Source organism: Microcaecilia unicolor, chromosome 11, assembly GCF_901765095.1.
Source record: "Microcaecilia unicolor chromosome 11, aMicUni1.1, whole genome shotgun sequence".
NCBI classification, from domain to species: Eukaryota; Metazoa; Chordata; class Amphibia; order Gymnophiona; family Siphonopidae; genus Microcaecilia; species Microcaecilia unicolor.
This window is the reverse complement of record NC_044041.1, coordinates 125,179,655-125,322,087: the sequence shown is the minus strand read 5'-3', so window position 1 is coordinate 125,322,087 and position 142,433 is coordinate 125,179,655. Positions and strand designations below refer to the sequence as shown.

At 47.1% G+C, this 142,433-nt stretch overlaps 1 protein-coding gene across 7 annotated transcripts; it reads right to left on the bottom strand.

Moving 5' to 3' along the window:
* Positions 1 to 23,352: 23,352 nt before the first annotated feature.
* Positions 23,353 to 114,341, bottom strand: SPDYC (speedy/RINGO cell cycle regulator family member C). 7 transcript variants are annotated; one of them, XM_030218866.1, is made up of 7 exons: positions 114,196 to 114,341; positions 112,416 to 112,663; positions 100,741 to 100,799; positions 87,448 to 87,533; positions 71,213 to 71,384; positions 41,979 to 42,270; positions 23,415 to 23,574 (listed from the first exon to the last, which is right to left on the bottom strand). In XM_030218866.1, the coding sequence occupies exons 2-7, from the start codon at positions 112,624 to 112,626 to the stop codon at positions 23,513 to 23,515; spliced, it is 882 nt and encodes a 293-aa protein (XP_030074726.1). In that variant the 5' UTR covers positions 112,627 to 112,663; positions 114,196 to 114,341; the 3' UTR covers positions 23,415 to 23,512. The 7 variants fall into 7 exon arrangements, with proteins under 7 accessions (XP_030074731.1, XP_030074726.1, XP_030074727.1 ...); XM_030218867.1 differs by having other exon boundaries at positions 114,136 to 114,205; XM_030218868.1 differs by lacking the exon at positions 114,196 to 114,341 and adding an exon at positions 114,104 to 114,182.
* Positions 114,342 to 142,433: the final 28,092 nt, after the last annotated feature.

Below are 142,433 nucleotides of genomic sequence, written 5' to 3'. Positions count from 1 at the left end.
GCTGGACTGGCTGGCTGGCAAGAGAGGGTAAAAAGGTGCGTGCAGCATGGCGGGGGCAGGGTAAAAAGGTGCAGCATGGCGGGGGCAGCGGGGGAGGGTAAAAAGGTGCAGCATGGCCGGGATGGGGGGGGAGAAGGAGGAGAGAGGGGGAAAAGGTGCAGCATGCTGTTAGGTGGCTTGAGGGGTTAGGGAGAGGGAGAGACAGGGGCACTGTTGGGATGAGGGAGTGAGACAGGGTAGTGCTAGGTGGGGTGGAGGAATAATTGTTCAATGTGGGGGGAGGGATGGAGAGATGGTGCAAGGGGAAAGAGAGGGAGAATTGTTGGATATGGGTGGGATGGGGAGAGGGAGGGAAAGGCTGCATAGGAGTTGTAAAGGACCAGAGAGAAAAAAAGAAGTGTGGGATATGGAAGTGGAAGTGGAAGGAAAGGAGGGAGAGATGAGAGGGGAAATGTTGAACATGGCACTGAGGTGAGCGGAAGGAAGGAAGGATAAAGAGATGCTGTGTGGCTTGGCATGGGTGGAGGAGAGTGAGATGTTAGACCAGGGGCTCAAGGCAGGGAGAAGGAGAAAAGTTGAACATAAAGGTGGAAGAGAGGAGAGGAAAGGAGAGATGCACAAGCGGGGGAGGGGAGAAAGAGGGAAGCTGGATTCAGGGAGAGAAGATGGACAATGGATGGTAGGAAAGAGAAAGGGAAAAATGCTGAACAATGGGGGAGGGGAGAGAGATGGGACAGAAAGATGCTGGTGGTGGGAGGTAAAAGGGATAGGGAGATATCAGGCTAGAGGGTGAGGATGGGAGAAAGAGGGAACAGATGCTGGGCTGGAAGGGTGGAGGGAGGGAGACACTGGGAATGGTGGAAAGCATGGGGGAGAGGCCCAGGGAGTGGAGATGGCAAGGAAATAAATGAGAGAACAGTAATTACAGGGGTAGAAATATGGTAATGGCGCGTAGATTGAAGATGGAAAGGAATGATAGGCTGGGAAGGAGAGAGATGGGGAATGGGAGAGCTAGTGGGTGACAGGAAATGGAAATGTGATAGATATCTGAAAAGTAAAAAGAAGGACAAGATTTAGAAAGAGGATGAAATTTGAGTGTACAGAGGCAGAAAAGAAAAAAGAAAGAAAGGAAAGAGCTAAAATGGAAAGATTAATATTTCAGAGGCAGGTGTAGTGAGGAAATGAAATGACAGGAGAAAAAAGACAAATGGACAGCCGCTTGAAGAATTAGCAGAAGACAGACAGGAAAGCGGGAAAGAGAAATTGGAACCAACATGATGGAAAAATAAAATGTCCAGACAATAAAGGTAGAAAAATCATTTTATTTTGAATGTTTTAAATGGAATATGTTGCTTTGGGAAATGTGCATAGTGGATGTCTTTTTATTGTGTTAAGTAGAAAAGGAAATGTACTTTTGTTTTTTGTTTTTTTTTTCTCCAGTATTGCAGTGCATGCTGAGGTTCCCAGTTCAATTTTGTCTACATAAATTTATTTCTAATTTGTGATCCCTTCTGTAATTTGTGAGGGTCTTGTCAGTGTGACTGTAACGGCAGATGAAGAGATTGGAGAGGAGAGGAGAGGGAATTGGGGGAAGGGCTTCTTTATTTTCTGCCCTGGTCACCAGAATGGTTAACAGCAGCCCTGACCCTTGCTGTGGCTAGTGGGGATCCCCAAGCCCTGGCAGCTGGGGATCTCTTCCGGGGCTGCTTTCCGCTGAGCTTGGCAGATGGGGGCAGCATCCTGGAGCCACTGACAACTAAGCATGTATGGGGTGCTGGCATCTGCGGCTCGAGGAGTTGCTACTGCCTGCTAGGCTTGGCAGGGAGGAGTTCTGGCCATCTCTGGTGGAGGTCCCCAGCTGACGGAGATTGGGGAGCCTCATCAGCTAAAGTATTTATATTTTGAGTTGGGGAGAGGGGGGAGAGAGAAAATTTTGTGCCCACCCACTTTGTGCTCAGGCCCACCCAAAATTGGTTGTCTGGCTACGCCACTGCCTGGCTGCCCTTAGATCCCTGCTGCTGCGGATATGGTTGGCTCCTTTTTGCCAATCACGGATGGTTAGCCATAAAGATGTCAGCCAACTCAGCCGCTTTCTCTGGAGTATGGGGCTAGTGATCTTGAACATGTTCCCTCACCTTCGACAATGCTGAAAAAACTGCTCCAGGACCATCAGGTTTTGGCAGTCCTTCAGGGTTTTAACTTCAGCTGTACTGAGCCACCGCTGATGCTGGTATCTTAACTGGATCACAAACTCGCTGTATTATCTGTCCCCTTTTGCAATGTCCGGAACTTTAGTCTGTAGGTCTCGGGGGTAATGGCATAATGGTTCAACAAAGCTTTGCGCACCTCTCCTGAAACTGGGAGCATGTCTCCATGGACAGTCCTTGGAATGCCTCAAGTGCTCCACCAGTGAGCTTTTCTCCCTGATAGTGCACCCAGTCTTTCTGAGAAATCTCATTGAGGCGAAGATTTTTTTCAAAGGCAAATATCCATCTATGTCACCTTTGTTATCATCAAATTGTGAAAACAAGCTGAGCCCGATCCGGGCTGCGGATCCTGCCTCGGCACAGGGGTTGGGCTGGAGCTTTGGATATGAGCCATTTCCATCTCCAGCTTAATTTTCTGCAGCTGGAATTCATGCTTCTCTGGCCACTGTTGCTCTTCACATTCCTCATGCCGCACTGTTGCTCTATCAAGTAGATCTGCCAGATCTCAGCTGGTGTGGCATCTGACCCTACCAACACATGAGCTGTTGTCCACAAGGAGTCTGGTCTCCCCTCAGGAGAACTCTGCACAGGCCGGTCCTGCATCTCCTTCTCGCTGAGGCCATCTGATTGCTCTTGTGTTAGATCAGGCATTTCCAGTACCTGCTGGCCACTGCCAGTCACCATCAGCACGCTGCTAATTTCCTAACACTACCAAAAAAAAACTCTGAACAGGAAGGGACCCTGTTACTGCTGAACTCGTTCACTGTGCTCGGTGTCTGGAGGTTACAGATAAAAAGACTCTGAACCACTAAGCAGATGGTGACCCTCACGCCATGCACTGAGCCTGACAATCCCACCACGCTGCCTCCAAAAAAGGACAAAGGTCTGATCCACCATGCTGCCTCCAAAAAAGGACAAAGGTCTGTGACGAAATGCCTAGCCACCCACCTAGGGTTACCACGCTGCCACTCAGAGGGTCTAACCCCAGCACAGCTCAGGTGGCACATAGGCACTCTTTTCTTTGCAAACCTTTTGGGGGAATGACCCCTCATCTTGCACTCCCTCCTAGCTACACCTCTGAGTTCTGGTACAGTTTGAAGGCATTAGTAACTATTCTATCTTTACTTGTTGCATCTCACTTATGATGTTATAAATCTCTGTCATACCACCTTTCAATCATCTCTTCTCAAATCTTAAAAACCCTAATCTGTTCAGCCTTTCTTCATAAAAGAGCTGTTCCATCCCCTGAATCATTGGCCACTTTTCTGTACTTTTTCCTACTGCAATATCTTTTTTGAAATGCAGTGGAAACAATTGTTTGCATATTTAAAATAAAGTTTACCATGATCTATTATAATAGAAGCATTATAATTCTTTATTTTATTTTCCATTTCTTCCCTAATAATTCCTAACATTCCATTTGCTGTTTTGGCTGCTTCTGTACATGGAGCTGAGGATTTCAAGATATTATCCATAGTGGAGGAAGCCATTGCTTGACCTGGGATCAGGCACAAAACCCGTCTGTGACCCCTAAAGGGTTGAATTTGGTGATAGAATGTAAAGGTTTTTTTGTGACAGGTATTAGTAGTAAGGTCAAGGTGTTCGACTTTTTTGACGTGTTGATGCCAGATTTTAAATCTGGGTGTCCTTGTGGTGTCTTCCACCATTTTAAGAGTACCTTGAGCTGGAAAGTCATTTGGAAGTTGAAATCGTTTATTTTTTTTACTGTCTTGGATGTGATATAATTTTTCCTCCTAAAGCAGCTTGGATTGGTGAAACAGGAAACGCCTGTTGGGATTTGAGTGGTAATATTGGATTATACCAGGACTGAAGTGACTTTTGTTTCCAAAATAAGTACTGTGTGATAACACTGATATGGCAACTGAGAATTTTGTATATTTTCCAAAGCTTATTCTGTATCAGTAAGTGTTTTTGCCACATAGGACTGATTTGGGTCCATATACGAGTAGAGTTTTATGACTGATGATTATTGTGAGCCACCTATATATTGAAGGCTTACCTTATGAGTAGGTGTGTCTCCTTTTGTTTACCGAGGACTTTTTTCTTCACTTTATCTTATTTGGACAATCCTTCTTGATACAGATCATTATTGTAGAAGTGATCCTTGTTGAGTAAGGTTAGAATTCTACAGATTGCTGGTATTAGTGGTAATTAAAATCACCCATTATTATAGTGTTGCCCAATTTGCCATCTTTCCTAATCTCTGCACTGGCGTAGCAAGGGCGGGGCGGTGGGGGCGGTGCGCCCCAAGTGTCAGCGGGTGGGGGGGTGCTCCGTCAAGAGACCACAGCTCATCTCTTGCCACCACCCTGCCTTATTTTTTAATCCATGCAGTGACGCAGGCAGCGCCTCGCGTCTGCCCTGCGTGTGCTGTGAAAGGAGAAAAATCGCCTCGCTGGCGTCGGGCCTTCCCTCGCTGTGTCCCGCCCTCTTCTGAGGTAACTTCCTATTTCCTCGAGGGCGGGACATAGCAAGGGAAGGCCAGACGCCAGCAAGGCGATTTTTTCCTTTCACAGCACACGCAGGGCAGACGCGAGGCGCTGCCTGCGTCGCTGCATGGATTTTTTTTTTTAAAGGCAGGGTGGTGGCAGGAGAAGAGGGCTCTGTCGGCTCTCGACGGAGGGGGGACGGGACCGGGTCGGGGGGGGGGGGGGCTCAGAGAGGTGCTCAGAGGGGAGAAGGGGTCTGAAGCTGGAACTGGGGTCTGACAAGGGGGCAGGAGGGAAAATGGGTCCATGCCTGGGGCAGGTGGGAGAATGGGTCTGGGGCTGAAAAGGGGGAATGCAAGGTATGTGGTGGATGAAGGGGGCTGGAACTGGGGCTGAAAAGGAGAGTGGTTGGGATAAGGGGGCTAGTACTGGAACTGGGGACTGAAAAGGGGCAGGGGCTGAAACTGTGGAAACTGGGGGCTTTAGTGGCCTAGTGGTTAGGGTGGTGGACTTTGGTCCTGGGGAACTGAGGAACTGAGTTCGATTCCCACTTCAGGCACAGGCAGCTCCTTGTGACTCTGGGCAAGTCACTTAAACCTCCATTGCCCCATGTAAGCCGCATTGAGCCTGCCATGAGTGGGAAAGCGCGGGGTACAAATGTAACAAAAAAAAAAGGGGGACAGGGAGAACTGGCTGGGGCTGAAGCTTGGGACTGGTGAGAGAAAAGGGATGGGGTTGAAACTAGGGGCTGAAAAGGGGAGAGGGAGAAGTGGCTGGGGGCTGAAGCTCAGGACTGATGGGAGAAAAGGGCTGGGAACTGGTGGGATAGTGGGGCTGAAAAGGGGGGGCATGTGGGAGATGTGGGCTGGGGCTGGCACTAGGGGCAGGTGGAATAAGGGGGCTGGAACAGACCCTGGATGGAAGGGGGAACATGAGGGAGGGCAGACCCTGGATGGATGGGAGAGGGAGGGCAGACGGATTGAAGGGGCAGAGAGAAAAGGCAGATAGTAGGTGGAGAGAGAAAAACGGCAGACTGGGGCAAATGGTGGATGGAAGGGGCAGAGATAGAGGGAAGATGTGGATGGAAGGAGGAGAGAGAGATGGCAGACTGGGGCAGATGGTGGATGGAAGGGGCAGAAATAGAGGGTAGATGTGGATGGAAGGAAGAGAGACGGCAGACAGCGGATGGAAGGAGCAGAGAGTGAGCAGACTGTGGATGGCAGAGAGAGAGCGAAGACAGATGCTGGATGGAAGGAAGACAGTGAAAAGAAGATGAGGAAAGTAGAAACCAGAGACAACAAACTGTAAATAAAATATATATTTTTTATTTTTTTGCTTTAGGATATAGTATTGTAGCTGTGTTAATAAATGTTTATAAATAGAACATGTAAATAAGGTAATCTTTTTATTGGACTAATTTTAATACATTTTGACTTAACTTTCAGAGAGCAAAACCCCCTTCCTCAGGTCAGGATAGGATACTGTAACAGCACTATACTGTATTGACCTGAGGAAGGAGGTTTTGGCCTCTGGAAGCTAAATGTATTAGGCCAATAAAATGGTATTTTATTTTCTGTATTTGTTTTATTTCTATTTGTTAATTTGTAAAGTGGTGATTGATATTTGTTAGTTTTTTTCATATTTACATCTGCTGTCTTTATATTTTCACAGTACTAGGGGACATTTTCTGTTTCTGTGGTGTTTCATTGTATGCAGAGTCTGGCATCAGGGGTTCAGTTTAATTTTTGTCTAAATAGAAAGTTTATGATTACTTATTCTATAGTGGATTAGGGTGTATCTGTGTTTGTGAAAAAGACATGGCTTTCGGTTGGCACTGACTGTGCAGGATCAACGATCTGTACTAATCTGTCTGTTTTCGTTTTACAATAGGTGAATTGATGTTCTAGTGCTCACTATAGTGTTTAAGATGCTTTCCTTTTCCTTGTGTGACTCGTACAAATTACTGCTTATGGTATGGTAGAATTTCTCTATAGGTCCTGAGTGTTTTGTATTCTCGGTATGCCTAGTACTGGATTTGGGGGGGGGGGGGGGTGTTAAAAAATGACCAGCCCCGGGTGTCAACTACCCTAGCTACGCCACTGTAAACATTTCTTCATCCATCTATTCATTCTGTCCCGGCAGACGGTAGTACAGCCCTACAAGAATACTCCTTCCCTTCACACATGGAATTTCTATCCATAATGATTCCAAGCTGCTGTGTTTCATGTGAAATGTTTATTTGACCCAATTCCCTTTTTAACATATAGCGCACCCCCCCCCCTCCAATTTGATCCTATCATTGCAAAACAATTTGTACTCTATTAACACAGTGTCTCTGAGATGCCTATTACATCTACCTCATCATTTAGTGCTATATACTAACTCTCCCATCTTATTTTTTAGGCTTCTAGCATTTGGATAAAGGTTTTTGTTTTTTTTCCCTTGGCTCTACAAGCTGCTTAGAAGTTGAAAGGGATAATGTGCATCCTTTAGCCTGCTCTCTCTCAATAAGCACACCTGACTTACTTTCAGCATTGTTAAAACCTCTCTATTAGGATTCCCTAAATGTCCTGTTTCAAGTGTATCCTTCAAGGATACTCCAGACTGAACCATGCGCTCCTGGGCACAGTCTCCCCCTTTCCCAGAATGTCACCCAGTTCCTAACAAATCTAAATAACTCATTCCTATTCCTGCACCATCATCTTAACCATACATTGAGACTTTGAAGCTCTGCCTGCCTTTTGGGTCCTGCTCATAGAATGGTGAGCATTTCTAAAAATGCTACCTGGAGGATCTGGACTTCAGCTTTCTACCTAAGAGCCTAAATTTGGCTTCCAGAACCTCCATCCCACATTTTCCTGTGTCATTGGTACCCACATATACTAAGACAGCCGGCACTTCCTCAGCATTATATAAGATCCTGTCTAGGTGACTTGCAAGGTCCTCCACCTTCGCACCAGGCAGGCAAGTGACCAGGAAATCCTCACAACCACCAGCCACCCAGCTATCTACATGCCCAACAATGGAATCGCCAACAGCTGTCCTAACCCTTCTTGCCTGGGCAGAAGTTTTTTTGGAGACATATCCTTGGTGCGAGAGGATAGTGCATCCCCTGGTGGGCAGTCCTAGCTACAGAAGTACTTCCTACTTCACCAAGGTGATGGTCTCCTTCTAGAAGACCTCCCTCCTCCAAGGCAGCACAAGGGCTGCCAGACTGGAGATGGGACTTCTCTATAACATCCCTGTAGATCTCCTCTATGTACCTCTCTGTCTCCCTCAGCTCCACCAAGTCTGCTACTCTAGCCTCAAGAGAATGGACCCATTCTTTGAGATCTAGGAGCTCTTTGCATCAGGCATACACATATAACCACTCACCAACTGGGAGATACTCATACATGTGACACTCAATGCAAAAGACTAGATAGCACTCCTCTCACTGCTGGGCTGCTCTCTCCATCTTATTATTTTTGAGTTTTTCAATAATTTAAAACTTGCTAAGGTATTTAAGGATATTAGTCTAATATTTAAAAAGTCTTTAGCTTATATGGTATATTGTGGGATTTATTTAGTGTTTTCTTCTTAGAAAGTAATGATATGTAATTAAAACTCTGCAAGAGCACTCCTCTCTTGTTATCCTAAATAGAATATAAATGAAATGTTGTGCTGGGGGTGGGTGGGAATGAAGACTAAACTAGGTCCTGCTATGTCTTCTAGAGGCTATCTGTTAATGTTGTAGACTGCAGCAGAAAGTTCAAGCTAACTCAGTAATCAGATTGCCCTTAACCTTTGCAAATATTCTACTACCTCACACTTTAACACCTAATAAAGAAAATAACTCTTTTAGAACAAAATTTGAGACTTACTACTATCCTTTTTAATGTCCTTTTTGGCTGTTATGTTTCTACCTCTAGAAAAACTTTCAGTTTAAAACTATGGGAAAAGTGTTGTACACTATGGAAACTACTTAATAATGCTTGCCCCTCTCTCCCCCCACCCCCAAGACTAAACTAGGCCCTGCTGTGCCTGCTAGAGGCTGTTAATGCTGTGGCACAAAGTTCCAAGTTTTAAAACTAGGGAGGAAAGGATCATGACACTAGTAGATAAGCAGAATAAAAAAAAAGCAAGCTTTAACAGTAACCTACAACATAGGCAGTCGGTGACTCAACTGTTTGGGGAGGCTAAGGTGGGCAGGGCTAAGGTGGGCGGGTCAAGTTAAGAACCTTAGGGGTCAACACCTATACCAACAGGAAAGGGACAACAAATGCATTTTTAAGCACAGTACAGAAGAACCCGTACCAGCTGCTTCCTGCTAGTACCTCTGTAACTGATGGTATCATGCACACTGAGTATACTCCAGGGAATTATGTACCAAAAAATGTAAAATACAATATACTAAAGAGAACAGTATGTGAAGTACTATGTGCAGGTAGTCTAAACACTTGGCTCTTGTTCAGTCCTAGCTCCTCAGTCTAGCTTACTCCTATTGGCCATGTGAACAGTGTGTATTCTAAAATAAAAATTTTTTTATTTACCTTTTGTTGTCTGGCCAATTTTTCTCATTGTGTCAGTCCCAGTCCTTAGTTTCTACTTTCCTTTGTCTTCTCTTAGCTCTCTTCACAGGGTTTTCTCTTCACAGAGTTTTCTCTCTGTTTGTCATTTCTCTCTCTCCTCCTGTCATCTTCATTTCCTCTAACACATCTGTCTCCAACATTGATTTTTTTTCCTATCAGCTTTATTCTATTTATTTTTCCACCTCTGTCCAAATTTCTTTTATTCTTACTATTCAATTTCTCTCTTTTACTGCATCTACCTACAGCTTTCTCTCTCCCTCAGCCCAGTTCTTCTACATAGTAACATAGTAGATGACGGCAGAAAAAGACCTGCATGGTCCATCCAGTCTGCCCAACAAGATAAACTCATATGTGCCACTTTTTGTGTATACCTTACCTTGATTTGTACATGACTTTTTCAGGGCACAGACCATATAAGTCTGCCCAGCACTATCCCCGCCCCCTAACCACCAGCCCCGCCTCCCACCACCGGCTCTGGCACAGACCGTATAAGTCTGCCCAGCACTATCCCCGCCTCCCACTACTGGCTCTGCCACCCAATCTCAGCTAAGCTCCTGAGGATCCATTCCTTCTGAACAGGATTCCTTTATGTTTATCCCACGCATGTTTGAATTCAGTTACTGTTTTCATCTCCACCACCTCCCGCAGGAGGGCATGTCTTTCACTAATTCTATCCCCTCTCCATCCACCTTTCCATGCAGATTTCCCACCTCTACCATTTTCCTTCTGGCATCTCCCAATCTTCTTCATCCCTTTCAGCCAGTATTTCTCCTCTGTTCCCTTCAGAATCCCTCCATTCTCCTCATTTCAATGCAGCATCTTCCCCTCTCTTTCTCCACCCTTTCCATGCAGCATTTCCCCCTATCCTTTCCAGCAGTGTCTTCCTCTCTCTCTACCCCTTTCCTGACAGAATTTCTCCTCTCTTCCATCTTTCATGCAGCAACTCCCCTCTATTTCCCACTTTTCATGCAGCATATCCCTTTTTCTCTCCACCTTTTATATCCATTGTTCTCCCACCTTACTCTCCCCCCTTTTCAGCCAGCATATCCCTCTGCTCTGTATCCCCTTTTAGTTAGCCTCTTCTTTCTCCAACTCCCCCCCCCCCTCCACACACACAGAATCTCCCCCCTTTCTCTTTGCCCTCTTTCAACTAGCACCTCTACTCTCTCTCTGAACTTCATGCAGACCATTCTGCTTCTCCTCTAAAGAGCAACAGCAATTTAAAAAACAAACTGCAGAACCTCTACTTTCATAGGTGTGGCTGCCTGCTGTCTGCCAGTCCTTCCCCCTCTGGAACAGGAAATTGATGTCAGAGGGAGTGTGACCAGCAGGGACAGCTGTGCCTATGAAAGCAGAGGCTCCCTCCCTCCTGTTGCCATTTCTGCCTCACTAATTATAGAGCAAAGCTGTGTGGGACTAAGGGTCTCTGCACGTTGCAGCTACCACTTCTAGCTGACCCTGCCTCCTCTGCTATAACTTCCTCTTTCATTTGAGGTCGGCCGGCAGAGGAGTAGGCAGCAGCTGCAGCGTGCAGAGAGTCAGTGGCGTACCAAGGGGTGGGGGCGGTGGGGGCTGTCCGCCCCGGGTGCATGCTGCTGGGGGGTGCCGCAGCGCGCGCCCGTCAGCTGAGTTCGCTGCAGCTCCCTCTGCCCCGGCCGGAACAGGAAGTAACCTGTTCCGGGGCAGAGGGAGCTGCAGCGAAGTTAGCGAACTCAGCTGACAGGCGCGCGCCGCGGCACCCCCCCCCAGTGGCGTGCTCCCGGGGGGGGTGTCATTTCGCCGAGGGTGGGCGCATCGGCGATCTGCCCCGGGTGACATGCAGGCTAGGATCGCCACTGCAGAGAGTCACGGTCCTGCATAGCTTTGATTTATAATTAGTACTGTAGGAACAGCAGAGGTGGAAACAGGAGACAGGGAAGGAAAACATCTACAGCCTAAGGCAAGAGTTGAGGTGGGGCGGGGGGAAAGAGAGGAGCAATATTAGGAAGAAAGCAGCAGGCGTGGAAGGTTGGGCTGGGGAGGCTTAGCCTCCCCAAGCCTCTTATACCGGGCGCCTATGACCTACAATTCCTCCTTTAAACCCCAATGTTTGAGTTCCCTAAGCACAGAGCAAAATAATATTCCCTTACCAGAGTGGTGTCCTCTTCTCTCAGAAAGCAAGGTAAGTGGGCCCTTTCCTCTCTATATAGTTTTGAATCTAAGGGTACTGCTTCAAACAGACCCTTTCAAGAAAACTCAGTAATCAGATTGCCATTAATAACCTTTACAAACATTCTACGTCACACCTTAACACCTAATTCAGGTCAGTAGCAGAAGATTGGAGGGTGACCAATGTAACACTGATTTTTAAAAAGGGTTCCAGAGGTAAGCCGGGAAATTATAGAAAGGTAAGCCTGACATCAGTGCCAGGAAAAATAGTGGAAACTATTATAAAGAATAAAACTACAGAACACATAGACAAACATGGTTTAATGGGACAGAGACAGCATGGGTTCAGCCAATGGAAGTCTTGCCTCACCAATTTGCTTCATTTCTTTGAAGATGTGAATAACCATGTGGCTAAAGGTAAGCCAGTTGATGTAGTGTTATCTAGATTTTCAGAAAGCTTTTGATTAAGTTCCTCATGAGAGACTCCTGAGAAAATTAGAGAGTCATGGATAGGAGGCAAGGTTCTGCTGTGGATTAGGACCTGGTTATTGGACAGACAGTAGGGTTAAATGGTAATTTCTCTCAATGAAGGAGGATGAATAGTGGAGTGCCGCAGGGCTCAATACTGGGACTGGTGCTATTTAACATATTTATAAATGATATGGAAATCGGAATGACGAGCGAGGTAATTAAATTTGCAGATGACAAAACAATTCAAGGTTGTTAAAACACAAGCAGACTGTGAAATATTGCAGGGAGACCTTAGGAAATTGGAAGGCTGGGCATCCAAATGGCAGATGAAATTTAATGTGGACAAATGTAATAAGGTGAAGCACGTTGGAAAGAAAAATCCAATGCTAGGGTCCACCTTGGGGGGGGGGGGGGGGGGGGGGGGGGGGTCAGCACTCAAGAAAAAGATCTAGGTGTCATTGTAGATAATACACTGAAGAAATCTTCTGTTCAGTGTACGGTGGCCAAAAAAATAAATAGGATGCTAGGCATTATTAGGAAAGGGATGGTGAATAACACCGAAAATACTATAATGCTTCTGTATTGCTCCATGGTGTGACTGCACCTCAAATATTGCGTTGTTCTGATCGCCGTATCTCAAAAAAAAAAAAAAAAAGATAAAGGAATTAGAAAAAGCTCAAAGAAGAGCGACCAAAATGATAAAAGGGGATGGAACGCCTCTCATATAAGGAAAGGCTAAAGAAGTTAGGGCTTTTCAGCTTGGAAAAGATGACTGATGAGGAGAGATATGATGGAGGTCTACAAAATCCTGAGTGGTGTAGAACAAGTAAATGGATTTTTTTACTCATTCCAAAAGTACAAAGACTAAGGGACACAAGTTAGTTACATGGAAATACTTTAAATATTTTTTCACTCGGAATAGCTAAGCTCTGGAACTTTATTTGTCAAGGGATGTGGTAACAGCGGTTAGTGTATCTGGGTTTAAAAAAAAAAGGTTTGGACAAGTTCTTGGAGGAAAAGTCCATAGTATGCTATTGAGACAGACATGGGAAAGCAACTGCTTGCCATGGGATTTGTAGCATGGAATGTTGCCACGATGTGGGTTCCTGCCAGGTACTTGTGACCTGACTTGGCCACCGTTGGAAACAGGATACTGGGCTAGATGGAAAATAACCGTCTTTTAGAACAAAACCGTCTTTTAGAACAAAATTTGAACCTTGCTACTATCCTTTTTAATATTCTTTGGCTGTTAAGTTTCTACCTCTAGAAAAACTTTCAGTTTAAAACTAGAGGAAAAGTGAGAAAGTTTCAGTTTAAAGCTATGGGAAAGGAGTTGTACACTATGGAAACTAGTTAATGCTTGCTTCTCTCTTTTTTCCCCCCTAAGACTGAACTAGGCCCTGCTGTGCCTGCTAGAGGCTGATAATGCTGTGATACAAAGTTCCAAGTTTTAAAACTAGGGAGGAAAGGATAATGAGACTAGTAGATAAGCAGAATAAAAAAAAAAAAAAAAGAAAGGTTTATCAGTAACCTACAATTCCTCTTTTAAACCCCAATGCTTGAGTTCCCAAAGCACAGAGCAAAATAATATTCACTTACCAGGGAAGTGTCCTTTTCTCTCGGAGCTTCTCAGAAAGCAAGTTAAAGTGGGATCTTTTCTTTCCATATAGTTTTGAATCTAAGAGGACTGCTTCAAACAGACCCTTTCAAGCTAACTCAGTAATCAGCTTGCTCTTAATAACCTTTGCAAATATTCTACTTCCTTACACCTTAATCATCACCTAATTCAGGTCAGTACCAGTGTTCCCTCTCCAGCAAGAACAAAAAAATAGCTGTCTTTTAGAACAAAATTTGAGCCTTGCTACCTTTTTTCTTTGGCTGTTAAGTTTCTACCTCTAGAAAACGTTTCCGTTTAAAAGTATAGAAAAAGTGTCTACCTCTTTATAAAGTTTGTTTAAAACTATAGGAAAAGGGTTGAACACTATGGAAACTAGTTAATAATGCTTGCTTCTCTCCCCACTTCCCTCCCCCCCCCCCCCCCCCCCCCAAGGCTAAACTAGGCTTTGCTGTGCCTGCTAGAGGCTGTTAGTGATGAGATACAAAGTTCAAGTTTTAAAACTAGGGGGAAAAGGGTATGGATACTAATTGATAACGTTTTTTTAAAATTCTGCTTATTAATAACCTATAATTCCTCCTTTAAACCCCAATAAGTACCCAAAGTACAAAGCAATATAATGTTCACTTACCAGAGAAATGTCCTCTTCACTCAGAACTTCTCAGAAAGAAAGTGGGACCTTTCCTCTCTATATAGTTTTGAATCTAAGGGGACTGTTAACCCTGCACCAATTGGGAAGCACCACATGATTTACCCTTGCTACCTGATTAGTGCAGGACATGTCTTACTCTCTGCCTCCAAACATGCCCCCCATGCTAAAAAATATTTTATATTTTTAAGCACAGGATTTGTGCACGCCAATCCCAGAACTACCGCTAGATGCCTAAGCACAGCCCATGGTTGTGCCTTTTTAGCATGCAGTAAGCATGTGTTAAATGCTTACCACCACTTGGTAAAAAGGCCCCAATTACAGTAGTTCAGATAAGATAACACAATGGCCTGAGTCACCCATTGTAGATGTTTAATTCTGAAATTTATTTTAATTTACTAAAGATCTATTTACAACATTTTTGAAGAAATTTACCTAAGGCAGCGTACAGAAAGAACAATCTGAACATAGGCAATAAACAAATTTCAGCAGAAAAAAAAAAGATTTAGTACACATTACAGCATAGTATGCTTACACTGTCAACACAATATACAATAATATCTTAAGACAACATAGGATGTAAGAAGAGAGGAAACATATAGACAGATAAGATAGAACAACAGGAGTTAGATAGAAAATAAGGGGACTAACAAAGAAAATTGCACATGAAGTCATAAAGGTGTATGAAAATGATCTCAGCTAGGGTAGGATTGGATAAGCAAGTCTCACTATAATATATGCAGCCAGTGTCAGTCCTTCTTCTAGTGAGTTGGTTCTTCTATTAAAAGTTCAAGAGAAGAGCCAAGCTGTCACTTGCTTTCTGAACTACAGATGGTCTTGCATTGAGCAAAGCCTATCAGGGAGTGCATTCCAGAGTGTGGGAGCTACTCCAGAGAAAGCTTATTTGCAAGTATCACATGATATCCTTTGGAGAGGGTGTGGTTAGGGATATTTCTTGGGAGGATCTTAGCAACCATGAAGGTGCATAGAGCAAGAATCTGATCTTTGAGTACTCTAGCCCTTTCCTTGATGGGGCTTGAGTTTTGAATTTAGCCCCTTATTATTTTTGGTAGCCAGTGGAAGTTTTGCAGAAATGGTATGAAGTGATCACATTGCTTACAACCTTCTATCAGTCATGCTGTGGCATTCTGAATCAATTAGAGCTGATGCAAATCCTTTGTAATCAGACCAGTGTAGAGTGAATTACAGTAATCCAGGTTTGATGTTACCATGGTGTGAACCAATAAGATGAGACTTGCCTTCTTGACTTACAGTTTATTAAAACTTACTATACCACCCGCAACTGGCAAAACTGGGCAAGTTATAGGCTAAAAACATATACAACAACTTGGAAAGGAACTACAACATTCTGACAGGAAAGAATCAGTCAATCACAACAGACCAATCATAAGACTAAAGGTAGCTGAGAACCCCTGTAAGAGTAGAACAAAGAAGGGGAAAAGGAGAGGGGGGACAGGGCTGGGCAGAGGAGGGATGGTGAAATTGACACAGCCTATCACCTCTATCATCAAGATGAAATGCTTGTTTAAAAAGCCAGGTTGTCAGTGCTATTTTAAAATCTTTAAAAGAAAAGTCAGACCTCATACAGAGAAAGAGGGAATTCCAAAGGGGGCTGTGAGAAAAAGCATGATGGTGGGTGAAGTCTAGCTGGGCAGCTTTAGGATCATGGAGACAGTGTAGTTGTCACAGATGAGAGGAATCTCCTGAAAGTTCCTTGGATCTGTGTAATCATTGAGTCTAGCTGTATACACCAAGGGGGAGTTCATATCTACCAAAAGATAATTTGATGTATGCCACTTAGGTTAAGGACCCACAGCTGCTCAGTTTTACTTGAGTTCAGGCAAAGTGTTTAGGTTTTAGCCCATTCTTGAATTGCTCTATAGACAGTTATTAATATAACACACGAACTACAACTGCAAAAAGATACAAGAGCTTTCAGTCTGTATTTGATGAGGGTTTATGTTCTGCATATGTGAGGCCAAACATCCTTGGTCCTCATGAGCTGCAACCCTGTTATGTATATTCATTGGAGAATTGTGAAAACCTGAGATTAATGGAGGCAGTGTATGCAAATAGATCTCATGCAAAATGATTGTGGAAATCCTGAAAACCTGACTGGGTTGGAACCCTCAAAGACCAAGGTTGCCCATCCCTGTGCTAATGGGTAGTTTCTGAAAGTAGCTGTAGTTAACCTTGGTATGTGTTCCCAGGAGGTGGTATATCTGTGTTGTAGGGCCTGGTTTAATAGTCGTCTTCTTTTTACAAATAGAGTTGTTGCTATTTAAGTTCTGAGAATTAGTGCTGTTTTGATATGGCAGATTTGTCATATAGCTTCTAAGGAGAAATTAGGGCTTACCTGCTCATTTTCTTTCCTCCAAAACAAAGATAATTTGTGCTGTCCTAGTAGCAGATGGAGACTGAGGACCACTGGTTAAATAGCATCACCCTATAAGGGTCCTACGTAGTTCACAGCTAGCCAGTATCTCTAATTAAAAAAAAAAATAAAAAAGCATCTGACAAGCAATACTACCCTAAATGAAAATCAAAGACACTGGAAAAATGTAACCAAGTCAGAAAACTGAGCTTAGAATTAGAAGGGACAGGAATCCAATCCGAACAGAAACAGGACAGTATAGGCTTGATATTCAGACCATGTGAGTTAGCTGGTCTAACTCCCATGGTCGGCGTTGAGCATAGATATTTAATGTCAGGCTGTTTCCAGTGATTGGCGTTGAATATCCAGGTGTTTTTGGCCAGCTTAAACTTAATCAGCCAAGCTGATGTTCAGTGCTGGCTAAATAAGTAGAAACCAGCCAAAGATAGGAGTGAATTTTAGCTGGAGATGTGCCGAATATTAGTAGACAGCCAATCATATCATGCGACAGAACTGGTTATCTGCCAAGTGCTAACCAGCAATATTCAGTGAGAGATAACCAGCGATCTCTTGAGGAATATTGCCAAATAAGCCAGTTAAGTGCCATTTAACCGGCCAGGAGTCAAAAATGGAATCTTGATCTATAAGTTTCAGTAACTGGAGATCAGATAAAGCACCCTTTTTCCAGTTATGCAAAGGCACTTTACAGTGTATTGCTCTGGGGAAACACAATATACTTTACTAGTAAAAAAAGGCCCGTTTCTGTAGGCAAGGAAACGGGCCTTAGGCAGGCAATTCCCACCCCCCCCCCCCCCGTGCTACGGCCCCCTCGAACCCCCCCCTTCCGCGAACCTGTCGTTCCCCCCCCCGTGCCAACGAAAACTGCCGCCGTTGTTGTGCTACCTTCCCTTCCCGTAGGTTCCTCAATCATCTTCTTAGAAAGTTTAACTCCGTGCGTCTGACGTCAGACGCACGGAGTTAAACTTTCTAAGAAGATGATTGAGGAACCCACCCGAAGGTAGTGCACAACAGCGGCGGGGGGGGGGTGCGGTTTTCGGCGTTCCGGGGGGGGGGATCGACAGGTTCGCGGGAGGGGGTGACAGCTGATTCCGAGGCAGTAGGAGGAGTAGGGAAACACACTACGCGTGTTTCCCTACTCCTCCCCTTGCCTTGGAATCAGCTGTGTTGACGTCAGTGACGTCCGTGCGTGTCTGCCTCGCAGACCACTTGCAGCCAGGGAGCCATGGTCCCAAGCATAGAACGTTGGAGGTGAGAATTATTATATAGGATAAGCTCTGTGATGCATCTCTATGTGTTACCTCTCATAAAGCGACATTACAAGCTGATAAATGTTTAAAATGTTCCTACCTACTGTGACTTTAGGACATATTTTCTAGACCTGTCCCCATGCACAGAGATTTTGGTTAGCAATTTATTCTTATGTCTCAACAATGGGGCAGGTTCATCTGTCACTGACGCCTCTAATGTTTTCTTGTAGTCACAGAACCCATGACTGGGGGGCTTAAAAGCTGCGCAGATCTGAGAAGCCTCCGCAGTCAGGGCCCTGGCGATTGATGTAGGCCACTGCTGTTGTGTTGTCCGATAGAACTCGGACAGGAAGACCCTTCAGCATCCTGTGGAAGGCCAGAAGAGCCTGAAATATCACTCTCAGTTCCAAGCGATTGATGGACCATCCCACTTCCACGGTGGACAACAGACCCTGAGCATAGTGTCCCCGGCAATGAGCTCCCCAGCCCGAAAGGCTGGCATCCGTTATCACCAGACACCAAAAAGGAAGAGCCAGAGGCATCCCCTGCCGCAGCCTGCTGTCGGAAAGCCACCAATCCATACTGTGCTGGGCCGCAGGAAGCCACCGTAGTCTGCGTTGGTATTCCTGGGAAATCGGAAACCATTGCTGAAGCAGAGCAAGCTGCAGCAGTCTCATGTGAGCTCTCGCCCAGGGAACCACCTCTATGTTGGCCGTCATCGATCCCAGGAGCTGAACAAAATCCCAAGCTCGAGGGCGAGGCATCCGCAGGAGCAGGCAGACCTGATTCTGAAGCTTGAGCCGCCTGCTGTCGGGAAGAAAAACGAACTCCGAAGCTGTGTCGAACCAAACCCCCAAATACTCGACAGACAGAGGGGGTCAGGTGACTTTTGGGCATATTGACTACCCAGCCCAGAGTCTGAAGAACTGTAACAACTCTGGCTGTGGCAAGTCTACTCTCGTCTGCCAAATCCGCTCTGATGAGCCAGTCGTCGAGATAAGGGTGAACTCTGATACCCTCTTGCCTGAGAAAGGCAGCCACTACCACCATGACCTTGGAAAAAGACTGAGGGGCAGTCACCAGGCCAAAAGGCAAAGCGCGAAACTGGAAATGTTGGCTCAATACTGCAAACCGGAGAAACTGCTGATGCGGCGGCCAGATGGGAATATGCAAGTACGCTTCCTTGAGGTCCAGAGACGTGAGAAACTCTCCTGGCTGTACCGCTGCAATGACAGAGCGCAGGGTTTCCATGCGGAAGTGTTGCACTCCTAAGGCCTCGTTGACTCTGCGTAAGTTGAGGATAGGTCTGAACGACCCGCCTTTTCGAGACACCACAAAATAGAAGGAGTAGCGACCTTAGCCACCACTCTGAGCTTCAGCAACACCTGCAAGGTCTCATATACTGCCGCCCGCTTGACGGCAGTGCCGCATCGGGACTCCAAAAACGCGTCTCCTACTGGGACAGCAAATTCTAGCCGGTAACCTTCTCTGATCAGGTCTAGGACCCACTGATCCAAAGAAATCTTGGTACACTCCTCGAAAAAGAGGGAGAGATGACCCCCTACTGTGGGAACCGACGAGTGGACCGGCACCCCATCATTGTAGAGGACGCCCCTGAACTCCTGGACGTTGCCCGGACGCTGCAGCGCGTTTGGCCGAACGAAAGGAGTTCCTCTGCTGGAAACGGGTACGTTGACCAAACCTCGCAGACCGCCCCGGGCGATACCTGCGAGCTTTGCGAAAACATGGCCTGGAAGAGGAGGGAAAAGAAGGACTTCTGGAAGAAGGCCTCGGCCTATCCTCAGGCAACCGTTGGGACTTAGAGTCCCCTAGGTCCTTAACAATCTTCTCCAAATCCTCCCCAAATAAAAGAAGGCCCCGAAAGGGTAACCTCACCAGCCTTTGCTTAGAGGCCACGTCAGCTGCCCAATGCCGGAGCCAAAGAAGGCGGTGGGCAGCAACCGCCACAAGCGTCTGCTTAGCCGAAGCTCTGACCAGATCATAAAGGGCATCAGCCAAAAAAGTCAGGGCAGACTCCATACGAGGGCCGACCTCAGCGAGGGAACCCACTCCATCGGCGGGCTGCTCAACTGCCTGCTGCAACCAGGAAAGGCAGGCCCGGGCTGCATAGGAACTGCAATTAGCCACCCATAAGGAAAGGCCCAAGATATCAAAGGTCCGCTTCAGCGCAGATTCCAGTCGCCGATCCTGCATATCTGGAGAGTAGTCTTTTTAGTCACAGCCGTGACTAAAGCATCCACTTTAGGCATCCCAAAGAGGGTCAAACTGAGTTTTCCTCAGGGGGCAAAGGTGACACATAGCCCTGGCCACCTTCAAGGGACCCTCAGGGTCAGACCATTGAGCTGAAATAAGCTCTTGGATGGAAGCATGCAAGGGAAAAGCCCGAGAAGGCTTCTTAGTGTTAGCCATCCTAGGATTAATAGAAGAGGCAGCGCCCTCGTCAGGATTTTCAATACAAAGGGCCTGTAAGACATCAGAAATGAGAGCTGGCAGCTCGTCGCTGTGGAAAATCCGAATCGCTTTAGGGTCATCCAACTCCTATGGCAAGCAGCCACCCTCACTTGGATCATCAGTCCATGAGGGCCTGCCAGACCCCTCAGACTCCCCAAAACTAGACCATGGGGGAGAACAGAGTGAAGAGTCCCCCTCAGACGGGGTATTCACTCGTCTACGCTTAGCGCCAGCCAAAAGCTCGGGGGAAGAAATAAAGTCTCCAGCAGACTCTGGACTATAAAGAACCGGAGGCAACCCAGACCGACAGGAATTATCAGGAGCCTCAGGCAGTGCTCTTTTTAACATAAAAGCCTTATGCATCAGCAGCACAAATTCAGGGGAGAAAAACTCACCCTGTGCATCTGCCCCCACATTGGGGGAAGCGGAGGCAAAAGCTCCGAAACTAGGCGTCCCCCTGCACTAAGACCCCTCCGCAACCGCGAGGGTCAAGTCACATGGCGCCTCCAAGATGGCAGCCACTGCCAACTCCAGCGGGCGGGAAGAATCACTACCCGCCATGCTCGTGCCAGCATTAGCATCTAGGCAGCATGTGCTGCAAAGCCCCGCTGCTGATCTGCGTTTCCCACAGTGGGAGCAGCGCTTAACCCCTTCAGCAGCCATCAAATACAGAAAACAAAATGGCACCTTCGCGCCAAAACTTACCCCACACAGAGTGCTGTCAGCATGAACCTCCCCGGAGGAGCTGGGCACCACTCTCACCTCAGGAGACCGAGTCAAACGAGCTGCGGTCAAGCTGCACCGAACCAGGAGCTCAGGAGAAAGCCTCTCTCTGGTTTTATTGGGGTTTTTTTTTTTTTTTTTTTTACTGTGAGGAAAGTTAGAGGCAGGCAGCCACAGAGGAACTCCGGGAGGAGGGGGAATGGTGTAAGGCAGGGACAGGGAAAACCAAGTATGCCTTTAAAGTGGGCACCACCAGCCACAACACCCCCTGCTCTACTGGCAAAGCACAGGAGCCACCCCAGGCAGAAATCCAGGAGCTGAGAAGCAACGTCCACACCTGCTGGGAGATAGAGTTATACTGAGGGCAGAGGGGGTTGGGCATCCTAGAACACCTTGTGCTTTCAGTGTTCTCTATCTCCACCTGCTGGTAGGTGGATACAACCCATATCAGTTAATGGATTCATCTGCTGTTGATGACAAGGAAATAGCAATTGTCCAGGCAAGTATTACATTTTCCCTTCCAAGCAGCAGCTTCCAGAATAGTGGGAGCAACAAGGCAAACCAGCAGCTAAGGCAGGTGTTTTCAACCCAGGACACACCTAGCCATTCTGGTTGTCAGGATATCTATAATGAATATTCATGAGATTTGCATAGAATGCAGGCAGGGTATACAAATTTTACATGCATATTCATTGTAGATATCCTGACAACCTGACGGACTAGGTCGATAACTCCTGCACTAAGGCCTGCAGCATCCCCACTCACTCTGACGTAGACTTGCTGCTTTGGAGGGACAGGGTACATAGCTTTCAATACATGTGCTGAGGCCACATGCTTATTTACCTTGCCTATTCTTTCCTGCTCTTCTGCCCACTGTGGCACTGAAACAATGCCAGGGACAAGAAAGGAGGAGATGCTGGACCACCAGGGAGAAGACACAAGGTACTAGACTGATAGAAAGAAAAAGAAAGAAGGGGGAGGGGGATTGTTGATATACAAGGGGAAGACAGAGCAGTGAGATACTAGTTTAGTTGGGGGGGAGGCGATGGCACAAAATTAAATGCTAACCTAGGGTGACAAATATTCTTGCACCAACCCTGCAGTCAATTATTAACTTCATTTATAAAAGTAGACTTTTTTGCAATAGTCAGACCCCAACATGGAGTTTCTAAACATCTCTGTATATGAAACAAAGTTTAGTATTTAAGAAGTATGATATCCAGTTACATGTTTTTACAGGATCATTCTGGGAGGAATGGTCACAGCTATCACTAAAACTGAAAATTAGTTTTGGGTGGAAAGGGCAGAGGGGAAGCACAAGGCTCACCCAGAGTACTTAATACTCTTGCGCAAACCCTGTAAACAGTTCCCAAAATTAACAAAGCTGCTGCCCTGAAATCTGGCCTCTTTTGCTTTTATGGACTTATTGGCCAGTCCTGAGTGGAAGGCACAATGAGGGTAAGTGAGGACACAGGATGAGGCCTACCATGCATGACTGTGAAAGTTATCTTTGGTTAGCTGCCACAGTAAATTTGAAAATTAATTTTATTAACTTGAAATTATATTAGGTATTTGAATGTATCAATTGATGCCACTATTTCCTTAGATTTTAAACACTTACAAACCTGTTTTTGTGAAGGGCTGGTGTTGATTCCAAACCATACTGTAAGAATTAAAATCTTTTTGTACTCCTAGATTTCTCCCTGCTCCCAAAATACCCTATGGCTCAGGGAAGGGCCTACTGACCATTATGACATACTGCCCTGCATCAGACTGGGCTTGGCTCCTGATCAGGCCTTCATTCCCAATGCTGGCCTGGGGATAATGAAACGTTCACAGCCCCCAGGTAAGGGAAAGTAAGTTGCTATTACCACAAACAGGAACATCTACTGATTCAACTCAGGAGCCAACATGCTGGATTTTAGAAAGAACATGAGGAAAAGCTCACATCGTGAATGAAGGTGTACATGAAGGTGTATGTTGTATCCCAGAGGCCAGTTCTGACTTAGCTGGAAGAAGCCATCAGACCAAAAGAACCCCCCCCCCCCCCCAAATCACCTTGGATCTCCTTTCAGGCTACTTATAGAAAGCTATTCTGTGATCCGGAAGCCATATAAAAAAAGATGAGAACAGCTATCCCTTTACCCATGAAATCACTGTCCAAGAACATCCAGGCTTCTAAACCAGATACTTGTCCATTGACTACTGAAAAATGAGCCCAAAAACCAAAGTAATTTTTACCTGAATTCTTTTATTCACGATCTTTCTACATCATAACATTTCCATTATTTTATATACACATACAGAACAAAGACACCAGAAACACATTTAAATATTCTTACAAGTTAGACTTAAATTTGTACAGAATTGACTCCCCTCCCCCCCCCCCCCCCCCTCATTTCTGCTTCTAGTATCCACAATTACTTTAAAAAAAATTGTTCCCTAAGATGTGCCAACAGCAGATGCAAGAAGTCTGGTGCTTTCTTGCACTTAAGTAGGAAAAAAAATAAACCAAAGTCCTTCTTCCTTCTGTTATGAATCTGCTACAAATGCCATTCAATGGCTGTCCCACCTGGCTCGAGGCCAACCAGTGGCTCTTGAAGAACTGAAAAAACAAAACAAAACACTAGTTACCCTTTCGGCTTGCATCCATCTAATTTACCCAAGTTAAATCTTGAGAAAAGACAGACACCTTGAGGTCTGCAGCAAACTGATCATTAGGGCTCAATTAAAAGTAGTACATTTCTCCCCTCCCTATAAAAGCAAATAGAGAGACTGAAGGCCTGCATTAAGCATTAAACCTATACACCTTGTGCAGCTGTTAGCTAATCTGTTAAATCCCATTTCCTTCCACTAAAACAAGCATGTGCTTTGAATTGCATTTCAAGTATGACATACTGGCATTAGTTTTTAAATGGGAATAAACCCTAAAAAAAACCCCTCTAGTCATCTCTAGTCACTTCTGTAGTCCAGTGAATTTCAACCCAATCCTCAGGGCACTAGTCACTTCTGTAGTCCAGTGAATTTCAACCCAATCCTCAGGGCACACCTAATCAGTCAGGTTTTCAGGATATCCATAATGAATCAGACATACGACTTTTTTTCCTTTTTTCACCGAAATTATGGAATAATCTCCCACCATACATCTGTAGTGAAATAAGAGTCTCTTGAAAAAACTCACTTTTTACACACTGGTGTTTAATCTAACATGCTTATATCCCTCAAGTATACTCTGTACTCCGCAACTGAATAACCACACTGCTGCGTTTTGGTTTTTGTGCCTATCGTATAAACAATGGTGTCCTCTTTCCAATTTTTGGAGTTGGATTGGTTGTTTATATTTTTAGATTGTACATCACCTGGACATGCATTGCCATTTACAAGTGATATATATATATAAAAAAGTCTCAAACAGTGAGATATTTGCATGCACCACCTCCTTTTTATGAAAGTTTCTCATGCATATTTGTTGTGACTATCCTAAAAACTGAACTGGTTGAGTGTGCTCCAAGGACTGAATTGAGAATCACTGCTGTAGTTGCAGCAAAGACAAAAAGTGTGTGTGTGTATTGGGGGGGAAGATACACAGACATGTGAACTAGGCTGTGCTATGTTTTCTTACAGCCTACATTATAGGCAAAAGTTAGATCCATCCCCATCCCTTCCCTCCCCAATGAGCTTGCTGATAACTTTGTACTGACAGCAGATTTTCCAACAAGCTGAGATCATTCTCACTGGATGTGTCCAGATGGGAAACCTGCCTCATCTTCAGGAAACTAAACCCAGATAACAGAATTCCTGCTGTTGCCTCTGCCACCAAATTGTCAATTGGAGGGACAGTACTGGACCCTAGAATGAGTGTGGACCTGAGTGGAGAGTCTCCTCAGGCTAGGGAAGAGGGAAGTGTGGTGTTCAGTGAGCAGTCAGATCTGGAAGGCACATAGCTTGGCTGTTTGCAGGCAACAAGTGAGATGATTGCTATGTCCAGAAGCTGGCTGGGGAAGATACAACTTCAGAGGCGATTACCCTAGAATTAATCTGGCAAGCTATTGTTTGGCTTGAAGGTATTGTGGGCAACAAGTTAAGTGCCCTAGAGAGCTCAATGGGAGCTATGGACTAATGGGGAACTTCACTTTAATGTTGAACATAAGGAAAAGGTGGGAAGTTTGGAGACAGAATAAAAAGTTCTTTCTAGCTATTCAGAATAAGTTGGTAAAGAACACTCATTTTGCCATAAGATGGATTTTTTGGAGGACAGCATGAAGCACCTTACTCCTCTGCAGAGAGTGGGCCCCTGGAAACTAAAATATCTGATGGACAGTTTAAAGGCAATTTCCCCACTGAATAAGGAGAAATTAGGTTTTACCTGCTCATTCTCTTTCCTTTAGTCCCTCCAGACCAGGTCAGATGTGTGAGGTCAGGGCCAGCCCTAGGGTTTCTAGTGCCCTCCTGCAGTCTATTAGTCGGCGCCCCTACCCATCCAGAGGCGGGATTCACTATGGCTCCGCCCCCACAGTAGACACCCCCCTTTTACCAGCCATGGCATCATTGAAAATATTACACCAGTATAGAAGAAAAATAACTTAGCACACAGACCAGGAATTAGGAGAACAGTCTTGCCAACTCTGAAAAACAATGTGTTATCAAAATTTCAGAATCTAATAAACAGATCCCTATTCAGACACTTGGCCTTGCAGTCACACATGTAGAACAGAGTTAGCCCCTCTTCAAATTCTTCAAAAATTAACCTGAAATCCTAAGAAGTTAGACTCTGCATGCAGCACAATAGCCTTCCCATCGAGCACAGCTTAGGATCTAGCTAGGGTTTGACCGCTGTGTGAGGTCTTCTAAGGAACTAAAGAAGTGCCTTGCGGCAATCCGAGATGAAATAAAAGGCCTCTGAGGAAATATTGGAGAGAATGGATGCCTTGAGAGTGGACATGAGAGAGCTGAGGGGTTGTGTGGAGGAATTGGAGGCTACAGTGGATGGGCAGGACAAACAGATTACTGGGCTGAGGCTCGTCTCACGCAGATGCAGGCTGCTTATGAAGAATTACAGCATAAAATAGATTTTAAAAATCGTAGTCGTCGAAATAATCTGCGATTCCGAGGTGTCCCTGAATCAGGGGACAAGGAGGATGTACCTACAGTAGTGAAAATGATTTGTGGAAAATTGCTGGGGTCCGAGGACATGGTGCTGGAACGGGCACACAGAGCTCCGGGGAAACCAGTCAACCACGGGACATCATAGTATGTTTTGCTTCTTTCATGGTTAAGGAACAGGTGCTGCAACGTGCGCGCCAGGTTCCTTTTGTGCAATACGAGGCCAAGGTGGCGATTTTCAGGACTTCTCAGTATACCCTGTCTCAGAGGCGTGTCATGAAACCAGCGCTGGAAATTTTGGTAAAGAACAAAATCCCATATCGCTGGGCTTTCTCTTTTGCTCTTTGTTTCACTGTTGGGGGAAAGCTACATTGGTGCAGGCTATTGCAGGATGTTTGGAAGATACTACAGGGAGTCAGTCTGACGACCACGGCAACCCCACCGGTCAGTGTGGGTCCGACTGTAAGGGCAAAGCTTCAGAAATGGAAGAGAGTCACCAGCAAGTCCAAGTCTGCACAAGAAACGATCTGAATCGACTAGTTGGACTGGTTGTAGATAATATTTGTATTTGCATCGGGTTGTTTTGAATTTTCCTGTACTCCCTTTAACGGAGGCTTTTGGGATGAATGTTTGTTAGTTGTGTGAGGGTCAGGAGTGGGGAACTAAGGGGTATGAAGACAGCGTAAGAGATTACTTAACTGGGGATTTAGATAAGGGAAAGGAGTGGTTTGTTAGCTAGGGGGATGAATATGTATGCTTGCGGGGGATGTCGGGGTGGAGATTGAGTGGTGTTCAGGTCGGGTGGGGTTCTTCCTCCAGAATTCCCAGTCAGTGGGTTAAGGTCTTTGCTGGCTGGTGGTATATGAGGTACGGGAGGGTGGGTGTAGAGGCAGTTGATGGGAGATGTTTCTGCTATGGGGTGGGGGGGGGGGGTTTCTCTCCTTCTCTTTCCCGCTACATCAGGTTTGGGGGTGCTACAGTTGCTCTGTTTTATCAAAGTTAATAAGCTTGTATTTACACTTGTTGTCATACAATGTTAAGGGACTGAACTCCCCTCAAAAGCGTCAAAAGATATTTAAGGAATTGTTTCATAAACCACATGTGTTTTTTTCTTCAAGAGACGCATTTGCGGCGTGAGCACGAGAAATACTTGAATCATCCATCATTACCCACATGTCATTTGTGCCTCTGCTGTCGATGCGTCGAGGAAACGGGGGGGGGGGGGGGGGGGGGGGGGGTTGCAATCATGCTCCATTCATCGCTGCAGACTCAGGTAGTGAAGATTAGGTGTGATCCAGCGTGTAGATTTCTAGCGCTGCAGGTATTATTGAATAATTTGCCGTTTTCTTTGGTGGGGTTTATGCACCCAATGAATCTCAGGGGGAGTTCTTTGTCAAGCTTGCTAAGGTTGTTCAATCTGATCCTTATGGTAAGTTGGTGCTAGGTGGGAATTTTAATGCGTATTTTGACCCAGTGTTGGATAAGTCTGGGGCGGCTTCGGGAGCGGATGTTAAGAATTCGAGGGCTCTGGTTGAACTAGCGCGTTCATTAGGGGTGTGTGACGTGTGGAGGCTACAACATTCTAGAGATCGTGATTATTCTTTCTATTCTCATGACTCTTATGCATAGATCATGTACTATTTGATATTTATTTATTGCATTTGTATCCCACATTTTCCCACCTCTTTGCAGGCTCAATGTGGCTTACAATACATCATGAATAGTGGAAATATATTAGAAAATAGACATTTAGTGTTACAGAAGGATCATTGGGCAACATGATAGTAGTATAACAAGCAGATATTATAAGACAGTGCTGAATATATGTGGAGGAGTTGTGTATGTTCACATTGGTTGATCTTTGTGGTATGCCTTGTTCAAGAGATAGGTCTTCAGCAGTTTGCTGAAGTTCATTAGTTCGTCAATCGTTTTTAAGTTGCGCGGTAATGCATTCCATTTCCATAACTGTGTGCTCAAGTAGGTAAAGTTTGACGCGTGCATTAGTTTGTATTTTAGACCTTTGCAGTTAGGGAAGTGCAGATTGAGGAATGTGCGGGATGATCTTTTGGCATTCCTGGGTGGTAGGTCTATCAGGTCTGACATGTAGGCTGGTGCTTCTGTGGACTAGGGAGCATATTTTGAACGTGATGCGTTCTTTAAATGGGAGCCAATGCAGTTTTTCTCGTAGAGGTTTAGCACTTTCATATTTTGTTTTACCAAATATGAGTCTAGCTGCAGTGTTCTGGGCTGTTTGAAGTTTGATTATTTGCTCTTTGCAGCCGGCGTATAGCGCGTTGCAGTAGTCTAGGTGACTGAGCACCTTCCTTTTCGGTAGAGCATATGCTGTGAGCCCTCCTGGTGCCTCAGCCTTCTGAACCACGGCTGCCACAGCGACAAATTGTCACCTTCCCCTCTCTCCTGCTCCCTCCTGCTGTTCCTCTTTCCCTATTACGACTCTAATTACTGTATTTTGTAATATTGTTATTTAATAGACTATTGTATGCCACATTGAGCCTGCCCGTGGGTGGGAATAATGTGGGATATAAATGCCATAAATAAATTGATTGTACTAGGTTACGGAAAACAGTCCTTGGGAAGAAAGGTCTTACTCTTTTAAATTTCCACATTGAATGGAACATCATCTTAGTTGTGTTTTTTCGCGTGGCTCTCGAGTATTAAGTGTCTATCGATGGTAACGCCAAGAATTTTTAGGGTGTCCAAAATTGGAAGGTTTAGATTTGGTGTATTGATGGCGGTGAATTTGTTCTTGTTATGTTGAGAGGTAAATAGTAGGCATTGGGTTTTTTCTGCATTAAGTTTCAGCCGAAATGCGTCCACCCATGAATGCATGATCTGGAGACTTTGGTTGATGTCATTGGAAATTTCCTTTAGATCTTGTTTAAATGGGATGTAAATCGTTATGTCGTCTGCGTATATGTATGGGTTGAGGTTTTGTTTTGATAGTAGTCTGACTAAGGGTATCATTAGGTTGAATAGAGTCGGCGAGAGGGGGGATCCCTGTGGGACTCCGCATTCAGGTATCCATGTGGCTGAAGTAATCGAGTTAGATGTCACTTGGTATGATCGTGTGATTAGGAAAGTAGCCACTCAGGTACTGGGCCCATTACTATCTCTGATCATGCTCCGATCTGGGCAAGGATTTCGTCCCTGGGCAAGGAGGACGTTGAATGTTTCTCTGCTGTCGGACGACAAGCTTCTGGCTGCTTATCGAGCACATTTGATGGAATACCTTGAGATTAATTTAAAACCTGGTCCTTTCCTTGGAGATTGTTTGGGATACGTTAAAGGCCGTTACCCGGGGTTTTTTTCTTTCTTTTTTTTTTTTTTTATTTGCAAGAAGTCTTTATTGTCAGTGAACTTGAACAAAGTTTACATAATACAAGCAACAGGCCAGCACTTCTGCTTTACATACACAAGAAGTCTAATAGTGCTGCCTATATTGTAACGAGTAACAGTATCAACTGGCCTACAAGTACATTACCAAACTTCAGTAATTTTTTAGAGTTTTTTTTTTTTTAATATTTTTAACAGAATATAATAATGCCCCATCCAGTCCCTACCTCCTCCCACTCTCTCCCAAAAGACACGGCTAGCTATGACCATGCAGAACACTCTCTAAGCATATAGACCTTTAGTTACAGAGCGTCAGGAGGAATATATTGCCATACCGATTGCCAAATACCCAACTGGTGCTTGCGCTCGGCAATCAATCTCTCCATCTCTCTCACATACCTCAGTTTATATAGCCATTTTGTTATTGGGGGCACCCCCCTCTCTCCGCCAATGGGATGCCACTACTACCCTGGCAGTGCCCGCCACCTGGTCAACCAAAGACTGCTGGGCAGGTGAGAGACCAGCAATTCTTGCCGAAAACAGGAACACCAAGGGACTCAGTGGCACCCTACACCCCAGCCATTTCTGCAGCCGAAAATGAACCGCCCTCCAATAGGCATTTATTTTTTTACAGTTCCACCACACGTGACCCATTGTACCCTTTTGACCACAGCGTCGCCAACACCCATCCGACGCATCTGGAAAGATCCTCTGCAACCGGGCCGGTGTGAGGTACCATCTATACAGAACCTTCACTGCATTCTCCTGCATAGGGACATGAGTCGATAGCCTCACTACTTTTCTCTCAATTCTCTCCCACTCGGACTCCTCCAGATGTATAGCTAGTTCCCTCTCCCAACCTCTTCTGTGCATTTCCTTATAAGATGAATGATAACTTATGTTTTGATACAAATAACCAATCAGGCCACGGGAGGACGCAAGTTTCTCACATATCTCTTCCAGACCAAGTTTCTTTCGCGACATCACCTCTCGCACCGCTTTAGTTTGCAAGAAGTGGGCAACTTGGCAATAGGCGAATTCATCTCCCTCTACCTCAGGGTATTTGTCCTTCAAAGCCTTAAAAGACAACACCGAGTCATCTTCAAACATCTGTCCCCAGGTCCGCACCCCGGCTCTGTGCCATTTTGTGAATGTCCCCTTTATAGTACCGGGCAAGAATAATGGGTTATATGCTATTGGTGTATTCTGGGTCAAGATGCATTGTTTCTTGGGAAACATTCTGTCCCAATTGTGAAGTGTTACCTCCACTGAGGAGCAAGTTCCCTCTCCCATACATCTAAATGTCTTAGGTAGCCATATTAATGCGCTCAACGGTGTGTCTCCCAATGAGTGTTGTTCTATTTGTACCCATTGTCTATCTGGGTATTCTTGATGCCATTCAAGTGCTGCCTTCCCCTGTGCCGCTCTGTAGTACCAAGCGAGATTGGGTACCCCCAGCCCTCCTCTTTTCCTATCCCTATATAGCAGTGATCTCGCTAGTCTTGGACGCTTTCCTGCCCAGACGAACCGCACAAGTGTATCTTGTAAGGATGTTATAAATCGTCTGGGCATCTTCACAGGCAGCACCTGGAAAAGATATAGCAGCCGAGGTAGAATATTCATTTTAAGAATAGCTATTCTCCCAAACCATGAAAATTGCATGTCTCCCCAGCGCTCTAAATCAGCCCTAATAATTTTGCCTAGCCCCTTATAATTTGCATTAAACAACTCAGAGAATGTCCTAGTCAGATTCACCCCCAGGTATCTAAGTTGTTTATGAGCCCATCGAAAAGGGGAAGAGATCTTTAAAGAATCCACCACCTCCTCTGGAAGGGTTACATTTAGGGCTTCAGATTTAGCCATGTTAACTTTAAAGCCAGACACAGCTGAGTATTCATCTATCAATCGCTCTAAATGTGGGAATGTGGTTAGTGGGCGAGTAACAAACAGTAGGACGTCGTCCGCAAAAAGGGCCAATTTATGGATTCTGTCTGCCACTCTAACTCCTGAGATATTGGGGTCCAGGCGCAACCGAGCTGCAAAGGGCTCCATCACCATAGCGAACAGCAAAGGTGAAAGAGGGCAGCCCTGCCTAGTTCCTCTATAGAGCGTAAATAAGTCTGAATTGCTTCCGTTGACCCGGACACATGCCCTTGGGGTATTATAAAAAGCCTGGATCCATCTCCTAAACTGTAATCCAAACTCCATCGTCTCAAGGACTCTATGCATAAAGGGCCAGTGAACCCGGTCAAAGGCTTTTTCTGCGTCCAAACTTAGAAGACATAATGGTTTCTGGGTTCTTTTTGCCAAATACTTAAGGTCCACCGCTCTTCTGATATTATCCATTGCTTTCCGGTATGAGACAAAGCCCACCTGATCTGGATGGATGAGCACTGGTAGAACTGGCGCCACTCGATTAGCTAATACCTTAGCCAAGATTTTTACATCAGCATTTAACACTGATATAGGTCTATAAGATCCACATTCCATATGATCTTTTCCAGGCTTGGGTAGTACTGCTATCCAAGCCTCCATCATTGACAGGGGCAAGGATCCGCCCTTTCCCACCTGATTAAACAAGTCAGCCAAGAGAGGGGCTAACTCGGGTGCGAATTGCTTATAGAACTCATTAGGCAGTCCATCCAGACCAGGCGACTTGCTCGATGGTAGACTTCTAATAGCCTCTTGAATTTCCTTAGGGGTGACCGGCTCATCTAACAGTCGCTGCTGCTGGTGATTCAATGAGGACAACTCGCTGTCCTGTAAATATTGGTCTACTAATTCCATAGATGGATTGAGTTCCCTAGCATATAAGGCCTGGTAGAATTCCCCAAATCTCCTACGTATGTCCTCAGATTTATCAAGATCTTTCCCAGCCCTGTCCCTGATCTTTAAGATAGTTTTGTCTACTTTTTGCCTACGCATCTTTATAGCTAGAAGACGCCCTGCTTTGTTGGCGAACTCATATGAGCCCAACCTGCTCTTTGCATATAACATGCTAAGTTGCTCAGAGTAGATAGAATCGAGCGTTAATCTTTGATCACTTAGTTCTTTCAGGGTCTGCGAGGACCCAGTTGCCTTATGCTGCGCTTCCAACAAACGAATGTTCTCCATACAGCTTGCTATCTGTGCCTTACGGGCTTTTGCTTTCTTACTGGCCAGTTGCAAAAAATATCCACGAGAAACTGCCTTCATAGTATCCCAGATTTTGCTGAGTGAAGGCCCAGAATTCAAATTAAACTCAAAATATTCTTTCAACATTTTTTTATATCCCACCACAGCTGCCTCATCTTGCAGAATATTAACGTTTAGTGCCCATCTTTTGTCCTTGCTCTCAGTTCTAATATTGGGTAAAGTTACCCAAATCGGGGCATGGTCTGACAAAGTCATACTACCTATTCCTGCTTCCGGGCCTCTCTCCGCTAAGGCAACATTGACTAGGATATAATCTATGCGGGAATAGGATTGGTGTACTGGGGAATAAAACGTATAGTCTCGCACCCTCTGATTATGAACCCTCCACAGATCTACCGTGCCCAAAGATTGAGTTAAAGATCTCAGCGCTTGCGTATCCCTCTGTCCCTCCGTTCTAGAGGCTCCAGAGCGATCCATGCCTGGGTTCATCACTGTATTAAAGTCCCCCCCTATAATTAGGGAGCCCTGTGCAAAGGAGGTCAAAGAATTTTTAACTTTCTCAATAAAACCTGCTTGTCCTTCGTTTGGGGCATAGATAGAGGCGATAGTGAGGTCCACCTGGTCAATTTTAACATGCAAAAAAATATAGCGTCCACCCGGGTCCCTCTTGATCCTAAGCACCTGCGCCCCCCACTGTGGAGTGTATCAAAACTGCCACACCCCCCCCTTCTGGGCCCTGCCGCAGAGGCGAAATGCGCCACTGGGTAGTCTGAGCAAGAGAGAAATCTTTCGTGCCTTCCCCTCAAGTGTGTTTCTTGAAGAAGAGCCACATGTGGTCTAAGCTGTCCCAATTCTTTATAAAACTTCTGCCGTTTCTGAGGCATGTTAAGGCCTTTTACATTATAAGATAAGATCTTTAAACCTGTACCCTTCATTAAATGGAGTATCGTTCTTAAGGAGCTTTATCCCTCCAAGACCACTCTGTATAGTATCGTAGAATGTGTAATCTTAATTGCCAGCCATGTCCTTCCCTACTCCCTTCATCCCTCTCACCCCTAGCCACTTCCCCCCCATCCCGTCCTTTTTCACCACTTGAAAGACCATGACCTCCAAGTGGGATTTGAGGAAGTTCCCCACCCTTCACACAGTCCCAACCACACATCCATCCCCCCAACCCTGCCTTATTGAATCAAACAACTAACTCTCCCGTCTACGTTCCATCCTTCAGCTAATTCCTTTTAACAACCAGTTAACAATTTACCCTCCACCATTTACCAGTACAGCCAACCATGAACTTAACACATTTTTTTTTTTTTTACCTATGTGCAGAACCCTCACCCGCATTCATAATATGCAGTGCAAAATAGGTACCTCTGCCAGGCCAGAGTAGTGTATTTTCCCTACACCATGTCCCTGGTGACCTGGTCTTATGGAGTCAGTCCAACCTACTCAGTCCATCTCAGCGCTTCTGAGTGCCACGCTTTGTCGACTCTGGAATTCTTTGCCACCGTTGGAGCTTCGCTCGGGTGGTAGGCGCTACTGCCCCAGGTGGAGACTTAACAGAAACCAGTTCCGCAGCATATAGGGCCTCCCAAGCCTCCTGTAGAGTTTGCACCTTCTGTTTGTTACCCTTCAGGGTAAAAAGGAGAGCGAAGGGGAATCCCCATCTATAAGGTCTTTTATGTTTGTTCAAGGCCTCCAGCACTGGTCTCATCTGTCTTCTTAATTGCAATGTGTATTGCGATAAATCCTGGTAAACCTGAATGCGGGTCCCTCCATATTCCAGGCACTCAGTCGTTCTAACGGCCGCCAGAATTTTTTCCTTAATTTCGTATTTGTGGAAACGCACTATTATATCGTGGGTCTGCTGTTCTTTACGCGCCCCCAGCGCTCTGTGGGCTCTATCCAACTCACATCGCATTGCACCCGCTTCAGGGCCGAGCAGAGTTGAGCACAAAGTTTGCACTATTTCAGCCACGTTCTGTGTCACCACCCTCAGGCACACCACGGAAGCGGAGATTGTTCCTCCGGCCCCTATTCTCGAGATCGTCCATCTTATATGCCAAGTGTGCATGCTTGTGTTCCATTTCCTGGAGAAGTTCAGCATGTTTGCTCAGGGACTCAGCGTGTTCGTCAAGTTTCAGCTCAGCTTCTTCCACTCTGCCGCCTAACTCACCGAGGTCAGCGCTTAAGGTATCCATCCGCTCTAAGATTTCGTCTTTGGACTGCTTAATTTCAGTCTGGATGTTGGATAGAAATTTTCTGAGTTCGCTTGAGATGCCTTTTTTCAAGGGAGGTGCTCGCGCTTCTGACACAGACAAAGCGTCCGAGTCCGAGAAGGAAGCACGCCCTGGGGACTCGTGGCGTTTAGCGGCCTTAGGCGCCACACTTTTCTCCGCTCTGTCCGCATCTTTTTTCCGGCTTGAAGCCGTTTTGCTCATGGCTGTAGTTGTTTAATGGCAGAATCCGCTCATCCAAACCCCGTTTTTCAGTTGTTGATTCGCGATTTTACCCCAAAAATCGGTGTTGGGTATGGGAGCAGCGGAGCTAGACCACCATGCTATACGGTGACGTCACTTCCTCCACCCGGGGTTTTTTTCTTAAAAACAGGCTAACATTCAGGCCCGGGCTAGGCGAAAAGAAGTTGCAGAGTGTGTTTCTCAGCTGGCTCGTTTGGCGAGCCTTCATAAGGCTTCTCGTTCGCTATCGGTCTTGCGGCAGATTCAAACTTGGCGGTTGCATTTGGACAATATTTATTCGGAACAACTGCAGTTTATTAGTGGTAAGCAGAAGCAGCTACATTACTTCAATCAGAATAAACCAGGTCGATTATTAGCTACGAGACTGAGGCAGCAAAGAATGGATCGCACTATTCTTAAGATAGGAGACGGTCATAAGTCAGTGTTAACTAAGTCCGCTTTAATTAGGCAGCGTTTTCAGGCTTTTTAGCAATCATTGTATTCAGAGGACTCCTCGATTTATCAGGAGGTGATTGAGGCCTTTTTAGCTTCTCAGGATCTTCCTTCCTTAACTGATCAGCAAAGATGTATGCTGGATGGTCCTGTTATGGTAGATGAAGTGGTTAAGGTTATTAAGGACCTTCCTAGGGGAAAGGCCCCTGGCTTAGATGGCCTACCTAACGATTTTTATAGGTCTTTTCGGGGGAGCTCGCCCCTCTCTTGGTTGAAATTCTTAATGGACTCTGGGAGAGGGAGGAGTTATCTCCTTCTATGATGGAAGCGTGGATAGCTGTCATTCCGAAGCCTGGTAAAGATAAGACGGAATGTGCCTCGTACTACCCTATTTCCATTCTTAATTTGAATGTTAAAATCATAGCTAAGGTTTTAGCAAATCGTCTGGCCAAAGTTCTGCCTGATCTGATTCATCCGGATCAGGTTGGGTTTGTTCCGCACAGACGAGCGAAAGATAATGTTCGTCGAATGGTCAATTTACTACATCCAAAACCCCCGTGTCTTCTGGGATTGGATGCCGAGAAGGCATTTGATTGGGTGCACTGGCGTTTTACAATAAGTGTTATGGAGCGTCTGGGTTTTGGATCAGGATTAGGGGTTAGATTCAGGCCCTTTATAATTCCCCTAAAGCATGTGTGCGAATTAATGGGGGTAATTCTCCGCTGTTTCTTTTATATCGGGGAACTCGGCAGGGATGTCCTCTATCGCCGATGCTATTTGCCTTGGTTATGGAACCCCTTGCTATTGCTATTCGTTCGAACTCTAATATTGTAGGTATTATGGTAGGTGGTCAGGAGTATATGCTGGCAATGTTTGCTGACGATATTTTGCTTTCGTTAACTAAGCTATTGCTCTCCATGCCTAACCTACTTCAGCTTTTAGCTGATTATTCTGCCATTTCAGGGTTCAAGCTTAATATGACCAAGTCAGAGGCTATGGCAGTTGGTATCTCGAGCCCGCTCTTACAGTCTTTGCAACATGCTTTCCCTTTCCGGTGGGTAACCCGAGGTATTAAATATCTGGGGATTTTTCTCACAGAGAACTTCTCAGACTTGTTTACGGCTAATTATCCTGCCCTATTGCGGGAGTTATATAAAGATCTGGAGGCTTGCGGCTCCATCAAGTTACCCTGGTTTGGTGGGATAGCAACTTTGAAAATGAAAGTTTTGCCGAGGTTGATGTACCTTTTCCAGGTACTCCCTCTTCGTTTACCTCGCAAGTTTCTCTCAGGGCTTCAGGATCGCCTCCTTCGTTTCATTTGGTCTAATAAGAGGCCACGTCTTTCCAGGGCATTGCTTTACTGAGATCAGAAAAAGGGTGGTTTGGGTGTTCCAAATGTGTATTGCTATTACAAAGCAGCACAGGCTCAAGCTACCATTGAGTGGTTTCATGCGAGCCCGCAGAAGAGGTGGATTGGATTGGAGCAGGTTTCAGTTGGCACATGTCCTTTGCGTTCGTTAGTGTGGCTCCCTAGAAGATTTCGTGTATTGGGGAGAGAAGTCTATCCGTCTGTTTTGACAACTTTTAGCTATTGGGATGGTCTGTTTGCTAAGCCTGACTTGGTCTTATCCAGGCTTACGCCCTTAACAAACAATCCACTTTTCTGGCCTGGGTTGAATTCAGGAATGTTTTCGCGTTGGTTTTTGGTGGGCTTGGAGACTTGGGGTCAGTTTTTTGACGAGGGCATCTTTATTCCTTTTACTACTTTAGTTGATACTTATGCAATATCTCCCAAAGATATTTTTGCCTATATTCAGGTGAAACATTTTCTTTCAGTGGCTGATACAAAGGCTAAAGTGCTTAGAGAGGACTCTTTTTTGGAAAACCTTTTGCGAGGACTCCAAGGGAACGAGAGATCTTATCACAAGTCTGTATACGTTTCACCGTAGGCGAGTGCAGCCTCCTGTTGAGCATCGTGCACGATGGCATCAAGAACTAGGCCTGACATTGGGTGATGATGATTGGAACTTCATGGAATGTACATTGTCGAGGATTTCTCTCTGTCCCCTTTAAAGAAAAAGCTGTGAAGGTTTTATACAGATGTTATTTGACTCCAGCTCAACTGCAACATATGTTTCCTGAGACATCCTCGCTGTGTTGGAGGGGTTGTGGACAGAAAGGTACTATGGGTTATCTCTGGTGGTCCTGTGTTAAAGTTCGGGCTTTTTGGAAAGGGATTGCTCTCTAGGTCTATTAAGTGGTCACCAGAATGTTTTCTGTTCCCTAAGAAACCTCCTGGCCTTACCACATCTCAATCTCTTTTGGTTCGTCATGTTATGGCAGCTGCAAGGGTTGTTTTGGATGCTCATTGGAAGACCTCTCAGGTCCCTTCTTTGATTAAATGGATAAACAAGCTGTGGTACATTTGTGAAATGGAAAGGCTTTGGGTATTGCGTAATAAAACTATGCCTAAGTGGGAGGCTATTTGGGAACCTTTTATATCTCATTGTAAGTGTTGAGAAACTGGCGGGGGTGGGGGAAAAAGTTTGTTATAAAATCTGGAAGTTCTTTGTTAGATATCTATACCTTCAAGATACAAAATCACCCACTTGACTTGGAAAAGAGACGTATGAGGGGAAATACAATTGATATACAATTGATAGGTGGGGAGAGCCTGATAGACACGGACGGGGAGAGGGATCTTGGGGTGATAGTATCTGAGGACCTGAAGGCGATGAAACAGTGCGACAAGGCGGTGGCCATAGCGAGAAGGTTGCTAGGCTGTATAGAGAGAGGTGTGACCAGCAGAAGAAAGGAGGTTTTAATGCCCCTGAATAAGATGTTGGTGAGGCCCCACCTGGAGTATTGTGTTCAGTTTTGGAGGCCGTACCTTGCGAAGGATGTTAAAAAAATGGAAGCGGTGCAAAGAAAAGCTACGAGGATGGTATGGGAGTTGCGTTCCAAGACGTATGAAGAGAGACTTGCTGACCTGAACATGTATACTCTGGAGGAAAGGAGGAACAGGGGTGATATGATACAGACGTTCAAATATTTGAAAGGTATTAATCCGCAAACTAATCTTTTCCAGAGATGGGAAGGCGGTAGAACGAGAGGACATGAAATGAGATTGAAGGGGGGCAGACTCAGGAAAGATGTCAAGAAGTATTTCTTCACGGAGAGGGTGGTGAACGCTTGGAATGCCCTCCCGCAGGAGGTGGTGGACATGAAAACGGTAACGGAATTCAAACATGCGTGGGATAGGCATAAAGGAATCCTGTGCAGAAGGAATGGATCCACAGAAGCTTAGCTGAAATTGGGTGGTGGGGGGAAGAGGGGTTGGTGGTTGAGAGGCTAGGATAGGGGAGGGCAGACTTATATGGGGTCTGTGCCAGAGCCGGTGATGGGAGGCGGGAAATACTGCTGGACAGACTTATACGGTCTGTGCCCTGAAAGAGACAGGTACAAATCAAGGTAACGTATACACATAAGAGTTTATCGTGGGCAGACTGGATGGACCGTGCAGGTCTTTTTCTGCCGTCATCTACTATGTTACTATGATATGTACAAAATCCTGAGTGGTGGAAGCAAATCGATTTTTTACTCGTTCCAAAAGTACAAAGACTAGGGGATAATTAAGGAAGTTACATGGAAATACTAGGAGGAAATATTTTTTCACTCAAATAGTTAAGTTAAGCTCTGGAACACTTTGCTGAAGGATTAGTAACAGTGGTTAGCATACCTGGATTTAATAAAGGTTTGGACAAGTTCCTAGAGGAAAAGTCAATAGTCTGCTATTGAGACAGACATGGGGAAGCTACTGCTTGCCCTGGGACTGGTAGCATGGAATGTTTCCACTATTTGGGTTTCTGCCAGATACTTGTGACCTGGCTTGGCTACTGTTGGAAACAGGATACTGGGCCAGATGGACTACTGGTCTGACCCAGTATGGCTATTCTTATGTTCACAGCCGTACATTGATAACACGTGACTTTCAATCACATCTCTAACTTAAAAACTTGGATCTCGTTGGCGACAAGCAAGAATGCCAAGTTTCCCCATCTATGGAGATCCTCACCTTCAATGAAGACATTGTTTGCCAGATCCAGAGTGTGCCTGCTGAAGAAGTTCACTTGAACATAGTCTAGCAATATGAGCTGCGAAAAGGTTTACCAGGTTTTGCTCCACCCAGTACATTATCTTGATTTCCTGTGATACTCCCTTGACTGGTGTCCCTCCTTGACATATGCCACCACCACAGCATTGTCCAAGAGTACATGTACCACCTTGCCCTACACCAAGAGACAAGAAGGTTAGCAGGACTAAGTGCATTGCCATGTCTCCATGCGGGCTATTGGTCATGCAGCTTCCTCTGGAAACTCTGGGCTACTTCATCTTAACAGTGACTGCCCCAATCTTCAAGGCTGGCCATCCATCACCACCAAATCCAGTATGGAATCTTTAGATTCATTCCTTTGTTGAAGTTCACCAACCAGAGCCACAGACTGCTTCTGGCCTCCCCTTACAATGGAAGAGCTAACACCAAGACCACCAGTAAGAAAGCAAACCCTGCAAAGGTCGCATGTGAGCCCAGGCCCAAGGGACTAGTTTTAAAACGACCACCATGGATACTAGAACCTGAAGGTAGTCTTGGGCAGCGGACCTGCTCTTCTGTAGCAGGCTGTTGATCTGCCCTTGTGACAATCCTTGAATAGAGCTCCCAAGTAGTCTGTGGACTGTGACAGGATCAACAGGCTCTTGGCTGAGTATATTACCCACTTGAGCTCCTCCAGTAAGAGGACACTTTCGCAGTGGCTTCCTTGTTCATCAGAACAAGGTCTGAACAGCCCAATATTTCTAAGAACAGATGCATCAACACTCCCACTGATCGCAATGCTGCCAACTTGACCACCATGAAAAAATCTTTTCAAAAAAAGTTTCTCAGAGCTGTGGCCAGACCAAAAATGGAAAGGAAAAAAACTGAAAATGCCAACCCAGCATTGTCAAATGGCAGTACACTCAAAGGACCCCCTACCCATCCTACAATCTGGAGACAAAGAAAATACTGAGTAGAGAGGGTACTGAATTGGATACTAAAAGATGTTATTAGCTAATAGCTCAGTCTCCATCTACTGGTAAGCGAAGGCAAGAGACAGTTTTTCACCACATTGATCATCTTGGTGCTCCATTATCTTCTACTTCTGAGATTCATTTTTGCTGGTGCATGGAAGTTCTGGTTTTCTTTTTGTTCCTAGGAGAAGGCAATCCCACATGTCTGGACTGGTCTGGAGGGACACTAAGGAACGCATTATCTCTGATGACATGTAATATCTATGCTGGACATTAGAAGAGATAAGAGCGAGCAAAACTTCCTTGTTACCTTTCTTTGAAAAGTGATAAAATTTTAGTAATGCATTTGTTTTTCTATAAACAGGGCTGTTTTGTTTATAGAGTCAACATATTTGTTGTTTTCCAGACTTCTGCAGAGAAATGCAGAGGAGGAAACACCGTTATTCTGAAGTTACTAGGAATGGAGGTGGAAGTGAATTCATTTTGAAATGTCCTACAAAATGTTTAGTAAACATATTCAATGAACTTGTCTATTTTCATTATGTATTGTATATGATAAAATTTCCTTTTGAAAAAAGGATTCCCTCGTCAGTAGCAGGTGTGTCAGGTAGTAAAGCTGAGGCCTCCCCTATCTAGGGGTTAGATCTCAGGCAGAATTAAGTTTGTCTATACTTTAGTGTTTTTTTTATTGCACTTCCCAGTAGTTTCTCATAGAATCTCCCTTTGATTGTCATTGTGGGAGAAATTTGCTGTTTAACTTTTTGGATTCTCTGTGATTTATTGTAAGCTATCATCCTATTTTCTGTGCAAAGGTTTATTCCCGCCATTTGCCATTGGAGAAAACCATTTATATATATATATATATATATAAATTAATGGCTTTCTCCAATGGCAAATGGCTCTCTCAAATCCATGGCTCTGCCTTTTTAAGCCAGGAGTGCCTACATCAGAATATCTAGGTCCAAGTTTTGCTCACATTTTTATATTTATCACTGTTTATTCCATTTTACTTGTGGTCAAATCAAAACGTTTACAGTGTAGTAATATGGTTACAATGGCCCTGGCAATAGAACTGCTCGACATTTGTCATATTTGAGATGCCAACATCTGACAACAGACCATAGTAGATGACGGCAGAAAAAGACCTGCACGGTCCATCCAGTCTGCCCAACAAGATAAACTCATATGTGCTACTTTTGTGTATACCTTACCTTGATTTGTACCTGTCCTTTTCAGAGCACAGACCGTATAAGTCTGCCCAGCACTATTCCCGCCTCCCAACCACCAGCCCCGCCTCCCACCATCGGTTCTGGCACAGACCGTATAAGTCAGCCCAGCACTATCACCACCTCCCAACCACCAGTCCCGCCTCCCACCAGTTTTACATTTGCTTAAAACCAGGATACACATCTATTGTTATTATCAAGTCTGCACTTACTATGAATGTCATACGTTGTGCCTGGATCCAGCAGAATCTCTGGGGGAAGAATGATCAGTTCTTGGGACCACTCATTCAGAGGAAAAGCATCACTCTCCGGGGAGGAGGGTGGGCCAGTTCTGTTGGTGTAGTTGCTCTCTGTCTGCGTGCACAGGGTACAGCAGGGAGGTGTAAAGCCTGGCCCCCGTGGAAACAGGTCCTCCTCATTTCTCAAGTAGCTCCTCACTGCACCACCATGGTGAAGAGGCCTGTCACGCAGCCATGCCCAATGAGACGGATCTTTAGCCATGACCTGTTGCATGAGAAAGTGAGTTGAAGTTGCCTCTGTTTTTCTCTCAAGATGTTTCAGAGCTATATATAACCAGCAGGAAAGTGATACATAGCTGGGCCCAGTTAACTACTGATGGGAGCAACCTTCTGAGAGATTTTTTTCTTCACTATTGTGCCACCATTTATTGTATTTGCATTGTTTACCGGTTATAGACTGTTGTGCTATTTGCATACCTTTCCTCATGGATCATTTTGGTGTTTTAGTCTATTAGACCAAATTTGTTTCTTATTGTAAACTGCTTTGATATATAATTTATGTGAAGGTGCTGCATCAAATTTTACTAAATAAATATGCTGCACCCACCTCACTTCCTCTGACATCACTGCATGTAGGGCTAGTGCAAGGGTATTAGGTGTTCTAGGCAAAGCTTCAGCCTACCAACCTCCCCAATTAATTTTTGAACATTTAGGCTCCCAACGCAAACCATCTCAGACTAAATAGGTTATTTAAAATAAACTACCCATCCTCCCTTGCTGGTAATAATAAAAAAAAAAAAGTTCCTGCTGTTTCTTAATTTGTCAGGATCTATTGTTTTGCTTTCACTGTAGATGCTCTTTGATCAGCAGACCACCCAACAAGATTGGAGAAAATAGTTAAGGCTTTTGCCTCAAAGAAAATATACATTATATTTCCTTGGTACAATATAGTGAATGATACATACCTGTAGCAGGTGTTCTCCGAGGACAGCAGGCTGATTGTTCTCATGACTGGGTGACGTCCGCTGCAGCCCCCACCAACCGGAAGAAGCTTCGCGGGCGGTCCGCACGCAGGGCACGCCCACCGCGCATGCGCGGCCGTCTTCCCGCCCGTGCGTGACCGTTCCCGCCAGTTGAATGACAAGCAAAAATGATGAAACGCAACTCCAAAGGGGAGGGAGGGAGGGTAGGTGCGAACAATCAGCCTGCTGTCCTCGGAGAACACCTGCTACAGGTATGTATCATTCACTTTCTCCGAGGACAAGCAGGCTGCCTGTTCTCACGACTGGGGTATCCCTAGCTCTCAGGCTCACTCAAAACAAGAACCCAGGTCAATTGAACCTCTCAATGGCAAGGGTACAACATAAAATTGACCTACGAAGAACAACTAAGAGTGCAGCCTGACCAGAATAAATTCGGGTCTTGGAGGGTGGAGTTGGATTTACACCCCAAACAGATTCTGCAGCACCGACTGCCCGAACCGACTGTCGCGTCGGGTATCCTGCTGGAGGCAGTAATGTGATATGAATGTGTGGACAGATGACCACGTCGCAGCTTTGCAAATCTCTTCAATAGTGGCTGACTTCAAGTGGGCCACCGACGCTGCCATGGCTCTGACACTATGAGCCGTGACATGACCCTCAAGAGTCAGCCCAGCCTGGGCGTAAGTGAAGGAAATGCAATCTGCTAGCCAATTGGAGATGGTGCGTTTCCCGACAGCGAACCCTAGCCTGTTAGGGTCGAAAGAAATAAACAATTGGGCGGACTGTCTGTGGGGCTGTGTCCGCTCCAAATAGAAGGCCAATGCTCTCTTGCAGTCCAATGTGTGCAACTGACGTTCAGCAGGGTGGGTATGCGGTCTGGGAAAGAATGTTGGCAAGACAATTGACTGGTTAAGATGGAACTCCGACACCACCTTCGGTAGGAACTTTGGGTGGGTGCGGAGCACTACTCTGTTATGATGAAATTTTGTATATGGAGCATGAGCTACCAGGGCTTGAAGCTCCCTGACCCTACGAGCTGAAGTAACTGCCACCAAGAAAATGACCTTCCAGGTCAAGTACTTCAGATGGCAGGTATTCAGTGGCTCAAAAGGAGGTTTCATCAGCTGGGTGAGGACGACATTGAGATCCCATGACACTGTAGGAGGCTTGATAGGGGGCTTTGACAAAAGCAAGCCTCTCATGAATCAAACGACTAAAGGCTCTCCAGAGATGGCTTTACCTGCCACACGAAGATGGAAAGCACTAATCGCACTAAGGTGATTCCTTACTGAGTTGGTCTTGAGGCCAGACTCTGATAAGTGCAGAAGGTATTCAAGCAGGTTCTGTGCAGGGCAAGAACGAGGTTCTAGGGTCTTGCTCTCACACCAAACGACAAACCTCCTCCACTTGAAAAAGTAACTCTTTTTAGTGGAATCCTTCCTAGAGGCAAGCAAGACACGGGAGACACCCTCAGACAGACCCAACGCAGTGAAGTTTACGACCTGAACATCCAGGCCGTGAGAGCCAGGGACTGAAGGTTGGGGTGCAGCAACACTCCGTCGTTCTGCAAAATGAGAGTCGGAAAACACTCCAATCTCCACGGTTCTTCGGAGGACAACTCCAGAAGAAGAGGAAACCAGATCTGATGGGGCCAAAAGGGCGCTATCAGAATCATGGTGCCGCGGTCTTGCTTGAGCTTCAGTAAGGTCTTCCCCACCAAAGGTATGGGAGGATAAGCATACAGGAGGCCAGTCCCCCAATGGAGGAGAAAGGCATCCGACGCTAGTCTGCCGTGTGCCTGTAGTCTGGAACAGAACAGAGGCAGCTTGTGGTTGGCCTGAGAGGCGAAAAGGTCCACCGAGGGGGTGCCCCACTCTCGGAAGATCTTGCGTACCACTCTGGAATGGAGCGACCACTCATGCGGTTGCATGACTCTGCTCAGTCTGTCGGCCAGACTGTTGTTTACACCTGCCAGGTATGTGGCTTGGAGGAGCATGCCGAACTGGCAAGCCCAACGCCACATCCCGACGGCTTCCTGACACAGGGGGCGAGATGCGGTGCCCCCCTGCTTGTTGGTGTAATACAATGCAACCTGATTGTCTGTCCGAATTTGAACAATTTGGCAGGACAGCCGATCTCTGAAAGCCTTCAGTGCGTTCCAGATCGCTCGGAGCTCCAGGAGGTTGATCTGAAGATCTTTTTCCTGGAGGGACCACAGACCCTGGGTGTGAAGCCCATCGACATGAGCTCCCCACCCCAGGCGAGATGCATCCATCGTCAGCACTTTCGTGGGCTGCGGAATTTGGAATGGACGTCCCAGGGTCAAATTGGTCCGAATGGTCCACCAGAGCAGTGAAGTGCGGCAACAGGTGGAGAGGCGGATGACATCTTCTAGATTCCCGGTGGCCTGAAACCACTGGGAAGCTAGGGTCCATTGAGCAGATCTCATGTGAAGACGAGCCATGAGAGTCACATGGACTGTGGAGGCCATATGACCCAGAAGTCTCAACATCTGCCGAGCTGTGACCTGCTGAGACGCTCTGGTCTGCGAAGCCAGGGACAGGAGGTTGTTGGCCCTCGCTTTGGGAAGGAAGGCCCGAGCTGTCTGGGTATTCAGCAGAGCTCCTATGAATTCCAGAGACTGTGTTGGCTGGAGATGGGACTTTGGGTAATTTATCACAAACCCCAGCAGCTCCAGGAGTTGAATAGTGCACTGCATAGACCGGAGGGCTCCCGCCTCCGAGGTGTTCTTGACCAGCCAATCGTCGAGATATGGGAACACGTGCACTCCCAGCTTGCGTAGATACGCCGCTACCACCACGAGGCACTTTGTAAACACTCGTGGGGCAGAGGCGAGCCCAAAGGGCAGCACACAATACTGAAAGTGCCGTGCGCCCAGGCGGAATCTGAGATACTGTCTGTGAGCTGGCAGTATCGGGATGCGAGTGTATGCGTCCTTTAAATCCAGGGAACATAGCCAATCGTTTTTCTGAATCATTGGCAGAAGGGTGCCCAAGGAAAGCATCCTGAACTTTTCTTTGACCAGGAATTTGTTCAGGTCTCTCGGGTCTAGGATGGGACGCATCCCCCCTGTTTTCTTTTCCACAAGGAAGTACCTGGAATAGAATCCCTGCCCTTCTTGCCCGGGCGGTACGGGCTCGACCGCATTGGCGCTGAGAAGGGCGGAGAGTTCCTCTGCAAGTACCTGCTTGTGATGGGAGCTGAAGGATTGAGCTCCCGGAGGACAATTTGGTGGCAGGGAGGCCAAATTCAGGGCATATCCGCACCGCACTATTTGGAGAACCCACTGGTCGGAGGTTATGAGAGGCCACCTTTGGTGAAAAAATTTTAACCTCCCTCCGACCGGCAGATCGTCCGGTACGGACACTTTGAGGGCGGCTATGTTCCCGTGGATCCAGTCAAAAGCCCGTCCCCGGCTTTTGCTGTGGAGGTGCAGGGGGCTGCTTAGGCGCACGCTGTTGACGAGAACGAGCGCGCTGGGGCTGTCCCTGTGCCTGACGAGGCATTCGGGACGGCTGGGTGTACCTACACTTGGCAAAAGAATAGGGCACAGCCTGCCGGGCCCGGGAAAAAACGTCCACCTGCTGAGGTGGATGCTGAAGGCGCCCGGTGGGAGAGCTTGTCGAGGGCGGTTTCCCGCTGATGCAGTTGGGTCCACCAGCTGCTCGACCTTCTCACCAAAAATATTATCCCCCCGGCAAGGGACGTCGGCCAGTCTCTGCTGGGTGCGGTTGTCCAGGTCAGAGGCACGCAGCCATGAGAGCCTGCGCATCACTATACCTTGGGGCCGCAGCACGAGATGCCACGTCACAGGTGTCATAGATACCCCTGGACAGGAACTTTCTGCACGCCTTCAGCTGCCTGAACACCTCCTGATAAGGCCTGGACTGCTCCGGCGGGAGCTTGTCAACCAGGTCCGCCAGTTGCTTCACATTGTTCCGCATGTGGATGCTCGTGTAGAGCTGGTAAGATTGGATGCGGGTCACGAGCATGGAAGATTGGTAGGCCTTCCTCCCAAACGAGTCCAGAGTGCGAGACTCCCACCCCGGGGGCGCCGAGGCGGTATCCCTCGAACTCCGTGCCCTCTTGAAAGCAGAATCCACGATCGCCGAGTCATGAGGCAATTGGGGCCGCATTAACTCTGGGTCCGAGTGAATTCTGTACTGGGACTCTGCTTTCTTGGGGATGGTGGGATTAGATAATGGTCGCATCCAGTTCCGAAGCAGTGTCTCCTTAAGGACATTGTGCAACGGCACCGTGGAGGACTCTCTAGGTGGTGATGGATAGTCGAGGACCTCGAGCATCTCAGCCCTCGGCTCATCTACAGAGACCACGGGGAAGGGAATGCAAATAGACATGTCCCTGACAAAGGAGGGGCTCTCAGGAGGCGAGAGCTTCCTCTCTGGTGAAGGCGTAGGGTCAGAGGGAAGGCCCACAGACTCCTCTGAGGAGAAATATCTGGGGTCCTCCTCTTCCCCCCACGAGGCCTCTTCCTCGGTATCGGACATAAGCTCATGCAGCTGAGTCCTGAACCGGGCCCGGCTCGACGTCGAGGCACCGAGGCCTCGGTGTCGTCAAGCAGTGGACTCCCGCGCTGGCGGGGACGAAGCTCCCTCCATCGACATCGACGGGGACTCCACCTGCGTGGCGGTCGAGACCGGCGCCGCAAGCGGCGGCGGTGTCGAAGGCCTCGGCACCGGGCTAGAGCTCGCCGGCGCCACAGTCAACGGCGCCGAGGGCGCAAGCACCCCCGGCGCCGGCACAGCCTGGCGCATCAGCCCTTCCAGGATCCCCGGAAGGATGGCTCGGAGGCACTCGTCCAGGCCCGCTGTCGGGAAAGACGGGGGGGGCCGGTAGAGGCGTCGGTGCCGGAAGCTGCTCGGGTCCAGGAGACTGCACCGAAGTGCTGGGACCCTGACGCGTCGGTACCTCCACTACCGAGGGGGACCTTTCCTCTCGACGTTGACGCTTCGGCGTCGACTCCTCTCCGGCACCGAGGGCCGGGCGCACCGATGGGGACCGATGACTGTGCTTCTTCTGTTTTTTGCGGTGCCCGTCATCGGCGCCAGGTGGAACGGAGGAGGTCGATCCCCCTCGATCTCGAGGAGCCGGGTCAGACAGGGTTCGGTCCCGAGGGCCATGAGCAGAGGCAGTGACCGGGGCCGATTGCCCACGCGGCCTCTCACCCCTACTGTCACCGGAGGACCGGCGGGACCTGTACTCCTGGGGTCGATGCCATCGGTGTCGATTTCGCGGACATCGATACCGGTATCGAAGAACCGGCCGTCGATACCGATGCCGTCGAGGGGCCGGCGCAAGTTCCAAAAAGACGGTCCCGAAGAACTTGCCTCGCAACCTGAGTCCGTTTCCGGAGACCAAGACACAAAGAACATGACTTGATATCGTGCTCCGGCCCGAGGCACTGGAGGCACCAAGCGTGGGTGTCGGTCTGCGAGATAGGCCGGCCGCACCGACCACACTTCTTAAATCCACTCGGGACCTTCGAGGACATCGACGGAAAAATCGCGTCGGCGAAGTTAAAGTCGTCGATGGTGGCGGTAAATCACACCTCGAAAAATAAATTGACTGCGCGGCCACAAGGCCGCAACGCGAGGGAAAATTCAGCGCGTTCTCTTTTTTTTTTTTTTAAGAAAAAATGTTTTGAAGGCGCGCGACAACAAAAAACAGAAAATAAGCGAAGATTCGCGGACAACGCGACGGTTTTCCGGGGCTGACTAAGAGAGAGCGGCGACGCACGACTCTCTCCAGCGCGGAAAAGAAAAGACTGGCGGGAACGGTCACGCACGGGCGGGAAGACGGCCGCGCATGCGCGGTGGGCGTGCCCTGCGTGCGGACCGCGCGCGAAGCTTCTTCCGGTTGGTGGGGGCTGCCGCAGACGTCACCCAGTCCTCGGAGAAAAGTCTTAACTAGTTCTCTGATCTTTGTTTGGTGATCTGTTGTTCTGATGATCTAATATCACAGATCCCTGCCTCCACTTTGGTCCCATATAGCTGCTCTTTGGCCAGAGCCGATATTAGAATGTAGAGGCCCAAGACAGAAACTGGGGAGGGAAAGTGACTGTCTAGCCCTGCCTAATGGTTGGGCTTGCCCTGACTACAGGGCTACAATCAGCAATGAACCTTTTTTCAACTACAACTGCAATCCTCCTGGACTCAAATACAGCAAGCTCTCTCTCGATATCGGCATGCTGTCCAACGTGGGGAACAGAGTGACAATCCATACCTACTTTAATTGTGCCACTAAGTGTTCAACTGGTACAACTTGCCTTTTATTTTAGAGCTGTACCGAATTACTATTCAGCCGAAAACGAATGGGCATTGAGTTTTAACATAAGAACCAAGGTGAAGTCAGAGATAAAGTGATTATTTCAGTAGGATTTAGCACAGTAGAGCCCCTGGATTATTTGTATTCCAATTTAAATCACTATCCTGCCCAATACAAATGTATTCAGGGCACTAGCTGGGGCCAAATAGAATATAAATATCTGGTACGGCCCTACTAGTTATCTTATTAAACCCACCCCACAAAGGGATACATATAGCCAAAACACGGTTAAACCCACTCCCAAGTTGCTGGACAGACAGGAAGCTCAGATTGCTTTCTCTCCCAAACCACCAAGAAGGGAGACAGGGCTGTCTGGATAAGAACCCAGGGAAAGCAGCTTAGGTCTGCTCCAGTGTGCGGCAGCAGCAGCCAAAAAGGCAAACAGGATGCTAGAAATTATTAGGAAAGGGATGGTAATGATGATTATAATACCTCTATATTGCTCTGTGGAGCGAACTCACCTTGAGTATTGCATCTCAAAAGATATAGCAGAATTAAAAAAGGTTCAAAGATACCAAAATAAGGGGTATGGACTCCTCTTATATGAGGGAAGGCTAAAGAGGTTAGCGCTCTTTAGCTTGGAAAAAAAAGACAGCTGAAGGGGGATATGACAGAGGTCTACAAAATCAATTTTTCACTCTTTCAAAAAAAAAAAAAAAAAAAAAAAAAAGTACAAAGACCAGGGGGACACTCAATGAAATTATATGGAAACACACATGGAAACTCTTAGAGCCAATAGGAAGAAAGGAAAAATAAATCATACCTATTTTACTTTCCTCAAGTCTCTCCAGACCATTCCCAACAAGCAGGTAATACGCTCTCCTACCAGCACAGGAAAACTGAAACCTACTCACTAGCAACACCTGTATAAGGGACTGTGCAACCCTGACCTGCTCAGCATTTTGCATAGCCAAGTAGTAAAGAGTAGAAAAGAAAAAAAACTAAATCAGGAACAGTGGAATCACCAACAGAACTCTGGGAAAAGAAGTCTGTACTGTGGACGCTGAGGCTCCCGGACCCCCCTTGACACCCATAAAAACACACATTCTTCCAGGGCGGGGGATCGGGAATGGTCTGGAGAGACTCAAAGTAAATTAGCATGCAAGATCTAATTTCTCCTTCCTTATCTACTCCAGACCATTCCAGACAAGTGAGAAGTACCAAAGCAGTACTCGCAGAGGGTGGGAAAGTCCCTGGATCAACACAAACACCAAAAGAAGCGTCCTGCTGAGACTGAACATCCAACTTATGTCGGATGAAAGTGCAGAGAAGACCAAGTAGCGACCCCGCAAATACCAAGCGGAGGGACAAGCAAATGCTCCACCCATGATGTGGCCATGTACCCTTGTAGAATGCGCCTGCAACACCACCATCGGCAACATCTTACCACACAGCAAGTAAGCGGACGAAACCACCTCCTTAATCCATCTAGCAAACAAGGCCTTAGATGCTGCCTGTCCTCTGAGCAGTCCCGCAAACACAGACGGTTTTGGTCTGTGGACCGAACCTCCTCAGTCTGGCACAAAATAGCACTTCAGTGCACTACCAACATAGTAACATAGTAGATGACTGCAGAGAAAGACCTGCACAGTCCATCCAGTCTGCCCAACAAGATAACTCATATGTGCTACTTTTTGTGTATACCTGACCTTGATTAGTATCTGACATTTTCACGGCACAGACTGTAGAAGTCTGCCCAGCACCGCCTCCCAAACACCAGCCCCACCACCCACCACCGGCTCTGCCACCCAATCTCCGCTAAGCTTCTGAGGATCCATTCCTTCTGAACAGGATTCCTTTATGTTTATCCCACGCATTTTTGAATTCCGTTACCGTTTTCATCTCCACCACCTCCCGTGGGAGGGCATTCCAAGTATCCACCACTCTCTCCATGAAAAAATACTTCTTGACATTTTTCTTGAGTCTGCCCCCCTTCAATCTCATTTCATGTCCTCTCATTCTACCGCCTTCACATCTCCGGAAAAGGTTCGCTTGCAGATTAATACCTTTCAAATATTTGAATGTCTGTATCATATCACCCCTGTTTCTCTTTTCCTCCAGGGTATACATGTTCAGGTCAGCAAGTCTCTCCTCATACGTCTTGTAACGCAAATCCCATACCATTCTCATAGCTTTTCTTTGCACTGCTTCAATTCTTTTTACATCCTTAGCAAGATACGGCCTCCAAAACTGAACACAATACTCCAAATGGGGCCTCACCAATGACTTGTACAGGGGCATCAACTTTCTTCTGCTGGTCACACCTCTCTATACAGCCTAGCAACCTTCTAGTTACAGCCACCGCCTTGTCACACTGTTTCATCGCCTTCAGATCCTCAGATACTATCACCCCAAGATCCCTCTCCCTGTCCATACATATCAGACTCTCACCGCCTAACACATACGTCTCCCGTGGATTTCTACTCCCTAAATGCATCACTTTGCATTGAATTTTAATTGCCAAACCTTAGACCATTCTTCTAGCTTCCGCAGATCCTTTTTCATGTTTTCCACTCCCTCCCGGGTGTCCACTCTGTTACAAATCTTAGTATCGTCCGCAAAAAGGCAAACTTTACCTTCTAACCCTTCGGCGATATCACTCACAAATATATTGAACAGAATCGGCCCCAGCACCGATCCCTGAGGCACTCCACTACTCACCTTTCCCTCATCCGAGCAAATTCCATTAACCACCACCCTCTGGCGTCTGTCCGTCAACCAGTTCACCACGTCAGGTCCTATCTTCAGCCTGTCCAGTTTATTTAAGAGCCTCCTGTGGGGAACCGTGTCAAAAGCTTTACTGAAATCTAAGTAGATTACTCTATAGCACGTCCTAGCCTATGCAACGAGGAAGAAGAGGAAGAAGCCGCCTCCTCCCGTGAAAAGGAAGGCAAGAAAAAATTGACTGACCTGAAAAGGGGAAAGAACATTGGGCAAAAAGGAAGGGACCGGCCTCAACACCACCTCCTTCGAGAAAACCAGAAAAGTCTCTCTACACAACAAAGCATGCAACTCTAAAATATGCTGCGCCAATGTGATGGCCACTAAAAACACCACTTTAAGAGAAAGAGCCTTAAAAGTGGCCTGCTGAAGAAGATCAAACGGAGCCTTAGTTTAGGCAGACAGCACCAAATTCAAAACCCAAAGGAGAACCACTGGCCGGATAGAAGGGTGTAATCTTTTGACCCCCTGGAAAAACCAAGAGACATCTGGATGGAATGTAAAGGAACACCCCTGCAATGGGCCCCAAAAGCAAGACCACGCTGACAAGTGCACCCAAAGAGGAAACGACCCCTTTTCCAAACCACACTAAAGAAAGTCCAGAAGCTGAGTGACTGAGGCCCAAAGGGGTACTACCTGTCTGTCCTCAAACATATGCAAGACTCGAACATAGGCCAAAGAGATGGACTTCTTGTGAGAACTTAAAAGGATATGAATCACCCCCAAAGAATAACCCTTCTTCAGCAACTGAGCTTGCTCAATAGTCAAGCTGTAAGCGCTAATTAACCAATATTGGGCATTAGAAATGGGACCCTGCTTCAGATGCCTGTCCTGCAGAGGAACATGAAGTGGATCGGCCACTTGCATCCGCAGCAGGTCTGCATATCAGGGATGTCAGGGCTAGTCGGGAGCGACCAACACCACCCTACCGCTGTGTCCACGAATGTGCTGAAGAACATGACCAATCAGCGGCCACGGAGGAAACACAAACAGCAGATTGCAGAGGCCAGGGCTGAGCCAATGCATTCAGCCCCTCTGACAACTGAAAAGCCACGGGGCCTTGGCGTTCTTGGCTGTGGCCATGAGATCCACTGCTCGACTGAGTTGGAAAGCCGCGGGAACCAGACTCCATTCTCCCGGATCAAGACGATGCCGACTGAGGAAATCTGCCTTCTGATTGCTGAACCCTGCCACATGCGCTCTGCACAAGCCATGAGAAGGGCGACTTGTGCCAACCAAGGGCTCTTCGTACCCCCGTCGATTGACACAGGGCACCGCCATTACATTGTCCGATAGGACTTGCACGTCCCAGAAATGTACCAAGCGCTGAAAGGCCAACAAGGCAAGACGTAGCGCCCAAGTCTCTAAGCGTTAAGTACAGCCATACTGGGACAGACCGAAGGTAGATCAAGTCCAGCATCCTGTTTCCAACAGTGGCCAATCCACGTCAAAAGTACCTGGCAAGATCCCAAACAGTACAATACATTTTATACTGCTTATCCTAGAAACAAGCAGTGGAGTCTCCCCACGTCATTTTAATAATGGCTTATGGATTTTTTACTTTTTTGGAAGCTATCCAAACCTTTTTTTTAAACCTCGCTAAGCTAACTGCTTTTACTACATTCTATGGCAACGAATCCAGAGTTTAATTACATGATGAGTGAAGAAATATTTTCTCCGATTAGTTTTAAATTTACTACTTTGTAGCTTCGTTGCATGTCCCCTAGTCCTAGTAGTTTTGGAAAGAGTAAACAAGCAATTCATGTCTACCCATTCCACTCATTTTATAGACCTATCATATCTCCCCCTCTGCTGTCTCTTCTCCAAGCTGAAGAACCCCAGCCGCTTGACCCTTTCCTCCTAGGAAGGTTGTCCTATCCCCTTTATCATTCGTCACCCTTCTCTGTACCTTTTCTAATTCCACTATATCTTTGATATGCGGTGACCAGAATTGCACACAATATTTGTGCTGTGGTCGCACCATGGAGCAAATACAAAGGTATAACGTCCTCATTTTTGTTTTCCATTCCTTTTATAGCTTGGGCTCCTCTTTCCTACATGCATCACTTTGCACTTTCTCACATTGAGGGCCCCTTTTACTAAGTCAAATAAGCACCTACACGCGCCCAATGCGCGGCAAAATGGAGCTACCGCATGGCTCTTGCGATAATTTCATTTTGGTATGTGTCCAATATGTACGTCCAAAAATTTTTCATTTTCGGACGCGCGAATTGGACGTGCACAGTTACTGTGTGAGACTTTACCGCTAAGTCAACAGCTGGTGATAAGGTCTCAGACCCAAAATGGACGCGTGGCAATTTTCATTTTGCTGCACGTCCATTTTCGGCAAAAAAATTAAGGGCATTTTTTTTTTTTTACACGTGCGCTGAAAAATGATTCTGTATGCCCCCAAAACACGTGTCTACACTATCACAGGCCATTTTTCAGCGCACCTTTGTAAAAGGACCACTAAACGTCATCTGTGTTGGAATAGGAAGGTAGTTTGGATAGTGGGATGTGCTAAAATGGTAATTATGTTCCAGATTATTGTACAATATGTATTGTGTAAATATGAGTGACAGACTAGTGTTTGGGGGCTTCTTTGTTCCTAAGGCAGTGAACTGGCTTGGAGGCAAGGGGGTCTCTCTAATCATTTCTTTTCTGTATTTGAGACTTGCAATAGCATCTGCTTGAGCCACTATTTACTTGTTTCCAGAATAAATTTTTCTTTTTATTTCACTTCTAAGTATTATTTGTTTTGTTAATGTAAGAAATAAACCCAAGAATGTGTGTGTTCCAGCAATAGTCAGTTGGGGTAAGCTCTCATGGGGGTGATTGTGATTAATCGTAAGCAGACCCCAACAGAACTCCCCAACCAAACCGCTACTATGGCTGACCAGAGGGTTTCCAAGCGAAAGGGAGAAATACGCACAGCCCGATTCACCTACTTGAAATCCAAAATCAAGACGGAAGGGCTGTCTGGTAAGGTTTGTCTCTTTGCGGATGATACTAAACTCTGCAACAGGGTGGACACCCTGGAGGGTGTGAATGACATGAGGAAGGACCTAGCGAAGCTAGAGGAATGGACCAATATTTGGCAACTAAGGTTTAATCCCAAAAAATGCAGGGTCATGCACTTGGGTTGCAAAAATCCGAGGGAACAGTACAGTATAGGGGGTGTAGTGCTTCAGTGTGCGAAGGAAGAGCGGGACTTGGGGGTGATTGTGTCTGACAACCTTAAAGCTTTCAAACAGGTAGAAAAAGCAACAGCCAAGGGCATTTAAGTACAGGAAGAGAGCCTTTTTCAAACGAAGGAGATGAGGGGGTATACGACAAGGTTAAGAGGGAATAGGCTTAGGAGTAACCTAAGGAAGTCTTATTTCACAGAAAGGGTTGTGGAGGCGTGGAATAGCCTCCCAGTGGACGTGGTGGAGTCGAGGACTGTTCCACTATTTAAAAAGGCATGGGATAAGCATGTGGGATTGCTTAGGAACAGGAAGAATTAGGGGTTACAGAGGATGGGCAGACTGGATGGGTCATATGGCCTTTATCTGCCCTCATGTTTCTATGTTTCTAAGACACCAGGCAATCTTCCTTCTTGGGCACCACAAAATAAATTGAATATCTCCCATAACATCTCTCGCCCTGAGGAACTGGAACTACTGCCTGAAGAGCAAACAAACATTGTAAGGTCAGACGGATAGTTCTTGCCTTGACCGGCGACTTGCAAGGAGACACGAGGAAGGCATCCGGAAGAGGGCGACAAAACTCCAGGACACAACCGTTCTGGATAATATCAAGGACCCACTGGTCCGACATTATATGGACCCACCTCCGGTAAAACTGCTGCAATCTGCTGCCTATGGGCACCATCGTAGGCTGGGTCCCCAAAACTTCATTGGGAAGGTAGGGCACCCCCGGCCCTTCATGGCCCCCTCTTCTACTGCCTCGAAAGAAAGGACCGAAAGGACTGGCCCCTTTTTCCAGAAAAACGAGCCTCCTGCAACCCAGCTCCTCTACCCAGTCAATACCGCCAAAATTCTTGCAGGCACCCCTGACCTGCTGACCAGGCAGCCAATCATGACCTATCCTCTGGAAGCCGTGGCACTTTGAACTCTACCAAGCAACAGCTTCTCTAATTCCTCCCCTAAGAGTGACTTGCCCCTAAAGGGGAGCTGGCTCAAACAGATTTTGTAGGCTACATCAGCTGCCCAATTCCTGAGCCACTGAAACTGTTGCTCAGCTACCAACTAGAGCTAGGTTCTACACAGAGGCACGGACCAAGTCATACAAGGCTTCCACCAGAAAAGCAGTACCCAGCTCCAAATTTACCACATCCGAAGACTGAGGAAGAGGATGACGGTCAGGCAACCACTCGGCCCACCGAAAAAAAGAGGCAGAGCCACACAACAACCACAGATACCCGCCTGCAAGGCTTCAGGAACACCTCCATTTGATGATCTTGAGGATCTTTGAGAGCTGTCCCCCCTTTCTATGGGGATAGCAATCTTCTTGGTAACAGCCATTACCACAGAGTCTATCTTAGGAGCCCAAAATGATTCTAAACCCACCAAAGGGAGCTCGTAAAGCACAGCCAGTGCACTACCTATGCTTAAATGAGAATCCAGAGCTTGCCACTCTCCCTCCACTAGTTCCTTCAGGTTTTCATGGTAGAGAAAGGTCTGGTGTGGATGGCGAACCCCTTAAAAAAAAAAAAAAAAAAAAAAAAAAAAAAGAGGGGGATCCTCCAAAATCTTTAACACCTGTAGAACCTCTGCCAGAGGAACCACAGAAGGATCCTCTAGGGCTCCTCCTCCAGCAGAGGCTCTGATCTCAGGGATAGCACCTCATCCAAATCCTCCTCTGGGAACAAACGGGCCTTCTTTGGTCCAAGCACCAATGCAGATGCCCCAGAAGACCCTACTGGGTCGCTACTATTTGTCCCCCCCCCCCCCCCCCCCCCCCCCCCCCAAAGACTTGAACGGCAGACCCCGTTTCAAGCAATATGCCTATCCAGGGGCATAGCCACGGGTGGGCCTGGACAGGCCCAGCCACTTTTGCTCCAGGCCCGCCCAGCCTCTTCTGCCCGCTCTCCCTGTCCGCGTGGTCTGCTCACTTTTACTGCCCTGAAGCACCGTTCTCCCTCCAGCAGCACCAGCGATTCCCATAGCCAGCCTTCTGCCAGCGCGCGTCATCAGGGCCTCTTCTCAGGCACGTCCCGCCTACTCTGCAACTTCCTGCGTCCCACCTTTGCGGAAAAGGTAGTGGGTGGAGAGGAAGTGCGGCGGCGGGCGGGTGGTAGCGGGTGGAGAGGAAATGTGAGGCCTGTGCCCACCCAGTCCACCTCCTGGCCCATCTAAAAATTAAACTCTGGCTACGCTACTTGCAGCAGGAGGACAAAGTCTGGAGTGAACGCTGCAGAAACTTCAGAGGCATCCTGTCCAGCAAGTACAGGAGGTGCCTTTGAGTCCAGCACATGTGCAGCCAGTGACAAAATGGCAGACGTTCCCACCACCATCGCGTCTGTGACAGAATGTGCTGCTGAAGCAGCCTCCCCCATCGTGGCCTCCTTTACCAGGCATGGGGCCCTTCAGAGTTCCAACTTCCAGGGCACCTGATTCGAGCTCAGCTCCGAGAACTGGAACAGGCTCCTCACACTCGCTGCAAAGATCGCTGCATGCCAACACTATACAGCGCACTGAACAGGCCCCATGCACTGGCACACCTTTTCAGCCTTGGAAGACATACCACCTCAGCGGTGCCCAGCTAAATGCGTCCCGCCGCCTACATGCTTCCCTGCCACTCAGAATCTAGTAGCTGCTCTGACATGCGCCAGAGTGCCTCTGTCCACCTCGTGGCTTTTTTTTTTTTTTTTTTTTTACTTCAGTGCTCACCACCATTCCTGGGTCTCCTCAGAACTCCTCCCAGGCAAAGTGAGAGAGGAGGCCGAGGCACAGCACTCACCAAATAAGGAGGGCAGGAGGGTGGGACCCGGAATCCAGAATGTGTACCTCCAACACGGTGCAGGGGCCAAGCCCAAAAGCCTTAAATTTGCTATTCTGCTCTTCCTGTCCCTTTTATTAATTTAATAATTTCTTTTTTTTTGTAAGCCAAACACCACCAAGAAAAAAAACCAGGCGCTATGGAGAAATTAGATCTTACCTGCTAATTTGCTTTCCTTTAGTCCCTCCGGACCGGACCAGGATTGGACTGTTGGGTTGTGCCCGCCTACCAGCAGGTGGAGACTGAGAAAAAACTCTGACTCTAGAGAGCCAATAGGAGCCCTGGCCATGTGACCTTAGCCTCAGTATTTGAATAACAAAGCAGGAAAGAAAGAAAGAACTTCTGTGCCGTATGGAATCCTAGCAGCCACAAATTCCTCGGCAAAACCGAGTACTAGAGCTCGCCAGCAACTCTCACCAGAGAAGTGGTATGACATATTTAAGGCTTTATATATATTCCAGCAACTGAACTCACCAGCAACTCTCACCAGAGAAGTGGTATGACATATTTAAGGCTTTATATATATTCCAGCAACTGAACTCACCAGCAACTCTCACCAGAGAAGTGGTATGACCCATTAAGGTTTTATATATATATATTCCAGCAACTGAGCTCACCAGCAACTCTCGGCAGAGAAGTGGTATGACCCATTAAGGTTTTATATATATATATTCCAGCAACTGAGCTCACCAGCAACTCTCGGCAGAGAAGTGGTATGACATATTTAAGGCTTTATATATATTCCAGCAACTGAACTCACCAGCAACTCTCACCAGAGAAGTGGTATGACATATTTAAGGCTTTATATATATTCCAGCAACTGAACTCACCAGCAACTCTCACCAGAGAAGTGGTATGACATATTTAAGGCTTTATATATATTCCAGCAACTGAACTCACCAGCAACTCTCACCAGAGAAGTGGTATGACCCATTAAGGTTTTATATATATATATTCCAGCAACTGAACTCACCAGCAACTCTCACCAGAGAAGTGGTATGACCTATTAAGGTTTTATATATATTCCAGCAACCGAGCTCACCAGCAACCACCAGAGAAGTGGTATGGACCACGCAAAGTCTTTTTTTTTTTTTTAAACGTTCCACGTGTGGTAAAGGAACTAATACACTTCCAAACTTAATAAAATAATCTAAAGAGTTGACAGAACATGGGAGGGGCCTGGTCCGGTCCGGAGGGACTAAAGGAAAGCAAATTAGCAGGTAAGATCTAATTTCTCCTTCCTTAGCATCCCTCCGGACCAGACCAGGATTGGACTGTTGGGAAGTACCAAAGCAGTAATCTTACGGGAGGGACAGACATTGAGAATGTGGTAGAGTCCCTGAAGACACCCAAACTAGGATGAATACGAAGCCAAAGCTTGACGATCCAAGAACCGCCAATAAACTAAATAGAATGACTACAAAGCAAAAAAGCTGAAGCTGAAAAGTCCAAGCGACGCTGAACATTGTCCCCTACCGCATCAGTGCAGTGCAAAGGACAGAGAGACTCGAGAAAAAACGACTGAAAGAAGGATGACAAAGGTAGAAGCAGAGCCGCCTGGCAACAAAAAACTGCAATGAATCTACCTCAGCTGAGAAAGTGGAAACCGAAATCCTGAAGTACAATACTCCAGATATTGTAGACTATTGCTGACCTAGCAACAGATTGGAAGTATGTAAAGCCTGTCAGTGAGAAAGTACCTGATCACTAGAAGCTAAATAGGTAAAAACAAGAATGCAGTTAAATACTATGCAGAAGAAGAAGGTACCTAAATCCTTGCTGCAAACTAGACTGAAGGTCCAAATAAACTGACAGCCGCTGCAGTTACCCAACATGAAAAAAAAAACATATCTCAGAGCGCAATTCAACTGAGAGAGAAAGAATCATCTGTAGCTGTTGCCTCTGCAAGCCAATCACCTGAGACGCTTGTTGTAGACCCCAATTAGTGAAAACGGGAATAAATCAACAGTAGACACTTGTTAGTACCTTTCATCTGTTAGAAACATATAGAAGTCCATAAAACACTACACAGTTCCAGGAACAACATGTATAGAATGTTTGTACGTTTAGGAATCTAGCCAGGTGCTCATGGTCTGGATTGGCCGTGGACAGAAAGGTGGGCTCAATAGGACCTTTGAGCTTTTCCCAGTGTGGAATTACATATGTACTTATGTAGTAGAACTATAAATATACATATATATTTTCACAGATGCAGCCATCAAAAAACTGGTCACTGTGTATATGCTCCCGGCATACCTGCAGGAAGAATGCTCAATCTCAACCACCAGACCACTAGTGAGAATACAGAGGCCAACTGAGCGAAGGGATTCCATCAGAGATAAATATCTGGATACGAGAGGGCATCTATCTCTGCCGCTGACAAGTCTTTTTAGCAAGAGAGTAAGCGAGGCACATGGAAGGTCAGAGCGAAAAGAAATAGTTGTAGAACTGGGACCTCCCCTTAAGGTACTATCCACTGAGAACTCTTTTTTTTTTTTTTCCTTCAATGGTCACGAAATTGACAGAGTGAAAAGCTGCCCAAAAAAAGACTACCGAGACTCCAAAGCGAATGAAGAAAAAAATTCCTTCTTGGGAGCTAGAAAGTAAAATTTTACTCTGCAAAATAGAGCAAGGTAATGGCCGAAGGCCCAAGAACATCCAGAGAAAACAGAAAGTGGGACGCTTGTAGAGAAGACAAAAACAGTCTGCGCCAACTTGACTAAACAAAGAGAAAAAATAGAAACATGCTATGAAATCTAATGAGATCACACGAGAGCTCAAAAGAGATCTCAAATGAGAGACCTGGCTACATGCACCCCAAAACCTAGGGTGTGCCCGAAATGCACCACCCGTTGCTTGACCTGACAACTCTGCCAATAAGACTGTCTGTAATGAACCAGACATCTATGGAAAGGATGAAACGACGAGACGTAGTTTCATGAGCGCCGCTGCTACTATGACCATAACTTAAGAAAAAAGTGTGCGGAGCCGACGCGAGACCGAAGAGCAGGGCAAGAAAACTGGTAATGAGGACCTTATCATCCTCGTATCACGGACATTACTCCTCCTATACTGAGATGTACTAAGATGTACCGACCCACATCCATAGGAAATGAATGTGGTACTTGCAACCTGGATTGACCACAACTGAGAACAGGATGCTGGGCTTAATGGACTCTTTAGACTTTCCCCGTATGACCATACTCATATACTAATAGCAAAAATGCACAGGAAGTGAAAGAATCCCCTTCCAATTGAAAGGAAGGTCTGGAATGAGGACATATAGAATGAAAATGAAAGGATCACCATATGTTGAGCGTGGACTGAGACACACTGGCCTTTAATTTTACCGGATCTCCCCAAACCTTGTATCATGTCATGCCTCCTTCCTCACTGAGATGTACAGAGATGAACAGATGCACACTCACAAGATATGAATGTGGTATTTGCAATCTGGATTGACCCCATCTGAAAACAGGATGGGGACTCTTGGCCTTTCCCATTATGGCAACACTTATGCCCTTATGGCAAAAAATGCACAGAAAATGAGTGAATCTCCTTCCAAGAGAAAAAAACTCTGGAGAAAGGAAGAATAAAATGAAAAAGAAAAGGAATAGACTTGGAAAATACCTATTACGGAAAAGGTGGTGAATTTGTGCCACAGGAGACAAGACTGTACCTGACGTCAAGAAAGCTTGAAACAAGACCCTAAAATCTTTAAGGAAGAGAAAGGGATAGCAGATGTTATGGATGGTCATACTGGACAAAACCAGAATGTTTACCATGTGCCCAGGCTGAATAGATAGAGGAAACAAAAATACAAGTAGATGGCGTGAGGACCTCCCACTATCCTTAAGTGGGAGAAAATGCAAATTGACCTGATAACTTTACTCCCTAAGTGGACATATATCTTGTAAGTCCTAGAAGAAAACTAAGATAACACATGAGAAACTCCAAGACAGTTGGAAAGTAGAGAAGATGTGAATAAAACATGCCTTCTAAAGCATCTGAGAAAACTGGGTGCTCGGTAGACAGGACTGAGTCTCCTAGAATATGAGAACCATCTGAACCATGTAGCCTATGCAGCTGTCATCTGCTATGCCAAAGAGAACGCATAGCCATGAAAGAAAATTGCTGAAAGGAAGTAAGACCTTATGTCCAGAATTGCAAAGTACGCAACAATTGAGTATCAAACAATGTATTTCATTGCACATGGCATCTGAACCATATAGCCTACGTTCTAGAGAACGTTTGTTAAGATCTTAAAACACAAGAACATAGCCACGGAGGAAAATTTCCTGAAAGGAATTAAGATCTTATGTCCAGCATTGTAAAGTACCAAACAATGGCACCTGAACCAGATAGCCTATGCCATAGAAAATGTTTGTTAAGTTCTTAAAACACTGTATAACATCATAGCCATGAAGGGAAATGCTTGAAAGGAACTAAGATATTATGGCCAGATTTGTAAAGTACTAATCAATTGACTATTAGACAATGTAGTCCTATTCACCAGGAAATGAGAAAGACACAGAGTGACATACACTGGACCTCCATAAAAACTGCGCTAGACAATAGCAAAGACCTTTCCTCCAAACATCACACACAAGGGAAAGGAATAGGAAATTGGTTATTTTGGAGCTGAGATATAATTTAATTCGCCCCATTGTCTAAAACAGAGAATTCCCGACTGAGCTGCACTTTGAATCAGAGTCTTGCCAAGAACAAAGAAATCGCCAACTGAGCTGCACTTTAATTCACAACATTGCTAGCAACCAAAAAGTCCCCGACGGAGAAAAAAAAGAGGGAAAAACAAAATGAGCGCCATTCGCATCGTAACATTTCGTTTTTTTTTTTTTTTAAATAGCTTGAAAAATACATGTAAAAATTAATTGCGGGGAAAATATACTACCAATCGCCCCAACTACCGGAGAAACAATATCTCCTTTCCATTGCACAAACAGCCAAACACAGTAAAAGCAGAAAAACCCTGCCGCATCAAGGGAAATTGCAGCTGCAGGCAAAACAATGGCGGCCAAGCGCGCCAAAATGAGAAGAATAAAGTTCGGGGGAGAAAACCACTGACCACACCGACGAAGAAGCAGGAAATCCGTGCCGCTGAAAAACAGATAACCTCCGATGCCGCACAAAACATGGTTTAGCCTCTGGCCCGACAGGAACAGTCAATACAGCTCCCAAGCTATACAGACCTGTCCAAGAGCGAGCACGCGCTTAACAGTTCGCGCCTCTTTTTTTTTTTTTTTTTTTTACAACTACCGCCGCTAACGCCGGATAGCAGAGGAAAAATAATGAAGATAACAAAAAACCACCGATTAAAGTCACAGAAACTGACTTTTCACTTTTTTTTTTTTTTTAAATAGCTCCGCCAGAAAAGAAAATAAAGACTCTTCAAACAGAATAAGACAGAAGAGCTACCTGCTCGTTATAAGCCTGGGGAAAGCAAAAACTACTTCATTTAAATTCCTTTCAATTGAATTAATTCTTTTAATTTTCTTTTACTTGATTTAATTCTTTAAAAACAGCTGCCTATTAAAAGTGGCTGCCTCTCCCAAAGACGGTACACCTTTCCAGAGAAAGGGACGGCCCTTCCCTGCTAAGCCAGGGAGATGGGGAGGAAGGGGGGTGGACTCGAGACACCCGAGTTTAACACCCCAGAGGCTGTCAAAGAAAGAAAAGAAACCCTGTCAAGCCTCTAATTACGATTCCAGGCACAGAAGAAGTATTATAAATATATCTGTAATATCTTATAGAGAAAAAGAGAGAGAGAGAGAGAGACTAATGGGCTCACTTCCTACCTGCTGAGAGACTGAGAAAATACTGAGGCTAAGGTCACATGGCCAGGGCTCCTATTGGCTCTCTAGAGTCAGAGTTTTTTCTCAGTCTCCACCTGCTGGTAGGCGGGCACAACCCAACAGTCCAATCCTGGTCCGGTCCGGAGGGATGCTAAGGAAGTACCGTTAATTTAGAATTAAGCTAAATGGGCCAAAAGCAGCACTCCCAATAAAAAAACAAAAACAAAGAAGGACCGAGTTGCACAGACTCACCTACCTCAGGCAAATAGTGAGGTCAATGCACAATCCCTTATACAGGTGACAATAGTCAGTAGTTCTCAGTCTCTCTCTGCTGGTAGCAGAGCATATTACCCACTCGTCGGGAATGGTCTGGAGTAGATAAGGAACATTTTTTCACCCAAATAGTTAAGCTCTGCAACTTGTTGCCACAGGATGTGATTAACAGCTGTTAGAGCATTTAGGTTTGAGATAGGCACGGAGAAGCCAGTGCTTGTCCTGGGATCGGTAGCATGGAATGCTGCTACTATTTGAGTTTCTGCCAGGTACTTGTGACCTGGATTGGCCACTGCTGGAATCGGACTACTGAACTAGATGGACCACTGGTCTGACCCAGTATGGCTATTCTTATATTTTTATCTAAAATAAAGGCCTACACCAGGTGTATCATCTTTAGAAGCATATAAAGTAGAATCCTGAACCAATAAGGACAAACACTGCACATGCAACCCGAAAGCGAATGCTACATACCTGTAGAGGGTATTCTCCGAGGACAGCAGGCTGATTGTTCTCACTGATGGGTGACGTCCTCGGCAGCCCCTCCAATCGGAAACTTCTCTAGCAAAGTCCTTTGCTAGTCCTAGCGCCCGCGCACACCGCGCATGCGCGGCCGTCTTCCCGCCCGAAACCGGCTCGAGCCGGCCAGTCCAGTATGTAGCAAGACAATACACTTCAAGGGAAGACACAACTCCAACGGGGAGGCGGGCGGGTTTGAGAGAACAATCAGCCTGCTCTCCTCGGAGAATACCCTCTACAGGTATGTAGCATTCGCTTTCTCCGAGGACAAGCAGGCTGCTTGTTCTTACTGATGGGGTATCCCTAGCCCCCAGGCTCACTCAAAACAACAACCATGGTCAATTGGGCCTCGCAACGGCGAGGACATAACAGATTGACCTAAAAAATTTACCAACTAACAGAGTGCAGCCTGGAACAGAACAAACAGGGCCCTCGGGGGGTGGAGTTGGATCCTAAAGCCCAAACAGGTTCTGAAGAACTGACTGCCCGAACCGACTGTCGCGTCGGGTATCCTGCTGCAGGCAGTAATGAGATGTGAATGTGTGGACAGATGACCACGTCGCAGCTTTGCAAATTTCTTCAATGGAGGTTGACTTCAAGTGGGCTACCGACGCAGCCATGGCTCTAACATTATGAGCCGTGACATGACCCTCCAGAGCCAGCCCCGCCTGGGCGTAAGTGAAGGAAATGCAATCTGCTAGCCAATTGGATATGGTGCGTTTCCCTACAGCCACTCCCCTCCTATTGGGATCAAAAGAAACAAACAATTGGGCGGACTGTCTGTTGGGCTGTGTCCGCTCCAGATAGAAGGCCAATGCTCTCTTGCAGTCCAATGTGTGCAGCTGACGTTCAGCAGGGCAGGAATGAGGACGGGGAAAGAATGTTGGCAAGACAATTGACTGGTTCAGATGGAACTCCGACACGACCTTTGGCAAGAACTTAGGGTGAGTGCGGAGGACTACTCTGTTATGATGAAATTTGGTGTAAGGGGCCTGGGCTACCAGGGCCTGAAGCTCACTGACTCTACGAGCTGAAGTGACTGCCACCAAGAAAATGACCTTCCAGGTCAAGTACTTCAGATGGCAGGAATTCAGTGGCTCAAAAGGAGGTTTCATCAGCTGGGTGAGAACGACATTGAGATCCCATGACACTGTAGGAGGCTTGACAGGGGGCTTTGATAAAAGCAAACCTCTCATGAAGCGAACAACTAAAGGCTGTCCTGAGATCGGCTTACCTTCCACAAGGTAATGGTATGCACTGATTGCGCTAAGGTGAACTCTTACAGAGTTGGTCTTGAGACCAGACTCAGACAAGTGCAGAAGGTATTCAAGCAGGGTCTGTGTAGGACAACAGCGAGGAGCTAGGGCCTTGCTGTCACACCAGACGGCAAACCTCCTCCACAGAAAGAAGTAACTCCTCTTAGTGGAATCTTTCCTGGAAGCAAGCAAGACGCGGGAGACACCCTCTGACAGACCCAAAGAGGCAAAGTCTACGCTCTCAACATCCAGACCGTGAGAGCCAGGGACCGGAGGCTGGGATGCAGAAGAGCCCCTTCGTCCTGCGTGATGAGGGTCGGAAAACACTCCAATCTCCACGGTTCTTCGGAGGATAACTCCAGAAGAAGAGGGAACCAGATCTGACGCGGCCAAAAAGGAGCAATCAGAATCATGGTGCCTCGGTCTTGCTTGAGTTTCAACAAAGTCTTCCCCACGAGAGGAATGGGAGGATAAGTATACAGCAGGCCCTCCCCCCAATCCAGGAGGAAGGCATCCGATGCCAGTCTGCCGGGGGCCTGAAGCCTGGAACAGAACTGAGGGACTTTGTGGTTCACTCGAGATGCGAAGAGATCCACCAAGGGGGTGCCCCACGCTTGGAAGATCTGGCGCACCACTCTGGAGTTGAGCGACCACTCGTGAGGTTGCATAATCCGGCTCAGTCTGTCGGCCAGACTGTTGTTTACGCCTGCCAGATATGTGGCTTGGAGCACCATGCCGTGACGGCGAGCCCAGAGCCACATGCTGACGGCTTCCTGACACAGGGGGCGAGATCCGGTGCCCCCCTGCTTGTTGACATAGTACATGGCAACCTGGTTGTCTGTCTGAATTTGGATAATTTGATGGGACAGCCGATCTCTGAAAGCCTTCAGAGCGTTCCAGATCGCTCGCAACTCCAGGAGATTGATCTGTAGACCGCGTTCCTGGAGGGACCAGCTTCCTTGGGTGTGAAGCCCATCGACATGAGCTCCCCATCCCAGGAGAGACGCATCCGTTGTCAGCACTTTTTGTGGCTGAGGAATTTGGAAAGGACGTCCCAGAGTCAAATTGGACCAGATCGTCCACCAATACAGGGATTCGAGGAAAACTCGTGGACAGGTGGATCACGTCTTCTAGACCCCCAGCAGCCTGATACCACTGGGAGGCTAGGGTCCATTGAGCAGATCTCATGTGAAGACGGGCCATGGGAGTCACATGAACTGTGGAGGCCATGTGGCCCAGCAATCTCAACATCTGCCGAGCTGTGATCTGCTGGGACGCTCGCACCCGCGAGACGAGGGACAACAAGTTGTTGGCCCTCGTCTCTGGGAGATAGGCGCGAGCCGTCCGAGAATCCAGCAGAGCTCCTATAAATTCGAGTTTCTGCACTGGGAGAAGATGGGACTTTGGATAATTTATCACAAACCCCAGTAGCTCCAGGAGGCGAATAGTCATCTGCATGGACTGCAGGGCTCCTGCCTCGGATGTGTTCTTCACCAGCCAATCGTCGAGATATGGGAACACGTGCACCCCCAGCCTGCGAAGTGCCGCTGCTACCACAGCTAGGCACTTTGTGAACACCCTGGGCGCAGAGGTGAGCCCAAAGGGTAGCACACAGTACTAGAAGTGGCGTGTGCCCAACTGAAATCGCAGATACTGTCTGTGAGCTGGCAGTATCGGGATATGTGTGTAGGCATCCTTCAAGTCCAGAGAGCATAGCCAATCGTTTTGCTGAATCATGGGGAGAAGGGTGCCCAGGGAAAGCATCCTGAACTTTTCTTTTACGAGATATTTGTTCAGGGCCCTTAGGTCTAGGATGGGACGCATCCCCCCTGTTTTCTTTTCCACAAGGAAGTACCTGGAATAGAATCCCAGCCCTTCTTGCCCGGATGGCACGGGCTCGACCGCATTGGCGCTGAGAAGGGCGGAGAGTTCCTCTGCAAGTACCTGCTTGTGCTGGAAGCTGTAAGACTGAGCTCCCGGTGGACAATTTGGAGGTTTTGAGGCCAAATTGAGGGTGTATCCTTGCCGGACTATTTGAAGAACCCACTGGTCGGAGGTTATGAGAGGCCACCTTTGGTGAAAAGCTTTCAACCTCCCCCCGACTGGCAGGTCGCCCGGCACTGACACTTGGATGTCGGCTATGCTCTGCTGGAGCCAGTCAAAAGCTCGCCCCTTGCTTTTGCTGGGGAGCCGTGGGGCCTTGCTGAGGCGCACGCTGCTGACGAGAGCGAGCGCGCTGGGGCTTAGCCTGGGCCGCAGGCTGTCGAGAAGGAGGGTTGTACCTACGCTTGCCAGAAGAGTAGGGAACAGTCCTCCTTCCCCCCAAAAATCTACCTGTAGAGGTAGATGCTGAAGGCTGCCGGCGGGGAGAACTTGTCGAATGCGGTATCCCGCTGGTGGAGATGCTCTACCACCTGCTCGACTTTCTCTCCAAAAATATTGTCCGCACGGCAAGCGAGTCCGCAATCCGCTGCTGGAGTCTATTTTCCAGGTCGGAGGCACGCAGCCATGAGAGCCTGCGCATCACCACACCTTGAGCAGCGGCCCTGGACGCAACATCAAAGGTGTCATACACCCCTCTGGCCAGGAATTTTCTGCACGCCTTCAGCTGCCTGACCACCTCCTGAAAAGGCTTGGCTTGCTCAGGGGGGAGAGCATCAACCAAGCCCGCCAACTGCCGCACATTGTTCCGCATGTGTATGCTCGTGTAGAGCTGGTAAGACTGGATTTTGGCCACGAGCATAGAGGAATGGTAGGCCTTCCTCCCAAAGGAGTAAGGTTCTAGAGTCTTTGCCCGGGGGCGCCGAAGCATGCTCCCTAGAACTCTTAGCCTTCTTTAGGGCCAGATCCACAACTCCAGAGTCGTGAGGCAACTGAGTGCGCATCAGCTCTGGGTCCCCATGGATCCGGTACTGGGACTCGATCTTCTTGGGAATGTGGGGATTACTTAATGGCTTGGTCCAGTTCGCAAGCAATGTCTTTTTCAGGACATGGTGCAAGGGAACAGTGGACGCTTCCTTAGGTGGAAAAGGATAGTCCAGGAGCTCAAACATTTCAGCCCTGGGCTCGTCCTCCACAACCACCGGGAAGGGGATGGCCGTAGACATCTCCCGGACAAAGGAAGCAAAAGACAGACTCTCGGGAGGAGAAAGCTGTCTTTCAGGAGAGGGAGTGGGATCGGAAGGAAGACCCTCAGACTCCTCGTCAGAGAAATATCTGGGGTCTTCTTCTTCTTCCCACGAGGCCTCACCCTCGGTGTCAGACACAAGTTCACGGACCTGTGTCTGCAACCTCGCCCGGCTCGACTCCGTGGAGCCACGTCCACGATGGGGGCGTCGAGAGGTAGACTCCCTTGCCCGCATCGGCGAAGCTCCCTCCGCCGACGTAGTCGGGGAGCCCTCCTGGGAGGTGGCAGCAGTCGGCACCGCACGCGGTACCGACGTCGGGGACCTCACCCCGGGCGATGGGCCAGCCGGCGCCACGCTCGACGGTACCGGAGGCGCAAGCACCGCCGGTACCGGAGGGGTAGGGAGCAACAGCTCTCCCAGAATCTCTGGGAGAACGGCCCGGAGGCTCTCGTTCAGAGCGGCTGCAGAGAAAGGCAGGGAGGTCGATGCAGGCGTCGACGTCAGAACCTGTTCCGGGCGTGGAGGCTGTTCCGGGCTGTCCAGAGTGGAGCGCATCGACACCTCCTGAACAGAGGGTGAGCGGTCCTCTCGGTGCCGATGCCTGCTGGGTGCCGACTCCCTCGGCGACCCAGAGCTCTCGGTGCCGACGCGGGGAGGAGACCGGTGTCGATGCTTCTTCGACTTCTTCCGAAGCATGTCACCGGAGCTCCCCGGCACCGACGAGGAGGACGTAGAATCCATCCGTCGCTTCCTCAGGGCCGAGGTCGAAGCAGGTCGATCCCGGGGGGGGCTGTACCGCAGGAGCCCTCAGTGTAGGGGGAGACCCACCCGAAGGCTCACCGCCACCAGCAGGGGAATGGACAGCCCTCACCTGCACTCCACCCGATGCACAAACCGTCCGACGACATCAGGAGACGATGGTCCCGGTACCACCGACGTCGATGCAGCTATCGATGTCTCGGCGCCGATGCAGAGGGCCGATGCCTCGATGCACTGGCGGCCAAGGATGAAGGTCTGGACGCTGATGACGTCGATGCACACGATGACCCCGGTGCCGATGCAGACGAAGAGCCCGAGAACAAAACGTTCCACTGGGCCAATCTCGCTACCTGAGTCCGCCTTTGCAACAGGGAACACAGACTACAGTTCTGAGGACGGTGCTCGGCCCCCAGACACTGAAGACACGAAGAGTGCCTATCAGTGAGCGAGATTACCCGGGCGCACTGGATGCACTTCTTGAAGCCGCTGGAAGGCTGTCGATGTCATGGGCGGAAAAAATCACGCCGGCGAAATCAAAATCCGAAATGACGAATTCGGAGCACCAAAACTTTAAGGGAGAAAAAATCTCGACCGAGGCCAAAAAGAGGCCTACCCCGACGACGAAAGAAAACTTACCGGGGCAAAAACTGGAAATACGGGAAGGGGCAAACGAAACCCAAGGGGGTTTCCGGAGCACTTCCCGAACAAATTAGAACTTTCCGAAGAAAAACACACGTCTATTTTAAAACGGACGCGCATGAGGGGTCGACTCTCTCGGGGCTCGACACGACAAAAACACAGCCGTACCGAGTGCGGACGAAAGAAGACTGGCCGGCTCGAGCTGGTTTCGGGCGGGAAGACGGCCGCGCCATGCGCGGTGCGCGCGAGGACTAGCAAAGGACTTGCTAGAGAAGTTTCCGATTGGAGGGGCTGCCGAGGACGTCACCCATCAGTGAGAACAAGCAGCCTGCTTGTCCTCGGAGAACGTCAATTATAACAGCTGGAAGAGTCCATTTAATGTTAGGGATTGGCATCTAAGCACAATCACTTCCGAGATCACCCTCATTCCAAGAAACACCTCTTCTCTATGCTATACGAGTATTTGGCTGTAATGATCATTTCCTTGCCCTTCTCAGGGAACGCTTGATAGCAGTGCTTACTCTGTGGCCGAGACTGCAATCTGTGCAGCCACAGAAAGCACGACACTCCCTGGTGGCACAGGACAATGACGTCCCTACAGTGTCCACCTAGATGGGTTTCGTGACCCATTGAGAAGCACTGCATGATCAGCAGAAAGTAAACCAACTCAAAACCATTTTTCCCCTAAATGAAGAAAATTAATCTGCTCCCTTGATTAGCATAGCACAGGCACATCTTTCCTCTTACCTCCTCACAGCACCGACGGCTGACCACAGCTCTGTAGTTCATCTTGGCCCACAGTGTGTCCCGCAACCTCAAGAAATGTGACAAGAGTGCCCGCCAGTTGTCACCAAGTGCCCAAGGGAAGATCTCATACTTGTACTCTTCTTCATCCTCTTCCATGTCATTGGCCAAGTATCTGAGAAATAACATTACAAGCAAAATATTTGTCAGGCTTTATCAAGGTTCAGCGTTCTTAGCGCTCAAAAAAACCAAAAGGTTTTCCCAAGTGTGAGCATGCAGCCAATTTCACCCTGCTTTTCAAAGAATGACAGCTACATAGAAACTAATGTGGATAGAAGATCTAGGCCTTGTATCTTCTCCCCTCCCTCCATTAGAGCTGGTACTGATCAATTGTTTCCTAATCACTATTTTATTAACTAAACTTATCACCAATAAACCTACCTCTTGAAAATTTCTTCTGGATTTTATTTTCTACTAGAAAGTACCTTTAAAAAACAACATCAAACCCACTCGCCAGCCCCAGCAACTTGTCACTGCCCTAACAGTGCAGGTGTTCTCAAACTGAAGGGAAGGGTGAGCAAGTACTGGGAGCCACAAGTGTTTTACCAGCATCTGCAGGAGCCTCCCCACTCTAGTCTTCCCCAGAGTCTTCCCCAGTATGACCTCACCGTTTTGGCATCAGGCCTCAAACCCAAATGGTCATGCTTTCCAGGACAGCCTGCTCCCTCCATCATTGGTTTGGGCTGTTAGTCTTTCTACTAGCCATAGGAGCTTAAAGCCAATGTTAGAGCTTCCTTCCTGTTCAACCTGATGCAGGTAAAAGAAGCCATTTGGGGTAAGTGTATTACATAGATTTTCATTGTAATTTGCTGTGGAATGTGTATATATATTTTTTCACCAAATGTATTAACGCTTTTTGTGTGAGACTTGGAAAGGGGGGGCATCATGATAGAGGTCTATGAAATCCTGAATTCAGTAGAATGGGTAAATATAAACTGATTGTTCACTTTCAAAAAGTGCAAAGATTAGGGGACACAATTTACAAGGTGATACTTTTAAAACAATTAGGAGAGAACATTTTTTTCACTCGGCACTTGCTGGAGAATGTGTTAACAGCTTAACAAATTTACCTGGGTTTAAAACAAGCTTGGAAAAGTTCCTGGAGGAAAGGTCTATAATCTGCTATTAAAATAGACATGGGGTAAACCACTACTTCTCCCTGGGATCAGTAGCATGGAATCTTAGGTTACTATTTGAGATTCTGCCAGGTGTTTATGACCTGGATTGGCCACTGTTGAAGCACGATACAGGGCTAGATGGACCACCTGTCTAACCCAGCATAGCTACTATTCTTATATTATTTTTCTTGATCTGCTCATTTTTTCTTTTTAATATGTTGTGTACTGAATTGGTTAAGTTTTCAAGTTTAGATATAATGCAAATTGACAAAACCAACTAAGCTGTTTACAACTCTCAAAAAAAAACACAAAAAAATAGGGCAACAGGGTCAGAGAGAAGAGTATAATTCATTATCCAGTTAAAAAAAAAAAAGCAGCAAAAAATGTCTTCAAACTGCCTTCTGCCATGGATGCACGATCTGCCCTGCCAATTCAGGAGAACAGCAGCCTTAAGAATGATACCGGGCAAAATTATGTCAATTGCTTTATCTGTAATCTATATTATAGATAAACCATAGCAAAGTCAGTTTGGGGTGGGGTTTTTTTTTTTTTTTGCTCTTATGTTTAAGTAGGAAAATTTGGCAAAGACCTAATGGTTAAAGTGGCCTTTGTCCACACTTCTCCACCCCAAAGTCATCTTAATTTCTCCGCAGACAAGCAAGTGAAATGCAAGCATACTTCTTGGCAAAGTCATCTGATGGGATACTGTATGCCAGAGCTCTCCTCTAGCTGGAGTAAGCCTTTTGGCTTACTGCTTACTGTGCATGTGCGGTGTTCTTGTGCTCAGGTGTGCATCTCCTTCTTTCTTCAGTTTTTTTTTTCCATCTCCCCCTCCTGAACAGTTGCAGCTCTCCTCTGCTATATAAAAGAAAAAATGTTAACCGCTCCAAATTAGAAGCCAATCCGAAGACACCATCAGCGAAAGGAAAGGGGATCATTTCAAACCTCACTACCAGTCTGCTGAATCAGAGACTTAACTCTCCCTCTCCCCTTCAGATTGCATGGCTGCCACCTCCTGAGCCATAACTACTCCTTCCCCCCCTAGGGCCCAGTTTCAGAACCACTTAGGGAGAGGGGAAGAGGAGGAATTTGAGAACCAGCATATCACCTGACCTTCTTGCTCACCAGGATGGCACAACCACTTTAGCGGTGAACTCACTGCAGGTAGGGCATGGCTGACAGTCCTCAGACCATTGCTCCACCTTGGTCCTGGTGGAAGAGTCAAACTCTTCATCCAACACATCAAATCCTTTCCTTGAAGCTGTGCCAGACAAAAGCAGCAGCAAAACTGCCCAGCAATCAGCAGGTCTTAAGAGCTCACCATGAAGAGCATGGCAAAGGCAAGGCAGCAAAAAATTCCAGAGATGGGCTTTTGACTTGGATTTGTGTAATAAATCTGGAGCCACAGTATGTCATGTGAGCAGAGTCAAATTTCTGCACAGTTTACATAAAGAAAGAAAAAAATCCAGAGGCAAGCCCCCAAGTCCTCCATAGACCTTTCATCTCATTCCTCTTTAGCAAGCAGCAGCATTAAAGGGCCCAGGTCCCTTCCTCCAAAGAATCATATTCAGCTCAATGCTCCTGCTAACTTTGAAGCTACCTCCACTACAATCTCTAGCTCCAGCCAATGCATTTCTCCGACTTCTACACAAATTCATCATGCAGGACAGTGCGTCTCTCCTACAACAAAATGCAGCCCTCAATGGGTCTCACAATTCTATAGACTGTGCAAGTCATGGCATGACTCGTTAACCCTCAGCACCTGGGCTGTCCACTTACATCTTACAAGACCAAATACAGCTCCTTTTAACTTCTGCAACTAGCTTGGGCAGGAAACCCTGTCTGGCTGTCTACTTCATACCACATCACTTCAGGCACAGCTTTCAGACAGATGGCAGCATCCTCTGGATGAGACCAGACATTTCAACTCCGGAGTACATGTGCCCCTGCTGGCCAACCACAACAAGAACAGAAAGAAGGCTATTCATACCCACATTTCCTCAAAAATATCTAAGATGTTAGATCTAAATGCTACCCATGTGTCTGGGAACAAATGTCATTTTCAGGCAATCCTATAATCCTGTGGAACCCCTATAAAGATGTGATGTCCCTTCCATTACACCAACTCTTGCAGGATCTCCAACTCACTAGCTAGAAGACACCCTCTTCCATTTTACTTCGACATCTGGAGCTCAAAAATAAAAGTGCAGAAAGCATCAGCAACAATCTACTGCAGTTACCACATCATTTGGTAGCCTCAGAAGCATCAAGATGATTAGTCATTTAGTCCCAATTCAACATTCAACAAGGGAAAGAACCAAGACTGCTGGATTCAGTGGGCAGGAAGGTCTAACAAGGAGCAATACTTGCCTTAAATATTTTGGCCCCACCAGCTCCAAATTCTTCACTACTAGCACTCCATTCTTCAACAATTCGAAGAACTGACAGTTTTGCAGACATCCTGGCACACACCATCTTTCAACTGAGTCAATTTCCAGTAATCCACCTACCATTTCACCCAATCTACAATATGTCAAGAACTTCAGCAGTTACCATAGAAGCATACAGTCTCAAAAGAATAACATGACTGACTCAGACATACCTTGTTTGGGAGATCATGTCTTTGGGGGATAAAAGTCAATACCATATCCTAAAATCAAAAAGATGACAGGTCCTGCCGTGTAGAACAGTTAGCTCAAAACACTGTAATCAGACCGTTCAATACAGAAGACTCATCCACCTCTTGGAGACCCTACCATCAACAGTTCTACCCAAGGTCATTTCATGCCCTGTAACAGATCTTTGACACATCAACCCCTCCAATCCTTCATTCAAAAGCAGAGACCTTGAGAGCACAAAACAGCCCACCAGTTTACCATTTGCCACTCTCAGGCCCAACCCTAGTTTTTTACAAACTACCAGTGGAAATTACCAGATTCTTGGAGGCTGGTGGCTATAACTATACTCCCCAAACCGGGCAAAGATCCCTTGTTCTGTTCTTCATATAGATCTCCCTCTTAGTAAAACATTTTATAATCTGTATGTAAGATACTTGCATGGGGAGTCCAGCACGTGTTACCTACTTTGATACATTTAGATCTGTCAGATTTTGTGGTCAGACAGCAACATATGATAATGTTCGAAGAGCAATTCGTCTTATTCAGCAGGCTCATTTAACTCCAACTCCAATGCTGCTCCTGTCTTTAGTTGCCGAAAAAACATTTGACAGGATTCACTGGCTTTTTATGTTTATCATGTTGAGTATAATGGGATTTTCTGGCAAATTTTTTTTTTTAACTTGGCTTACACAAATTTACACTCAACTGGCAGTTTGCATTAAAATAAATGGTACTTGTACGACTCCATTCTTGTTATATAGAGAGACCAGACAGGGATGTATGTTATCCCCATTGTTTGCTATTGCAATTGAGCCTTTTGCACAATCTATCCAACAACATCCCAACATAACTGGGCTTTGCTGGGGAGGAGAGGAATATAAGCTACAACGTTTTGCTGATGTTCTGCTTAGCTTAACAAACCCTGCTTAGTCCATGGCATATTTGGATGAGGAGCTTTGACGCTATGGTGCCTTGTCTGGATTCAAAATAAATGACAAAAATCAGAAAATTTAAAATGTTACCTTGGACAAGGCTTCTTTGCAGAGGAAATCTCCATATCGCTGGGCTCCTCATCATATACGTTACTTGGGCATTGCCTTGACTTCTAATGTACTTGATCTGTATGCTACTAATCTTCCTTTAAAATGGAAGAATTGTTTGATGATTAGATACATGGGAAGGTCTTAATATTTCCTGGTCGGGGCACAGAAATGCCATTAAGAAGATGCTTCAGTCTTAAGCTGCTCTATTTGCTCATGGCTTAGCCCCTTCCAGTTCCCACAATGTTTTTTCAACGTTTAAAAAGGAAGGTTTTTCACTACATATGGTACAAGCACCCTCCCAGGGTGCAGGCATGGGCTATGTATCATTTTTAAAAATTGGGAGGGATGGCAGTCTGGATTTCTTCCTTTTATTTTCAGGCTGCGCGGCTTTATATATTGGCAGAATGGATAGCATCCCCAACTAAGGTGTGGGTGCAGATGAAGCAACACTAGATGGGCTCTGTCTCATCATGGGCTGTTCCATGGCTGCCTGGTATGGAGCTTTTGGGCTGTATCCAATGAGTACTTGTGGGGATGGGAGGGCTTCTTCAGACCTGGTAGTCAATACGGAAGCGATTTTATCCCACTAAAAAAAACATGCTTTCTACAAACAGTTATTCAATGTGCCCCAGGATTTTGGGCAGAATGAGAGGATGGAGTATATCAGCAGGCTAAAGGGCTTGTAACTTTGGTTAAATATGGGAGGAAGGGTGACAAAACTGAGTTTAAGCCTGTAAAACTATTATTTCTTGAAGTGTATTTCTCTAGTTTGGCCAGCAGGTGGTGCATGTTTTGTTTAAAGCAGATCCGTTTGTTCTCTCTTTAGTTAACACAGATAAGAGGTAACCTGTAGTGATGTGGCCAGCTATTTTTAAAACTTGTTGTTCTGGGCTCTGAGCTTAATTCATTTAGAATGTACCTGCTTTTTCTCCAGTCTCAGCTTGGAAGTAGAGAGAGAAAGACCTCTTTTACCGAGACCCTGTTAGCAGTTATATTTCATCACCTGTGAACAGCTATATTTCCTGTACTTCCCAGGTACTATTTAGATAGTTAAACAATCCTATTTCAGTTACTTGCTATTGCTTTGCTGCACCTTTTATGTTCATTCTTCTAATTTTTTATGACAAACATTTTTTAGTTTATTACCTCTGCTTGTCTGGACCAACTAAGAATCCTGGCGGTTTGTATGTTGGGTCTGAGTGTGCTTTCTGGGAACTGTGGGACCACTACGAGTGTGGCCTCAGTAACCTAGAAATCACTGGGGATAATTTGAGAGCGGGAGACTCGCCCAGAGGCAGTTTGGACTCAGTTGGTGGGAGAAGGGTGCTAGTGTAGGGCACAAGTGGCAGGTGAAGGCACAAGCTGTGCTGGGGTTAGACCCTCTCAGTGGCCATGAGGGTAGCCCAGGCATTTCGTGACATACTCGCCAAGATCTTCAGGAAGAATATGGCTTGCCCCTCACCAGGTCTTGCCCTATGGGCAACTTAAGACTATCTTAAGGAAAGCTAGAGACAACCTTAGCTTGGATTAGACTCTTCTAGAGAGCTCTACGTGGTGGCAGAGTGGTTCTCTCTCATCTTTATCAAGCTTTGCTCTTGGCCTATTCCCCTTTAGATCTTTATATTCATCGCTGGGAGGTGATTTGGGGGTCACATATAAGAAGAAATGGGAAACGAGTTAAAATTTTAATCAAACCATCTGCAAGTAGTGCATTTATTTGTGGCATTTATATCCCACATTATCCCAATCAAGTTTGAGTTCAATGTGCCTTACAATAAACAGTATAGGATACATATCGAATAATGTATAAGAATAATATGATGCAAGAAATGGACAAAATATTGTACCGCTGGTATTATACACTGCAGCGTTTGCTGAGAATTTTTTTTAAATTTGGTACGGGACTGTTGGTGCAATTGTGGGATGCAGGGGTTATGTACCATATTTGGGGGGCTTGTCCCCTTGCCTAACCATATCGGCAGAAGGTTCATTCATTGGTGCAACAACTTCTAGGAGACACTTATCCCTTCAAAGATAAACACTGTTAAATCATAAACTTCATGGGGTGCAGCCATTGGCGATCCACATGTTTAGAGCTGTACGAATGGCCTTGGCAATGGCATGGAGGAGTCCGGTGATACCGTCTCACGCTGTATACTTGTGCAAGTTGGACTATCTTTGATTAAGAGTTATCAGCAATAAAGAATGAAAACCCTACCAAGTTCCTTAAGGTTTGGGACTGTTATCGAACGTGGAGATCAGCTCCCCAACAGAGTTGTATGCCACACTATATACTTGGACTGCAGTTATATCAGTAGATTGTGTCAATTTTGTTTTAGAAGAAAGACCCTATAGGAGATTAATGGGGTGAGGGATGGGGGGTGGGGAAGAGGTATTGGGGATTTGGTTCTTGATAAATGTTCATCTTTTGACATTACTTGGTGTATCATGCTTCTTGTTAATACAGTTTGTGGAAAATTTAAGAAAAAAGCCTACCAGTGGAGGAAGGCTGTCACTTCAGTTCAGTGTGGCAAACTAATCACTGGGTTCTGAATATCATGTCCACAGGCTATCAGTTAAACTTCATCCAATGCCCGCCCATCGAGCCATATCCTGCAAGGACCCCTCACCAACAAATTCCTAGCCTTAGTATGCATCTCCTAGTTGAAACAGAGCAGTCAAGTGGGTTCTCCCCCCACCGCATTCTAATAAAAAAAACTTTCCTTATTTCCAAAAAGACAGGAGGCTTCAGACCCAACCTCAACCTACTCAACACCTACCTCAAAAAGGAGAAATTCAGGATGACTCCCATTGCTACCATTCTGCCACTCTAACACCAACCACTGACCTTAAATGATGCCTAATACCTATATCCCAATTCATCCAATTTCTTTCCTTTGTTTCCATCAATTACCAGTATAGGGCACTTCCTTTCTGTCTCTAATTAGCGCCCAGGGTGTGGTAGCAGCAGCACAGCTATGAAGGCAAAGGCACTTTGTCCCTGCCTGGATGATTGGATATTATCTGCACCCTCCAGGCATCACCTAATCCAAACTATATAATGACACATTGCAACACTTTGCAGGCATTGGACAACCACCACACCAAGTCCAACCTGTTGCCAATTCAGTCCCTTACCATTCTAGGAGCTCATCTGGGCACAACAACCGAGGCCTATCCACTAAATGGCAGACAGGAAGCTATTGTCATATTGTGCAACCACGTCTGCTTCACATGGGGCATCAGTTTGCAACATGCTCTGCCTCTGGCCACATGGCAGTCACTGTATTCCTTATTCTACATGTTGAGCTATATGGGTCTGCTTTAGTGGCACCTCAAACTACACAGGAATTAAATCACTCATACAGTTCCTTTTCAATGGTGGTACCACTCTCTTCCCTTTCAGCAGGCTGCCCTTTAAACCTCCACAACTCTCTGGCATATATGTATTTATGCTTTAGGAAAGAACTTACTTTACACTTTGACATGCTAGGCATGGAAAAGTGAGTAGAAAGCGATTTGAAGCCACAGGAAAATGCTTGCCATATATTTTACCCCCGTTTTACATGGTATGGGATTTAAGGCATGGGGGAGAAAGGAATTTCTATGATAGGCCAATTGAAGGAAGAACTCTCCAAGCATTATCATTGCCCACACAATGGCAAATATAGCAATACCTATCCTGCTCCAAGTCCTAACGCCTTATAGCGAATGATACATACCTGTAGCAGGTGTTCTCCGAGGACAGCAGGCTGATTGTTCTCACGACTGGGTTGACGTCCACGGCAGCCCCCAGCAACCGGAACAAAACTTTGCGGGCGGTCCCGCACGCAGGACACGCCCACCGCGCATGCGTGGCAGTCTTCCCGCCCGTGCGCAACCGTTCCCGCTCAGTTGAATGACAAGCAAAAATGAGTAAAAACGCAACTCCAAAGGGGAGGAGGGAGGGTAGGTGAGAACAATCAGCCTGCTGTCCTCGGAGAACACCTGCTACAGGTATGTATCATTCGCTTTCTCAGAGAACAAGCAGGCTGCTTGTTCTCACGACTGGGGTATCCCTAGCTCTCAGGCTCACTCAAAACAAGAACCCAGGTCAATTGAACCTCGCAACGGCGAGGGTATAACAGAAATTGACCTACAAAGAACAACTAACAGAGTGCAGCCTGACCAGAATAAATTCGGGTCCTGGAGGGTGGAGTTGGATTTAAACCCCAAGCAGATTCTGCAGCACCGACTGCCCGAACAGACTGTCGCGTCGGGTATCCTGCTGGAGGCAGTAATGTGATGTGAATGTGTGGACAGATGACCACGTCGCAGCCTTGCAAATCTCTTCAATAGTGGCTGACTTCAAGTGAGCCACCGACGCTGCCATGGCTCTGACACTATGAGCCGTGACATGACCCTCAAGAGTCAGCCCAGCCTGGGCGTAAGTGAAGGAAATGCAATCTGCTAGCCAATTGGAGATGGTGCGTTTCCCGACAGCGACCCCTTTCCTATTGGGGTCGAAAGAAACAAAACAATTGGGCGGACTGTCTGTGGGGCTGTGTCCGCTCCAAATAGAAGGCCAACGCTCGCTTGCAGTCCAATGTGTGCAACTGACGTTCAGCAGGGCGGGGATGCGGTCTGGGAAAGAATGTTGGCAAGACAATTGACTGGTTAAGATGGAACTCCGACACCACCTTTGGCAGGAACTTAGGGTGAGTGCGGAGCACTACTCTGTTATGATGAAATTTAGTATACGGAGCATGAGCTACCAGGGCTTGAAGCTCACGGACCCTACGAGCTGAAGTAACTGCCACCAAGAAAATGACCTTCCAGGTCAAGTACTTCAGATGGCATGAATTCAGTGGCTCAAAAGGAGGTTTCATCAGCTGGGTGAGGACGACGTTGAGATCCCATGACACTGCAGGAGGCTTGACAGGGGGCTTTGACAAAAGCAAGCCTCTCATGAATCGAACAACTAAAGGCTCTCCAGAGATGGCTTTACCCTCTACACGAAGATGGAAAGCACTAATCGCACTAAGGTGATTCCTTACTGAGTTGGTCTTGAGACCAGACTCTGATAAGTGCAGAAGGTATTCAGGCAGGTTCTGTGCAGGACAAGAGCGAGGTTCTAGGGCCTTGCTCTCACACCAAACGACAAACCTCCTCCACTTGAAAAAGTAACTCTTTTTAGTGGAATCCTTCCTAGAGGCAAGCAAGACACGGGAGACCCCCTCAGACAGACCCAACGAAGCGAAGTCTACGCCCTCAACATCCAGGCCGTGAGAGCCAGAGACTGAAGGTTGGGGTGCAGAAGCGCTCCGTCGTTCTGCGAAATGAGAGTCGGAAAACACTCCAATCTCCACGGTTCTTCGGAGGACAACTCCAGAAGAAGAGGGAACCAGATCTGGCAGGGCCAAAAAGGCGCTATCAGAATCATGGTGCAGTGGTCTTGCTTGAGCTTCAGCAAGGTCTTCCCCACCAAAGGTATGGGAGGATAAGCATACAGGAGGCCGGTCCCCCAATGGAGGAGAAAGGCATCCGACGCTAGTCTGCCGTGTGCCTGTAGTCTGGAACAGAACAGAGGCAGCTTGTGGTTGGTCTGAGAGGCGAAAAGGTCCACCGAGGGAGTGCCCCACTCTCCGAAGATCTTGCTTACCACTCTGGAATGGAGCGACCACTCGTGCGGTTGCATGACTCTGCTCAGTCTGTCGGCCAGACTGTTGTTTACACCTGCCAGGTATGTGGCTTGGAAAAGCATGCCGAACTGGCAGGCCCAACTCCACATCCCGACGGCTTCCTGGCACAGGGGGTGAGATCCGGTGCCCCCCTGCTTGTTGATGTAATACATTGCAACCTATCTGTCCGAATTTGGATAATTTGACAGGAAAGCCAATCTCTGAAAGCCTTCAGTGCGTTCCAGACCGCTCGGAGCTCCAGGAGGTTGATCTGAAGATCTTTTTCCTGGAGGGACCACAGTCCCTGGGTGTGAAGCCCATCGACATGAGCTCCCCACCCCAGGCGAGATGCATCCGTCGTTAGCACTTTCGTGGGCTGTGGAATTTGGAATGGGCGTCCCAGGGTCAAATTGGTCCGAATGGTCCACCACTGCAGTGAAGTGCGGCAACTGATGGAGAGGCGGATGACATCTTCTAGATTCCCGGTGGCCTGGCACCACTGGGAAGCTAGGGTCCATTGAGCAGATCTCATGTGAAGACGAGCCATGGGAGTCACATGAACTGTGGAGGCCATATGACCTAGGAGTCTCAACATCTGCCGAGCTGTGACCTGCTGAGACGCTCTGGTCTGGGAAGCAAAGAACAGGAGGTTGTGGGCCCTCGCTTCGGGAAGAAAGGCCTGAGCCGTCTGAGAATTCAGCAGAGCCCCTATGAATTCCAGAGATTGGACTGGCTGGAGATGGGACTTTGGGTAATTTATCACAAACCCCAGCAGCTCCAGGAGGTGAATAGTGCACTGCATGGACCGGAGAGCTCCTGCCTCTGAGGTGTTCTTGACCAGCCAATCGTCGAGATATGGGAACACGTGCACTCCCAGCTTGCGTAGATACGCCGCGACCACCACGAGGCACTTCGTGAACACCCGTGGGGCAGAGGCGAGCCCAAAGGGCAGCACACAATACTGAAAGTGCCGTGTCCCCAGGCGGAATCTGAGATACTGTCTGTGAGCTGGCAGTATCGGGATGTGAGTGTATGCGTCCTTTAAATCCAGGGAACATAGCCAATCGTTTTTCTGAATCATTGGTAGAAGGGTGCCCAAGGAAAGCATCCTGAACTTCTCTTTGACCAGATATTTGTTCAGGTCTCTCAGGTCTAGGATGGGGCGCATCCCCCCTGTTTTCTTTTCCGCAAGGAAGTACCTGGAATAGAATCCCTGCCCTTCCTGCCCGGGTGGCACGGGCTCGACCGCATTGGCGCTGAGAAGGGCGGAGAGTTCCTCTGCAAGTACCTTCTTGTGCTGGGAGCTGAAGGATTGGGCTCCCGGAGGACAATTTGGTGGAGGGGAGGCCAAATTCAGGGCGTATCCGCACCGCACTATTTTGAGAACCCACTGGTCGGAGGTTATTAGAGGCCACCTTTGGTGAAAAAGTTTTAACCTCCCCCCGACTGACAGATCGTCTGGCACGGACACTTTGATGGCGGCTATGTTCCCATGGATCCAGTCAAAAACCCGTCCCCGGTTTTTGCTGTGGAGGCGCTGGGGGCTGCTTAGGCGCACGCTGTTGACGAGAACGAGCGCGCTGGGACGGTCCCTGTGCCTGAGGAGGCCTTCGGGCCGGCTGGGTGTACCTACGCTTGTTGTAGGCGTAGGGCGCAGCCTGCCTGGCCCGGGAAAAACGTCCACCTGCTGAGGTGGATGCTGAAGGCGCCCGGTGGGAGAGCTTGTCGAGGGCGGTTTCCCGCTGATGTAGTTGGTCCACCAACTGCTTGACCTTCTCACCAAAAATATTATCCCCTCGGCAAGGGACATCGGCCAGCCGCTGCTGGGCGCGGTTGTCCAGGTCAGAGGCACGCAGCCATGAGAGCCTGCGCATCACTATACCTTGGGCCGCAGCACGAGATGCCACATCACAGGTGTCATATATACCCCTGGACAGGAACTTTCTGCACGCCTTCAGCTGCCTGACCACCTCTACTACTACTATTTAGCATTTCTATAGCGCTACAAGGCATACGCAGCGCTGCACAAACATAGAAGAAAGACAGTCCCTGCTCAAAGAGCTTACAATCTAAAAGGCCTGGACTGCTCCGGGGGGAGCTTGTCAACCAGGTCTGCCAGTTGCTTCACATTATTCCGCATGTGTATGTTCGTGTAGAGCTGGTAGGACTGGATGCGGGTCACGAGCATTGAGGATTGGTAGGCCTTCCTCCCAAACGAGTCCAGAGTGCGAGACTCCCGCCCCGGGGGCGCCGAGGCGCTATCCCTCGAACTCCGTGCCCTCTTGAGAGCAGAGTCCACGACCGCCGAGTCATGAGGCAATGGAGGCCGCATTAACTCTGGGTCAGAGTGGATCCTGTATTGGGACTCCGCTTTCTTGGGGATGGTGGGATTAGATAATGGTCTCAACCAGTTCCGAAGCAGTGTCTCTTTGAGGACATTGTGCAACGGTACCGTGGAGGACTCTCTAGGTGGTGATGGATAGTCGAGGACCTCGAGCATCTCAGCCCTCGGCTCATCCACAGAGACCACGGGGAAGGGAATGCAGACAGACATATCCGTGACGAAGGAGGCAAAAGAGAGGCTCTCAGGTGGCGAGAGCTTCCTCTCTGTGAAGGAGTGGGGTCGGAGGGAAGGCCCACAGACTCCTGAGGAGAAATATCTGGGGTCCTCCTCCTCCCCCCACGAGGCCTCTTCCTCGGTGTCTGACATGAGCTCCTGTAGCTCAGACCTCAACCGGGCCCGGCTCGACTTCGAGGCACCGAGTCCTTGGTGACGGCGTCGAGCGGTGGACTCCCGCGCCGGCGGGGATGAAGCTCCCTCCAGACGTCGATGGGGACTCCACCTGCGTGGCGGTCAAGACCAGCGCCCCAAGCGGCGTCGAAGGCCTCGGCACCGGGCTAGAGCACGCCGGCGCCTCCATCAACAGTGCCGAGGGCGCAAGCACCCCCTGTGCCGGCACAGTCTGGCACATCAGCCCTTCCAGGATCCCCGGAAGGATGGCTCGGAGGCACTCGTCCAGGCCCGCTGTCGGGAAAGGCGAGGGGGCCGGTAGAGGGGCCGGTGCCGGAAGCTGTTCGGGTCCAGGAGACGGCACCGAAGTGCTGGCACCCTGACGTGACGATACCTCTACTACAGAGGGGGACCGCTCCTCTCGGCGCTGCCGCTTCCTCGACGTCGAATCGTCTCTGGAGCCGGGAGCCATATGCGCCGTGGGCGACCGATGACGGTGCTTTTTTGCCTTTTTCCGGTGCCCGTCATCGGCACCGAAGAAGAGGAGGTATATCCCCCTCGGCCTCGAGGGATCGGGTCCGACAGGGTTCGGTCCCGAGGGCCCTGGGTAGAGGGAGTGACCGGGGCCGATTGCCCACGCGGCCGCTCACCCCTGCCGTCTCCGGAAGACCGGCGGGCCGACGGGACCTGTACTCCTGGGGTCGGTGCCGTCGGTGCCGATTTCGTGGACATCGGTACCGGTACCGAAGATCCGGCCGTCGATACCGATGAAGTCGACGTCGAAGGGCCGGCGCAAGTTCCAAAAAGACGGTCCCGTAGAACTTGCCTCGCCACCTGTGTCCGTTTCCGTAAACCGAGACACAAGGTGCACGTCTTGGTATCGTGCTCCGGCCCGAGGCACCAAGCGTGAGTGTCGGTCTGCGAGATATGCCGGCCGCACCGACCACACTTCTTAAATCCACTCGGGACCTTCGAGGACATCGACAGAAAAATCGCGTCGGCGAAGTCAAAGTCGTCGATGGTGGCGGTAATTTCACACCTCGAAAAATAAATCGACCACGCGGCCGCAACAAGACACCCCCGCTAAAAAGACAAGGGAAAACAAGTTTCTCTTTCTTTTTTTTTTTTTTTTTTTTTTTTTTTTTTTTTAACAAGAATAAAACAAAAGTAAAGAAAACTCAATGAAGAAAATCTCGCGAAAACGCGATCCGGTTTCTGGGGCTGAGAGAGAGAGAGACGAACGCGGCTCTCTCCAGCGCGGAAAAGAAAAGACTGAGCGGGAACGGTTGCGCACGGGCGGGAAGACGGCCGCGCATGCGCGGTGGGCGTGCCCTGCGTGCGGGACCGCCCGCAAAGTTTTGTTCCGGTTGGTGGGGGCTGCCGTGGACGTCAACCCAGTCGTGAGAACAAGCAGCCTGCTTATCCTCGGAGATCTCCTAATACCTAGATATCTGGACTAAACACAGCTTTTGATCAATTTTGGTCAGGACCAAAGGCTTGATAGGCCGATACTATAAAGCACATATGAACTGCTATAAGAAAGATCCATTTCAGTATATCACTCAGAAATGTACCAGATATATTACAACAGAATACACAGAGAATGAATTCTTGGAAGGGTAAGAGGTAGCTTAGTAGAAAGTGCACAACTGAGGGAGATAAATTGTAAGATATTTCACTGGTTATATATGCATCCACAATGGGTTCCATATGGAGGGAAAGACCAAGTTATTGTATTAAATATGAAGAAGAGGGGACCTATATTCACTGTTGGTGAGACTGCCCAGTATAGCAACTAAGGGTGAACTGTGGACACGTTTAGAGCACCTTTTTGAGACAACCCATATCAAAGACTAAAGCAATATATATTAGACTTGGAGGAGGACCTGGAATTGGAGGGGAAGAAAATGTATGTTGCTTCAATGGGTACAGGCAGATCTTCCCACATTAACCCTGTGGAGAAACCAAATGCACAATTTGCTCCATATGGAAAAAGACAGTCAGTCCAGACAGAAGGGGAAAAGAAAATTAAGATTTATTATGGACTATTTCTAAACTCTCATCAATACTGAGAAGTCTAAATTTATGTACCTTTGATATTACACTACTCTTCAAATGACAGTCAAAGAATAATCTTATCTCAAGTATTATTTGATATTGTTTAAACTGATAGGTGGGAAATTGGGGACAGAAGAGTGGAGGGGGAGGGAAGGACAAAGGATACAAGATTAGGCTTTACTGAAAAATACACTCAATTGAAATACTGTACTTTATACACAAGTTTAATAAAAAAATACATTTTCCATAAGTATTCACAAATCAGTCTAACAACCAATGTAGCTCAATAACTTCCTTAGCCTCCCCAGATCATATGTCCCACCTTCCCTCTAAAGATGCAACTTCTCACAAACCCTCCCCAGCCCTTAATACAGAGTGTCTCACTGGTAGCCGGGGGGGGGGGGGGGGGGCAGTGATCCTGGGTCACTCCTGCCCCATCAGTACTTGTAGTATGATCGATAGGGGTCACACTACCAAATAAATGCTGAAAAGTAGTGCCAGAGTAAACAGCTTAGCTATATGGATAGTAGCTGAATATTGCTGCTATACAAACAGCCACTGTCTGACCATATTCTAAGACACTCAATACACCTTCTCCACTCTATATAGTAGCATTGAATATATTTTCCACCTCTACCCCATATGTTGCAGTTGGCATTTAAAAATATACTCATCACCAGTTCTCTCAATAATGGAGTTGGGTAATTTATTTAACTTTACTATCAGGAACTGTATTTCATTAAGAAATCTAAACCACCCCCTTCCCATTTATTCCATTACTGCATAGTAATGCACAATATTCACTTGTATACTGAGGCAAGCTGATCTTTTTGTTCTCATTAGCTCATTCTGTTTTGAAGAAAACACTATAAGCTCCTGAAAGCTAGCTAAGAAATGTAATACGATTCCTACAGTTTAAAAGTATTTTAAGAAATACATGAACCACTTACAGAGCAACAAAGAAATTCATGGTAGTATAGTCAGCAACGTATAGGCCAGCACGTTTGAAATACGTCAGAACCATGGCTAGAAGGTACTGGAAAACAAAAACAAAATGGAAATTTAGAGTTTGGGGGGATGTTTTGTCACACAATCTTTGTATGTGGTGAAAACAGGAAGCCCAATGGGGTGTGGAGCAGAATGCCTGGAGTAGTTAAAGGGGGAGAAATACACTAAACCCAATACATCCCAAAATTTGGAGAAACAAGGAAATAAAATTAGCAGGTAAGATCTAGAGTCCCTTCAAACCAGTCCAGATTCTGTAGGTTGTGTGTCAACCAAAGATGAAGACAAAACAAAATCTTGTGAGCTCTGCCTTAGAAGGGCACTGTACAGCCTTAGCTTCCAGTATCTTGAACATGCTAGTTCTCTAACAACCTTGGTCTCTCCGCTTGGTTTTTTTTTTAAATGCATTAATGAATCACAATTTTGATCAGATAAATGGGGCCAGGACAGAGTTGCAACTTCAAACAGAAGAGAATAATAAATTGCAAGTTACAAAGTAAATGACAGCAGATAAATACGGTACTATCTAGTCTACCCAGTAGATAAACTCATTACATAAAAGGTATATGATACTTCATATGTATACCTGATCTTCATTTGTCCCTGCCATTTTCAGGGCATAGACCACAGAAGTCTGCTTTGCACTATGTCCTTGTTCTAAAATTTCTGAAGTTGTTGAAGCCCCTGAAAAGCTACACTCCAGCTTATCCAAGTCTATTCAGCCACAATCAGGGCACAGACTGTAGAAGTCTGCCCAGCACTGGCCTTGTTCTCCATCTTCTGAAGATGAATCTGTCCAGCCACGATCAGAGCCAAGTACTGGCTTTGTTTCCCAATTACCAGTGTTGCTACCTAATTACCACTAAGCTTCTTTGGATCCAATCCTTCTAAATAGGATTCCTTTGCGTTTATCCCAGGCATTTTTGAATTCCATTACAGCTTGTGTTTAGCAATTTTGGCAATGAGGGAGACCACTGATAAATGGTGACAATATTCATCCATTTGTTTCAAGCATTTTGGCAGAATATAATCTCAACCAAACTAGCCTCATATGTGACTGATAATGACGCTAATATGAAAGCAGCACTTTGAGATGAAGTCTGGATAGGTTGTGCATGTCAATCTCATACTCATATATGGACTCCAGCCATCAAAAACTGAAGTTAATGTGAATGACCTCCCCAGTGAGGCAAGCGAGCTTAAATATTATGCAAGGAGGTGGTTAACACTCACTAAGTGAACAAAAGCCAATTGTTCATTGGGTGGGGGGGGGGGGGGGGGGGGGGGACACGCTCAGTGTGTGTCAACTCAGTGGAACAATGTTGTACCAACACTGAGATCTGTGGCAAAGAATATGGAAGACCACCATGCAATTGCCACTGAACCAGGTACAAACAAGCAGCTCCTGACCGAACTCTGAGCAACTGTTGACTCCTTGCTGGCAGAAGTTATGGTGTTGGAACCATTTGACAGGGCTACAAAAGAACTGTCGACAGATATAAAGCCTTCACTACATGGTGGTCCCAACAAATTATCAGTTGAAACAGCATCTATGTGATATCATCCTTAAAGAAATATCTTGCAGATCACCTGCATCACTATTTTATAGTTAGAGATACACTTGGCAGCAACATTGCTGATCAAAGACTAGGATCAGATTAGATCTGACAAGTGTCAAAAAGCAGAATAGTGCCATAAACAAACTGCAGACACAGAGCAGATCAAGCTGTAGGCAAAGTGCTGTCAATTGCCAAGACCCAAACAAAACATTCAAAATGTGAAGCATCAGAGGCAGATTTTTTTTTTTTTTTGGGGGGGTGGGAAGGAAGGCTTATTCAAGAGTAAGGAAACAAGGAATTCTGCTTGTCTACTACTGGCAATAGAGGTCCCACATGTGGATGAAAGCAACACATGTTGCCTTCTCCTTGCTTGGAACTCCTGCCACCAGCATATAATCAGAACATTCTTTCAACTGCAGGTCAAACAAATCGAGGAACATAGAACAGAACTGAGCTCTGGCTCTGTAGATGGTTTATTACTTTTACACAGATTGAAAATTTTCCTCAAAGACCATGCTAATAATTAATGTGTTTTTCTTGCACATTTAACAAAGCTATACCTATTGTTTTAATTTTCCATCCCTTTCCTAATACTTCCAAGCATCCTGTTCCGCAACACAGTGAGCAGAAGATTTCAGCATATTTGACCTTGATTTTCAAGGCTTTATATGGTTTGGGTCCTAGTTACCTTCAGAAATTTATCAATTTATACCATGTAAAAAAAAAACCACAACTTAGGTCACTATCCGATATTAGAACAATCCCTGTAAGTCTATAAAGCGTGCCTTCAAAATTTGGTTATTTAGAAGTACTTTTGAATGGGGCTTATTTTAAATTTTAAAATAAATGTTTTATTCTTTTTTTCTTGGATATTATTTTTTTGTTGTTGTTGTTGTAATCCACCTAGAACTGTTACTGGTTAAGTGGAATATAAATGTTCAAATTAAACATCAGAACAGGAAGGGAATCTGGACTGGTCTGGTAGACAAAAATTAGCAGGTAAGCCTGATTGATCCTTATCCTCAGACCAGTCTAGTATACAAAACCGGGGAAAATATATTCCAATATAGTTTTATCAATTGCTCCAAAACACTATATCAATTACAATTCATCACAAGTATTTGTTATCACTCATGTTGAATATTCCAGAATATTTTATTAAAAACACTGATAAATAACACCAACAAATAAATCACTTCATACTATCATTCACCATTCCCACATTAATTGTTATATCACTGAAAAACCATGAATCCCAACTTCATCTCATGAAGGTCAAGCCGGATGTGATAGTGATTTTTGTATCTTGGAGAAACTTTTGAACAACATTGGTTGTAACCAGTTGGACATGGTGTCTGTAGCATCATAAAGAGTGTGAAGATTTAATCAGTGATTCAATCAGCAAGATTGTATGCCTGGTGTTCACGGCGTTCCAAGCCATAGATTAATTGAAGTTCACAGTGTCTTAAGTTGGAGTACTGCATGGCATGGGAAACACGAATTGAGACTCACCGATAGGATGTTATCCCTACAGTCGATGTTTATTTGGCTGTTGATTACCATGCTGGAGGACTGCTGAGATAAGTGCAAAAACCTTTTCACTCTGTCATCAACTATGCTATGTGATAAAGTGTATGGGATTCATGGTTTCTTTCAGTGATATGTTATTTATTTATTTACTAGGAAAAAAGGCCCGTTTCTGAAACGAATGAAACGGGCGCTAGCAAGGTGTTTGTCCTCCGATGCATGGCAGCAGGCCAGGCCATTCATGCCCCTCCCCCAGAGGTGTGCAGTCGTCCCAGCCCCCGAGATAGTCGGTCACCGGTTCTCCGCGCCTTCCTCCGTCCCTGTGGACGCTACCCACCGCCCCAGGTCGGTCGGTCGCTCCCCACCCAGGTCACCGCACCGCCCACAACTTTGCCGCTGCACACGCCCCCCCCCCCCTTTTCTAAGAACGGCGCACGCCCCCTCCATTGAACTAACACAGCCAAATACCTGAGAAACGCAACAGTACAGCACATCGCTTGATTCGCTTCCTTTCGGGTTTTCTTCCCTCCTTTTGTCCCACCCTCTTGTGACGTAAGTTCCGGAAGGGCGGGGCACAGGGAGGGAAGAAGAGCCGAAGAGAAGCGATGTTCTGTACTTCTGCGTTTCTGAGGTACTGGCTGTGTTAGTACAATGGAGGGGGAGTGGTGCGATCTTAGAAAAGGGGGGGGGGGAGGTGGGTGGAGCGGCAAAGTTGTGGGCGGTGCGGTGACCTGGGTGGGGGAGACCTGGGGTGGTGGGTACCAGCCAGAGGCTTCGGGGGAGGTTTTGAAGGAACGCGAAGGGAGGGCAGTAACAGGAAGGGAGGGAGTGACGTGTGTGGATGGGTTGGGCCTATGTCGGCGAGTGTAGTTGTGGTCATTAGTACCCGCCCTCGATGTCATAACGTTTTGACGTGAGGGCGGGGCACAGATACCTGATTGTTAAAAGTGGTTACAGAGCTTCGAACTTACGAACTCTGAAGCCACGAAGTCAGGTTTAGAACGTTGAGGGTGCGTTTTATGTGCAGATGGGGCGTGGCGGAGGGCGGGTCTATGAGTGAGGGTGAGTGGTCCTCATAGGTCATAGCCTAGCCTACTGAACAGTACAGGAGTCGAGTGCTTCACTGCCATGGGGTGAGCTTCAGAACGTTTGAGGTGGGTTTTATTTATATAGATTGTGAACATTTATATCCCACATAATCCCACCATGGCAGGCTCTATGTGGCTTACAATGTTTAGGAAAAATACAATATAATAATTATGGTGCAAACAGAGTAGAGAGAAGAGGAGGGGGTCAACAGGGGTCAGGGATGAGGTAATGCAGAAGACCAGGCAAGAGCGGAGTAAGATTGATCACACAGGCAGGTCTTTAGAGATTTCTTGAACAGACTGTGATCGGCTGTCTCTTTTAACAATGGTAGAGCGTTCCAGAAACGGGGGCATGTGAAGCTGAACGAAGAGGCAAAGAGCAGCCCATATCTTAAGTTCCTGCAGTTAGTAAAGTGGAGATTGAGATAGGTGCGGGACGACTTGTCGGAATTCCTGGGCAGGAGGTCAATTAGACTAACCATATAGGCTGGAGTGTCCCCATAGACAATCTTGTGAGCGAGAGCACAGACTTTGAATTCAATACGCTCTTTGATTGGGAGCCAGTGGAGCTTCTCACGAAGGGGTTTTGCTGCCTCAAACCACGATTTGCCAAATAGCAATTGCGCTGCCATGTTCTGCGCAGTCTGAAGTTTCTTAAGGGCGTGTTCTTTGCAACCAGTATAAATTCCATTGCAGTAGTCGAAGTGGCTCAAGACGAGGGAATGGATTAGTGTCCTGAACAGGTCAAATGGTAGGAACTGCTTGATTCGCTTGAGGGACCGCATGGAAAGGAACATACGCCTCGTTACAGACAAAATTTGGAGCTCAAGACTCAAATGGGGGTCCAGAATGACCCCCAGGAGTCTCAAGCTGGCAGCGACAGGAATGGTGATGTTCTGCGCTGTAACCGCGCCCGGTATAGACTTTTTAAACTGGGCGGAGAGGATGAGGCACTGCGTTTTTTCCTGATTGAGTTTAAACTTAAATGTGTTAGCCCAATTGGTCATGATGGCAAGGCTGTTTTGAATTTCAGCTGAGATTTCGGCTAAGGATGAGCGAAAGGGAATGTAGATAGTCACATCGTCAGCACAGGTGTAGGGATTCAGGCCATTGTTGTGAAGGGCCACTGCGAGATGAGACATCATGATGTTGAACAAGGTAGACGAAAGGGGAGAGCCTTGAGGAACCCCACAGCAAGACTTCCAAGATGGCGAGATAGAGGACTGGATTTTGACCCGATAGGATCGGCATGACAGAAATTCCCTAAACCAATCCAAGACAGGACCTCCAACACCATTTTCAGCTAGTAACATAAGGAGGAGACTGTGGTCAACCATGTCGAACGCGCTTGACATGTCAAATTGAAGAAGATGTTCTTTCCGAAAGACAGTTCCGTTCTAAATTTGGACAGGAGAGTAACTAGTACTGTCTCGGTGCTATGGTGGGGCCAGAATCCAGATTGGGAGGCATGAAGAAATCGAGAATTTGTCCAAATACTCTGATAGCTGCGAATTCGCCAAGCTTTCCATAGTTTTAACAAGCAATGGGATTGTAGCAACAGGGCGATAGTTGCTAATACTAGGTTCACATTTCGGGTCCTTCGGGATTGGTGTCAGGAGTATATGGCCGTGTTCAACGGGGAAGCAACCGTGCTGGAGCCTGACGTTAAGATAAGTTGAAAAGTCAGCAACAAAACAATCGGGCACCCATTGCAGTAGGTAGTTGGGGCAGGTATCCAGCTTGCAATGCGTTCGTGAAACCTTGCGAAGGGCCAGAGAGACCTTCTCGGTGGTGACTGGCTCAAAGGTGGACCAATAGCGGTCGGTTGGGCAAGGGCCATGTGTGGACGCAAGGCCTTGAAGGAAGTCAGCTGCACTAGTGTAGCTTTGAGGGAGCGAGTTCCATAAAAGAAGGATTTTGTCCCTGAAATGGTTGGCAAGCTTGATCGCTGATGGCATACCCACACTTGGCGAAGTAACTGGGGTGGCATCAAGCAAGGAATTCAGCTGACGGTAGAGCTTCCGCGCATCCAACATGACCGTTTGAATTCTTTTCTGGAAAAAAAAGTTCTCTTGGCTTGTTTGATAGCATATTTGTAGGTGCGAAGTGAGAGCTTCCAAGCTGACAAGGTGTGGTCGCCTTTAGACTGGGTTGTTCTGGTTCCAAAATCTGAAATTTGGCTGGCCTCTAGCTTTGAGACTGCTTGACCATTCTTGCTCTCTCCAAAAAAGGACAAAATAATCTATCCAAAGTCCTAAATTCAATAGATTACTTCCATCTTGTAAGAGTCTAAACATCTAAAAAAAAAAAAAAAAAGCAAGCTCTTAAAATTCCTTCTCACATGGTTTCCTAAACCAGGGGTAGGCAACTCCGGTCCTCAAGAGCCGCAGGCAGGTCAGGTTTTCGGGATATCCACAATGAATATGCAGGAGATAGATTTGCAAGCAGTGCCTCCATGGTATGCAAATCTATCTCCTGCATATTCATTGTGGATATCCCGAAAACCTGACCTGCCTGCGGCTCTCGAGGACCGGAGTTGCCTACCCCTGTCCTAAACTAACTGGGGTGGGACCTCTTTCAGAAGAAAGGACAGCACTCCAGCTTCTGTAACACAAAAAAATGTTCTTTACTGGATAGCACCTGTAACAATTAATGTGGTAATGGTGAGTGATAGTATGAATGGTGTGATTTATCAGTATTGGTTTTTAATATGAATATATTTTGGAATATTCAACATGAGTGATTATATCAATTACAACTGATTCATCACAAGTATTTTTATTGTGTTCAGACCAGTCTACTGGGATGTAGCAAAGCGATGTCCAGAAATGAGCATCTACAACACTTGCCCTAAGTAGCTCTGCTCCAAACAGATTAGATATAGCTGTAAGAGCAGAAGCTATAGTATTTAGGAAATGTATTCAGTAATGACCAGGTTGCTGCTGTGCAAGTGTCAAATGCGCACATGAGGTCACAGTTTCTGTAATGGAATGAGCTCTCAAACCTTTAGGTTGTTTGTCCTTGGGATCTTGCCAGGTACTTGTGACCTGGAGTGGCCACTGTTGGAAACAGGATGCTGGGCTTGATGGACCTTCAGTCTATCCCTGCATGGTAATACTTACGTTCTTAAGAACATATGTTAAAGATACATAACCTCTTAGAAATAGCCTTAGATAGAGGCCAACCAAAACTGAATCAGCAGCTGAAACTTGTTCGGATTCGACCAAAAACAAATCTGCTTCTCCTCTCCCCCCCCCCCCCCCTTAGCAGGAAGTGGTTCTTCCTCAAGCCAGCTACCGCCCCCCACAGGCCTAATTTTAAGTGCTCTTGTGGTGCCACCCCTCCCTTGGGCCACCCAGGCCTATCTTAAGTCTCCTGATGGTCTAATAGACTCTTCCACGCAAGAGCAATTCCCAGTCACTCTTGCCCCTGATGGTTCCTCAACCAAAATGGTTGCCAGGTCCTGCTGCAGAAGTCTCAGAAGCCATTTTAGCTGAGGAACCAGCAGGGGGGAGGGGGATCGCTCTTTCCTGGAAGAGGCTATTAGAACACAAGGATATTTAAAAAGTAGGCATGGGCAGCCTGGAAGAGGGGGGAGGGGGGGAATTGCCACTAGACCACTAAGGCATTTAATTGTAGGTCTGGAGAAGGCCTTCAGGTGGTGGGAGGAGGGGCAGAAAGCGACTAGAGGGGGGAGGATTTCAATGTCAGCTGACAAATGCACCGACTTTTGGATGAAACCCAAACCCAGATTCTGGGTTGTTCTGGTTCCAAAATCTGAAATTTGGTTGGCCTCTAGCTTCGAGACTGCTTGACCATTCTTGCTGTCTCCAAACAGGACAAAATAATCTATCCAAAGTCCTAAATTCAATGGATTACTTCCATTGATTACTTCTTAAAATTCCTTCTCACATGTTTCCTAAACTAACAGGGGTGGGACCTCTTTCAGAAGAAAGGACAGCACTCCAGCTTCTGTAACACACAAAAAAATGTTCTTTACAGGATAGCACCTGTAACTCCAACTTTGTGCACTGAAGACATGGGGACTTGTCTGAGCTTCTGAATTCTTTTCCTTCTTTTCATTAATTAATAAAATGTATTCAGAGACTTGGGGGCTTCATTTTCAAAACACTTGGCGACTTACAAAGTTTGTAACTTTGTAAGTCTAAGTGCCTTGAAAATATGCCTCTGTGTTAAGATTTTAGGTACCATTATTGTGCTGTCTGAAAACATCCTCAATGCCTCATGGCGTGGGATATCATTGAAAGACATCACCTTTTGTACCACTCAGTTCCAGACGCTGATGGACCAAGTTAACTCAACTGGAATCCATTTCCCTTGTGCTATGTTCTTACAGGCAATGGGCTGCAAAATAAGAGGCTGGCATCTGTGGTCACCACTGCACAACAGGGCTCTCAATCTCTCCCTCCCCCCAGGGAGCAGATTGGGCAAATGAAGCCACTACTTCATGCTGAATTTCACTGGCCTCATCCAGGAAGCCTAATGGCATAACTGAGTGACCTGACCAATGACTCAAGATGGAACCCTGCAATGTTTGCATACGAGTACGAGCCCATGGCACTGGCACTACCACTACAGTTGTTGCCATTGGCCCTTACATTTGCAGCTAAGCCTTATACTTGAGAAGACTGTTCCTGAATCTGGGACTGAAGCTTTACCATGCTTTACTCTATGGGCTGCAAGAAAGTTCTTGCAACTATTCACCACCCAGTATAGACACTAAAGCAACTGGAGCACCCTGTCCATAACTTGTTTGCTCTTGCCGGATACTGGCTCGAATTAACCAGTTATCCACGTACGGGTGTACTCAGATACCTTCCTTGCACAGAAAAGTTACCACCACTTTAGAGCATTTTGGGGCTTTTGCCTAACCAAAAGGCATCATCTGAAAAAGGAAGTGCCTCCCTAGTATTACACATCAAGAACCTCTGATGTGGAGGCCAAATTGCATGATATGCCTCCAAGGTCCAATGTTAAGAACGCCTCCTTTTGAACAGAATCAAATCACAGACTTGGTCTTTAAGACATCTTCAATGTTCAATTTACAGCCTTGAGGTTCAGAACTGGGCAAGTGTACCTTCTTTTCTGGGCACTATAAAAAAAGGAATATCTTCTACTGCCCCATTTAGCTTCAGGAATTGGAACTATCGCTCCTAGATCCAAAAGATTCTATACCGTTGATTGCACTCCTGCTACCTTGTCAGGAGCATTGACATGAAGCTAAATGAATCTGTGAAAGGGTGGGAAACTAGTTTGTAGCCATTCTTGATCATAGTCGGGACCCACTGGTTAGATGCAATTTGGGTCTATTCAATGTTAACTGATGACCACCTAACCGAATATCTGAAGAAGAAACCCGCAGACCATCATTGCAGAGTTCAAGATAACCCTGCAGCACCAGATTCTTGGGCGACTTCTTTTCTATTTCCCTTAAGGGATGTCTACCAAGACTGAAAACGTGAATGCTGAAAGGAGCCATAATCACTTGCTCTTATCGTTTTGAATCATGAAAGGTTTAAGGCTTACTTTTGGGCAACTTTTCAAGATCCTCTCTGAAAAGCAACTTTCCCCTACTGAGGTCATGTCTTGGAGGCTGAATCAGCTTATTATGCAACCATAAAAAGACACCCAGCTGAAACCAAGAGGACCACACCTCTCACAGATGTCCATATCAAGTCAGAGACCACATCTGCTACATAAGCTAGACTTGCTTCCAGACAAGTCAGTTGTGATGGCTGCTCCTTGTTCTCCACTGGAGGAACCCCCTGGCTTTGCTGTATCCAACACAAGAACTGCAAATTGCCACCTGTAGCCCAAGAGCCCAAACCTCAAAATGTCTGCTTCTGCATTTTGTCCAACCATCTATCCTGCATATCATTTACTGTCAAGCCACCTCCCACCGGGATAGTGGTCTTTTTGATGATTGCTGTTACCAATGCATCCACCTTAAGCCGTTTAGATTCTTCCTTGACTTCCGGCATTAAAGTGCAGAGCTTTGCCACAGTCTTGTCTACCTTGAGTCCTGGCTCCAGAGAGTCCCACTCTGTGGACACAAGGGCCTAAACTACCTGGTGTAAAGGACTTGGAGAGCTTTCTAATACCTTCCAAGATTAGATTTCCCACCATTGCAGTCTACTGAGCTGAAGAACTAAAATACTTAAGAGACGATGAGGCTCTAGCAATGACTGCCAGCAGCTCCTCTTTTAAAAAGAGGTATCACCATCAAATCATCTCCTTTCACTGAAGTTCCCCTTCTAACAGGGGTTGCCCCATGGACACAGCCTTTGTTACCACAGATCCAGCTTGTTTTGAGAGCATTGCCAAGAGTACTGAATGGGACTCAATCATCCAGAAGCTCCAGGTATCACTACTTTGCTGAACTGTGGCTCCCAGCAGTTCTGGAAGTAGAGAGGTTACCCATCTAGGCTTTGCTGTTACTCTTCCACAGCCGTGGTTTCAAAATGCTACATGTCCTGACCCAATACAATTCCTTAAGCAGACCAAGCTGACTGCCAGAGCCCCTTCAAGGGCATGCCACTGGATAGAAGGCCCTTATACAGTAATGTCTTCACAGAGAAAGTGGGAGGAGGCAGCAGGGGAAAGGGACTCAAACACTTCTGAATAATCTCCTCTTAACATGAAATCCCCCCCCTTTTTTTTTTACATTTATAGAAGAATTTTATTGAGCGATCAGACAATATAACCAGTAAACCAATACAAAACAGAACAACAGTGTCCAAAGACTCCAACAAGCAGAAATAAAATAGGTTCAAAGACCCTCCCGCCTCCTCTACTGAGACCAAGTTTCCGAACTGGCCCACAGCTCGCTGGTGGCTTGACCACTCCAGGAACTGCACAGTACATCATCCGCTGGAGATAGAGAAATACTAAGGAGCTAAGGCTACATGGTACCTTATAAAAGCAGAATGCACAAGACTGTTCTCTCCATCCACTGTTGGCTGACGTAATCCTTGAGGTTGTGGACTAGTCTAGTGAGGATAAGCAATAAAAAGTTTAGCTATTAGAGCCAAAGCTATGACTGAATGATAGTGTGTTGGGCCCCTGGGACCATGACCCCACCAATAATTTGCTCACCCTATTCCATTGCTTATGCCTTCGCACTACCTCAGGGGGAACACAAGGAGAAGAAACCAAAAACCTCATGAGCTTGTAGGACAACACAAAGAAAGTGAGGCAAAGAAAGAGAGGATTTCAAAAAGTCAAATTAAGACCTTTAATATGATGAATAGTTCCACCCATCACCACCACATCATATTAAAGGTCTTACCTTCACACTACCCCACACATTTGGGTGCAAGACACACAAACTTTCATTTTTGCTATCTAATATGAAGCAAACACTTTCTGGTCAGGATTGCTGATGAAAGTCTCTGGGAGGAAGAGTCCGCTACTGATCAACACCACCTAGTACCTGGATTACATGTCCACAATAGTTGGGTTCTGGCCCTGGCTGGGCTGGGACAGATACAAAATATGAACGTTAAAAAAAAAAATGAAGGCTCATGAAACCGGTGTTTAAATTTTATTACACACTTTTCCAATCCAGCAGGTATGCCTCTGTGCAAGAGGGTCTAAGTTGGTTCCCGAGGTGAAAATGGGTGGTTAGAAGACCACTGGGGTAGGGGAGACTTAAACCATGGCTTCCCTGGTTCTCAGCACACTGCTTTAACCCAGGGCTTCCTAAACTGTGGAATCCCATAGCCAATTGCGTTTTTAGGATATCAGCAAACAAACCCAACAGTTTTCATAAACCGGACTAGCTGGGAAGTCCTGCTCTACCCCCCCCCCCCCCCCCCCCAAAATAAAGTTAGTATCAAGCTCTTAAAAACAGTCACTCCCAAGGGGATGAGGGGAGGCACTGTGTAAACTTAACACTACACAATTCTCCACTGCTTGTGGTACCCTTTTTCACAGGGCAATTCTCCCAAGGGATCCAACCCACCCAGGTGCTGATGCAGTAAACTGGGCTGTGTTTTACTGCAGCTCAAGATGTTCCTGCACTAGTGTTACACGATGCAAACAAAAACATACCAACCACAGGTTTGGTTCCCCCCTCCACCACCACCATCTTTACCTTAATGATGAATTTTTATTTCAGCACAGGGCTGGTGTAAAGACAGAGCTTTAAGCCAAGGGTTATCTGATGTGTACCAAATCAACTCAGACATTACAAGTGCCCTCCTCCCCAACATTTCTCATTGCAGCACTCTAACTCCTCGATTCCTCCCATATGCCCCAAATACCCTCCCCAATCCCCCCCAAAATGTCCCTGGTATCCCAAAAGTCACCCTTGCAGCCCCACCCCTCAACGTGTTGAGAGCACAAGTGGACTCTCCCAATACCCCCCCTCAGTACCCCTCCCCCTCTAGAAATCCCCTGCATACCTCCAATATTAGGGAGGAAGACACAATGGGTTGCCATTGTGCACAAGAGCTAGTGGGCACCCCTCTCAACGCTGAAGGTAAAGAGAGGCTTTGGAAAGGAAGTACATGGTAGAGGGTGAGGATGTGGAGAGGCAGAGGCATTAGGGAGTGTTGGGTCTGCACTAATGTCAAATGAAGATCTTGCACACAATCTCCAGTTGATATTAGCGCAGACCCATGTGCATCTTGTGCACTCCCCAATGTTAGCACATTATTTGGTTACTGACTTGGCAGGGAGCAAACCTTTAGTGTTACTCTTGTGTTAAAAGCCATGCACTATAGTTTCTGCATCAGCCCCCCTCAAAGAGATGAGGCAGGGATATTAAAACAAGAGGTGATGTCCAAAACAGACCACTGCAGCTTTCTGCCTGCCAAAGGCAAGCACCACACATTAAAGTAACAGAACAGAGTTTTACTGGTTAGCCCAGGGGAACAATTAGAATGCAGATATCCCAGTCATCAGCAAGAAAGCAGAAGCAACCCTTATTGACTTGCCATCACTAACCTGGATTATCCCAGGTAGAACCATACCCCAGTAAAGCTGTTAATACTTAGTGTGTGAATGGCATCAATTCTTAAGGACACAGCTAAAGGGGTACCTTATCTGAAATCCGGTGGCAAGCATCCATTGATAGGAACTCCTGTATAAGATCATTCTCTAAAAGGAAAAAACAAAAGGAAAAAATTAGTTATTATCTGATCATATTTTTTTCCATTAGTCCCAACAGATCAATCCAGAGACGAGTGGGTTATGTCCCCCTACCAGCAGGTGGAGTCTTAGTATATGTAGACCTGGGCAGCCAGCTTACTCAGTATTGTCGATACCAAAGCAGCTGAAGAAGAAAAACAATCTAATATTAACTTCCACTCCTGCCTCCAGAGAACCCTTGCAGGCTCTTCCTCTACCGCAACAGCGGGACGGAAACCACCTGTGGGAATTGCAATCATGAAAGTTCTCCATCCTCTGTAGCTCACCGTTAGTTCCCAGTGGTCCCTGAGAACAGGACAGAACCTCAAGAGCCATGCCCCCCTGATAACAAGGGAAATTATGTAAACAAATAACAGTAAAGGGGGGGCCTCTGGATTGATCTGTTGGGACTAATGGAAAGAAAATAATCAGGTAATAACTAATTTTTTCTTTCCATAGCCTCCCACAGATCAATCCAGAGATGAGTGGTATGTACAAAAGCAGTCCCAAGTGCAGGGAGGGATCCCCAAATAGTCAATCAAAGGCTCAAAAACATACTCACCCCAACCCCAAAGACTGAGGTCGGATCAGACAAACTCCAAGAGACCCAGAACTTGCAAAAGAGGACCAGGTTCCAAAAACAGAAAAAAACTCAAAGACTGAAGAAAGGAGAAATTGGGCAAGAAGGGGAAGAAAGCCCTCCAACGCCAGAAAGAATATACATCTCCAAGCCGCAACACCCAAATATGCAGGGCCATGCCTAGGGTCTCTGGTGCCCCCCTGCAGACTATCGGTTGGCGCCCCCCCCCAGCAGAGCAGGAACAGAAGGGAGCAGGCAAGTAAGCCGGACCTCAGGAAAAAATAGCACTGTATGTATCCCTCATTGATAAGTCTCTGACTCTAAAGTTTAGCAATTTCATTAAAGCAAAATGTATTTTCACATATCACATCCTATCCAAGGAGAATGTTTTATATATGTCACCCGTCTGTGGTAAAACTTCACACAGTATCAAAATACCTCTAATATGTAGTCGTGCCAGCCGAGGAAACTAACTGTGCTCAGCTCACAAGAGACAGAGTGAACATAAAATAAAACTTCATCCTTAAAAGATAATATCGGATGAATGCATGAAGGTGAATATGAATTCCTGTGAATGGAATCAATTTGATTTACAATAAATCCAGATACTACTCCCTCATATATATAACAAAAAATTATTTAAGTGGAATGGAATTATTTGACTGTACTGGTAAACAGAAAGAAATACTCTATTGCATTCTAATCTCCTTTGCACCAAAGGATATAATTCAGATCAAACATTTATCTCTGATCAACTATCTCAGATCAAATATTTATTTCAGATCAAATATTAAGGTTTCCTTGCTTACAGTCACTTAAATCTACCTAGCCTTTATATAGCTTATAGGATTTAAACACTCAAACTGAAATTCACCCTTTTCTATTCTTCATAAACTTCAAGTAATCCTGAAATATTCAGATCCTTTTCTCACTAGAGAAACTTCAATCGCCACCAATCTCTTTTCACTTATATTTTCTCATTTACCACAATCAGGCACTCTTTTATAACTTCAGTCAACAAACACAGGAAGTCACAGCTGATGTCTCTCTTGGCAAAGGACAGCTCTCACTCTGTTCACTTCCCGGGCAGATTTCTTAACAGAAGCTGATCATCCAATCAGAGAGCTCTATTTGAATGCAGATTAACATACACACTCATGGGAATGTTTAGTGAAAAACACCGGACTAATTTGCATATGATTTAAACAAATCTGAGCATATGACAACCAAGTACAGACTCCCAGCACCTGAATTCTGCAATTAGATTTAAGGCAAATACTTTAAAAACTTATTTTTAGCACTTTTAAAATTTCATGTTCTCTTTAATTTGAATGCTGTTTCAAGCTCTGAAACTCACCCTGACTGAGGAGCTAGCCCCAAACTGAAGCATAAATAGCAATCTGGTTGTATTCTCATGTAACTTGAAGAGCGTGCCTGCCTCAATTAATACTGCTCCTTTGCATGAAAAGGGGAGGGCAGTGGAAATAGGAGAATCACAAGTTCAGGTGAAAGATTTTGCAAGTGAGCAGACCGACACGGCAGGGCAGTGGCACCCCTCGAAGGCAAGCGCCCCCCTGCGGCTTACCTCGCTTACTGCATCAGCACGGCCCTGCAAATATGGAGCTAAAGCAGACCTGGAACTGTGGAACTGCGCCCAGAATGCAGCGATGGAACCGTGCCCAACAAGGAACAGCGGAACTCCCCTCCAAAGGGACACCACCTTGTAGTGGTGGAGGGGCTTCTGTGTTTCAATGACTCAGAGGGCTATGCTGAAGGGTTACCCATATCAGACAGGCCTCTGAGGAGAAACCAGACAAAGTGTGTCCCAAACTGGGAGAGTGATAAGATGGCGACCTGAAGTTCGTATGCCCAACGGCCCAGCTGCCCTCTGAAGTTTTGTATTCTTTACGCAATTTCCTCTCTGCAATTGCAGTTACCTTAACTGAGAGGAAGGGGACAACCAGCGGTCAGCCGCAGATGGCCAGCGTTTTGTTCCCGAGCAGCAAGTGCGGGACCGCTGCGCAATGAACTGCCCACAGATGAAAGGGTTGGCGAGTCCTTTGATTAGTGCCGGCGAAGGAGCGTCGACGCTCTTGGACCTGGAAAAAACAACTCCATCGCTCCTGAATTATTCAACCACCATGTCCAAAGGAGTGGAGGAGTGAGTTAGAGGCATATGCTGAAACGGAGGACAGTTTCAGATATAATTTTATTAGAGAGTTACATGGAAATTTAACTGAGCCCTTTGAGAGTGAAAAATTGATATAACAAATGATTCTATACAAGCAAGGAGTGGTTATGATTTTGAAAGTGATAATAGACCAGAAACTTTGATTAATAAATTATACATGATTAATATCGAGATTATTGTTTTTCCCCAGAGTTCCAAGTATGCCTCCTAAAGTTTTCCTCAGAAATATTTCCTCAATTATTACTTTAAAAGGAGTGAAGCCTGTAAAAACTGGGATTACTTTAATCAGTGGGATCTGAATTAGAGACTTAAGTCTATGTATTGTAAAATAACTTCTGGTTTTTAAGAGAAAGAATGTCATCAGATATATTATTTCTAACTAATATTGGACAATAAGTATGTTTTCAATGAAATGATTTGACTATACACCATATTGGCCTTGAAGAAGCCAACCAGATGATCAATGTGGAATAATGAATTAGACTAGTAATATCTGGGGATAATCAGGTTAATACCACTTTTTTTTTTTCCTGTTTGCTGTGTAATTCATCTCCTTGTCTTGTTTCACTCTCCCTATTTTAGTGGTCTAAGGATGAGAATAGAACTACCTTGAATCAATTCCTATATTTTACTTTCTCTGTATTTCTGGCAAGTTGTTTGATCGCTTGTAAAAATTTAAATGGTTATAAATAAAATTTTTTAAAAAAGGAACAGCAGAACTGCGCCCAGAATGTAGTGATGGAACCATGCCTAACAAGGAACTGCATGGAATAACGAAGCTGCGCTCAAGTGCAGCGACAGCGCCGCGCTCCACACGCAACGACAGCGCCGTGCTCAACCAGCAAAATACATAGATCTTGGGGAATAGCCATAGAAGGTGCTGCCAGAAGGCCAACAGGAAAGAGAACAACTTGCGGAAATGCAGCCCTTGTGCTGCACTCCCGTCCCAGAGGGATAAAAACTGCAATAAGAGAAAGCCCCATGCCTCAAGAGACACTCTCGGTCCTCAGAAGGTCACTGGACCACAAAGACTGCCCTCCAAGGCAACCGAGACGTACCAATAGACAACGTAGAGAAAGAACTCCCGCCAAGAGGAGTACAGTACCGCCTCATCTGTTATTCCATTAATGTTCTCTCTATACATGTTACTTTTATACACTATATTTCCCATGTTTCTTATGTAATTACTAATTGTATATGTTATTCAGTCATGGTGATACCATGGCGGAGCAACGTAAGCCACATTGAGCCTTCAAATGTGTGGGACAATGTGGGATACAAATGCAATAAATAAATAAGCATCACAGAGCTGAAATCCTCAGATCACAGGGAGCAAAATGCAGCCGTACAGCAGTAAGACACAACTCTCGCCAGCCCAGGAACAAAGTGGAAGCTGGCCACTAACATAAAACTGAGGGAAAAAACCCAGCTAAGGGAGAATCAAACTCCAGACCTAGCTCCGATCCACTTCCCTGCAGAAAAGTAGAGAAAAGCCTACAGCCACGATGCGATAATCCTGCTGCATCGCAAAAGATGTGCTAAGCAGGAAGGCACTGCGTCCCTTACAGAAGAAGGAATGATTTGTGCCAAAAGTGCCAGGATAAAGACGCCTAAAATTAGAAAAGCCAATATCCGCCTGTGCCCGACTAAACTCCCGCCTCAAAGCCAGGGAAGAAAGGAAGAGCTGAGGCAAACTAGTCCTCAAAAGGCACTTAGTCCTCAAAAGGCACATACCCAAAAGAACCCTGGACTAAGTCGAAGCAACAGACTGGCAAGAATGGTGCTCCCGAGGGTACTCAGAAGAGGGATTGAGCTATTTGCCTACCAAGGGCAACTCAGATCCCTACCAGAAGGAAAGTACCCTGCAGACAACCTAGAGCAAACAGGAGGAATCCACGGGGTCGAGAAAATGAGAACCCCCCTAGGGATCCGAAATCTGTGGCCACCAGTAACGGCACCAGCTATGGCACCCTCTAGCAGCATAGAAGCTGCAGATACAAACTCCAGCGAGAAAAACCAAATATCAGCAGAAATCACCCATGGAGACCATGTTGGCTTGAAGGGAACCAGAGATGGAGGCCCAATTAGAGAAAGAATCCCTGAAGTAATCTGATACGGGCAGCCCAAGGGGGAATGTCCAAGAAAGAAAAACCTTGCTCCCATGTCCTAGACCTGGCATGAAAAGTAATACCTGACTTGAGTTGGCATCTGATGCTGAGGAGCAACGAAAGAAAGGATTTCCCAAGACTACATGGAACAGCAGCCCCGAAAAAGCAAGATTAGTGAGGGAAACAACTGACTCTTGGTGACACTGATTACCAATCCTAAAGACTGAAAAACGAGAAGAAAACTTGGATGAAGTTTGTAGAGTCTCTTGATAGAGAGAAAGCCGCAAATCAGCCAGCCCCGAGATGTGGAAGAACCTGCCATCCATCTCACGAAGGAAAGCTGCCATTACCACCATGACCTTGCGAAAAAAAAAAATCCTCAGCAAAATGGAAAGGCTAAAGCGGCTAGGGCTCTTCAGCTTGGAGAAAAGGCGGCTGAGGGGAGATATGATAAGAAGTCTATAAAATAATGAGTGGAGTTGAACGGGTAGATGTGAAGCGTCTGTTTACGCTTTTCAAAAATACTAGGACTAGGGGGCATACAATGAAGCTACAATGTAGTAAATTTAAAACAAATCAGAGAAATTTTTCTTCACTCAACGTGTAATCAAAGTCTGGAATTCGTTGCCAGAGAATGTGATAAAGGTGGTTAGCTTAGCCGAGTTTAAAAAAGGTTTGGACGGCTTCCTAAAGGAAAAGTCCATAGACCGTTATTAAATGGACTTGGGAAAAATCCACAATTTCTGGGATAAGCAGTGTAAAATGTTTTGTACTTTTTGGGATCTTGCCAGGTATTTGTGACCTGGATTGGCCACTGTTGGAAACAGGATGCTGGGCTTGATGGACCTTTAGTCTTTCCCAGTATGGCAATACTTATGACATGGTCATAATTCGCTAAGACCCCTTGCCGCCAGGAGCCCTGGGACTATGAAAATAAAACTCCTTGATGTCCAGGGAGGATCAACTCTCCCCACCAGTCAGAACTATTACACACTGCCAGGTTCCCCTTGTGAAAGGCTGAACCGTAAAAATCCGAGCCTCTACATCCCGAACTGGAAGGAAGCTCCCTGGATGCAACTACCAAGCAAAGGAAATAACTTCACATTCCCCAATTGCAACTGGAGACAGACGCCACTTCTCCCAAAGGAAGAAACGTTGGCAAGGTGGCAAGACTGCCTGACCATGTCAGAGCTTGCATGTAGACTCCAAGAAAAATCTGTACTGGTCCAGGTTGTAACTGTGTGATAGAAAAACAGACACATTTGAGCTGAGATAATCTTAGTTCACTGCTCCTGAGACCAAACAGGGGTCCAGATACAGCAGGCATAGGTTGACCTGAAGTAGAAACAGAGCTCATTTAACCAGAAGCCAGGTGGCTTGTCGAAGGAAGTGGAAAACCCGGAAAGTAGATTTCCTGCCCCCCAAACCTAAGACAAAACCAAGTGGAGTAACCATCATCCCCTGGCAATCTCCGAGACTCGGAAGTCCCTCAGGTCTAAACCCAACTGCCCTAGATCTTCTCCAGTGCCAAAATTACTCCAAAAGGCAGTATGCCAAATGTGACTTGGAAGCCACATCCGTGGACTGATGCCTAAGCCAATGCTAACTACTACCAGATATTGCCAAGAATTGGCTGGAATGACTGAACACTAAAAACAGTTAGAAGTCTGAATGAAACAGAACACAGCACACCGTCTGTAGCCTGAACAAGCCCACACAAAACACACCCTGAAAGCTGTAGAGACCTAGCAGGGCTCGGTGCCTGGAGAAGGAACAGGCTTCCATAAACATCCATAGTTTCATGTAATTGTATTTGTACAACATTGTAAGCCACTTTGAGTCTGCATCCCTGTGTAAAAAAGTGGGATATAAATGTGCAAAATAAATAAAAGGATATCAATCCACACTTAAACTAAGAAGCAGGACCAATAATGAGATCTGAGAAAACAGATGTGCACATGGTAGCATGAACACCATAGCCAGCAGGAGAACTCTTGAGAGAAGAGGCTAGCTGCAGCTAAAATCCCTGTCCTCCCCTCGTGGGATCAGACTTAAATTACCCGCCAGGCATGCTAAAAACGGTAGCCTGGGCTAAAAGGACCATGTGCTGTTCCAGAAAGGCACCAATTATGCACAGGAAAGCTAAACATGCTAGCAACGTTAGCAAGCCAGACAGAGAGAAAAGCTGAGGGAATAAGCTCTCACCCCCTCCAAAAAACATGCAGCCGAAAGAAAGCGAAAAGTGCCCTAGATATCCCCTGTAAGAAGGGACAGTAACCTGCCCGATATCAAGAGCAGGCAAACCCAGTCGCAACTAACCTCCCCAGAAGAGAAGGACCACAAATAATGTTCCCTTGCGGCTATACAATGCTGCCCAAAAAGCAAAGAACATCAGGTAAGTTCTAGCACCACAAGCCATCCCGAGAGGGAAATGAGGATCAGCCCTCGAAAATCTCTCAAAGTTCCCCTCTCCTAGACAGGAACAGCCGACGAGAAAAGTCAGGCCAGTAAAGATCCTACCGCCCCGAACCCGCACACCTCCGCTAAAACCCTAAGCGCACTATCTAAATAAGAACCATGAAACTGAGAGAAGCCTAAATGTGCTGCCCTAAATATTAAGCCCCAGCACAAAATGGCGCCCACGACGGCGAGATCCCGCCAAAACTACAGCTCGGTATGGCATATCAACGGAGCCCTAAAAACAATGTTCCCCTGCCAGCGCCCAAAATAAAACACACCCGTGCCAAGGGCCACGCGAAGACAAGATCCCCTCCATAAAACTGCAATGGTAAAGAAATGACACTCACCTCAATAGGGAAGGAGAAAACAGAGCCCCAAAGGAAGGAAATTACCAACCGCTGTGGTGTAAGAGCTGAAAAACCTCACCTGCTGCTCTGCTTTATTTTCTTCCCTCCTCGTCTTTCTTCTCTTTTTTTTTTTTAGAGGCAGGAGTTGCAAAGATAATTAGAAGCTGAGTTCCAAGGAGTGTTACCAAGCTTGGCACCAGGAAAGGGGTAGGGGAGGGACCTGACACCACCAGGTGTACCCCTTACTGGCTCTACATAGCCACGAACCCCTAGCTCAACTAACCCTGAGGGAACAGGCTAGGAGCAAATCTCAATCCAGAGAGCTGCATAGGATATGTCCATCCACCTGCTGAGATAGAGAGAATACTGAGAGTAAGCTGGCTGCACAGGTCTACATAAGACTCTGAAGTTCTCTCTATCTCCACCTGCTGGTAGGGGGACATAACCCACTCGTCTCTGGATAGATCTGTGGGACGCTATGGAAACAAAATTTAAATTCGAGTTTGATTGCCACAACTCAAGTATACCCTAACCTAGTGCCAGTTTCTGCTCTTGGTCTTGGGAGGACCATCATGCTCCCCTTCCCATTCACAAAAAGCTACAATCCACTTTCTAAAGAGAGAACGAAATTAAAGATGCAGTTTGCTTGGAAACCACAGGGAAAGGGAAAAGGGACTTGATATACCACCTTTCTGAGGTTTTTGCAACTACTACTACTACTTGACATTTCTAAAGCGCTACTAGGGTTACGCAGCGCTGTACAATTTAACACAGGACAGTCCCTGCTCAAAGGAGCTTACAATCTAAAGGACAAATGTACAGTCAGTCAAATAGGGGCAGTCTACATTTCCTGAAAGGTATAAAGGTTAGGTGCCGAAAGCAACATTGAAGAGGTGGGCTTTGAGCAAGGATTTGAAGATGGGTAGGGAGGGGGCTTGGCATAAGGGCTCAGGAAGTTGATTCCAAGCATAGGGTGAGGCGAGACAGAACGAGCGGAGCCTGGAGTTGGCGGTGGTGGAGAAGGGTACTGAGAGGAGGGATTTGTCCTGTGAGCGGAGGTTACGGGCGGGAACGTAAGGAGAAATGAGGGTAGAGAGGTAATGAGGGGCTGCAGACTGAGTGCATTTGTAGGTAAGAAGGAGAAGCTTGAACCGTATGCGGTATCTGATCAGAAGCCAGTGAAGTGACCTGAGAAGAGGGGTGATACGAGTATATCGGTTCAGGCGGAATATAAGACGTGCAGCAGAGTTCTGAACAGATTGAAGGGGGGATAGATGGCTAAGTGGGAGGCCAGTAAGGAGTAGGTTGCAGTAGTCAAGGCGAGAGGTAATGAGAGCGTGGACGAGAGTATGGGTGGTGTGCTCAGAGAGGAAAGGGCGAATTTTGCTGATGTTAAAGAGAAAGAAGCGACAGGACTTGGCTATCTGCTGGATATGCGCAAAGAAGGAGAGGGAGGAGTCGAAGATGACTCCGAGGTTGCGGGCAGATGAAACGGGGAGGATGAGGGTGCCATCAACTGAAATAGAGAGTGGAGGAAGAGAAGTGGGTTTTGGTGGAAAGACGATAAGCTCGGTCTTGGACATGTTCAGTTTCAGGTGGAGGTTGGACATCCATGCAGCAATGTCGGATAAGCAGGCCGATACCTTGGCCTGGGTCTCCGCGGTGATGTCTGGTGTGGAGAGATATAGCTGGGTGTCATCAGCATAAAGATGATACTGGAAACCATGAGATGAGATCAGTGAGCCCAGGGAAGAGGTGTAGATTGAAAAAAGAAGGGGTCCAAGGACAGATCCCTGGGGAACTCCAACAGAGAGCGGGATGGGGGTGGAGGAAGATCCATGAGAGTGTACTCTGAAGGTGCGGTGGGAGAGATAGGAGGAGAACCAGGAGAGGACAGAACCCTGGAACCCAAATGAGGACAGTGTGGCAAGAAGTAAATCATGATTGACAGTATCAAAAGCAGCGGATAGATCAAGGAGGAAGAGGATGGAGTTGTGGCCTCTGGATTTGGCAAGGAACAGGTCATTACAGACTTTAGAGAGTGCCGTTTCTGTCAAGTGTAGAGGGCGAAAACCGGATTGAAGCGGATCAAGGATGGCACGAGAGGAGAGAAAATCAAGGCAGCGGCTGTGAACAGCACGCTCAAGTATTTTGGAGAGGAAGGGTAGGAGGGAGATGGGGCGGTAGTTGGAGGGACTGGTAGGGTCAAGTGATGTTTTTTTGAGGAGAGGTGTGACTACGGCGTGCTTGAAGGTGTCAGGGACAGTTGCAGTGGAGAGAGAGAGGTTGAGGATATGACGGTATGAGAGATGGTGTTAAGTTGGTGGGGATGGGATCAGAGGAACAAGTGGTGCATTTCGAGGAGGAAAGAAGGCGAGCGGTTTCCTCCTCGGTGATATCAGGAAAGGAGGAGAAAGAGGCCTGGGTTGGTTGGTTGAGGGAGAGGGTTGAAGGGTGAAGAGGAAGAGGTGCCTTGGTAGTGAACTCAAGGTTGATCTTTTGCACCTTGTCGCGGAAGTAGTCAGCCAGTGATTGAGGTGAGAGTGAGGGGGGGGGGGGGGGTGGGAGCGGAGGGCACTTTCAGGAGGGAGTTAAGGGTGGTAAAGAGACGACGAGGGTTGGCGCTGAGAGAATTGGTCAATTGGGTGTAATAGTCCTGTTTGGCAAGGAATAGGGAGGACTGGAAGGAGGATAGCATGAATTTGTAATGAAGGAAATCTGAATGGGTACAAGATTTCCTCCACAGGCGTTCAGCAGATCGGGCGCAGGAGCGAAGGTAACGGATGCAAGGGGTCTGCCAGGGCTGAGGATTAATACATCTTGTGGGACGGGAGATGGATGGTGCAAGGGTGTCCAGAGCATCTTACCCCTGCATCTGTTATGCCCCCTTACCCTTCCTTGCCTATTCTTGTCTCTCACCATTTTCTCTTATTGTATTGTCATTTTTAATTCTCCTACGTAAGCCACATTGTGCCTGCATGTGTGGGAAAATGTGGGGTAGAAATGTACTATAAATAAATAAATAAATACATTCAAAGCGGTTTACATATATTCAGGTACTTATTTTGTACCAGGGGCAATGGAGGGTTAAGTGACTTGCCCAGAGTCACAAGGAGCTGCAGTGGGAATTGAACTCAGTTCCCCAGGATCAAAGTCCACTGCACTAACCACTAGGCTACTCCTCCACTAAGGGTGGCAAGAGACCAAAAGTGTATAAAGTCATGAAACAAACAAAATTCACTGTGTCTCATACAAAGTTAGGGAGCATCCAGGGCTGTCCTGATAAGGACCTCAAAATACTGAAGTGCACAACTATCCTCATACAGGAAAAATTACTCCCTAAGCTGCTGCAGCAGTGAAGCAGTTGCCCCTGTTCCACCCCCCTCCCCTTTTTCACAGCTAGTTCTGGGGAAAGAAAATTGAAGGTCAGCAAGAAAGAATTTTCACATACAAGTTCATTGCCGGCGGGGGGTGGGGGGTGGGGGGCTAACCATAGTAACACAGTAACATAATAGGTAACAGCAGATAAGGACCTGCATGGTCCATCCAGTCTGTCCAACACAGCATATGCTTTGACTGTAATATAAGATTTGCGTTCTTTTTTCAGGACACCAACCATAGACGTCTGGAGACAAACAGTATAACTGGGACCAGAAAAGGATCAGATAGAATACAGATCAATGACAGGATACTTAACAGAAGTCAGAGATATCATACACTTCTAAATCATGATTATATGACACTGGAAAGGTCTGACGGGAAAACTCCTCGTTATAAGCCCCATTTCTGAGCATCTGCTTGACAATGAATACAGGATGCTAAGAAAAGATCTCTGGTCTGATCCATTTGGTAGTCAGCAAACCAGCACACCACAGAGTGGAAAACAAAAGACCAGCTTACCAAGAAGCCTATAAAATGCATCCCGTTCCTCCGGGTGCAGTGTGAAATGGGGTCGGCGTGTGCCTCTGCCTTTAACTGTGGAGCCCTCTCTCTCAGGGATTCGCGTTCTCCGCGCTCCTATGCCCCTTGGATGTGGTGGCTTGGTGATGACAGGCTTCACTCCAGCTGTGACTGCAGATGGGACCCGGGCGTTGTTCTGATTGTGCCTCATCTCCAAAGCCAGGCTCAAGTGAGACTTAAGGACTGATCTGCACCACCCCCCCAAAAAAAAAATTTAAAAAATTTAAATTAAGTGTAATAAGCAATGCAGCGCAAGTTAATCCATCAATTCAAGCTGCACAGATGCAGTGGGCAAGACCTTATACAGCATGACAAGATAATTACAGCTACTAAAATATACAGAAAATTACGTTTTCATTTAAAAATCCATCAGCTAGCTTTAAGCCAGTGTGAATAGGAACCCCATAACCCCAAGAAAGAATCTTGTCACCCTATCCTCCATGGTCACCAGCTGTGTGGCCACTACAGAAGCCAAAGTTGGGTCTTCATAGCTCTAACTCAGGGAAGCTACAGATATGCAGATGTTCTAGAGACTTACAAATTCAGGTTCATGGATAATTTGAGATCAAAATCTCAAACTTTTTCATTAAAAATAATTCAGAGCTTTTGTCATTGATATATGCTGCTCAGCAAAGGGGGGGGGGGGGAGGAGGGGAGGGAGGGTAAAAAATACAAAAAAGGCTAAAAGAAAGATGCAAGCACTCTACTACAGCCACAAATCCCAACAGTACAGAAATTAACACACTCCCAGTCCCAATCTTCCTTGCTTTGAATATTGCTTAAAGTCTTGTATTTTAAGAATCAGCAAAATAATAATAAAGCATCCCCTCCCTAAAACAAGGGCATTAATTACAAACACCTTTTCACAAATAGAAGAGAGACCTCAAACGCCCATCCCTAACAAAAAATGAAAACATTAGTCAAGCTTGAAACAAAACTTTTGAAGGCAATCCCCATACTCCAAATCCAAAAGGTACATTGGGATTTTTAAAAGCAAAAGAAACATTCTTAAAATATAGTAAGTAAAAAGAAGTCATGAGAGAATTTAAAGACTTAATAAAACTTGGGATTTGAGATCTTTTAAAAATACATAACACCCCCAGAAAACGTTTAGCGATCTAGAAAAACATATAGTTCTACATCTAAGCTATTATTGTTATAGACAAACTATTGCACAAAGGTGAATTATTTTTTTTAATAAAAAACAAAATGATAAACACAAACAGCTCCCCAAACCTGAGAAAGAACAAAAATAGTGCATAACGTTTGAAGAAAAGGGAATTAGATGAAAGCACAGAGTTGTAAAATAAAAATCCCACCCAGCGCGAAAGTTAATTTTCTAGTAGATACAAAACTGTGATAAGAAACCTTTCGGGTTTTTTTTTTTTTAATTATGGCTTTTATTCACATTTCGTTTCTCTTCTCTCGACTCACAGGTGGGTTTGGGGAGGAGGAAGGCGGGAGAACCAAAAGAAAGCGCATGAAAATGAAAAACAAATATTAAATAGAAGTTTGCAGGGACACTCTATACACTTGGGAACACTTTTCAAGTACGTTCATCTTTATACTTTAGCACTATTATTATTAAATACATTATTTATTCTCATGGGTAGAATAAGGCAACCAACCAACAGGATTACAGAGGCCAAAGCCAGCCTACCACTTCCCGTTCCCGCCAATTTGTTTTCCAGCCTTCTTCATCCCCCCTCCCATCCTTCACCTGAGCAAAGGAATCTTCCAACAGCAACAGCCGCGCAAGCGCGGAGAACCTCCTCTAACCGGCCAATCAGGAACGGGGGAAAAAAAACCTAAACCCCTATATCCACGCCCCCTTTCTATAGGATCTACACTCCCCCTCTTCTTCCCGCCCCTTTCGACCAATTGGCTCTTTCGAGCAATTCGAGGTGGAGGCGGAGCGCAGCGAGGTTGAAGTTTGGTTGGTTCCGCACACTGTCTTCCCCCGACCCCCACACAAACACAAACGGCTGAAGAGGGAAGGCGGGGGAGAAGGAAGAAAAGAAATGGTAGGGTTTATGGTCCTTTCAGGTATGCTATTGGCTCCGATGCTGATTTTTATTGGGGCGGGGTTGAGAAAATAAGGAGAAAAGGTTGTCTCGCGCTCATTGGTTGGTGTGAGAATTACATTCCACCCGCCCTTCCTTATCTCGTTTCTAATCCATTCCAATCACAAAGACACTGGCTCCGGCTTTTGTGACGTAAGTTACCGCTGTTACTATAGTAACTGATGGTTGACAGACACTTTTGCTTGCGCAAACAAACAGTAGGTAATATTCTTCAGGAGAAGCAGGATTTAATTAGCCAAAGTGCCAGACATATTGGGTTAACATCCCGACTGCTGTAGTGTAGACTGGACCCTCTCTCTCAAAACCTGGGAAAAAAAACTGTCAGGGCATGGACGAATGTGCCCTCCCTAACAACCGACGTACTTCCTTATTAGTCTATTTCATCCGCCTGACAAGGCAACAACGGCTCTCGCTCTCTTTTTATCTTTGTTTTTGTCTTTAGTTTAGTTTTTATGTTTTTCCTTAGACAGTGTCTTTAAAGGTAATTAGGACACTCTAGGGCTTAGTTACAGGCCCCACGAGTTGTCTGGCCCGAATCTTAAGTGCCTACCTTCTCCGAGGCTTTTGGAAGAGGTTTAACTCTACATAAAGAAGAAATTTGGCACTCTGAGGCTCTCAGTGGCAGTCACCATAGGTCATCTAGCCTTCACTTTGCTGCTTGTCAGACATCTACAGTATGAGGCATTTTACTTTTTTACTGAACTATGGTTCCAGTAATTACCTCTTCCTTGTCATCAAGCAGATGAAGCCATTACGTATGGGTTGTGTCCAACAACCAGCAGGAGGAGATAGAGAGCACTCAACTTTTCACAGTGCCTCATGGCCAGCCAGCTCCACTGCCTCTTCAGTATTCTCTATCTCCCCAAGCAGGGTGGCTGCAGCTTCTTTGAGCTCCATCAAAAATCTGCCTGGGGGTGGCTCCTGGCTTGCCAGTTGTTAGCTGGGGTGTTAGAGGCTATAGCAGCTTCACTTTGAAGGCACATAGGTTAGCCCTTTCCCTGCCTTACCCTTGCCCCCATAGATGTGGACACATTAGCTTGCTTTTCCCTAGCCTTTCCCACTCAGTGGATGCAGGCACATTGGTTCGCCTTTCCCTGCCTTTCCCACTCTTCTGAGCCTCCGGAGTTTTTATTACCTCTGCTTTCCTCACAGCGTTTAAAAAAAAAATGGAACAGAGGTTTTCCTTTGATTCTTCTGTGGGACTAGAGCTGTGATACTCGGTCCGGTGAGGTAAGAGTGTTTTCTAACTCCTCCGGGGTGGGCCCGCGATTGAGGCGTTTTTGGCGCGAAACTGCCATTTTGAATTTTCCCGCCGTTTTCGGCGATGGCTGCAGAGAATGTAATGCGCTGTTCCCGGTGTGGCAAGCGCAAATCAGCAGCAGGGCTCTGTAAATCATGCTGTACAGGCGTAAGAGCCGGCCCGAGCATGGCGAGCGATGATTCTTCCCGCTCAGAACTGGCAGCGGACGCCATTTTGAATTCTCCGCATGGCGCGGCCTCCGTAGAGACGGAGAGCCCTGAGCCCGGGGGGGGGGGGGGGGACCTCGAATTGAGGCTATTCAGGGAGCGGCTAGCCCCGGACGGGATCTGGGTGCCCAGGGCGAGTTTTTCTCCCCTGATTTTTTGTTATTATTGCATAAAGCATACATGCTGAAAAGAGCTCTCCCTCAAGGGTCGTCTGAGGCCCCTTCTATTGTCGTCGTCGTCCCCCCCCCCCCCCCCCCCCGGTGGATTCTGGCCTGGGACTGCCCGCTAAGGCTATTTTCCCTGATAATTGGCATAAAGAAAAGCGTAGAAGGGCTAATTCCCCTTCAGATTGTGGTGCACCTTCTTTCCCCCCCCCCCCCCCCCCCCCCCCTGTGGTTGGGCTGTGAGGATTCGGAGAGTTCTGGCAGGCCTTCGTGGTCTGAGGAGCCAGAGTCAGGTGCAGAATTACCACAGCATCTGGATGATCCCTCCGCGGTGAGGATTTTCCACTGTGATGAGCTGCCAGCGCTTATTTCAGATGCCCTACAGGTCCTTTCTATTGAAGAGCATGACAGTGGCACGGCCTCCTCTGTGAATCCTAGGATGGCTAGTACCAAAAAGCCTGCTCGAGCCTTTCCTTTGCATGACTCCATCCAAGAGCTTATTTCCACTCAGTGGGCTGACCCCGAGGGACCTTTGAAAGTTTCCAGGGCTATGGGGCAATTATACCCTCTGTGTGAGGAGCATTTGGCTCGCTTTGCAATGCCTAAAGTAGATGCCCTAGTCACTGCGGTGACAAAGAGAACTACCCTCCCTGTGGAAGGAGGAGCTGCCATTAAGGATATACAAGACCGTAGGCTGGAATCAGCACTTAAACGTTCCTTTGAAATTGCAGGTCTTACTTTTCGGGCGTCTGCATGCAGTTGTTATGCTGCTAGAGCCTGCCTGGCATGGTTGCAACAGGCAGTGGAACAGCCCGGAGATAGAGTGGAGCCCTTCTCGGATGTGGTTCCACGGCTGGAGTCGGCCTTGTCCTTTTTGGCTGATGCCCTTTATGATATTGTCAGCGCTTCGGCTAAACAAATGGCAGTAGCAGTGGGAGTTGGAAAAAAAATTGTTAAAGGCCTGGGAGATCCTAAACCCCAGCGCTTGCCCGAAGATAGGCCGAGGCCTTCCTCCAAGGGCCAGGCGGTGCACTCCTCTTATAGACCTTGCTTCCGTGAAGCTAGAAGGTACCGCCCGGGGCGTTCTGCTGGGTTCACTTCTCGTGCCCATTTTTCAGCAGAGGAACTCCTTTCACTCGGACAAGCGTTCCGCAGCCACCGGCTCTAGGCCTGGAGTTCAGGGGCAACCCTCTCAATAATGGTGCGCCGGCCCCCTCCTCGCTTCCTGTCATCGGAGGACGTCTTTCCCTCTTTGCCGAGGAGTGGGCCAATATTTCCTCAGATCAGTGGGTTCTAGACCTGATCAGAGATGGCTACAGAATAGAATTCAACGCCCCAGTAAGAGATGTGTATGTGGAGTCCCGATGCGGTTCTGCCGCCAAACGGGCGGCGGTAGAGGAGACTTTGCAAGGTCTGATTCAGTTAGGGGCCGTGTCCCCGGTACCTCCCGCCAAACACGGCTACTGCCGATACTCCATCTACTTTGTGGTGCCGCGAAAAGGTGGGTCTTTTCGCCCTATTCTGGACTTAAAAGAATTAAACAAGTCCCTGAGAGTGCGGCGTTTCCACATGGAAACCCTGCGCTCCGTCATTGCTGCGGTACAGCCAGGAGAGTTTCTCACATCTCTAGACCTGAAAGAAGCTTACTTGCACATACCAATTTGGCCCCCGCACCAGAAGTTTCTGAGGTTTGCGGTGTTGGGAAAACATTTCCAGTTCCGGGCCTTGCCTTTTGGCCTCGCCACAGCTCCCCGAACCTTTTCGAAGGTAATGGTGGTAGTAGCTGCTTTGTTCAGGCGAGAAGGTATCAGGGTTCACCCGTACCTAGACGACTGGCTCATCAGAGCAGACTCTGTAACAGAGAGCTATCAAGCTACAGCCAGAGTGGTCTCAGTACTTCAATCTCTAGGCTGGGTCGTCAATATGGCCAAAAGTCACCTGACCCCCTCGCAATCTCTAGAATATTTGGGGGCCAGGTTCGACACAGACTCTGGCTTTGTATACCTACCCGAGCTAAGGCGGTACAAGCTTCAGAATCAGGTCCGTCTGCTCCTGAGGATGCCCCGCCCGCGAGCTTGGGACATTGTCCAGCTGCTGGGATCAATGACAGCCACATTGGAAGTGGTGCCCTGGGCGAGAGCACACCTGAGACCTCTACAGTATTCCCTACTTCAAAGATGGTCTCCAGTTTCTCAGGATTATCAATGCAGACTTCCTTGGCTCCCAGCAGCCCGACTCAGCATGGAGTGGTGGCTCTCAGACAGCATGCTGTGGCGAGGAATGCCGCTGGCGCTCCCCGATTGGGGTCTAGAAGTGACAGATGCCAGCCTGAAGGGCTGGGGCGCACATTGCAAGGGGAAGCATGCCCAGGGTCTATGGACACCCGAGGAGTCGGAGTGGTCCATCAACCGCCTGGAGTTGAAAGCGGTGTTTCAGGCGCTTCTGGCCTTTCAAGTGACCCTGGAAGGATTGGCTGTCAGAGTGATGTCGGACAACACGACAGCAGTGGCCTACATAAATCGACAAGGCGGCACTCAGTGCAGAGCACTGGCCGCGCAGGCCGAACAGATTTGCCACTGGGCCGAGCTGCATCTTCAGTTTCTGTCGGCAGCTCACATTGCAGGTCAGAGCAACGTGCAAGCCGATTATCTAAGCAGGCATCAGATCGATCCAGCAGAATGGGAACTAGCAGACGAAGTATTCCTGCAGATATGTGCCAAATGGGGCAAGCCCGTGATGGATCTTTTGGCGACAAGTTCAAATGCCAAAGTCCCGTGCTTCTTCAGCAGACGGAGAGATCTTCTCTCGGTAGGGTTGGATGCCTTGACTCAGCCCTGGCCTCCGGGCCTACTATATGTGTTCCCTCCGTGGCCCTTGATAGGGCGCGTGCTCCTGCGGATTCGGCTGCACCCAGGAGAAGTGGTCCTCATCGCCCCGGATTGGCCCAGGAGGCCTTGGTATGCGGACTTCCGACAGATGCTAGTGGAGGCTCCCCTTCCTTTACCTCTGGTACCGAACCTGTTGTCACAGGCTCCGGTAGCCATGGAGGACGCCTGCCGCTTTGGTCTTACGGCATGGCGATTCAGAGGGCGCAATTGAGGGACAAAGGCTATTCAAACACAGTCATTCCATATCATCATGCTGATCAATCCATAGACTGGTGGGTTGTGTCCATCTACCAGCAGGTGGAGATAGAGAGCAATCCTTTTGCCTCCCTATAGGTGGTCATGTGCTGCCGGAAACTCCTCAGTATGTTCTCTATCTCAGCAGGTGGTGGTCACACACAGCAGCAGCTCTGGCTAGGCCTCCAAGCCTAATTTTTAGGTTTTGTTGAGTGCCTGGGGTTGAGGGCTCTTCTTGAGCAAGTGCAAACCTGGTGGCGCCAGGTCCCTCCTTTTCTCCCCCCTCCCGCTGGCTCCGTTAAAAAAAAAAAAAATTTTGGACGTCCTTAAGGGCGTTTATTTAAACGTTTATTGCAGCTACTCACTGGGACACCAGGTCGTTACAGCTCGGAGCGAGAAGCAGGTAATTTTTACCTTTTTATAGCGGGCAGGGGGTTCCCCGCTTGATCTCCATGTGGCCTATGGCGTCGGAGGGCAAGGGCGCGAAGAATCGCTCCCCGGACCGCGTGTGCGCTTCTAGCGGGGATGCGGGGGTTTTAAAGTCTGATTTGCCCTTGGTGGGTGTCAGTTTGGAGGCCGGTCAGTGTCCCGGGTCTTCCTCCGGCGCGGCGGTTTTTCCCGCCATAAACGCCCATCCCCCGCTGCTCGCCTCCGCCATCTTGGCCGGCCACTCTGCTCGGACGGCTTCTTCTTGGGCCGCCCTTGAGCTGGGAGACGTTAATGCCATGGCCGCCCTTGATTTGGGCGACGGCAAAAAAAGCGGCTAATGTTAAGCGCCGTTCTTCCCGCGCGGCTCCTTCGCGGAGTGTCGCGCCGGACGCCATCTTGGATACGCAGCATGTTGCTCCCCCGCTCTTGCGAGCGCCGGTTGAGGGTGCGTCTAGGGCTGTGGCCCAGACTGCTGAAATTCACATTCTGGGGGGTTTCTCCCCCGAGTTTATTTTGCTGCTGCATCAGGCCTTCCTTATGCAAAACGCTGCCCCTTCCAATAACGGGGTTGAGGCCCCCGGAAGTAAACGCCCTCTGGTGGATCCCCAGGCCTTAGAGGACGCTGTTTCCTCTGATGTAGATGAGGGCAGCGTATCTGAGTTCTCCCAACCGTCCTTTGGGGATTCCTTGGAGGAGACGGATTCCCGCTCGGATGGAGCGGATGACCCCTCTGCAGCGCGGATCTTTTGCTCAGAGGATTTGCCCAACCTGTTACTGCAGCCAATGAGCATTTTGAAGATTTCCTCGCCAGAGGACGTCTCTCCCTCAGCCCCTGTTGGCTCTGCCATTATGCTGGGGACGAAGCGCCCGCCTAGAACCTTCCACGTGCATGATGCCATGCACACCTTAATTTCGGCTCAATGGGATGTCCCGGAAGCGAGCCTCAAAGTGGCTAGGGCTATGTCCCGCCTCTATCCTTTGCCTGAAAGTGAACGTGAGGCCTTTATTTGGCCTACTGTGGATTCTTTAATCACTGCGGTGACTAAGAAAACGGCGTTGCCGGTGGAAGGTGGCACGGCACTAAAGGACGCCCAAGACAGAAGATTGGAAGCGGCTTTAAGGTCGTCCTTCGAGGCGGCTGCCTTAAGTTTGCAGGCCTCAGTTTGCGGCTCCTATGTGGCCAGGGCGTGCCTGACGATGGTGCGGCGGGCTTCCCCCTCGGATCCTTCCTTGAGGGCTGACTGGCCGGCCCTGGAATCGGGCTTAGCTTATTTGGCAGACTTACTGTATGATGTCTTGAGAGCCTCGGCTAAAGGCATGGCTCAGACAGTCTCTGCGCGGCGCTGGCTTTGGCTGAAACATTGGTCTGCGGACCACGCCTCTAAGTCCCGCCTGGCTAAGTTGCCTTTTAAAGGCAAGCTGCTCTTTGGGGTCGAGCTGGACAAAATCGTGACCGATCTCGGCACGTCTAAGGGCAAGAGGTTACCAGAGGTCAGGGCTCGGGCCAGTGCTCGCCCTGGTATCTCCAGAGGACGGTTTCAGGAAGCCCGTCGGTACCGCCCGGGCAAGTCGGGCTCCTCTGCCCCCTCTTCCTTCAAAAGGAACTTCTCCCCCAAGCAGCATTCCTTTCGCAGAGACCGCCGTTCCGGAGGTACGCCCTCCGGTCCTCCCCCAGGGTCTCGTACCCAATGACGGGGTCCTGGTCCATGGCCCAGTGCAGATTGGAGGACGCCTGTCCTCGTTTCTGGGCGAGTGGACCAGAGTAACTTCAGACGCTTGGGTGCTGGAAGTCATCAGAGACGGCTACAAGTTAGAGTTCTGCCGACCCTTAAGAGACGGGTTTGTACTCTCTCCCTGCAAGTCTCCGGTCAAAGCTGTGGCAGTGCAGCAGACCTTGGACAACCTGATCCGCCTGGGTGCGGTCGTTCCAGTGCCAGAAAATCAGATTGGCAAGGGACGTTACTCCATTTACTTTGTGGTACCAAAGAAAGGAGGTTCTGTCCGGCCTATCCTCGACCTCAAAGGGGTCAATCGGGCCTTGAAAGTGCGGCACTTTCGCATGGAGACTCTCCGCTCTGTTATAGCGGCAGTGAAGGCAGGAGAGTTCTTGGCTTCCTTGGACATCAAGGAAGCGTACCTGCATATTCCCATCTGGCCTCCTCATCAACGCTTTCTGCGTTTTGCAGTCCTGGGCCGACACTTCCAGTTCAGAGCCCTCCCTTTCGGGTTGGCTACTGCTCTGCGGACCTTCTCCAAAGTAATGGTGGTCATCGCGGCCTTCCTGCGAAAGGAAGGAGTACAAGTCCATCCTTATGTGGACGACTGGTTGATCCGAGCCCCCTCTTATGCAGAGTGCGGCAAAGCTGTGGACCGGGTGGTTGCTCTTTTGAGCTCCCTGGGGTGGATCATCAACTGGGAGAAGAGCCAGCTGCGCCCGACTCAGTCCCTGAAGTTTCTGGGAGTTCGATTCGACACCCAAGTGGGCAGAGTGTTCCTGCCAGACAATCGGATTGTCAAACTTCAGGCTCAGGTGGACCAGTTCCTAGGAGCCTCTCCTCTTCGGGCTTGGGACTATGTGCAGCTGTTGGGCTCTATGACGGCCATGATGGAAGTAGTGCCCTGGGCCAGGGCTCATATGAGACCACTACAACTCTCTCTGCTGCAGCGCTGGACTCCGATGTCGGAGGATTATGCTGTGCGCCTTTCCTTGGTCCCGGCAGTGCGCAAGGCGCTGAGCTGGTGGATGCAGACAGACAAGTTGTCTGCAGGAATGCCTCTGGTGACCCCGGAGTGGATTGTCGTCACGACGGACGCCTCTTTGTCGGGCTGGGGAGCCCACTGCTTGGGAAGGACAGCGCAGGGGCTCTGGTCTCCTGCAGAGGCAAAGTGGTCTATCAACCTCCTGGAACTCAGAGCCATTCGGTTGGCGCTTTTGGAGTTCATCCCGGTACTGGCGTTGAAGCCAGTACGGGTCCTGTCGGACAATGCCACGGCTGTGGCCTATGTCAACCGCCAGGGAGGTACCAAGAGCGCTCCTCTAGCCAAGGAGGCCATGAATCTATGCCAGTGGGCGGAAGCGAACCTGGAACAGCTGTCAGCGGCCCACATTGCCGGAGTCATGAATGTCAAGGCGGACTTTCTCAGTCGCCATACCTTGGAGCCCGGAGAGTGGCAGCTATCTGCTCAGGCGTTCTTGGACATCACGAAGCGCTGGGGCCAGCCGAGCCTAGATCTGATGGCGTCATCGGCCAATTGCCAAGTGCCGCGCTTTTTCAGCAGAGGACGGGACCCTCGATCCCTGGGAGTAGATGCTCTTCTCCAACAGTGGCCGACACAAGAGCTTCTCTATGTGTTCCCGCCCTGGACCATGTTGGGCAGGGTGCTAGACCGGGTGTCAATCCTGGTGGGTCCGGACTGGCCCAGACGTCCCTGGTATGCGGACTTGATCAGGCTCTCAGTCGACGATCCTCTGCGGCTGCCAGTGGAGCAGGGCCTGTTACATCAGGGTCCCGTGGTGATGGAGGATCCCTCCCCCTTTGGTCTTACGGCCTGGCTATTGAGCGGCAGCGTCTGAGAAAGAAGGGCTTCTCAGACAAGGTCATCGCCACTATGCTGAGAGCGAGGAAGCGCTCTACTTCTACTGCTTACGCCAGGGTTTGGCGTACCTTTGCAGCGTGGTGTGAAGCAGGCTCACTTTCTCCCTTCACTGCTCCAATTTCTTCAGTGTTGGCGTTCCTGCAAGAAGGTCTGGAGAAAGGCTTGTCGCTCAGTTCCCTTAAAGTCCAGGTAGCGGCTCTGGCTTGCTTCAGGGGCCGCCTGAAGGGTGCTTCCCTGGCTTCGCAGCCAGATGTGGTGCGCTTTCTCAAGGGAGTTAATCACCTGCGCCCTCCTCTGCACTCAGTGGTGCCTGCGTGGAATCTCAACCTGGTGCTAAGAGCCTTGCAGAAGCCGCCTTTTGAACCCTTGTCTAGGGCATCTCTGAAAGACCTGACGTTGAAAGCAGTCTTTTTGGTGGCTATCACTTCAGCCAGAAGAGTTTCCGAGCTCCAGACACTCTCATGTCGAGAGCCTTTTCTGCAGTTCACTGAGGCAGGAGTGACTATTCGCACAGTGCCTTCCTTCCTGCCCAAGATTGTTTCTCGCTTCCATGTGAATCAGCAGCTCTGTCTCCCTTCCTTTCGTAGGGAGGACTACCCAGAGGAATACTCTGCTCTCAAATATCTGGATGTGAGACGAGTCATCATCAGATACTTGGAAGTGACCAATGATTTCCGGAAATCGGATCATCTGTTTGTCCTGTTTGCAGGTCCTCGTAAGGGTCTGCAGGCTTCTAAGCCTACAGTGGCAAGATGGGTCAAGGAAGCCATTGCAGCGGCTTATGTGGCCGCGGGGAAGGTGCCGCCTATCCAGCTGAAGGCTCACTCCACTAGAGCTCAGGCGGCCTCGATGGCAGAGGCCGGGTCCGTCTCCTTGGAAGAGATTTGCAAGGCGGCAACTTGGGCATCGGCCCATACCTTCTCCAGGCATTACCGCTTGGCTGTGGCTGCTCGGGCGGAGGCCCGGTTTGGAGCTTCAGTGTTGCGGTCAGGGATTTCAATGTCCCGCCCTGGGTGAGTACTGCTTCGGTACATCCCACCAGTCTATGGATTGATCAGCATGATGATATGGAAGGTAAAATTATGTATCATACCTGATAATTTTCTTTCCATTAATCATAGCTGATCAATCCATAGCCCCTCCCAGATATCTGTATTGTTTATATTCTGGTTACATTTCAGGTTCAAGTTTAGTCTTCAGTTCCTGTTCAGGAGGACTTCGTGTTCAAGTTTTTCAATGGATTCTTCAAGAGTTGAGACGAATTTGTGTTACAGTGAGCTGCTGCATTCCTCTCCCCTCCGTTTTACGGGACTGGATTGAGACATAAATTCTGCCGGCGCTCCCTCCCGCTTCGTGCGGCAGTAGGGCAGCTTTGTACCCCTCCCGCTTCGGCGGTGTTAGGGTCAGTCAGCTCCTCCCGCGGTTGCGGTTGCAGGATAAGCCAGATCCCCCCGCATCGGCGGGTGTGGTGTCCCTCCCCCGCTCCGCGGGGATGAGCTGGACGGATTCCCCTCCCCCACTTGTGTGGGGATGAGCTGGGTTAATTCCCCTCCCCCGTTTCGGCGGTGGTGAGCTGGGCAGAGTGTCCCTTTGTGGGTGTAATTCTCTAAGTGCTGAGTCCTGCAGATGGAGCTTGGATATCGACATACTGAGGAGTTTCCGGCAGCACATGACCACATATAGGGAGGCAAAAGGATTGCTCTCTATCTCCACCTGCTGGTAGATGGACACAACCCACCAGTCTATGGATTGATCAGCTATGATTAATGGAAAGAAAATTATCAGGTATGATACATAATTTTACCTTCCCACTCTCCTGGAGGCCCGCAAGCGTTCCACTTCCGTGGCTTATGCCAGGATTTGGCGCCTGTTTGAGTCTTGGTGTGCTTCAAAAGCGATCACACCCATGCGGGCTCCTGTCTCGCCGATTCTGGACTTTTTGCAGGATGGTGTACAAATAGGCTTGGCCTATAATTCCCTGCGGGTGCAAGTGGCAGCGTTGGCTTCCCTTCGTGGTAAGGTTGAAGGCGTGTCTTTAGCTGCTCATCCAGATGTGGCACGGTTTGTTAGTGGGGTGCTTCGGCTCCGGCCTTCCGTGCAAGCACCCTCTCCAGCTTGGAACCTGGGGCTAGGTTTGAAGGCCCTGCAGGCTTCTCCTTTTGAGCCACTTCGGCAAGCATCGGAGAAAGATTTGACACTAAAGGCCATTTTTCTTGTGGCCATTACTTCGGCAAGACGGGTGTCAGAGCTCCAGGCGCTGTCCTGTAGAGACCCATTTCTGCAATTCTCAGAGTCCGGGGTCACGGTTCTGACCGTGCCTTCCTTCATGCCTAAGGTGGCTTCAGCGTTTCACCTAAACCAGCCTATTTTCTTGCCCTCCTTTGATAAGGAGGAGTTTCCAGAATCTTTTGGGCAGTTGTACCTGTTGGATGTGCGCAGGACTCTGCTGCATTGTCTGCGAGTTACTATCTCTTTCAGGATCTATGCTCAACTGTTTGTTTTGCTATCAGGTCCTCGCAGAGGGTCTCCAGCGTCTAAAGCCACTATTGCCCTGCTGGCTCAAAGAAACTATCTTTTCAGCTTATCTGCTTGCCGGCCGGTCTCCGCCTGTTGCCTTTAAGGCGCATTCTACCAGAGCGATTTCTTCCTCTTGGGCTGAAACTGGAGCACTCTCTCGTCAAGAGATATGCAGTGCAGCAACATGGGCTTCTAAGCTCTCTTTTGCCCGACATTACAGGCTGGATGTGGCTCTAGGAGGGATGCGCGTTTTGGAGCACAAGTGCTAGCGCGTGGTGTGACCTGTTCCCACCCTATATAGGGATTACCAATGCAGACTTACTTGGCTCCCTGCGGCCCGTCTCAGCATTGAGTGGTGGCTCTCGGACAGCATGCTGCGGCGAGGAATGCCGCTGACGCTCCCCGTTTGGTGCCTAGTGGTAACAGATGCCAGCCTGAAGGGCTGGGGCGCACACTGCAAGGGGAAGCATGCCCAGGGTCTATGGACACCCGAGGAGTCGGAGTGGTCCATCAACCGCCTAGAGTTGAAAGCGGTGTTTCAGGCGCTTCTGGCCTTTCAAGTGACCCTGGAAGGATTGGCTGTCAGAGTGATGTCGGACAACACGACAACGGTGGCCTATATAAATCGACAAGGCGGAACAAGGTGCAGAGCACTAGCCGCGCAGGCCGAACTGATTTGCCACTGGGCCGAGCTGCATCTTCAGTGTCTGTCGGCAGCTCATATTGCAGGTCAGAGCAATGTGCAGGCCGATTATCTGAGCAGGCATCAGATCGATCCAGCAGAATGGAATCTGGCAGACAAAGTATTCCTGCAGATCTGTGCCAAATGGGGCAAGCCCGTGATGGATCTAATGGCGACAAGTGCCAATACCAAAGTCCCGTGCTTCTTCAGCAGAAGGAGAGATCCTCGCTCGGCGGGGTTGGATGCCTTGGCTCAACCCTGGCCTCCGAGTCTACTTTATGTGTTTCCCCCATGGCCCTTGATAGGGCGCCTGCTCTTGCGGATTCGGCTGCACCCAGGAGAAGTGGTCCTCATCGCCCCGGATTGGCCAAGGAGACCTTGGTATGCAGACCTCCGACAGATGCTCCTGGAGGCTCCTCTGCCGTTACCTCTGGTACCGAACCTGTTGACTCAGGGACCGGTAGCCATGGAGGACGCCGGCCGCTTTGGTCTTACGGCATGGCTATTGAGAGGGCGCAATTGAGGGATAAAGGTTATTCCAATAAAGTTATTTCCACTCTCCTGCAAGCCCGCAAGTGGTCCACTTCCGTGGCTTATGCCAGGATTTGGTGCCTGTTTGAGTCTTGGTGTGCTTCCAGAGCCATTGCTCCAATGTGGGCTCCTGTCTCGCCGATTCTGGACTTTTTGCAGAAAGGTGTACAAAAAGGCTTGGCCTATAATTCCCTGCGGGTGCAGGTGGCAGCGTTGGCCTCCCTTCGTGGTAAGGTGGAAGGCGTGTCTTTGGCTGCTCACCCAGATGTGGCACGGTTTCTTAGAGGGGTGCTTCGGCTCCGACCTCCAGTGCAAGCACCCTGTCCAGCTTGGAACCTGGGGTTAGTTTTGAAAACCCTGCAGGCATCTCCTTTTGAGCCGCTTCGGCGAGCATCGGAGAAAGATTTGACACTGAAGGCCGTTTTTCTGGTGGCCATTACCTCGGCGAGACGGGTGTCAGAGCTCCAGGTGCTGTCCTGTAGAGACCCATTTCTGCAATTTTCAGAGTCCGGAGTCACGGTTCGGACCGTGCCTTCCTTTATGCCTAAGGTGGTTTCAGCCTTTCACCTAAACCAGCCTATTTTCTTGCCCTCTTTTTCAGAGGAAGAGTTTCCAGAATCTTTTGGGCAGCTGCACCTTTTGGATGTGCGCAGAACTCTGCTGCAGTATCTGCGAGTTACTAACTCTTTCAGGACTTCTGATCATCTGTTTGTTTTGCTATCCAGTTCTCGCAGAGGGTCTCCAGCGTCTAAAGCCACTATTGCCCGCTGGCTCAAAGAAACTATCTTTTCAGCTTATCTGCTGGCTGGCAGGGTTCCGCCTGTAGCCTTTAAGGGCGATTTCTTCCTCTTGGGCTGAAATTGGAGCACTCTCTCTTCAAGAGATATGCAGTGCAGCAACATGGGCTTCTAAGCTCTCCTTTGCCCGACATTACAGGCTGGATGTGGCTGCCAGGAGGGATGCGCGTTTTGGTGCACAAGTGCTAGCGCGTGGTGTGGCTTGTTCCCACCCTATCTAGGGATTGCTTTGTTACATCCCATATGTAATGGCTTCATCTGCTTGATGACAAGGAAGGGAAAATTAGGTTCTTACCTTGGTAATTTTCTTTCCTTTAGTCATAGCAGATGAAGCCATGAGCCCTCCCTGTATGATTGTCTGTATGCTGTGAATCTGTTTCAGGTTCTGTTCTTGTTTCCTGAAGTTCCTTCCTTGGGAGAAAGTTGGAAAACAGTCTTCAGGATTCATGTTCACTTATAGGAGGATGAGTCCATTCCCTCCAGTTTATGTTTTGGAGGATGAGTTTATTCCCTCCAGGAGGTTGCGTGTATCCCCTCCAGTTATACAATAAGGAGGACGAGTTTATTCCCTCCAGGAGGATGTGTTCATTCCCTCCTGTTGAGTTCATGCCCTTGTTAAGGGGCCATCGTTCACTGTGAGGAAAGTTCATGTTATTCCCATTGCGGTTTGCCATACTGCTTTGGAAGCTTCAAATACTGAAGAGGCAGTGGAGCTGGCTGGCCATGAGGCACTGTAAAAAGTTGAGTTCTCTCAATCTCCCCCTGCTGGTTGATGGACACAACCCATACGTAATGGCTTCATCTGCTATGACTAAAGGAAAGAAAATTACCAAGGTAAGAACCTAATTTTCCCATACACAGGCATCACCTGAGACATTCTGGTATGTTAACACAATTTCCTCAGTCTGTGGGCTGAGTGTCCTAGAGCTCAGTTTCAAGTCAGGCGGTTTGGGTCCTCCCAACTCTTTGTGCAGGCTTCCCTGCATTTACAGTCTGTTTACCGGGGACCCTCCAGCAGGTAAACTCAGCAGGTCCCTCGGGCCCCACAAAAAACCCACCAGAATCACTCTGCTGGAACTCACAGTGCTGATAAGGGAGCAGTAAGTAAGCTCCCTAAAGAAATTGGTTTATTTACTAGAGATGTGCAGGCGACACCTTGACCCATGTAAAGAATTTAGTAATTTTTTTTTGTTTTTAACTTGACAGTGTTAAGAGTAATATAGTAGATGACAGCAGATAAAGACCTGTATGGTCCATCCAGTCTGCCCAACAAGATAAACTCATATGTGCTACTTTATGTGTGACCTTGATTTTACTTGACAGTGTTAAGAATAACATGGAGGGGATAATCGAACGGGGATGACCATCTCTAAGGGCGGCGCCGCAAAGGGGCTGGGCAACCCGTATTATCGAAACAAGATTGGCGTCCATCTTTCGTTTTGATAATACGGTTGTGGACGCCCAAATCTCAACATTTAGGTCGACCTAAGAGATAGTCGACCTAAATGTTCAGGTCGTCACCTTAGAGATGGGCGACCTCGGTTTTCGCCGATAATGGAAACCAAGGATTCCCATCTCAAAAACGACCAAATCCAAGCCCTTTGGTCGTGGGAGGAGTCAGCATTTGTAGTGCACTGGTCCCCCTCACATGCCAGGACACCAACCGGGCACCCTAGGGGGCACTGCAGTGGACTTCACAAATTTCTCCCAGGTGCATAGCTCCCTTACCTTGTGTGCTGAGCCCCCCCAAAACCCACTCCCCACAACTGTACACCACTACCATAGCCCTTAGGGATGATGGGGGGGCACCTAGATGTGGGTACAGTGGTTTTGTGGTGGGTTTTGGAGGTCTCGCATTTACCAGCACAAGTGTAACAAGTAGGGAGGGATGGGCCTGCCTGCCTCAAGTGCACTTCACCCACTAAAAACTGCTCCAGGGACCTGCATACTGCTGTCATGGAGCTGGGTATGACATTTGAGGCTGGCATAGAGGCTGGAAAAAAATGTTTTTTAATTTTTTGTGGGGGTGGGAGGGGGTTGGTGACCACTGGGGGGAGTAAGGGGCGGTCATTCCCGATTCCCTTCGGTGGTCATCTGGTCAGTTCGGGCACCTTTTTGAGGCTTGGTGAAAAAAAATCGGCCAAGTGTTTATCAGGACGCCCTTCTTTTTTCCATTATCGGCTGAGGACGCCCATCTCTTAAGCACGCCCCCGTCCCGCCTTCGGTACACTGACGACGCGCCCTTGGGAACTTTAGTCGTTCTCGCGACAGAAAGCAGTTGAGGACGCCCAAAATCAGCTTTCAATTATGCCGATTTGAGCAACCTTGGGAGAAGGACGCCCGTCTCCCGATTTGTGTCAAAAGATGGGCGCCCTTCTCTTTCGATTATGCCCATAATAGTAACATAGTAGATGACGGCAGATAAAGACTTGTACGGTCCATCCAGTCTGCCCAACAAGATAAACTCATATGTACTACTTTATAGGTATACCTTAACTAATGAACCATTACAGAAACCAATCATTAATAAACTAATTACAAAGAAAAAAATAAAAAAAAATATTGATTTAAAAATACAAAAATGTGAAAAAAATATAAAATATTATACTTAATAAATAATAATATTATTGTGCTCAGTTTTTTGGTGTACTACAAAGTCCCGAAGACTCGAGATGTGTAAAACCACCATTCCTTAGCGTCCCTCCGGACCGGACCAGGATTGAACTGATGGGTTGTGTATGCCTACCAGCAGGTGGAGACTGAGAAAATTCTAAGACTAAAGAGCCAATCAGAGCCCTGGCCATGTGACCCTAGCCTCAGTATTTTCTCAGTCTCCAGCAGGCAGGAGGTGAGCCCATTAGTCTCTCTCTCTCTCTCTCTTTTTCTCTTTAACGTATTAGAGATATTCATGATAGTTCTTCTGTGCCTGGGAATCTCAATTAGAGGCTTGGCAGATAGGGTTTCTTTTCTTTGTCAGCCTCTGGTGTGTTAAACTCGGGTGTCCCGAGTCCCTCCCCCTTCCTCCCCATCTCCCTTGCTTAGTTGGGAAGGGCTACCCTTTCACTGGAAAGGTGTACTGCCTTTGGGAGAGGCAGCCATTATTACTTTTAAAAAAGTAATATAGGAAATAAAGAGCATTAAAAGGAAATGCTTTCTTCTTTCCTCACAGTTCTAATGAGCAGTCAGCTTAGTTGTGTTCTATGGCTCTTGTGGACTGCAAGAAAAGAAATAGCTAATTATTTCACTGTCCGTAGTTTCCTCGCATTTTTCGCAACGGGGGTTGTTTAAAAATAAATAAATAAAGGCGCGAAGCAGTGTTTTTCAGGGCAGAGGGAGCTCCATTATGGCGGTCAGACTTACCAGTTGATTTTTTTCTTAGCACCGGAGCGTCAGTGCGCTAAGCTCATGTTACTCCTCTACGGCGCAGGATTTTAGCAGGCGTTTCTCTTCCGTCTTGGTTTGCCGCGCCCTCATATCTTTTTTTTTTCAGTGTCCTCCATATCGGTTTCGGTTCTCCTTGCTTCTTTTATTTTTGGCGTGAACGGCCGCCATTTTTTCTCTGCAGCTGCACTGTTTTTCACCGAGGGAGATCTTCGATTCTCAGCTTCGCGCACGGAACCGGAGCCAGTGTTTCTCGGGCAGTCTGGAGGCTCTTAAGACACGGTATTTTCCCGAGTTTGTCTCCAGAGGTGCCAGCCTTTTTATATGGGCAAATCTGGTCTTGGGGCTGTGTTGTTTCATATGGGTCATTTAACTCTTCCGCCTTCAAGGGATCTGGTGGTACAGATCCATAAGTAAAGTCTTTCTTAGTCCAGGATCAGGCCATGGGTCTCTTAGGCTACTCCTCTATGCTGTGTTTTTACATAAACACTCATTTGCTTCCCCCTTATGCATTTAATGTCACGTCGCCCCTTTAGGACATATCTGTATGTCTTGGTTCCAATATTTATATATATTGTATTTGGTCAGTCTGTGTGACGTTTGTGTGTGAATAGGTAGTGCACAGTGAAGGCCTCCTTCTCAATATTTTTCTTTTTCACATGTCAGGAGAGGTATCTGCTTTTTTCTTTAGGCATGGTGGCAGTCAGGCTTTCTTTTAGCTGCAGTTTCTGTGAAAAAAGAAAAAAGGACAAAAGCCACGGGGAATATCCTTGCCGCAGTAGCAGCCACAGGTGGTTTCTGCCTGGTATGAATTGTACTTGGGGTATAGTTCTTCTCATAACATAGTTGGTTCAATAGTATAAATAGTATAAATAACAATATTGTGCAACTGCAGCGGCTGGTATTTTATTGAGGGGCTATAGCCAATTCTGGCAGTTCTATTCCTTCTCGTGTATGACATATTTTCTATGTGTACATGTTTAATTTTTCTGTTCTTTTCACCTCTCTGGCTTCAGGTGAGGAAGTAATATGTAGATGACACCCTTTGCATACTTCGCTATCTGTCCCTATGTAGCCAGTAGCCTAGGATCTAACTGTATCAGGTGAGGCTTTGTAGTTTAGGACCCCTGTTTACAATTTCTGCACCTCAGGAGGGTCTATATTTCCTTGGTCCAGTGGGGAGGCTATGCCTTAGACTTTGCCAAGTTTGGTTCACATGTCTTTTTACAGGCTACCTGTTGCTATCACTGCACTGCAGGTGCGGTAGGAGACAATTGACAGAGGTTCTTAGATCTTCAAGCTATTTGCCCAGTATATGCCTTTGTCTTTGTAGTTCCCAGGAAGGAGAAGGTTCCTTCATCCTATTTTTGATCGCAAAGCTGTCAATCGCGCTTTTTCAAAGTCACAAGTGTCGATCCCTCATAGTGGCGGTTCGTGCAGGACAGTATTTTAAGCGGATTTTTTTCTGTCTTATCTCCCTAGATTTGGGGGAATGGATTCTCAGCTCTTGAACGTTTTCAACTGATAGTAGCTCAATGGGGCACTCCAGTTTTAGAACTTTTTGCATATCTCTCTCCTCACAGGTTCCTCGCTTCTTCTGTCGCCGAAAAGACTCGAAGAGGCAGATGCTGTAGCACTGGTTTTCCGGGCTTCTCTATGTTTTCTCCATAGCTTCTCTTGGGTCGTTTTTTACATAAGATCGAGACACATGGAGGTCCGTCCGGTAGTCCTGGTAGCCCCACATTGGGCCTGAAGTCCGTGGTACATGGATCTTCGGCGTCTTTCTAGGTGTAAGTCCGTGGTACGCGGATCTTCAGCGTCTTTCTATGCATCTCCTCTACATCTTCCTGTTCGCAAGGACCTTCTTTCCAAAGGTCCGATCTTTCATCCACACCAGGCTTCATTTTGTCTTATGGTTTGGCTCTTCTCTTCCTGTTCGCAAGGACCTTCTATCCAAACATCCGATTTGTCATCCATACCAGGCTTCATTTTGTCTTAGGGTTGATTAGCTAAGACAGCATTTTCCGCTTCAGTAATTGTTACTATGCTGTAGTTGCGTCGTTGAGCCATGTCTCTCACTCATATTTGCTCTTGGAGTATTTTTGAAGCTTGTTGTTTAGATGTTGGTTTTGCTCCTTTCCGAGCTTCAGTGGTAGAGATGTTCGATTTCTTTTGATAAAGGATTTCTCTTTTTTTTCTTCTCCTGCAGGTTGCAGCTCTTTCCTGTTTCTGAGATCGGATACGGGCTAACGTTTTGCCCCGTCTTTTTGGAGGTCTCTCGTTTTCTTCAAGGGAGGTAGTCTCCTTCGCTCGACAGTCCGAGAGAAATTTTTTTCATCTTGAAATCTCAATCTTATTCTTTCAGCTCTGATGGGCCCTCCTTTTTGGGCTGTTCTCTTCTTCTTTCCATTAAGGTTTTCTCTCTTAAGACAGTGTTTTTAGTAGCCATTAATTCAACTAGGAGAGTCTCGGACTTGCAAGTTTCTTTCATTCAGGTCTCCAGTTTTTCTTTTTGGAATTTTTTTCCAAGGAGCAGGTAGGTCTATGTCTGCAGTACTTCTACATCTGGTTCCTTCTTTTCTGTCTACCGTAGTTTCACGTTTTTCTTCTTTCCCAATCAGTTTTTTCTTCCTGGTCTGGGGTCTTCTTCGGGCACGGAAGATCACAGGAAATTAAATACTTTAGATATTAAGACAGCTCTTACATATTAAGAGAGCTTACACGCTATTTGGCAGCTATTGATCATTTTCGGCGCTCGGATCCTTCTTTTCTAATTCTAGCCAGTCGGCGAAAGGGTTTGGTCATTTCTGACCCACTATATCTCAATGGATTAAGGAAATGAGAACTTCTATTTGTCTTCTGACCGGGAGAGCAGTTCCAGAGAGTGTTAAAACACATTCCACAACTTGAGAAGCGGTTTTTTTCCTTGGCAGAGCGATTTTTAGTGCCCTCAGCGCACATTTGTCACGTGGCAACATGGGATTAGCTTCATTCTTTTCTGATTAATACCATGTCCTTTGTCGCCAGGAGGTGGTCTTTGCAACTCGAGTATTCTCAGCGGGTTTGATAGGGTCCCTCCCTTAAGATTACTGCTTTGGTACTTCCCATCAGTCCAATCCTGGTCCGGTCCGGAGGGACGCTAAGGAAGGAGAAATTAGATCTTACCTGCTAATTTGCTTTTCTTTAGTCCCGGACCAGGCCCCTCCCATGTTCTGTCAACTCTTCAGATTTTTTTCTTAGGTTTGGAAGTGAGTTTGTTTCTTTACCACACACGGAGTAATTAAAAAAAAATGATGCGGGTATTGTGATAAAGTCACCTCCAGGATAGTTGGGTTAAGGCAGTTTCAGTCTGAAATACAAGTCCCAGAAGGCATTGCAGGCAAGGATCCAGAGGGTGAGATGAAGAACCCAGACTGGACTCCTAGCTGCAATCAGGGAAGACATGAGTGTAAGCTGGCAGGTTGTGTAGAGTGGCTGCCACTAGGCAGAAAGAGAGTTAGGAAACCCTGTGTGCAGGAGCTCATCATTGGTCTCATTAGTCTAATGCTTAACTCAGCTGGTTTGGGTGTGAGGAAGCTAAGGGAAGGAGAATGATTGGTGGTGGTAGCTGAAGCCAGGGATTGATTAGGCAGGTGGGAAGGAGTCCCAGGAGAGGAGTGGAGTTCAGTTCAGGAGAGAGAAGCAGAAGGAGGGAAGTATTTGCAGGCTGAAAATCCTTGGGCAGGGAGGTCCCTAAAGTACTGAAGCAGGCTGAGATTCCTTGGGTGAGAGGAAGTCCCAAAAGTATTGAATTCACTGTGAAGCTGATGCAGGTGAAAACCCTTGGGTAGAAGGAGTCCTTAAAATATTGAACTCTCCTGAAGGTAAAGAGGATAGAAGGTAGAAACTGCTACTTGGTGACTGAAATGTGATGATGAACTGAAAGAACTGTTTGTCCTGGGAATTGAATTACTGTTTATTGTGCACTGGATAAAGAGCCCAGACTGGAGCCTGTAAGCCTGTATTGAATCCTGGTATGTGCTATGCTGCTGTTGGAACTGTGTACTAGAAACCTGCATGGAATAAAAGTCCTTAAGATTGAAGTTACTGGTGGACATCTATTTCTTCATTGTGCCGGGAACCTGTGGCTGGAGGAGATTGTTCTATCCTTGGCTGCACAAGAGAGGTACCTGGTTACAGTATATATATAAACTTTAAGTGGGCCATACCACTTCTCTGGTGAGAGTTGCTGGTGAGCTCACGTGCTGGTATATATAAAGCTTTAAGTGGGCCATACCACTTCTCTGGTGAGAGTTGCTGGTGAGCTCTAATACACAGCATTGCCGTTGTTTAAGCATATTTAACGAGTGCTTTGTGGCTGCTTTGATTCCATGAGGCACAGAAGGGTGGTCTTTATTTCTTTCCTGCTTTGTTAGTCAAATACTGAGGCTAGGGTCACATGGCCAGGGCTCTCATTGGCTCTTTAGTCTTAGAATTTTCTCAGTCTCCACCTGCTGGTAGGCGTACACAACCCATCAGTCCAATCCTGGTCCGGTCCGGAGGGACTAAAAGCAAATTAGCAGGTAAGATCTAATTTCTCCTTTTGCCATCATCACACACCCTACCTCCAACCTAATTGTAGCAACATAAGTTCATAAGTAATGCCACACTGGGAAAAGACCAAGGGTCCATCGAGCCCAGCATCCTGTCCACGACAGCGGCCAATCCAGGCCAAGGGCACCTGGCAAGCTTCCCAAACGTACAAACATTCTATACATCTTATTCCTGGAATTGTGGATTTTTCCCAAGTCCATTTTGTAGTGGTTTATGGACTTGTCTTATAGGAAACTGTCTAACCCCTTTTTAAACTCTGCTAAGCTAACCGCCTTCACCACATTCTCCGGCAATGAATTCCAGAGTTTAATTATGCGTTGGGTGAAGAAAAATTTTCTCCGATTTGTTTTAAATTTACTACACTGTAGTTCCATTGCATGCCCCCTAGTCCTAGTATTTTGGAAAGCGTGAACAGACGCTTCACATCCACCTGTTCCACTCCACTCAATATTTTATATACCTCTATCATGTCACCCCTCAGCCGTCTCTTCTCCAAGCTGAAAAGCCCTAGCCTCCTTAGTCTTTCTTCATAGGGAAGTTGTCCCATCCCCGCTATCATTTTAGTCGCCCTTCACTGCACCTTTTCCAATTCTACTATATCTTTCTTGAGATGCGGCGACCAGAATTGAACACAGTACTTAAGGTGCGGTCACACCATGGAGCGATACAACGGCATTATAACATCCTCACACCTGTTTTCCATACCTTTCCTAATAATGCCCAACATTCTATTCGCTTTCCTAGCCGCAGCAGCACACTGAGCAGAAGGTTTCAGTGTATTATCGACGACGACACCCAGATCCCTTTCTTGGTCCGTAACTCCTAACGCGGAACCTTGCATGACGTAGCTAAATTTCGGGTTCTTTTTTCCCACATGCATCACTTTGCACTTGCTCACATTAAACGTCATCTGCCATTTAGCCGCCCAGTCTCCCAGTTTCGTAAAGTCCTTCTGTAATTTTTCACAATCCTGTCGCGAGTTAACGACTTTGAATAACTTTGTGTCATCAGCAAATTTAATTACCTCACTAGTTACTCCCATCTCTAAATCATTTATAAATATGTTAAAAAGCAGCGGTCCTAGCACAGACCCCACTAACTACCCTTCTCCATTGTGAATACTGCCCATTTAACCCCACTCTCTGTTTCCTATCCTTCAACCAGTTTTTAATCCACAATAGGACATTTCCTCCTATCCCATGACCCTCCAATTTCCTCTGTAACCTTTCATAAGGTACCTTGTCAAACGCCTTTTGAAAATCCAGATACACAATATCAACCGGCTCCCCTTTGTCCACATGTTTGTTTTTATTCCTTCAAAGAATTTAAGTAAATTGGTCAGGCACGATTTCCCCACACAAAAGCCGTGCTGACTTGGTCTCAGTAATCCATGTCCTTGGATGTGCTCTGTAATTTTGTTTTTGATAATAGTCTCTACCATTTTCCCAGCACCGATGTCAGACTCACCAGTCTATAATTTCCCGGATCTCCCCTGGAACCTTTTTTAAAAATCGGCGTTACATTGGCCACCCTCCAATCTTCCGGTACAGCATTTGATTTTAAGGATAAATTGCATATCACTAACAGTAGCTCCGCAAGCTCATTTTTCAGTTCTATCAGTACTCTAGGATGAATACCATCCGGTCCAGGAGATTTGCTACTCTTCAGTTTGCTGAACTGCACCATTACGTACTCCAGGTTTACCGTGAAGTCAGTAAGTTTCTCTGACTCGTCTGCTTGAAATACCATTTCCGACACCAGTATCCCACCCAAATCTTCCTCTGTGAAGACCGAAGCAAAGAATTCATTCAATCTCTCTGCTACGTCTTTATCTTCCTTGATTGCCTCTTTTACCCCTCGGTCATCCAGCGGCCCAACCGATTCTTTTGCCAGCTTCTCTATTTCTTTGATGTGGCTTCTTGGGGTTTTGATTTAATATAATCTTTTTTGCTCAGCTATTATTCATTTGGCATTTGTGTTCTGTGTGTGTGTGTGTGTGTGTGTGTGTGTGACTGAGGTATTCGGTTAGCATGAATTTTCTATGTAGTATTCTGTAGTAATTTGGCTTGTTCAGTTTTCCGGATAGTGGCGGGGATATTTGTGAGGGAGAGGAGAGAAAGGGGTTTTGTTGATCCTTGTTCTGTATTGTTTGTGATTTATAAAACGACAGTTGTACAGAATATTGTCGTAACTGTCCGAGGCTTGTGCAGATGGGATCAGACAGTGCTCGCGGGGATGGGATGGGGACAGTGCTTATGGGGACGGGGCAGGGCAAGGACAAAATTTGCGGGGACAAACTTTGTCCCCGTGTCATTCTCTAATTGGAACATTCCTGACAAAAAAGAAGAAAGCAAAACAGAGCAAGTAAAAGCAGAAGCTTGAAATTTCCAGGTCAGCCTTCCAGAGGTTGTCCAAGCTGTGCTGGCATTAACCAGTGCTAGGCAGCGGCAGCACAGCAGTCCTGGACCTTTGTGGCTGTGGTCACTGGAGTGTGAGAGAGAGGTGTTCGCTTGGTGTGTTAACTTTTCTGTCCTATGTGGGTTATCTGCTTGGCTATTCATAAACTGACTTTCAGGGGACTACACAGCCCACTTATAGGCTTACTTCAAACTCAGTGGTTCTCAGTCTTCATCTGCTGGTAGGAGTATGTGAACCCATCTATGCCAGTATAAAGAGGCTAAAGGAAAGCAAATTATCAGGTAAGACCTAATTTCTCCTTCCACCCTATACAGTAAGCAATGAGCATGCAAATCTGCAGCTCACTGCCAAATGTCCCCCTTCTTGTCAGTGCATGAGTGGTGATTTAGCTTATGCACTGATAAGAAGGGTGACATTTTAATTAATAAATAAATTAGCCCTCCTGAACTGAACCCCCAATCTCTTGTGTTTTAATGGCACTCCCCACCCACTCAACCTCCTCCTCAAAGAGTGTATCTTAAAAGTGACAGGAGTAATGCCCACCTGCTCCTGCGCCACGCAGGGTCAGACACTGCCATTTTCGAAGATGACAGCACCAGAAGCAGGAGGAAGTGGGCATTGCTACTGCCTTTTTTAAGGTACACTCAGGGGGACCTGGGAGAGGATTAGGTAGGTGGTAAGTGCCACTAGACACTAGGGACATTTTTTTAAGTTGGGGAGGGAAGGGGTCGTATCTGGTGGGGGGGTGGTGCTCATAGACTCAAGGATTTTTTTTTAAGTAGTGGTGAGGTACTTAGTTTGGGGGGAGGTTATTTTTTTTTTTAACCAGTCGAGGGTGAAGGTACCGCTAGACACCAACACTTCTTCGCTGCCCTTGCCCTGGTGAAAAATTTCTCACCTTATATTTCCTTCCCTGCATTGCAGCAGAATGCTTAATTAGCTCATTATTTTAATAGAGTGTGCAGCTGTGTCTTCCAAGTGAGTTAACTCCTGTGCTCAACTCATCTCTCTGCATTGCTCAAAAAGTAATGTGGGGGTACAACCCAAGGTAACTGTGTAGTTAGGCTCATGGTATCTTTCTGAATTCTCCAAGAAGAAAATGGATACTTCCTGCAAAAGTCCATGTCCTCATTCCGGTGCTGGGGTGTCTTGTTTTTTCTTGCCTTATCCTCATGGTTTTTATGATTTGCTTATTATCTGGTAATCACCTTTTCCTCATATTTTCCTGACCTGAAGAAAAAGGCTGTGACTCCTGAAAGCTAGTTAAGAAATATATTAAGTTTAATCCAATAAAAAGGTGTCATCTTAATTTTTTTATTTTTTATTTGTTACACTTTATTTGCTTTAAGACAGTTTAGTTCTGTATAAAGGAAGTTATGAAGGTCTTAGAGCTTAGGACAGGAAGAGGTTACTATTACTCACTGATGTGAACTAATTAACAGTTATAAAAGAGCTCACGTTTGCACTCAGATTTTCTGAAAAGGGCAACGAAGCCCTTCCCCCCCCCCCCCCCCCCCCCACACACACACACTTACTTGGTACCCTAGGCAGTCAACCTGCTTCCAAACCCCTTGGGATGGATGGCCTTACCTGCTTTCTAATAGCAGGATGTGGACAGGAATACTCCGCCCTTTTGACTAGTCCCTGTAGTCTCATGCCATGAATACTTGGCCATAGAAATAGCAAAATATTAGACCTTTGAATTGACACAGACTCCTAATGAAATGAAATAACAGGTTTCAGAAACCCTGAAGAACTAACTATAGTTTCTTTTTTTCGTAACTCACAGCTAACAGGGAGCCAGTCAACGCCGAGTCCTCAGCTAGATCTATTTCAGTAGACAGATATTCCTCTGCTGTTCCACTTTTCAGAAGATTATAAAGAAGATATTCACAGACTTTTGATCTGTAAAAATCCCAAAAGATCTAATTTTGGAGTAGATTGTGGGGTAAGGACACGTGCTCCTGTCTCCCACAAAGGTTATCTCCTAATAACTTAAAATTTCCTGCTTGCCTCAGAGATATATACAGCCCCACTTTATTACATCATTATCTACCAGTGTGACAACCAGGCACCTCATCATTCAGTGCTGTTTCAATACATATGTTCATCTGCTTGGTTGTTAGGCATCAGGCTGCAATTTAAAATATTATATGAAAGTTAAAGCATTTGCAAATCAGAAAAAAAAACTTGTACTTTTGGACATGTTCTAGTGGATTTAAAATAGGTGAAAGCTGCAAAATGGTCAGTGCCAAAGGGTGAAATAGTTTGTTTTCCATCATAAGGAGAAACCTGTGTATGGTGTGAAACACATTGGGATAACATCTTAATGTTGGTCTAATGAGTTTTTACAGCCTACAGAGAATTCAGTTCCTACAAGTGTTCATAACAGATTCTACTATCTTCTCAAGATTATTTAGGCCAATTTTGTCTTTTGAACTAATATCATAGGGCCCCTTTTATAAAGGCACACTAGTGTTTTTAGAATGCGCAAAAAATTGCGTGCCGCCCTTTGTAAAAAAAACTCTCATGGTGCATTGCGGCATTTGTATTCTGTACTAGCCATTTTAATACCAGAAAGCATTGTAGGAAGGTCTTATCAATAAGCCAGGGCTCACTCCTAGAAATTGAGAAATTGGGCAGCGCATGTCGGTTCAAAAGCAGAGTTTTAAAAATAAGAATTATATACATTCCTTATCATCCCAGCAGACTAGTCCAGATGCTTTGGTTTGTACTGTCCTGCCGGCAAGTGGAGATTGAGAACTGCTGAGCTGTGATATCACTTAGAACCCTGTGTGACCCCCTCCCCCAGCAGTATTTCTGTCTTCAGCTGATGATAGGCTTCCCATGCAACCTCTTGTGGTCCAGTAGGACTTTATTTTCATTTCCTTGGTCAGTCACATTAACAAAAACAAACAAAGGATTTTAGGGGTCTAACACCTGGGAGTCCCAGATCCTTCCTCCCTCTCCTCAAACAACCCTTTTCTTAAGAGGTTAAGGGGTCGTTTTACCAAGTTGCAGGAAAAAAGCGGCAGGGCCATTTTTCCCATGTGCCAGGACCCTTTTTACCGCAGCAGGTAAAAAAGCCCCCAGCACACATGGCCATGTGGTAAGAGAACTCTTACCACATGGCCATGTGGCAGGGAGCCCTATTACCACTTTGTTATTGCCACGCAAGCCATTTCTGGGGGGTTTCTTTTTCCCCCAGAAGAGCGAGCGGTAAACCCAGTTGCACTTACCACGGCTCTGTAAAAGGGCTCCTTAGGTTTTTCTTGTATCTCTGACCTTTTTCTTTGGAGCAGAACCTAGAGTAGCTGAAATTAATTGCTACACAACAGACAGTCTGATTAGCAGTTGCCAGTATCAGTGCTGCTTTGGTCTTTATTTACCCACTGTGGTTTACCCGAAAGAAGGGGTGTGAAGAAACAGTGTGTGTTTTAAGCCTGTAAAATGTATTAGATATTTTCCTATTTTAATTATGTCCTGAAGTGTATTTCTCCTATGTGGCCAGCAGGTGGTATTTCTTTGCTGTAAAGCTGTTATAGGGAACTGAATGTTCTTTTTCTTTTACACAAGCAGGAACCAAGCAGCAGTATACTTTCAAATCTTGTTGATTGGGCTCTGATTGGCCCAGGAGCTCATTTCCTTTCGAGTGTACTGATTTTGCCTTCAGTTTTAGCCAGGAAGAAAGAGAGATCTCTTTGCTGAGGCTCGGTGAATTAGATGTCCTGAACATCCCAGGTACCATTTAGCCAGTATGCAAATGTTTAGTTAGTGTTATAATTGATCCATTTTTTTATAATGTGTTATAATTGTACATTTTTGTCCACTGTTCCAAGTTCTGAGTATAAACACAATTGTTTGTTCGTTCTGCCTATCTGGACTAATAAAAGAATCCTGGTGTTTTGTGTGTTGGAACTGTGAGTGCTTTCTGGGAACTGTGGAACCACTGGGCGTGTGGCCCCAGTAACCTAGAAATTTAAAGGGAAGCCACTCATAAGAATACACAAGGCTGGCCAAACAGCACTCAAGGGTAAAGTGAAGCCTCTACTAAGAATACACAAGGCTGTGCTACAGAGTCAAATAACAGACACTAGGGACAAAGGGAAAAGCAAGCAAACAGGGAAAGCTGCCTTTACATACACAAATCAGATAAGGAGCACTGCTCACAAGAAT

What these genes read in the sequence shown, in the direction of transcription:
- SPDYC (XM_030218865.1), bottom strand. Translation starts at nt 113,957, where the DNA reads ATGCGCTTTCTTTTGGTTCTCCCGCCTTCCTCCTCCCCAAACCCACCT. An exon ending in ATGAATTTCTTTGTTGCTCT is followed by an intron (nt 71,385 to 87,447) that starts GTAAGTGGTTCA and finishes GTTATTTCTCAG; the next exon opens with ATACTTGGCCAATGACATGG. An exon ending in GCCGTCGGTGCTGTGAGGAG is followed by an intron (nt 42,271 to 71,212) that starts GTAAGAGGAAAG and finishes CTCATGCAACAG; the next exon opens with GTCATGGCTAAAGATCCGTC.